Below are 144,179 nucleotides of genomic sequence, written 5' to 3' on the forward strand. Positions count from 1 at the left end.
GAACGAGGCTTGGGGTGGTGGGGGTGCAGCCTGGCCAGAACCACCCCGACAAGCTGGGGGCCCTGCCCCCAGCTCCTGTTCTGGGTCCCCAGGATGAAGAGCCGTGATTATTTTCTCATCTTCCTCACATGGCTCCAGTGGGCCTCGTTTGATCAAGGCCAACGTCTCACACATCAAAAGCTGCTCGCACCACAACCCGGGGCATACTACTGATAATTCTCTTTTAAATCTGTTCCCGAAGACCCCACGGCGCTCGGAGCCGGCTGCTGGGCCCAGGTGGTGCGCCGTGCTCAGCTGTATTAAGCCTTCCCGGCTTAGGCAGCTTCAGTCGATGGCTGTGCTCCGGTGGCCGGGTGTCCAGCAGTTCGCCTTTGCATCTGGAAATAACCTTTGAGGGCACCCATTGCGCACAAAGCCTGTTTCTGGGGAACCATCTGGCAACCCTCGTGAGATGTGAACAGGAAAGCCCCGGGATATCAGAAAGAAATGCACGCTGGGAAGGAAGGAATGCAGGAGATTTATTATCATGATCATTAATTCTTCAGGTTAACGACTGAGAAATTCATCCAGGAAAACGTTTTGTATTTGGTGGTCGGGAACCCACGCGCACCCAGGTCTGGGTGAACAAACATGAAGATTGCACCTTGGGAGAGAAAGGCTGCACCTGGCGGTCTGTGGCAGATGGATGGAGCGATGGTTTGTCCAGGCTGCCCGGGGGCGCCTGCTTGGAGCCTGGTCCCGGACGCTGGCTTCAGAGGACCGCGCGGCTGAGGCGGCTTGCATGTAGGTTCTGTGGCTGTGCTGCTGGTGATGTCCAGCTCTCCAGAAGCCACACCTGGTTCTCACTGCCATATATAGGTGGGGACACGAGGCCTCGAGGGGTGCACACTGGGAGGGGGCGCTGAGCTGCACCCTCAGGGAAGGGGCAGTGCTTGGCCTCACCGCATCCGCTCTACTTCCGGCCGGTGGACAGGGCCTGGAGAAGGCACCAGAAAGGCTGGTGGGGAGTGCAGGGTCGGGGGATGTGGCTACGACTCCATCGCAGGTGAGTGGAACAGGTGGCTGCACCCCCCTTCTGAGCGCTGTTGGCGGGTCTTAACATTGACCTAAAGGAGCCCTCTTGGGTTTCCAAGCTTGCTGTGAGCCAGGGGTTGTGTGCGGCTTATTGGGCCAGTGAGGGTGGCCCCCTGCAGGTATATACTCAGGCAGGGGCAGTCTGGGCGACTGGCGGACAAGCAGGGTCTTCCTGCTCTAATGGCCCGTAGACAGGAGGCAGCTTTCTAGGAGGTCTGTCCTATTTTCCCCTCTACCCTGATCAGGGGTCACTTCCAGAACTCCACAGCAGTGCCAGGAGTGGTGGCTGAGAAGCACAGCTTGGAGCACCCCGCCCCCAGTGGCCAAAGATGCTGCTGTACCCTCGGGTGCAGGGTCTCCCACCACACAGGGGAGGGGAACTGAGCGTGGCCACTGCCCGTTTCTAGGGTCTTCCCTACGCTGGCTTTCGGAGACCCGCCCTGTGAGCCGGGGCTGCTCGCTCGCCCGTGGGTGCTAAGGCTCTGTCGCCCGACGACTGAAAGAAGGACTGCATTGGTCTTGCCTTGATCTAATCCTCCCTGGTCTCCACCCTCTCAGTGGCTTTGCTGACCACCGGGGCTCCAGGTGATTGCTGCAGCAGAACGAGGGGTGCAGTCTGAACAACTGAAGTGGGTCTTGGCCATGTCTGTGCTCATTCCAGGGGTGACAGCCCTGGTGACCTCTCACCGGGAGTCTGTCTAAACGGGGTTTGGGGCTTGAAGCATTTTTAGTTTTAAATACGGAAATTTAAGGCAAAGGCGGGAATGCCTGGCTCTGTCTTATACCTCCCGCTGTGGCAGGTGGGGAGCTGGGGCATTGATGGGGAGCTGGGGGCCGGGAGCAAGTTCACTTGCGTGGCTGCTGGATATGCGGGGTGCGTGGTGACGGGTGCTTGTCCATGGAGGCGTGGGGCTTCTGGTGAGCCACCTGCGCGGCCGCGGGGGGGAAGTCTTTGTCACCCTGTGGGAGACACGGAATGCACAGCTGATTAGTGTGTGTGTGAGCCCAGAGCCCTGCTAACGCCCAGCACCTGTCCAGCACCCTGCGGGGGGAGCAGGGACGAGGAGTGAGTGATGGAATGATGCCCAGTGGCAGGGGCCTGTTGCCTGTGGGCTGCTGAGGGTCTCAGGGGGCTGTGGCCATCAGAACTGGGGGGCTGGAGATATAGGAGCTCACCAACCAGCAGGTTGGGAGAAGGTTTGCTGGCTCTGCCACAGGACATGGGACAAAGGTCCCCCACCACCCAGCTGACATCTGTGTTTGTGATCATTTGAATCAGCGGCAAGGCAGGGCCACATCAAGGCTCAGATTTGGATTTGCTGCCTCCGCTGTGAGCTGGGCCTGGAGCACTGAAGGGGAAGGAAACAGGCCAGGGCTGAAAGACGGATCCAACCCAACGCTTCTCAGGGAAGGGCTGCACGTGTTTCCTAGGGAGGGACCCACTGGCTTCTGTGCCAGCAGTTGGGGTGTGGCTGGGGATGGGCCCGACCCTCTGTGGACATTCTAGAGCCACAGCATGTTCTCACAGAGCTCCCTGGCCAAGGGGCGATCTCAGATGCAATGGCATTTGATTTGCTCACATGTGGCAGCCATGCCAACTATCTGTTGCAGTCTCTGCATGGCTGTGGCCACAGTCCCAGTAGGGAGCTGTCCCCATAATGCCATTTTCTTCAGACACCTTGTGCTGGGGACTTGACTCCCAAAAGCAGCAGCACCATGGTGGGTGGTGCTATGGGGTCCGCTGGTGACAGGGCTGTGGTTAATACCAGAAGGGGGCTCGTGAGAGGTAAAGTGACTAGGTCTAGGGTATAAATGGCTGGTAGTACTTTGGGCAACATCTGGATTTTAGTCACAGGCACTAACCTTGCATTTTCCCCCATGTCACACCATTTTGATTGTTTTTAATCATTTAAAAAAAGTAAAGATATTCTCAGCTCACAGGTCACTTACAAACCCCTGGGCCATGGGCTGCAGAGGAGGAAGGGGAAACAGCAGGCAGGGCTGTCACCACCGCCCTAGCTGTGCCCCAAGGGAGTGTGACCATGGAGAGAGCCAGGGGCCCCAGATCCCGTGATGGGTGGGGCTGGTTCCTCCAGGCCACTTCCCAAGAGCTGGAGAAACGGAGAGGTCACGTGCTGTTGCATCTGCAGGTGCTCAGAGAGAAAATGGCGAGCTCTTACCCGGGCGATAACACCGGAGATGAACACGGTTGGCTTAGGTGGGCTGCAAAACAAGAGGAGAAAGGTGCATTGAGCGGCAAAGGTCACAGAAGGTGGCACTGCACCAGGGCCCGGGACGGGTTTGCGATGGAACCGGCGATGGTTTTGGCGGCTGCGAGGTGGCGTCAGGGAGCACCTCCTTCCTCCGTCTTATTTTTTTTTTTTGACAGGCAGAGTGGACAGTGAGAGAGAGAGACAGAGAGAAAGGTCTTCCTTTGCCGTTGGTTCACCCTCCAATGATCGCTATGGCCGGCGCACTGCGCTGATCCAATAGCAGGAGCCAGGTGCTTCTCCTGGTCTCCCATGGGGTGCAGGGCCCAAGCACTTGGGCCATCCTCCACTGCACTCCCGGGCCACAGCAGAGAGCTGGCCTGGAAGAGGGGCAACCGGGACGGAATCCGGTGCCCCGACTGGGACTAGAACCCGTGTGCTGGCGCCGCAAGGCGGAGGATTAGCCTAGTGAGCCGCGGCGCCGGCCTCCTCCGTCTTATTTGATTACAGCGAGCAGACCGTGGGGCTTGGAAGCGGCCGTCTCCGGAGGTTGGTTCTGGCACCCGGAGTGAGAGCAGACATTGCACTGCAACAAACAGCAGGCAAGCTGCTGGAAAGCCCTTTCTTTCTGTTTTCTGTTTAATCTGGAATGTTAGCAATGGCCAAGCCGACTTTTGGTTTAAAGAGATTTTGGAAGTGAGTGCGTCCCTGCAGTAGGGGGCAGCAGCCTCCCTCTGGGGTGAACCCCCTGCCTTCAGCCAAGGGTTCCCATCTGGAGTGCCCACACGTCTGAGGCTTTGGGCGACTTCTGACTGGTGAGATCCCAGAGGCAGGGCAAACTCTCGGCCTCTGTGGCTGTCCAAGCACACAGAAGTCCCTGTGAAGGTACTGTTGCTTCTCACCCCCTTAATTCACTCTGTCAACAGTTGTTGACAAGCAGACTGGCCCAAACACGTGAAGTTCAAGTGCATGGAGTTAATCATTCTTAACACACCAAATATCCTTCCAGTCTTTCTTTGGGTGCATGTACACACAGTTTCCTTCCTCATGTCTTGTCTTACAGTCACACTGTTGTGTAATAGGCTTTTTGAACTAAGAATGCTTCTGTGTTGATAGATTTTCTATGCTTTTTTTTTTTTTTTTTTTTTGGATGGCTGCCATGTGTTGTAGTTCCATCAGAACACAGTTGCAGGCAGTGGACCAGGTGTGTAGACCTCTGCAGGGCCTCACTAGGGGTGCGGAGACCCAGGAGCAGGCGGCAGACACGAGGTCAGCCCAGCCGGGGCAGTGAGGCTAGGGCACTGCCTGGAGAGGGGACAGGGGAGGTCCTTTGATCACAGCAGTTTTCTTTAAGGCCAGTCCCGCCGGGCAGGGGAAGCAGAATGCGTCCCTAGCCTGTCTCCCTCTGCTCTGCTTCCCTCCGCTGTGCCCTCTGCCCTGCAGCTGGGGGTCCTGTCGAGGAAGCCACTTGACTTTCACAAGAAAGCCCCAGGGTTCAGAAAGTTCACTGGCTGTTTACAACCCAAAGACTTTAGCCAAAAACACTGAAATCCCCCCAACTAATCCCTGCTACTCATGAGATGAAGCAGCTTCAAGTCTTACTAAGCACACAGACTCCCTCGGTGTTGCCTTGGCTTTATTTGGTGTTTGTTGTGTGGTTAACTGGGCAGGATTTTTTTCTTCCTTTGTTTATGATTTAATGAAAGGGCTCATAGCCAGCCAGAGGTGAGTGAGCTGAGCTCGGTTTAAGCACCTGGTGTAGTCTGTGTGGATTCAGTTGGATTCTGACAGCACACCCTGCTACGCCAGCTTGATACCATCCATGGGTGAGGCTTGCCGGGTTTGCTTCCAGGGGACCTGGGGCAAGGGGGGTTGCATCTAAAGCTGGGGAGCTGTGGTCCAGACTCTGAGTGCTCAGGAAAGGAAACAGCAGTGGTGGCAATACGTCTCCAGGAGTCACTGGGATGCTCCTTTAACCCCCAGGAACAGCTGGTGCAGTGAGGCCCCTCTGATAAGAGGGGTGCTAGCCTCCCTGCAAACTAGGCGCTTTGTGGTGTATTCTGTATAAAGTGGCTCTTAGGGTTGGCAGTGGGAGTTTTCTGGAACACTCTGTATGACTTTCATGAATCATTTCTTGGTTAGGGGTGCCCCCCAGTGGGGTGCAGACACCTGCTGAGAACCACTTTGGAAAAGGAATCTAGGAACAGGGAATACTAAAAACTGCAGATGTAAGGGCAGGCATTAGTGCAGTGGTTAGGATGGCTAACCTGGGATGTGTGCCTCGCACTGGTATGCCTAGGTTTCATTCTCAGCTCTGTGTCTGACTCCAGCTTCCCACCAGCGCCTGGGAGAAGGCAGTGACGGCTCAAGTAACTGGGTTCCTGCCACCCACACTGTGTTCCCAGCCTGGCCACTGAGGGCATCTGGGGAGTGAACAGGTGAATGGGAGATCTCTCTATCTCTCTGATCCTCAAAGAAATAAAAAGAAAATTAAAAACCTGCAGAATTGAACATTATTTTTTATATTAGCATTAAATATTTAAAAATAAGTAAATACTAAAAACCAGAGAGGTGAAAAGTTCAAGTACCATCTTTCCCAACCCTCTGTTTTGGGGGAGGCCTTAAACGGACACCCTGTATTATCGGTGCACACCCAGGAAACACGGCTGCTGAGGGGACGGCACTGTGGGGCAGGAGGAGGCCACGTTGTCCCTGCCACAGTGCCTTGGCCAGGAAGTGGCTGTGGCCACACCAACCCCATGTATTGGCCATGCAGCCAGGGCTGAGTCCCGTTCATCCTGCTGGGTATGCTGCCTGGGATGTGGTGTGATCGAGGATCTGCTGGCCCTGGTCAAAAGGGCTCGGGTACAAAGGCATGAACTTGCCGTGTGCATAACCCAGGGCTCATTCTGCGATGAGCAACAGGAACAGGGCACCTGACTCAGCAGGGAGCTTGGGTCAGAGCCGACCTCTGGAGCACAGTCTACACAATGTGCATTCTGTCCTGTTAACCTGGTGCCAGGGAAAGGTGATGCCGAGACCTTGGACTGCACCCTGCAGTGCGGTTCCCTAGTGCCCTGTTTGGCATCTGTGGGCAGCAAAGTCCAGGAAGACTTGGCACAGCCAGCATGTTTGCAGGTGGGGCCCTGGCTTTAAGACTGTACTTTGACATTTGAGGACTGGGCTGCAGGTACAACATCTTAGCTGCCCGAGAGAGGAGACCCGGGGACTCGACCGTGACCTGGCGGGGTGTCTGCTGCAGCTCTGGTGAGCTCCAGGACAATGTTCCTCCTAAAGACGTAGTTTAAGCCCTCTCTTGGCCTTCAAATTTGCTTCAAAACCCCAACAGCTAATTAAGTTTTTAAAACCATGTTAGCCATTTTTAAGCACACAGTCAATGGCATTAGGCACATTTAAAACATTATGCAGCCATCACTGCTATCTATTTCCCATCTATCCCAAATGACCTTCTGTATCAACTTAACCACCACCCCCCCCATCTCCCAGAGACCCCTGGCCACCACACTTCCACGCCCCATCCCTGTGAGTGTGACTCTTCTGAGGACCTTGTACAAGTGAAATTAGATGTACTGGTCTTTTTGTGTCTGGCCTATTTCCCTCAGCCTAATGACTTCCAGACTAATCCCTGCTCTATTGTGGTCAGAATTCCATTCCTTTTGGAGGCTGAAAACTGTGTGGACAGACCATATCCTGTTCCTCTCTTGGTGGGCATGTTGGTGCTTCTACCTTCTACTGGGAATATGCAGCCATGAGCCCAGGTGCACAACACCTGTTCCAGTGCCCACTTTGAGTGTTCCATGCAGGTACTCAGCAGAGGAATGTATGGATTGTATGGTCAGTGTACGTTTAACTTTGGAGGAGTGACCAACTGTTCACACAGTTGCTACACTGGAATCAGACCAGCAATACGCGGGGTTCTGATTTCTCCACTTTCTCACCAACACTTGCTATTTCCCGTTTTTTTAGTAACTTTTATTTTTAAGATTTATTTATTTGAGAGGCAGAGTTACAGAAAAAGAGAGAGATATCTTGCATACACTGGTTCACTCCCCAAATGGCCACAACGGTGGGAGAAAGGCTGATCCCAAAGCCAGGAGCTTCTTCCAGGTCTCCCATGTGGGTGCAGGGGTTTATACACTTGGGCCATCTGCTGCTGCTTTCCCAGGTCATTAGCAGGGAGCTGGATTGGAAGTGGATTAGCTGGGAATTGAACCAATATCCATAAGGGATGCTGTGGGGAGCAACTCGGACTAGACTAAGTTACTGGAATTAAGACTTATTCTATGCATCTGCTCTCCCACAATATGGCGCTGGGAGAGAAGAAAACAGCTTCTACACAGCTGCCTCCAGTTCAGCCAATAAACTGTAGGACTTGCTCCTGATTGGAGGAGAGCAGTGTACTCGGCGTGTGGGCAGCCGAGTTGGGATTGGCAGAGGAGGACTATAAAGGAGGAGAGAGACGGCATGCACAAGGAACATCTAAGGGGAACATCTAAGGGGAACACCTGTGCAGCCCCCGAGAGAGCCGGCCGGCGGTGTGCCGCTCCCCTGCGGAAGTGGGGAATGTGGCAGGGGGAACCGCCCTTCCACGGAGGTGGAAGGGACGGTAGCCAACCCGGGAAGGACCAGCAGCCAACCCGGGAAGAACCAGCAGCAAACCCGGGGAGGGCCGAGCAGATGAAAGAACAGCGCAGGGTCTAGTGTCGTTCCTCCACGAAGAGGGGGAGCGACAGATGCCAGCACCTCAGGCGGAGGCTTAACCTGCTGTGTTACAGAGCTGGCCCTGAGAAAGGTACCTTAATAGGTGTAAAGTCATCTCATTGTGGTGTGGATTGAGCAACCGATTTTAAGAGTCAGCTTCCTTGCAGTAAGGGATCATAAACACCAGCCTGTACTCTTAGGAACCACTTACTCAAGGTCTTTATGAACAGGAAGCTTCCCCTCAAATTCTTCCTCTCTCCTCAAATACTGACCAGGCCCCCATCTGGTCATCAGGAGATCTGGCCTGTGACAAGATGGTCAAGGACTGGTCTTTCCCATAATACCTCACAGGTACATCCATTTCTCAGATCTCTGCCTTAGACCGGGCACGAGTATCCTTGCAGGTTTTCATCAAGCTTGGCTAAAAGGTCCCTGGCTCAAAGCCTTTTCCATCCTAGTTCATAGCACTCCGGGGCCCATGCGATGGTGCAGGGATAAACCATCACTTGGGCCACTGGTATCTCACATCAGAGTGCTGCTTGGAATCATGATGGCTCTGCTTCTGATCCACCTTCCTGCCGGTGCTCTTGGGAAGTCTGCAGAAGATGGCCCAAGTACTTGGGCACCTGCCACCCATGTGGGAGACCCGGATGGAGTTCCTGGCTCCTGGCTTTGGCTTGGCCCCGCCCTGGCTGTTGTGGCCATTTGGGGAGTGAACCAGCAGATGGATGATGTCTCTCTCACTTGCTGTCACTCTGCCTTTCATAAAAATAATAAATCTACAAACATTGATAAGGAATCATTTACTGTAATTACATAGTAAAGACACTTTCTAAACTGAGATATGGGAGCTGAAACACAAATTCACAAATGAGGAGGCCGGGCAGAGGCTGGGTGCCAAGCTGTGCGTGTACAAGGACATGTGTTTCGTATTTCCTCAGGTTGCCTGCAAAGGATAACCTACATTTCCGAGCTTCTCTAAACTGGGGTAGCTGCTTTGAGGATTTATTTAATCTGATGGAAATTGTTCTGACAGATGCCGTTTTGAAGATGCAACATTATTTTCTCTCGGGAAGCAAAGACGGTGAAAACTGTCATCCCTGGCCCCCTCCATCTCCCGTCTCCTCAGGCCTTTCCTGTCTTTAGAAACCACACTTATTTAAAGGTAAAGGCACTGCAAGCCTGGCTTAGAGTCTCAGAAACACTTCCTGTATCAGCAGAAACCCAGTGTTGACACACCTGGGACTGTTCGAAAGGAGGGACATCCTTTAATGGCCACCTGCTAAGGACCACACCAATCCTCACGCCACCATTTGTCCTTACGAAGAGTTCCCTTTCATTTCCTTGCTAAATTTCCTTAGAGGAAGGGTCCCTTCCTTGTGGTATTTTGTGGCAGACATGCAGGACAAATGGCTGGGGATGCTTAAGGGACAGGAAACCCTGCTGGGGACAGAGGTAATCAATACCGGGCTTGACCTTGACCATCTCAACTTGAACTGAAGTCCTGAGGGCTGAGAAACCTGAGGTCATATTTTTAAAACTGCTCTGAAATCCAAAGCGGCTATTATTGAACTACATCTCAACATACTTAATTTAATTCAGCATTTCTAAAGTCTCACCATTCTGATTTGTAATTGATACGAAAATTATCAATGAGTAGACATGGTTTCTGGTTCTGACGTGGCTTCTGACATTCTTTTCTGGTCTGTTCTTTGTCAGCACAGGTCCTGGATGATGCAGTGTCTCAGCCCCAGCTCGGGTGAGGGTGACCTGACCCAGCTTCTGCCACCATGGCATGCTGCCTGTCTATACCTTCTGACCACTACAGACAAGGAACCCGGGGGACCCTGGAGCAGCCATGATGGCTCCCAGGCAACGTGGATGCTGGCCCCTCCAGCATCTACCACCCCGTACTTCCATGTTTGCAGACGGCTACTGGGGGTCTCTGGGGACCTCCCCTTCCCACACTTAAGGGCACCATCTCCAGTGCCTTCGTTCTCTGCAGCCTTCACAACAGTTGCCCCACACGCACCCACCTGTCCCTACACGCATCCACATCCCAGTGTGACTCCCAGGGGGCTGCAGAGAGCAGGCCAGCCTGGGGAAACGACCCTGGACTCCCCTGAAGGACTCAGGACTGCACCGATGGGCTACTTCATCTTGCAGGTGGAGTCCTTTGTGCCCTGCTCCCACTGGTTGTGTGGGGTCCTCGCTTTCCTCCCAGTAGCCCTGAAGCTCCCCCTAGAAAAATGCAGGGTCCTTTTTCAGCCAACAACAGGGTCGTGTACGGCAGGAAGGGAATCCGTGGCTGTGTGAATGGCTGGCCTGTCCCTTCCCAGGTATCCTGGCAGGGAACGGGGTTGCTTAGTTACATGGAGGGACACTTGGGATGGGACTCACACGCCTGCCCACAGGCATAGAGAAGTTGTTAGCACTGGGGACGCAGTCCAGTCCTTGGTCCACTGAAAGTCAAATGGAGCATTTCCGGAAGGTTCCATTTAGCGGGATCTTTCCCAAATCAGTAGTTTTGATCTGGGTTCAAGAAGTCCAGTTATTTTCTATGACTGCTTTCTCCTCTTTGTGGAAATGCACTCTAAAAACTCTAGGGAAGTTTACATGGACAACAGAGGCACCCAGCCTTTGACGCGCTGTTTGTTCTTGTTTCCACTAAAGGATGGGAATGAGTGGAGGTGATAACAGCTACGATTTATTTTATTTTTTGTTTGACAGGCAAGAGTGGACAGTGAGAGAGAGACAGAGAGAAAGGTCTTCCTTTGCCGTTGGTTCACCCTCCAATGGCCGCTGTGGCCCGTGCACTGCGCTGATCCGAAGGCAGGAGCCAGGTGCTTCTCCTGGTCTCCCATGCAGGTGCAGGGTCCAAGCACCTGGGCCATCCTCCACTGCACTCCCGGGCCACAGCAGAGAGCTGGACTGGAAGAGGAGCAACCGGGACAGAATCCGGCGCCCTGACTGGGACTAGAACCTGGGGTGCCGGCGCCGCAGGCGGAGGATTAGCTAAGTGAGCCGCAGTGCCGGCCCAGCTACGATTTATTGACCACTTCCTCTGGGCCAGGTGCCTGGTTAAGTCTTCATGTGGAATTGTTGTGTCCAATCCTATAAACCCTGCGAGGTAGGCATCGTTATCTCCAGTTGTAGACATCAGAGAGGGCCAGGAATTTGCCTCAGGTTGCACAGTAAAGTGCTGGGAGCCAGGCTTTGGACACGGACTGTCCAGGCCACGTGATGCCACGAGCTCAACCTTCTCCTTTCAGGGGGCCAAGAAGCCTCAATTTTAAGAATGTGATTTAGAGATGCAGATTTTAAGGCAAGAAACTAAAGTAATCTGAGAGTGTCTTACTCAACCAGACAAGCCGACGATATTCAAATCTATGCAAGCATTTGCTTTCTGACCTGATCATGGATTTGTTCTTAAAAACTACTCTTTATGTTATTAGCACCCAATGACAGCACAGTTCACAAAAACTGTGAACTCCTCTGGTTTCTTCAGCAGATGTCGTCGCTGCTTATGGAGGAAGGAGTGGTGATTCACAGAGGCTGCAAACCTGCCTGCAGTCCCAGAGGCCACCTGGGAGGCGGCTCTGAGGCTAGTGCTGTGCCTGGAGATCCGCCCCTGCGTCTCCAGTGCTACGGCTCCTGAGGCTGCACTGGAAGCTTCAAGCCACCCATCCCATCAGGGTGCTGCCCACAGGCCCAAGAGCGAAGACTGGAGGGAGGGTCAGAAGGACAGCAGCGAGTGTGCACGTGGACGCCAGGTGGTCTGTGCTCCGTCCCGAGGCTGCCAGGGCCTGGCTGGTGGGCTGCTGTTTGACCTTTCATAGTTTCCTCCTCTGTAAAATGGGCTAGCAACGAAGCCTGCTCCACTAGGTGACTTTATAAACATACAACATGTGCGCACACACACACACACACACACACAAACACTGCTCAAGCACACAGGAAGAACTCAGTAAGAGTGAGCTGTTAGGACTACAACAGTGACAATGACAATGACAGACCACACACCCCAGCCCCATCCATGCACAGCTGCCTTGTGTCTCCACTGCTATTTCACAATAGGTTCAGCTGTAGCCAGGGACAGTGACACCTGCTGATCTGGGACAGTCAGCAACAAGAGGGTCTCAAATCAAACAGCCATATGTCATAAAGCCCTGGCTCCTCGGGACACTCTAGCCTCACTCTACTCGATTTCTATTTTGATGTATTGGAATAGCTTGAGCATTCAGATTCTCAGTCCACTGCAGATGAGAAGAAACTGACCAAAGGGACCTGGTGGCCAGGATGGTGAGAGGTGGCAGCCCGGCCGTAGCTCCAGCCTTCCTGAGCCTGCGGTGGGACTGCTGTGCTTTGGGGTTGAGGTGGCGGGAGCTGTCGGTGCTGAGACCTCCAGCAGCTCCTTCACCTGCAGGCGCTGGTTACAGCCCAGGGAGCAGGGATGGTGGGGACATGGCGAGTCACTGACAGTGGTCAGCAGCACAGCACCACCCGGGAAAGGGGCCAGGAGGACCTGGGAGAGGCTTCCCTTCCCAGGAAGAATGCACGTGAGTGGACAGAGGGGGAGTTCCCCTAAAATCTCCCAGAAAATTGGCACTCCCTGGAGAGTCAGTGGCTGAGCTCAGAAGGCTTCATGTCGGGGTCTCAGCTTCATTTTCTTTTTCTACAGATTCATTTTACTGATTTATTTGAAAGGCAAAGAGAAAGAGAGATAGAGATATTTAGAGAGATATAGATATCCACTGGTTCACTTCCCAAATGGCTACCATGGCTGGGGCTAGGCCAGGCCAAAGCCGGGAGCCCAGAGCTCCATCTGGGTGTCCCATGTGGGTGGCAGGGAGCAAGAACTTGGGCCGCCATCTGCTGCTTTCCCAGGTACAGTAGGGAGCTGGCGTGGGGCAGAGGAGCCAAGACTCAGACTGGTGCTCCTATATGGGATGCTGGTCCCAGCCGGTGACTAAACCCACTGAGCCACAAAGCTGGCGTCTCGGTTTCATTTTCTAGGATGCTAACAGCACCTGAGAAGGCTTTCCTCAGGCTGCACCCATGACACGAATACAAGGAGTGCCGTGCCGCTGAGATCGCTAGGGGCATCTGGGCACTGCGGGGGAGGCAGGGCCAGTGCATGCTCCTCACGTCTGGCCCTGACGTGAGAACCCCCGGCACAGCCTCTGTGGCAGGCAGGTGGATGCGGTGGGCACTGACTGGGAAGGACCTCACTGTCGCTCACTGGCAACTGCACAGTCACTGCCGCCCAATGCCCCAAGTGCCCAGGACAGCGGCTGCTCACAGGAATCTCGAGTCCAAGAGGAGGTAGGACCAGCAGGCACTTTGCTGGGTACTTCAGAAGGTGGTCAGCACAGACCCCAAGGGGTGACACTCCGGCTGAGCTGCACGCGGGAGTCTGCAGCAGAGGCACGGAGCACGGCAGGGGAAGGGGCCCCGCTGGGGTAGGTTTACAAATACTTCCTAGCAAGTAGATGGAAAGCAAATCCTTTCCGGACATTCTTGACTCTTAAGTATCTTCTTGACTTGGTCTTCATTTACTTGGGTTATTAATTTTCTGGACATCAAAATAATTAGCACGCTGCGAGCAGAGGGAGCCGTCTCACTCGACTGCACGCGGACACTTCTGGGCAATGTCATTCTTCAGAGCGTGACAGCTGATGACTGCCGGAACTCAGAGCATCCCCACTAGATGGCGCTGCTGCTCCTCGCAGCGGCTGGAGGCGTGCAGGGCCGGGCTGGACCACCCTGAGGTTGACCGGAAGCCAGGCGTCCGCTGCTACTACCTTAGGAAAACGCGTCATCTGTGTCGAATGGTCGAGTGAGGCTGACTACAGGCACGGGAAACAGCTCAAGTGCTTTCAATCTAGTTCTAAGCTGACAACACAACCCGGATCCGGTCCTGTCTGGGATTGGTGCCTGGGATCTGGAGTGTTTTCCAAAGGGAGAGGAGGCAGGGGCGCTGTTCAGTGAGAGGTCAGCAGTTTCATGGAGCTGGACTCAGCGTCTTCCAGTCCTTCAGGGAAGAGCCGGCAACACACAGACCAACCACCCTCTTGGTCATCCATGCCTTGCATTCAGGCCGACTGGTTCAGGAGGAACCTCATGCCGGGCTACTCTGCAGGTCTGTGCTTAGAGGGGCGGGGGCATGGGCTCCACGGTAGGAGGGGCTCTAGAGGCTTCTAAGCATCCCTTCTAGATGACAACGCACTTGTGGACACCTAGGGGCAGTAAATACCTGACAGGAAACCGCATCCACGGGCTGATTGTTGGCCCAGACGTCAAAACATCACCCACCCACTTTAGAGGAGGCTAAACTGCCGAGTGTGGGGGTGAATGGCTCCATGGGCACCTGGACACAGTGAGAGCTGCTGACTGTTCTGAAGGGACTGGGCACCTCCATTTTACCCCTGGACACAGATCCAGAAGCTGCTGTCTGCTCAGTGCCCTGCGCACCAGAAGACCTCATTGCCTGAGTCTCCCCTGCTCCTCCCTCCCTCTGAGGATCCTCAGTGCAGCGCCTCTCCCGGGGAGGCCAGAGGGTGGCCGTCCTGGGCCTCTGAGCATCTCCTCACTCATCACAGACAGAGGGTGATCCGTCTGATGACAGAGACCCCGCCGCACTGCCTCTGCCTGGTGTGGAGAACCCTGGCCGTTCAGCTGCTGTGCCTGCAGAGCTCAGAGGAGGAGGCTGGGAGCACAGCGGGACGCTATATGATGGCACGGCCTTGGGAGGCGCTGGCATGGGTTCAGAGCCTCAGTGTCCGTCTGCGAAATGGGAACAATGCCTGTTGCATAGGACAGTGGGGTTTTGGGTGAAATGATGGAGTCCCTGCTTGGCACATACCCCCGTCTGCAAGCTCATATTTAGGGGCAATAACTGAATCGACTTCCTATATAAGGCAGTCCAGAAGTTGCCGTTTTTCTCCCTAAATTGTAATTTAAGAATTCATCCTTTCCTTCCTTCCTTTCCCCTCGAGACCAGAGAATTTCGAGGTCTCTTTAAGCTTCTTGGAAGAATGCAAGAGTGCCCATTTCAAGTTTTCTCAAAACGTCTTTGTTCTAAGCACCAGGGGCTACCATGGGGGTAGGCCATGAGGGCACTGTGAGAAATGGTTTCCCCCAGGGGCAGAATCAGAGTATATTGTTTGTACCTTGAAATGAGTTCAGGTTCAAGGGTCATGTTTTATAGTGGGCTGAATTTTGGGAGGAGGACATCCGTGGTACAAAGTATAGGTTTTACGTGGGACAGCTGTTACAGCCTTAAAAAGCAGAATGGTCACATATGTTGCAGAAAAACCCAAGAGGACAATGGCTAGTGAAGTTCCTGTTTGATAGTGGTGCATGTTAATCAAATACAACCGTGGAAGTCCGCATCTGGCCTGAGTCGGCTTCCACCTCTGGAAGCATGGGTGCCTGGGCCTAAGTGGGCCTGGCCCCCACTGTGGTGTTCCCTGGAGAAATCTAGCAGTAAAAGGAGCAATGTGGGACTTGACCTCTCAGGATTCCTTCAGTCCGAGTCATGGTCACGGAGCTGGGCACCCAGCTATGCCTGTGGTTAAAGCCTGGCAAGGGAGGACCAAGCTCAGCCCAGCTAATGTCAAGCCCACGAGATGATGGACAGGAGCTTCCTGGCCCCTCTGCTGCCGAGCTCCCCAGTGATGACATGTACAACCCAACGGTCACATGCATGGTGGCAGGGTGCTGAGGCCAGCAGCTGCTCTCCAGCCAGCCACGCCCACACGTCAGCTGCCATCCTCAGTGGTCTCTGGATTTGCAAGTGCAGTTGCTGCCTGACTGGCAGTGCTGGCTGTGGGGGCCCTGTCTGGAGCCCTCAGGCCACAGTTAGCGCTCAGGCCTTTCTCACAATTAGCAGGACAAGGGAAGCAGTCAAGTACATGGGAACTAACCTCACTACCATGTCAGCCCACTATTGAAAACCAGCAGTGGGCTGGCGCCGTGGCTCACTAGGCTAATCCTCCGCCTTGCAGCGTCGGCACACCGGGTTCTCGTCCCGGTCGGGGCACCGGATTCTGTCACGGTTGTCCCTCTTCCAGGCCAGCTCTCTGCTGTGGCCAGGGAGTGCAGTGGAGGATGGCCCAAGTGCTTGGGCCCTGCACCCCATGGGAGACCAGGGTAAGTACCTGGCTCCTGCCATTGGATCAGCGCGGTGCGCCGGCCGCAGCACACCGGCCGCAGCACGCCGGCCGCGGCGGCCATTGGAGGGTGAACCAATGGCAAAGGAAGACCTTTCTCTCTGTCTCTCTCTCTCACTGTCCACTCTGCCTGTCCAAAAAAAAAAAAAAAAAAAAAAACCAGCAGTGGGTTAGAATTCTTCCACTCAGTCCAAGAGCACCCACCCCCTGGCCCCCGCTGTTTAGAGCAAGCAGGGGACTCAAGAAGCATGGGAGCACAGTGGGTCAACTGCAGTGCAGACCAGTGCCACAGTCGTGTGAAGGGGGGCTGAGTGCACTGTGAGCTGATGAGGTCTCCAATCACCTCTGACCCTGGCCCGTTCTAACACTGGTCACTCAATTAGTATTCAAGGTCCTAAGGTTGTCTTGTGGCTTCAGAATTAGGATGTATTTGCATGATCTTTGGGGTACCTCCTATGGGTTTCTTGCCTGTTTGGTAACTGGGGGGACACAGAGTTTGTCCTGATTTCTCACCCTCATTGTCTTCTCCCTCTGCACTCATGAACATTCAGTGAGCTCCCACTGTGCACGGTGCTGGGTTAGGGCCAGGCTGGAGACCAGAGGCACGCCCGGGACAGCTGCCTCAAGTAGGAAGCGGTCATCACAGTTTTCTGGAACTTGGCACTGTGGTCAGTCTCTCTGGTGACCACACGACAGCAGGGCATGTCCTCATTGGGGGAAGAATTCCATGAGATGGGTCCTCTATCAGGGATGCAAACCCAGAGCACTTTCTGCGGATACGCGAGAACCCAGTGTCTCTGTGAGCTCAGCACGTCAGGATTTCAAGTGAAGAATGAAAGAGTACAGAATGGAGCAAACACTGCCATGTTGCCCTGGCCCCGTGGCTGGCAGCTCCACCAGCACCCCTGAGCCCTCTCCTTTGCTTTCCATGGGACAGCCAGGTTAATCTGGTCTGTCACCAGCAGAGTGCTCTGCGTGCCTTATTTACAACATCAGGAGCAGGTAAGGATGGGCAGGCAGGAGCTGGTAGACACAGGATCCATCCACGAGCCAGGTGGCATTGGCAGTAGAGTCAGACTCTTTGAGTTCCAGTCTCCTTGTCTGAAATAATGAACTGCACATCCTCTCTGGAGCTCACAGGAAGCTGAGAAAGATCCAGTGAACGCCTATGTCCCAGGCAGCAGCATACATCAGGGGTGGCTCCGGAGAGAACTGTGAGCAGGTGAGTGTGGACACTGAGGTGTGTCTACACAGGACATGGGCAGTGTGGGGAGGGGTGACTGGGTTATGCTTGGGGGAATTACATAGGGAAACATGGCCTATGCATGGAGGTCAGCTCCAAATCCGTGGCTGTTCAACGTGGCCCTTTCCAGTGCCAGGAGAGTTCTTCTGCCAAGCACAGGGGCAGCCATGGCCACAGCGAGAGGGAGACCCTGGGCTGACCCCTCTGCAGGCTGGATGTGACCTGCTTCCAGGGAACACTAGGGCCAAATTGCTAAATTTAAACTCGCCATGGAGGAAACCATCAGAGTCTGCAATTTTTGAGGTGGTGACAGAGCCCTGCACCCCAGGCGGTCCTGCTTCCCCCACAGCTGAGCAAAAAGGCCCACCCATCTTCCCTCCAAGGCAACTGGAAGCTTGGCAAGGACAGCAGGTCTGCATTTCAGAGGAGTGTGAGCCTGTGACAGCCTGCACTTGATGTGACTTGGAATGCAAAGTAAGGCTGGGGCAAAGGGAGGAGTTGGAGGCAGAGTGGGCACAGTTGTGAAGGTGGGTTCTGGTGGGAACTCCATGTGGCACTGTGGGGCTCCAGGGGCAGCCGATGCACAGGGCATGGCAGTTGGCATGTGTGGATCTGCACTCGCCACCACTGGTGCATGCTCTTGCCTATCCGTTGGGTAGTCAGTATTCAGTGACCAATACTGATAGGCCTGCCCTGTGTAGTGTGGACTCAAGGCAGTCATGATCTGCTCTGCAAATGGACCCAGGGCCTTTGTTTCTCTGGGTCATGTGCTATAGGCAAGGAAGCCCCACTATCTCACATTTTGCTATCCCAAACCTGAACATACTGCCTGACAGATCCAAGTCCTTGTGTGGACAATGGGAGAGGGTGTCTGATCCCAGAACTATCCCAGAAAACCCAGGCCGTGTGGCCCCTTGCTCCACAGTGGCAGGGTGTGTACTGCCCATGTTTGCACTGTCCCCTGCATCTGGTGAGTGTGTCACCTTGGAAACCAGAGGGGAGGACCCCAGGGAGAGGCAACACCCAGGAGGAAGGCCATGGAGGCTGCCTGGGTTGAGGGGTACATGGTCAGGACCAGTTCCTGTTTTCTACGAGGAAGCAGAGGGTGCAGTGTTGCACCTGGGTGAGAGTCCTGTGCATCTACACTGCTTGTTCATGCAGGTCAGCGTAGATGGGATAGGTGCACTCCCTGGGATCACAGCTTTAAAGGACAACGTGAGTCAAGGAGAAGTTCCCTACAGGGTCCAGATGCAAGTAGTTGCTTTTCCTCAGTGTTTGCCTCACTAAGGTAGCAATTTGAATATAATGAAAAACCAGTGTCTTTATGGTTCAATAGCAGGGCTGAGACAAAGCCCAAATCTGGCACATAAGCCCAGACGTTTTCTGCACTGTAGTTTGCAAAAACCATGGTGGTGGCAGATGGCATAGTATTTGTCTTCTATCGTCTTCTGTAAAAAGAGAGAAGGAGGGCCGACTGGTGCCTTGCTGTCTCCTGTCTGATCAGGGCAGGACGAGTGCACCTGATTCAGGGAGAGAGAATTCGGCTCAGGTTAACTCCAGGAGGGTCACACATTCCCGATTCCCTGGGACAGTCTGGGTGTAGGTGTCTGTCCTAGTGTAATTACTAATGATGCCTTCTTTGATTCTCCAAAGCATTCCACACTAAACACATTGTACAGTCACTCCATGCTGAGACACAGAATTCTAGAATGATGCCCAACTCTGGAGCGCTCTCAAGAGCTTTTTCCATTTTTCAAATTTTTTTTGTTAAGGCTCCTATTCTTCCTGCCTGGTATGACCTTGATGCTGAGTCAGCTGGTAGACCTGCCTTCAAAGGTGGTGCCTTACATGTTATCTCTTCATTGCTTTCTGTGTACTACATGTGCTTCCCCAGCTGCACTCCCACAGGAGCTTCCTGGTTATCACAAGGTGGCTCGTGCTGCTGCACACCTGGCTCCCCCTCACCTGGTTCCCCTTTGAGATCAAGGCCAAGTGGCGATTTGCTGTGTCTCTAGCATCTAGCACACTGCCTGATGCACAGATGCGTGGTCAGTGCTGTGCACAAGGTGAGCATTGCTGGCCACGCCTGCAGCAGTGGCCTGGGAGGGGGGCACTGAGCAAGCTGGTGAACTGCAGCTGTGTGCTGCTCACGTCCTGGAATGCACGCCACTCCTCACACTCAGCAAACCTGAAAGGCGTGGAGAAGAGTGATCAGAGCGCTGCGGATTTTGTTGTTGTTGTTATCTAACATTTTGGCTGGGCGGGATCCACTGGTCACACCCAGGAGCTCCCAAGCAAGCTCCAGTGTGTGCAGCACTGACCTTGAAGATTAGCAAACAGTTTTTCTCCCACTTAAGCGGGAGCTCAGGCTGAGAGGCACTTGCTTGGATTGTCTGAGCTGAACTTGAGAACAGTGAGAGAAGCATCGTTAGCTGCACACCGGGAGAAAAGGATAGGGCACTGGCCTCTTCCAAGACCACTTTCAAGAGTCTGAGTTTTATTTTCAGCAAAAACCCCATCCACCTCCCACAGGGCAGCTCCTGGCGGCTGCTAACAAGAGCTGGATTTCTTCACAGAACTCTTGCTGTATCTCCCTAGAAGTATGGAATGGTTCGGAAACTACAGGCCATGAGAGAGATTCAGGCTCAAAGACAGCTCAACTTGTAAAGAAGTCGATGTCTCTGTAAATGTGCGATTTGCTCACAAAACCCCCAATGCGGAGGGAACCCTCTCCCCCATGGATGGCCTCGCTCGGGCACCAGGGAGACCAGGACAAGCAGCCCTGTTCTCACCCTTGGCGTGGGACTCACATGCTTGGCCTGTTCGAGACTTGCACCCTGGAAGCAGCCGAGTCCTGACTGCGCAGCTCCCCATACCTAGGCCTCCCTCGATGACCAGGCTCAATGGCCTGCAAGTGCTTACTAGGAAACACAGCCCATTTCTGCAGATTTCTATTAGTCAGCGAGCTCCAGAGAGCACGACTCATTGGAGAGGGAAGGCCGGACCCTGCAAAGGGCGGGTGCTACAGGGCTCTGTGAGGAACATCCCACTGGAGGGTGCAGGCCACCCCCTCCTTTGCAGGGTGCAGCCCAATAGGGAGCTTGCTTGTGGGGACACAGAAGGATTTTCCCCCTCAGAGCCACGGGTAGGGGAAGTATGGCAGCTGCTGTCTGGGCATCTGTATTTAATGTGGGAGAGACTGTATGGGATTCTCTCTCAGAATTCTGGAAGCACCGAGGGAGTAGCCCAGTGAAGTTAGTTCTGAAAAGACTCTTTTCCCTACCAATTAAAAGAAATAGACCAGAGGACCCACAAGGGATGAATAAATTATTAAACTATTAAGAAGTTGCCATAAATACGCAGTGCTAATTCAATAATTCATAATGGACTGGCACAACAAGATCTCTAAGGCTCATAAAATACTGCTGGCTCTTGGCAGTGGCTGGCATCATGAGATGTGTGCCAAGTGCCTCTTCACACAGCAGCCTGGGTGTGGACACCAGGGAGCCTTCTCCCTAGCTGGGCCCCCAGGGCCCCTAATGGAAGACAGGGCAGAACCCTGCTGTGTGACAGACGGGTCTGCACGATGCTACAGGCCTGGCTGGAGGCCAGGAGTCGGGGGAAGGAGCCCTGTAGGACTCCTGCTTGTCAGTGAGGAGGACCCATGAGGGTTGGATGGGCTGTCGGCTTGAACCAGGGATAAGCACCATGCTCAGGCCAGTGGGTGGACACTCATCTTCATTGGAGTGTTCACGATGGCTTCTATTCTCTCCTACCTGGAACCTATGCAGCTTCTGCAATTCAAACATTTCCCAAGTTTATAATGGTAACATGCTCCATAAATCATATGGGAAGCATCCCAGGAGGCGCCTGGGGCAGTGCCCCATATTCCAGCCCAGTAATCTTTCTACAGTGAAATGTGTGGCTAGCACATTTCAGAAATCATGGACTTCTCAGCCTGGTGGGGGGTGCTAGAGCAGGTGTACTTGTGACCTCACCACCCGTGAGAGCCCCAGGAACCAAACATTTCTTCAACTTCCATCACCAGGGGGAAGGGAAAGTGCCACAGGTCTCTGCAAGCCCTGGACCAAGGGGAGCAGCGCTCTTGTACAGGAAACTGGAATTTAGTTGGATTTCACTGACTTGAGGCTTACGTGCACTGGGTAGAAGATTATGGGCACAAGATGGTAGGAAGAATAGGAAAACTGCTTTAGAAAATAAGGTTTGGGAAAGAAACCCCAAGCAGCCTACACTGAAAATGTAAACACAATTAACTAATGGGTTCATAAAAACCATTCCTCCTCGTGCATGAAGTCGTCTCATGCAAACCTACAGTTGACATCTGACATTGCTGCCATCTCACGACAAATCCAGGCAACAAGTCACAGCAGTATCAGCCGCACCTGTAACTTTTCCCTCAATAAAAATCACTGATATTTTTGTATCACATTACTGCTGTTGCAGATATCTCAAAAAAAATTTAATCTGTCACCACTTCCAAGCTATAGCAGTGATGAGACCTATCTTAAGGACTGGTTATTACACCTCTAACGAAACACATATGCTAGAATTTAAAGCAGTATTTGATTATTTAATTATTAATATTAATTGCATCTTATACTTGTTAGAGCAAGAAACCTGTGGGGCTGGTGCTACGGTGTAGTGGGTTAAGGCACAGCCTGTGACACTGGCATCTCATAAGGGTACCGGTTTGTGTCCTGGCTGCTCTGTTTCTGATCTAGCTGCTTGATAATGTGCCTGGGAAAGCAGCAGAGGATGGCCCAAGTGCTTGGGCCCCTGCACCCATGTGGGAGACCTGGATGAAGTTCCTGGCTGTTGGCTTTGACCCAGCCCAACCCTGGCCATTGCAGACACTTGGGGAGTGACCCAGTGGGTGTAAGATAACTCTCTCTGTCCTTCTAAGTCTTTCAAAGGTAGAGCTACAGAGAGGCAGAGGTAGAGGTAGAGGTAGAGAGAGAGAGAGAGAGAGGTCTTCGATCTGCTGGTTCACTCCCCAGATGGCCACAACAGCTGTAGTTGAGCCAGTCTGAAGCCAGAAGTCAGGAGCTTCTTCCAGGTCTCCCATGTGGGTGGAGGGGCCCAAGGGACTTGAGCCATCCTCTGCTGCTTTCCCGGCAGAGAGCTGAATCAGAAGTGGAGCACCCAGGACTTGAATTGGCACCCGCACTGCAGGCGGTGACTTTACCTGCTATGCCACAGTGCCAGCCCCAATAAATAAATCTTAAGAAGAAGAAGAAGAAGAAAAAGAAAACCTGTAATATAAGTAAACAAAAACAAAATCAGGAAAGATCTAAAGGGTTTGAGAAAGGTGCAAACACAGACCACAGACCACGAGGAGCTCTGCGCTCCCCAGAGTCAAGTCTCCAGGGTGACTGGAACTTGCTTGTGCCAAAGTGCAGGAGAAACACGACCGCGCCGAGTTTTAGGGGAGGGGAGGGATGCCCCACACATAAATGCTGGAGAGGCTGAAGACCAGCCCATGCCCCTTGCCGAGGTGCAGCTCCACCTCGTGCTAGAGTATTCCTGAAGGAACACGAGGGGCTCAGGAGAGCAATGGGAGTGACTTCCAACCCACCCCTGTGACTGTAGCAGTGCCTGTCCACACCCAGCTGTACTCCACCTAAGGGGGCGTGGCGGAGAGGCCTGATGCAGTTCCCAAGGACCCAGCATGTGTTCTTCCCAAAGAGGTACTGGGTCCCCTCCTGGTCAGGAGCACCCCTGGAGAGTAAACTGCCAAGAACACACAGCTGTCGGGCGGTGATGGGTTAAGTGAGAGTCGGGACGCCGTGGGAGGAGCGGGGGATGCTGTCAGCCCGCGCGTCACCGTGCCCGGGCCACTGTGTGATTTCACAAGGGAGACCGCACTGAGCTTTTTAGCACTTTCTTTGCATGTCAGCTTGTCATATGTAACAGTTCATGTGATGATCCCAAATTGGACCTGACAGGAGGCCTGCATTTAGCAGAGATCAACAGTGCTGTTAATTTCTCCAGCCGGGGTGTGAGAATCAAGCTGCTGCTCTCATTAACGTCCACTCCTCCCATCGTGGCCCCCCTCCTGCTGACATGGCCCCTTTTGGGGCCACCCATGGGAAGTGTGGCCCCCCACCCTTGCCTGCTGACGATTCACTGCTGCAGAGGTGAGGGGAACGTGAGTGAGAAGAGAACTGAGTGCCTGCAATGGGAAGCAGGGCAGGGTACGGGGTGGAAAAGAGCCAGGCTGAATAATGATATTTAAACAACCACGTTAAACCCCCTTTGTCTTTGAGACATCTAGGGCAGCAGAAAGAAGTCTCCTTCCTTCCCTTCCTCCCATGCCTGCTGTAAACTTACTGTTGTGTGTGGTCAGCTGCCGGCTGCCACACTCTAGCTGGACCTGGACGCCATGGGAATGCCACTCTCTGCGCGAAGATGGCAGTGTGCCAATGATGACACTTCAGCCACCGACAGCAATGCCCACTTCACACCCACTACCGAGATGGACACTCTCGCCAGTTCCCTCTCGAAACTGCTATTCCTCAGCATCCGATATGGACGGGAGGAAGTCCACAGAACTGCACATTCATCATGGAAGCTGTGTAGCTGGACACAGGTGTTTGATGCACTGAAAAATCCTCCCTACATGTCTTTATGCTCTGGCTGTTACAGCTGCAGATCCCGGCCTTTGGAAGAGACACCATCATTCAGAGTCAAGCCAGGGGCATACGGACAGATATGCCAGCATGTCTACCGTCTCCTTCCTCCTGCCTTCAGGGTCTCCTCCAGAAACAGTGAGCATTTAAGAAAATGCTAAGGGGCTGGTGATGTGGTGGGGTGGGTTAGACTGCTGCCTGTGACACTAGCATCCCATATGAGTGTCACCTTTTTGTTGTTGTTGTTGTTAAGATTTTATTTATTTGAGAGGCAGAGTTACAACAGAGAGAGGGAGAGATAGAAAGGTCTTCCATCCACCAGTTCACTTCGCAAATGGCTGCAAAGGCCAGAGCTGAGCTGATCTGAACCCAGCAGCCAGGAGCTTCTTTTGGTTCTCCCACAGGGGCCCAAGGACTTGGGCCATCTTCTGCTGCTTTCCCAGGACATCAGCTGCTAAACTTCTAATCCAGCTCCCTGCTAATGTGCCTGGGAAGGTAGCAGAAGATGGCTCAGGTGTTTGGGCCTCTGCACCCATGTGGGAGACCCAGATGAGGCTCCCGGCTTCTGGCTTCTGACCTGCCCAGCTCCAGCCACTGTGGCCATTTGGGGAGTGAACCAGTGGATGGAAGACCTTTCTCTCTGTCTCTCCCTCTCTCTTACACTGATAGAAGATAAAAGAAACTGTATTGAAAACCCACCACATTAAACGAAATTAGAAGATAGGGGCTGACTTGGTGGTACAGTGGGTAAAGCCACTGCCTGTCGATGCCAGCAATCCCATATTAGCACCAGTTCAAGTCCTGTTTGTTCCAATTCCAATCCAGTTCTCGGCTATGGCCTGAGAAAGGCAGCAGATGATGGCTCAAGTACTTGGGTCCCTGCACCCACATGGGAGACTCAGAAGAAGCTCCTGGCTTTGGCCTGGCCCTTCCCTGGCCATTGTGGCCATTTGGGGAGTGAACCAGTGGAGGGAATCTCTCTCTCTCTCTCTCTGTCTCTCCCTCTCTCTGTCACTCTCAAATAAACATGAAGTCTTAAAGAAAGTTAAAAGAAAACCACAGAAACAAATTCAATTCCCACATACATTAGATAGTCCCTGATTTCCAGTGTTTTGACAATGATTTTCCAACTATGATGGGACACAAGTGGTATGCATTCAGCAGAAACTGAACTGCACAGTTTGAGTTCTGATCTTTTCCTGGGCTAGTGATATGCACTGTGACACTGTGGTGAGCTGCAGCTCCCAGCAGCCCCGGGACTGCGAGGGGCCACAGTATCCCCCAAGGTGCTGTGCTGCTGACCTAGGATGCCCACAGGCTTGGTGTATTAGGTACACTTCCCTCTGATGGTAGTTGGAGCTTAGGATGCTGTAGCCAGACCTGACCCCACTGTAGGTCAGGAGCACCTGTCACCCACAACTGCTGGGCCAAACAGAATCTGCCTTGCACGAGGTCAGTCGGGTCTTCCAGGTGGGTCCCTGCATTTCACAATTCCTTGCAAGGATACCTTAGGAACTGTGCCTCGCTCCTCTGAGTCACCCTGGTAAGACAACCACTGTTAAGATTGATGGGGGGGGGGGGGCAGAGGTAGCAGATACAACAGATGAGTGACACACACGGATACTGGAACAATCATTAAGAAGGCCCAGGCAGGAGCCGAAACAACAGCCGTTCTGAGCATTTTTTTGTAAAGAAAAAGCCAGCATGCCACAGTCACTAATTAACACATAGCACTTTCCAGGGAGAGATTGTATCACCAGCTCTGGGCCAAAGACGGAAGCAAAAGAACAAATGTGTGAAGCTGAGTCCCACCTCATTAACTGGTCTGTTCTGCCTCCACCTTGTATCACCTGTCACTCTCCTTTCTCAGCCTCCCTGTGCTGCTGAGTAGTGACACTTGTGGCACTGACAGAGCTCCTACGGATACACAGAGAGGAGGCTCGTCCATCTTGCTCTGCCTCCCAGAGGACTGCTTGTTACGTGAGTGCATTTGCCAGACATCTCCCTGGCAGGTTACTGATGCAAATGCCAAAACACATGGTGCATTGTTTGGGTGCAGGAAGAAACACACAACGTATGAGTCAGTCTGTGAGATTCGTTCAACCCACCAGAGAGCCTAGGCATTCCAGCCCCTGTGCCATCCAAAAAATGTGACACAACCCTTTCCTGTCGAGACTTTAATACAGTTTTAAACTGATGCCCTACCAGTCCTCTTTCAGCCTAAAAATGATTTGCAAACACCTACCCAGGACCTGGGATGCAAATGGCATCACTGAACACAGACCAGTTCAGGAAATTTCCCGAAGACTGGATTCTCCGCTCATTCCCTCCAGTGTCTAGCGAGGCCCTCCCTGTCTAACAGGAACTCTGTAAATCCAGGACTGGTGCTCACGCGTGCTGTGCTGCCTGCTTCTTCTCAGAGCTCACAGATCCTCTTCCTCTTTCTCGCTGTGTTTCCACTGAAAATGCCATGGCGCACACAGACAGTGTACACAGCTTGTGCTACAGATGAGGAAACAGGCACCAAAGGTTAGCGATTTGCCTGGAGCCAAGCAGGGGACAAGGGTGAGGATCCCAGGCACCCTCCTGTAGCTCAGGATGCTTTCAGGCAAAGACGCTTTTGTTCACATTCCAGGCAGACGAGGGTCAGATACCAAAGAAGCAGGCTCTTGGGAGCTTTGTGATTTAGAAGGCATCAGTGTGGGGGCTGGCATTGTGGCGTAGCAGGTTAAGCCTCACCTGAGACACCAGCATCCCACATAGGTGCTGGCTTGCAACCCGGCTGCTCCACTGCTGGTCCAGCAGCTGGCTCTGCATCCCAGGGAAAGCCAACCCCAATGACTCTGAGGGAGGGACCCTGTGCTGTCCCAGGTCTGAGTTTCCAGTGCCTTTTGGGACATAAAGGCAAGCTCTGAAGGAATTCAAGATACCCAGGGGCTGAGGCTCCTTCCTTCCCCACAGCCAGGAGAAGGCGGCGGGCTCCGTGTGCCTGCTGACCGGACCAGTGCCCCAGCAACCCGCAGCTGTGCCTTGCCACGGCTGGAACAGGTCTGCATTTGTTTCTATCTATAGAGGCTTTTGGAACCTCCACTGAAAGGAAAACAAAGTTTTCCATTTCCCAGCAGTGTTTGTTTGGGGTCTATTTGGCACCACCCTATCCATTGAAGGCTTATATATATATTTTCCACCCAAAGTCCAACGGATTTAGTAGCAGTGAGTCACCGGCTTTCTTGCTGATGCCTACGTCCTCTCATTTGTACTTTTCCCGTCTGATTCTCTGTCTTTACAGCGGCCCCTGGGAATCTCTCACTTCTGGCCTTTGAAATGGAGTTAACCCAGTCCTGTGCGCTGTGTCTCGTCTGTGAGCTGGGGTTGCCACGTGCTGAGGTTGGTGGCTCCTGCATGGACAGTCATCTTCCTGGCCCCGAGGCTGGTGCCACGGAGATCTGAAGTCTCACCAGAGCAGCAGCTGGCACTGAGACTGAGGTGCAAGGGTGCCACCACTGAGCCTCCATGACATTCTCCTGGTGCCTGGTAGAACCACCAGGCTTGAGATGACAGCTGGGGTCGATGGGAGGTCACAGAAACTCTTCCTACTTAAATGAGGGTGGACAGAAACCCATACCTAAGATCAGAGCCCTACTGCTAGAAAGATATCTCTGAACTTAGAAATTCCTTGCAGAATTTTAGGCTTTCTTTATGCCCTCAGCTCTGGGAAGCCAAGAACAGAGATGGTGGGTAGACAGTGCAAGGGTCTTTGGAATGGGCCACATTTGGATCTGCTACCTCTCTTGTTGGACACAAGGACAGAATAAGACTGAGCATATAAAATGCCTGGTGGAGATAGCTTTTGTTTGCGATTTCTGGTGATCAGACTTTCTGACTGATGCTGAGTTGCTTGTGTGATATCAGGGATGATCTTGTAAACTCATTCCCCAGGGCCCAATGAGGAGGAAACACAATCATCAACTCAACAGGCTGGATGACAGATACTTCCAAAATAGACTAAAGCCCATGGAAAATGTGCAACTCCACCCTCTAGATGGTGGTTATTTATCCTGTGTCCCTTCTCCCTTCTGGATTGTCCGGACAAACATGGTGGTCACTTCGGAAGTTAGGGGAAAGGGACCCTTTCCTAGGACAAGGGTGAGTTATTCACACATGGTCTCTTCCTTTCCCCAGCAGTGGCACACTCCTGAGAAGCCTGCAGACCCATGGGCAGTGAGCAGACTGGGCTGCCTTAGCCTCACTGGTCCAGGTGAGGTGGGGAGCCCATGGCACCATATACCCCATAGTGGGTGAGAAACGCAGCCTCAATAAGCAGTCTAGAACTCTGACTTCCCATGCTGATGGCAGGTGGTAAGGGAAGCAGAAACCAGGTGTTGGGGGGCTGTGGGCAGCGACCAGGAGCACCCAGGTTAAGGTGAGAGACCCTGGATGACCTGAGTTGGGAAAGGAACAACGAAGTTCTTTTGTAAGAGTTGAAGCTGGCCAGCGGAGCCAAGATGGCGGAATAGTGAGGGCACGCACTGGATAGTCTAGGAAAAGATAGTTTAATAAAAGTGGAGTTACTGCAGTTTTAGGGAAAGGCTTAGGAAAAAAAATTGCAGAGGAAACTCTTCTGGACCTAGTGGATGTGACACGGAGGACCTACGGGGAGAACAAGGATGCCCACGGCTTGGGAGCCCAGCTGTGGAGTCTACACATCTGCTCTGGAAGGGGAGGTGAGGCAAACCCTCAGTAACCCGAGACATTGGCGGGGAAATGGCATAAAGAGCCTAGAGGGAATGAGGCTTGAAGCCCTGCTGGGGGAAGTTCACCAGGCTAACTAGAGGAGAGAAAAAAAAATAAATAAAAGGGACCGGCATGGACACGAGCCTCTCTCTCCACTCACCTTACAAAGGCAAGCAAGACAAAGAGCAGGCGCCATTTTGGACATACATAAAGCGGCGCCCGCCATCAGCCAAGCAGAAAAACCTGACTCTGGTGGGGAGAAATAACAGGAGGTTAGGACCTATTGAAGGTGTGGAGCTAATGAACTGAGACTGTGAAAATCTGAGGGTGTGGGAGAGAACTCACGGAGTACACAAACTCGGTAACCTTGGCAACCCAGTGAGAGACTGCAGAGAAATTTGAGATCACACTGAGGACTGCATAGACCCTTTGTGTGGTCCTTGGGGCAGAGCAGAGGAATATTATACCCACAGGGGCCAGATTTCATACATTGACTACCCTCAATTCTGCTCAGCTATGTGGAATTACTTCCCTTCTGAGTTAAAAGAGAGAGAGAGAGAGAGAGAGAGAGAGAGAACGAACAACCTGGGTGAGTCACTTTTGGCACACCCTTAACCCTGAAGAACCAAACAGAGCTCTCTGGCCACACCCATCACAAGGCTCTAAGGATCCATCAAAAGCAGACAGTCCACTTAATCTAGAGTCATAGTATAACGAGAAAAACCACTTCAACAAAGAAACCAAAGAATATCTCCACAATGCCAAGCAACAAATGCAGAAACCAAGGAAACAAAAACAAGGGAGACACTATGATGCCCCCAAATGAACAAGACACCCCAATTCAAGATTATGAAAATGATGAGATAGAAAAAATGCAAAAAATTGATAAGAACATTAAGAAGTTCTCAAAAACAAATTCTTGAACTACAGAAATCCTTACTGGACAGGATAGAAAATCTCTCTCATGAAAGTGAAATATTAAGGAGGAATCAAAATGAAATGAAGCAACTAGTAGACCATGAAACTGTGATAGTGAAGAGAAATCATAATGAAATGAAGAATTCAATAGATCAAATGACAAACACATTAGAGAGCCTTAAAAACAGAATGGGTGAAGCAGAAGAGAGAATATCAGACTTAGAAGACAGAGAACAGGAAAGGATACAGTCAAACCAAAGAAAAGAAGAGGAAATTAGAAATCTAAAAAATATTGTTGGGAATCTACAGGATACTATTAAAAAAACCAACATTCGGCTTCTAGGAGTTCCTGAAGGCATGGAGAGAGAGAAAGGATTAGAAGGCCTTTTTAGTGAGATACTAGCAGAAAATTTCCCAGGTTTGGAGAAGGACAGAGACATCCTAGTACAGGAAGCTCATAGAACCCCTAATAAACATGACCAAAAGAGATCCTCACCATGACACATTGTAATTAAACTCACCACAGTGAAACATAAAAAAAAAATTCTAAAATGTGCAAGAGAGAAACGTCAGATTATTTTCAGAGGATCTCCAATTAGACTCACAGCTGACTTCTCATCAGAAACCCTACAGGCTGGGAGGGGATGGCGAGATATAGTCCAGGTACTAAGAGAGAAAAACTGCCAGCCCAGAATATTATATCCTGCAAAGCTCTCATTTGTGAATGAAGGTGAAATAAAGACCTTTCACAGCAAACAGAAATTGAATTTGTCGCCACTCGTCCAGCCCTGCAAAAAATGCTTAAAGATGTGCTACACACAGAAACACAGAAACATGGCCATCAATATGAAAGAAGGTAAAGGAAGAACACCTACCAGTAAAAGAGCATGGGAAGCTCAAAGCATATACTAGAAAATATCTTTGGGAAATGGCAGGGCAAAGTTACTACTTATCAATAGTCACATTGAACGTTAATGGCCTCAGCTCTCCAGGTAAAAGACACAGAATGAATCTGGCTGAATGGATTAAGGAACAAAACCCATCTATTTGCTGCCTACAAGAAACACATCTTTCCAACAAAGATGCATGCAGACTGAAAGTGAAAGGTTGGAAAAAAGATATTCCATGCCAACAGAAACCAAAAAAAAAAAAAAGTGCAGGTGTAGCCATATTAATATCAGACAAAATAAACTTTAACACAAAAACTCTTAAGAGAGACAAAGAGGGGCACTATATAATGATTAAGGGATCAATTCAACAGGAAGATGTAACTATTATAAATGTATATGCACCTAATTTCAGGGCACCGGTTTATTTAAAAGATTTGTTAAGGGACTTAAAGGGAGACTTAGACCCCAATACAATGGTACTGGGGGACTTCAATACTCCACTCTCAGAAATAGACCAACCAGACAGAAGATCAACAAGGATACAGTAGATTTAATCAACACTATTGCCCAAATGGATCTAACAGATATCTACAGAACTTTCAATCCTACACTTAAAAAATTTACATTCTTCTCAGCAGTGCATGGAACCTTCTCTAGGACTGACCACATACTAGGCCATAAAGCAAGTCTCAGCAAATTCAAAAGAATTAGAATCATACCATGAAGCTTCTCAGACCATAAAGGAATGAAGTTGGAAATTAGCAACACAGGAATCCCTAGAGAGTATGCAAACACATGGATACTGAACAACAGGCTCCTGAATGAACAATGGGTCATAGAAGAAATCAAAAGAGAAATCAAAAACTTTCTGGAAGTAAATGAGGATAACAGCACAACATACCAAAACTTATGGGATACAGCAAAAGCAGTGTTGAGAGGAAATTTTATAGCAATAGGTGCCTATATCAAGAAATTGGAAAGACACCAAATAAATGAGCTTTAAAGCATCTCAAGGATCTAGAAAAACTGCAGAAAACCAGATCCAAATCTAGTAGGAGAAGAGAAATAATTGAAATCAGAGAAGAAATCAACAGGATTGAATAAAAAAATTACAAAAAATCAGCCAAATGAAGAGCTGGTTTTTTGAAAAAAAAAAAAAAAAGAATAAAATTGACACACCATTGGCCCAACTAACTAAAAAAAGAAGAGAAGACCCAAATCAATAAAATCAGAGATGAAAAAGGAAACGTAACAACAGACACCACAGAAATAAAAAGAATCATCAGAAATTACTACAAGGACTTGTATGCCAGCAAACAGGGAAATCTATCAGAAATGGATAGATTCCTAGACACATACAATCTACCTAAATTGAACCATGAAGACACAGAAAACCTAAACAGACCCATAACTGAGAAAGAAATTGAAATAGTAATAAAGGCCCTCACAACAAAGAAAAGCCCAGGGCCTGATGGACTCACTGCTGAATTCTACCAGAAATTTAAAGAATAACTAACTCCAATTCTTCTCAAACTACTCAGAACAATCAAAAAAGAGGGAATCTCCCCAAATTCTTTCTATGAAGCCAGCATCACCTTAATTCCTAAGCCGGAAAAAGATGCAGCATTGAAAGAGAATTTCAGACCAATATCACTGATGAGCACAGACGCAAAAATCCTCAATAAAATTCTCGCCAATAGAATACAACACATCAGAAAGATCATCCACCCAGACCAAGTGGGATGTATCCCTGGTATGCAGGGATGGTTCAATGTTCGCAAAACAATCAATGTGATACACCACATTAACCCACTGCAGAAGAAAAGCCATATAATTATCTCAATAGATGCAGAGAAAGAATCCGATAAAATTCAACACACTTTCATGATGAAAACTCTAAGCAAATTGGGTATAGAAGGAACATTCCTCAATACAATCAAAGCAACTAATGAAAAACCCACGGCCAGCATCCTACTGAATGGGGAAAATTTGGAAGCATTTCCACTGAGATCTGGTACCAGACAGGGATGCCCATTCTCACCACTGCTATTCAATATAGTTCTTGAAGTTTTAGCTGGAGCCATTAGGCAAGAAAAAGAAATTAAAGGGATACAAATTGGGAAGGAAGAAGTCAAACTATCCCTCTTTGCAGATGATATGATTCTTTATTTAGGGGATCCAAAGAACTCTACTAAGAGACTATTGGAACTCATACAAGAGTTTGGCAAAGTAGCAGGATATAAAATCAATGCACAAAAATCAACAGACTTTGTATACACAGGCAATGCCATGGCTGAGAAAGAACTACTAAGATCAATCCCATTCACAATAGCCACAAAAACAATTAAATGCCTTGGAATAAACTTAACCAAGGATGTTAAAGATCTCTACGATGAGAATTACAAAATCTTAAAGATACAGAAGAAGATACAAAAAAATGGAAAAATCTTCTATGCTCATGGTTGGAAGAATCAATATCATCAAAATGTCCATTCTCCCAAAAGCAATTTATAGATTCAATGCAATACCAATTAAAATTCCGAAGACCTTCTTCTCAGATCTGAAAAAAATGATTCTGAAATTCATATGGAGACACAGGAGACCTCGAATAGCTAAAGCAATCTTGTACAACAAAAACAAAGCCAGAGGCATCACAATACCAGTTTTCAGGACATACTACAGGGCAGTTGTAATCAAAACAGCATGGTACTGGTACAGAAACAGATGGATAGACCAATGGAACAGAATAGAAACACCAGAAATCAACCCAAACATCTAGCCAACTTATATATGATCAAAGATCTAAAACCAATTCCTGGAGCAAGGACAGTCTATTCAATAAATGGTGCTGGGAAAACTGGATTTCCATGTGCAGAAGCATGAAGCAAGACCCCTACCTTACACCTTACACAAAAATCCACTCAACATGGATTAAAGACCTAAATCTATGACCCAACACCATCAAATTATTAGAGAACATTGGAGAAACCCTGCAAGATACTGACACCGGCAAAGACTTAGTGGAAAAGACCCCAGAGGCACAGGCAGTCAAAGCCAAAATTAACTACTGGGATTGCATCAAATTGAGAAGTTTCTGTACTGCAAAAGAAACAGTCAGGAAAGTGAAGAGGCAACCGACAGAATGGGAAAAAATATTTGCAAATTATGCAACAGATAAAGGGTTAATAGCCAGAATCTACAAAGAGATCAAGAAACTCCACAACAACAAAACAACCCACTTAAGAGATGGGCCAAGGACCCCAATAGACTTTTTTCAAAAGAGGAAATCCAAATGGCCAACAGACATATGAAAAAATGTTCAGTATCACTAGCAATCAGGGAAATGCAAATCAAAACCACAATGAGGTTTCACCTCACCCCGGTTAGAATGGCTCACATACAAAAATCTACCAACAGATGCTGGCAAGGATGTGGGGGAAAAGGGACACTAACCCACCGTTGGTGGGAATGCAAACTGGTTAAGCCACTATGGAAGTCAGTCTGGAGATTCCTCAGAAACCTGAATATAACCCTACCATACAACCCAGCCATCCCACTCCTTGGAATTTACCCAAAGGAAATTATACTGGCAAACAAAAAAGCGGTCTGCACCTTAATGTTTATTGCAGCTCAATTCACAATAGCTAAGACCTGGAATCAACCTAAATGCCCATCAACAGTAGACTGGATAAAGAAATCATAGGATATGTACTCTATAGAATAGTATACAGCAGTCAAAAACAATGAAATCCAGTCATTTGCAACAAATTGGAGGAATCTGGAAAACATCATGCTGAGTGAAATAAGCCAGTCCCAAAGGGATTAATATCATATGTTCTCCCTGATCGGTGACAACTAACCAAGCACCAAAGAGGAAACCTGCTTAAGTGAAATGGACACTATGAGAAACGGTGACTTGATCAGCTCTTGCCCTGACTGTTGATGAACAACTTAATACTTTATCCCTTTTAGTATTTTTTTGTTCTGCTTAATACTATTGGTTGAACTCTGTAATTAATACACAATTATTCTTAAATGTTGAAACTTAACTGCAAAGTGATCCATGTTAAATATGAGTGGGAATAAGAGAGGGAAGAGATGCACAATTTGGGACATGATCAAGCTGACTTGCCCCAAATGGTGGAGTTAGAAACGTGCCAGGGGATTCCAATTTAATCCCATCAAGGTGGCATGTACCAATGCCATCTCACTAGTCCAAGTGATCAATTTCTGTTCATAATTGATCATAATGATAGGACTAAGAGTCAAAGGGATCACATAAATAAGACTAGTGTCTGCTAATACTAACTGATAGAATAAAAAAGGGAGAGAACTATCCAACATGGGAAGCAGGATACACAGCAGACTCATAGAATGGCAGATGTCCTAAACAGCACTCTGGCCTGAGAATCAGCCCTTAAGGCATTTGGATCTGGCTGAAAAGCCCATGAGAGTATTTTAGGCATGGAAAGCCAAGACACTGTGGCAAAAAAAACAAACAAACAAAAACAAAAAAACAACAAAACAAAACAAAACAAAACAAAAAAAACAAACCAACCTAAATGAAAGATCTCTGTGAGTGAGATCCCAGTGGAAAGAACAGGTCATCAAAGAAGGAAGTACTTTTCTCTGAGGGAGGAGAGAACTTCCACTTTGACTATGACCTTATCTAAATAAGATAGAAGTTGGTGAACTCATAAGGCTTCCATAGCCTTGGCAACTCATGACTAGAGCCTAGGGAGATCACTGATGCCATAACCAAGAGTGTCAATTTGTTAAGTCAACAACAGGAGTCACTGTGCACTTACTCCTCATGTAGGATCTCTGTCCTTAATGTGTTGTTCAATGTGAATTAATGCTATAACTAGTACTCAAACAGTGTTTTACACTTTATGTTCTGTGTGGGTGCAAACTGATGAAAGCTTTACTTAATATATGCTAAATTGATCTTCTGCATATAAATATAATTGAACATGAATCTTGATGTGAATGGAATGAGAGAGGGAGCGGTAGAGGGGAGGGTTGCGGGTGGGAGGGAAGTTATGGGGGGGAAAAGCCATTGTAATCCACAAGCTGTACTTTGGAAATGTATATTAATTAAATAAAGTTAAAAAAAAAAGAGTTGAAGCTGGCGATCCACTTGAGCCAAAAGCAGAGTGCAGGGTGGGGGTAACGGAACGGAGGAGAGCCAATCTCAGGAAAGGGCAGCTTGTGGCATTCTTGGCCTTTTAGAGCCACTGGCCTTGGAGCTACAGTGTGTCCTACCGGGCCCCCTACATATAGGCCACTCAGATGTCCTGCTGTAGCACCTGACACTCCACTTGAGAGCTTCCTCTGGCCTCAGGAGCACTACTCAGGAGGACAGCAGGCCAGAATCATGGCCCTGGGATTTGGGGGCTGGTGTTTGGCACAGTGGTTAAGTCGTTGCTTTTGATGCCTGTATTCCACATTAGGATGCCTGAGTTCCAGTCCCAGCTCCACTCCCGATTCCAGCTTCCTGGTAATGCATGCCCTGGGAGACAGCTGATGATAGCTCAAGTACTGGGCTCCCTGACACTCACTTGGGAGACCCAGATGGATGTCCCAGATCCCAGCCTTCAGCCATTCTAGGCATCTGGAGGAGTGAAGCGAGTGATGAGTCCTGCCCCAGACCTGTTGGTGGAGAATCTGCACGGTGATCACACCCCAGACCTTCTACAATTGAAGCAAATTGTGAGAGCCTCTGCCCACTGCTGGGTCACACGGAGGAGGTGGCTGTGGGACATGTCATGGACAAGGTGCTGGCCCAGCACTAGGACACCAGGATTCTGCCTGTTGCTCAGCCTCTGTCCCCTCAGCTTAGCAGAGAGCCCCTAGGCAGTCACATCCCCCACCCTCCAGGCCCCCACCCCCCATTACATCATATCTGCAAAGGGGCTAATTCGATCCCCCGGCCATCCAACAAGTCAGCCGGCCACAGTAAATGTGTGTGAGCATGTGTGTACACAGACACAAGACCTCTGGTTCAGAGTAAAACAGCAGTTGTCACTCAGCAAAAGAAGCCAGCTGGAGAGAGATCTCAGCGCTGGTTCCCCCCAGCGCCAGTCGTGTTGTGAGGGCATCTGCAGTGGAATCAGCACAACACAGGAACCCTGGGATTAAGAACCCCGACCTGGTCTGCGCAGCAGCTCACTTGGCTAGTCCTCCGCCTGCAGTGCCGGCACCCCAGGTTCTAGTCCCAGTCAGGGCGCTGGATTCTGTCCCAGTTGCCCCTCTTCCAGTCAAGCTCTCTGCTGTGGCCCCAGAAGGCAGTGGAGGATGGCCCAAGTGCTTGGGCCCTGCACCCGCATGGGAGACCAGGAGAAGCACCTGGCTCCTGGCTTCAGATCGGCGCAGCGCGCCGGCCTCAGCAGCCATTTGGGGAGTGAACCAACGGAAGGAAGACCCTTCTCTCCGTCTCTCTGTATAATTCTGCCTGTCAAAAACAAAACCAACTAACCAACCAACCAAACAAAAAAAAACAAAAAAACCCCGACCTGACACAGGTCTGCTCTCCCTACCCTCAGAGAGACAGTGCAGTGGTCTGTGGGGACGGAAGCCTTCTCCAAGCTCCTATACAAACTGCACTGCATGGGCTTGGCTGCAAAGGCCTTTGCCGGGAGGACCTGGGCCATGCAGAAGCAGGAGGTGTGCGTGGATGTGTCCACGTGCCAGGATGAGAAGTGACTGGAGCACAGAAGGAAGCATGTCTTGCTACATGTCCCCGGTAGCTTGGAGTCTGAGAAGCAGCCCCAGGAAGTCGGTGGTAGAAGAGGGTAAGTCCCAGGTACCCCTGCCCTGAACTCCAGCTCCTCTGGCCCCACCCAGGGAGGAGGGAAGAAAAGCCTTCTGGGAAGGTTCCCAGGACTGCTCACTGCCGGCTGAGAACTGCTGTTCGGGATGGAGGTCCCTGCATGCATGGTGGGGATGTTGCTAGAGGCAGGTGTGTGGGGGGTGGGGACCACACCTTGTTCCTGGGGCTGATGGCCCAGCTTTATTCTGAGGGGTGTGGGGGGCTGGGGGACTGTTGATCCCCTGGTTCTGTCTTAGAGGCAGGAAAGCCAGCAGGACAGCACAATGTGAGAAAGAACATGGTACGCTTGGTGTGTAAGCCACCTGCCACCTTCCCAGAAGTGCCCACTGACCTCCCCCATCTACACGTAATTCAGAGACAAAGAAATAGACAAAGGCAGCTGTAGTCACTTTTTTTTTGGTTTGGATACCAGAAGGTGGATTTTTTAAAAATCATTGTTTACTAATATTTACTTACAAATATTTACTCTCTTGTGAATTGTTTGTTTACATTCTTTTTAATCCTTTGGGAATTTGATGTTTGCATTATTGATTTGTCTGAGCGTCCCTTGATTTTGACCAGTCTGTACTGAGATTTTAACTATAACTGCTACTTCTCTTAAAAACCCAAGTGTGGAGTTACTCAGCATGCTGGGTGCAGAGGGGCAAGCTGCTGGTTGTGACACCAGCGCCCCACATCAGAGTGCTGGATGGAGTCCCAGCTGCTCCACTTTGATGTCAGTTCCCTGCTAATGCTCCTGGAAAGGCAGCAGAGGATGGTCCGTGTGCTTGGTTCCTGCCACCCTCATGGGAGACCAGGAGGGAGCCCTGGATATTACAGCCATCTGGGGAGTGAACCATGGATGGAAGATCTCTCGCTCACTTGCTCTTTCTTTCTAGTTCTGCCTTTCAAATAAATAAATCTTAAAAAAAAAAAAGTGCTGGGGGAAGACCTAGACCCGCCCTAGGGGCTAAGAGAAGACCTCTGAGAGCCCAGGACCATGTCCTTTGTGCCCTAGTTTTCCAAGATCCAGGGATATGAGATACAAACAGATGTACAGAGAGGCAGAGCCTGGCCTACTGACTTGTCATCTTATTTCTGATCTGTCGGCCAGTCCAGGTAAATGGATACAGTCACCCCCACCCCCACCCCCAGGTTCGCATGAATGGCAAGTGGGCAAAAAAATCTTGCCTGAAAATCTGAATTTTTGGCCATGACCCACAGCACTGGACAAGGGGCCTGGGCCAGGTCTTGAAGCTTTGGAGAGACCTTCCCACATCCCACATGACGCCCTTCTGGCGGACGAGAGAGGAGGAGGCAGGGAGAGGGGCCAGCACTGTCCTCTCTCCCGCGTCAGCAACATCACCTATTTTGCTTTTCCAATGGCCACAGGCACTGTTCCCATCCCCGGCACGGACACCTGTATTTCTGCCTCTCCAGACTCTCCTTTGCTCCTGGCTCAAACAGTATCAAAGCCCCCATGTTAACTAAGCAGCATGCTAATTAGCCACGTTCATGTTGTCCATTGTCTTGGTTTTTCTCTCAACCCACACAACTCATTCACGGTTTCAGCATCTCAGAGGCCTGTCCCCACGGTGTTATCAGTTCCAAAATCATCCACACAGTTCCCTCCTGCCTGCTATCCACCGATGCCAGGTGTAGCGGGAATCAACCACACAGTTCCCTCCTGCCTGCTATCCACCGATGCCAGGTGCAGCGGGAATCAACCACACAGTTCCCTCCTGCCTGCTATTCACCGATGCCAGGTGTAGCGGGAATCATCCGCACAGTTCCCTCCTGCCTGCTATCCACCGATGCAGGTGTAGCGGGAATCAACCACACAGTTCCCTCCTGCCTGCTATCCACCGATGCAGGTGTAGCGGGAATCATCTGCACAGTTCCCTCCTGTCTGCTATCCACCGATGCAGGTGTAGCGGGAAGGTAACCGTTGCTACAGAGGCCGGGCTGCTGCCGTGCTGCAGGCAGGAAGCAGTCAGTGAGTGCTCTTATAGTCAAACTCAAGCTCCATACTCACCCAGCGCCTTGAAAACAGGTGCCTCCATCTAAATCTGCAACTCTGCTCTGCCATCTCAGCTCCCTTCCCTCCCCACATCCCCCCCCCGTGCTCCCGAAGAGTAAATACCAACTGCTTCGCTCAGCTTAGTCCGACTGGCCGGAGTTGCCCCAAATTTCACGTTCATGGCACTGCGAGACACTGCTACAAAGGAGCCCTTGGCAGGCATCATTTATAATCTTCTTTATTCCTGACTTATAGCAGGGTACTTTAAAAAGTTGGTAGAAAAGTGGAATTAAAAGACGAGCTTATTTTGGTGCAAAACTTTTTGAAATCCATGCACTGTTCCTCGTTGGACAGTTTCCTGTGTGCTCTTTGCAGACGCTCCGCATGAATCCCAAGTCCCCAGTCAGTGGCGGCAGGCCAACGTTTTGGGCAAATTCCTTGGCGTGCTCATCCCCCAGGGGTATATGGTTTTCCTGTGCAGGGCTCTGCTCTGCCCAATGCCACATGGGCTGCTGCCAACCATATTTCATCCAGCACAGGGATCAGGTCTTAGGTGCAAACTGCTCAGCCTTGGGCTTGCACATGAATCTTGACGCTCACAAGCTCTTATTCTGGCTTCCCCTTAGCACAAGACCCATCTTACAGGAACCCAAGTCCACAGAGGGGCAGAGGTGCTCAGTCCTCCTGGCACTCAATCGGACTTGGTCCTGTAACCCCCTCACACTCGTGGGAACTCAAGTGAGTCAGCACCCGCCCTCATTTCTGTCTTCCCATGCACACTCCGCAGAGGCCCTGGCTGCCTTAATGTGGCTAAGAGCACTCGGCTGGGCCTGACTTCAAGGTCTTATGCACTGTTGTAACAAAAATCAGTGCTCACTCCTCTTTGTGGCTGAATAATATTCCACTGGGTGGACACCACCTTGTCTATACACATTCCTTAGTGATGGATATTTGAACTGTTTCCACTTTTTGGCTATTGTTGAGTGACAACGGGATGCAGAGCCAAGTGTACCATTTTGCTGGAACATCAGTTTTCAGTTGTTTATACTGGCTGTCTTGTGGCAACACTGTTTGGCTTGTTGTGCAGCCATTTACCTGCTCACCACAGCAGCAATGGCTCATTTGTTCTTTGTTTAAAAAAAAAAAAAACTTTTAAGGTGGTAACAAACACACATAAAATCTATCATCTTAGCCATGTTTGTAGGATTCAGCAGTGTTAAGCATATTCACAATGTTGAAACTTTTCACTTTGTATACCCGAAACTCTGTATCCTTTCAACATGCGCTCTCCTTTCCCCTCTGCCCTCCGCCCTGGTAAGCAATGCCCTACTTTCTACACCTGTGAATGGATTGCTTTAGATACTTCCTATACGTAGGATCATACAGCAGTCACTTTTGGTGTCAGGCTCCTTCTACTTGACATGATGTCCTCAAGGCTCCCTCAAAGCTACAGCATGCAACAAGATTCCCTTCCTTTTCAAGGCTGAATAATATTCCATCATATGTATTAGACGCTGTTTGACTTATAGTAGGATTATGTCTGATAAACTTACCATAAGTTTAAAAACTCTTAAGTTGAAGATGTATTTGTAAGCACACTCAGTAACACAGTACTGGAGGGTATTGGGTGATCATGTGGCTGAATGGGAGTTGTGGCACCTGCCCTGGTCCATAACTGTGACAAAGTAATGTGTCACACATGACTAGCCTGGGGAGAGATCAAAGTTCTAAATTTAAAGCAGTTTCTATTTAATTACTTTCACACCATCATCAAGTCAATTAATTGGAAGTCAGAAGTGGCCATCTAACCTAGGGATTAAGATGCCCATGTCCCACATTGGAGTGCCTGCATCTGACATCTGGTTCTGGACTCCAGCTGCTTGCAGACCTCTGCCCAGTTGTGGCTTCCAGTCTCCTGCTCCTACAGACCCTAGGAGGAAGCGGTGATTGCTCAGCTGGGTTCCCACCATCCATTTGGGAGAGTCAGCTCCTGGCTCTGGCCCTAGCCCTAGCCAAGCCTTGGCCATTGTGGGCTTCTGGGGAGTCAGCAAACGAACGTGGGTTCTCTCTCCCTGTTTCTTCCCTCTCCCCCTCCCTCTCTCTCTCCCCCTGCCTCCCTAGCTCCCTCCCTGCTTCTTAAATAAATCAAAAATAAATCTTAGTTGAAACCAATCTAAGCCAGGGACCTTCTGTATATAGACTTTGCATATCCATTCATCTGTCTATGTATGGGCTTTTGGATTGCTTCCACTTCTTAGATATTATGATACTGTTCTTGTGACAGTGCTGCTATGAACATGGGGGAACAAACATCTCGGAGACCCTGCTTTCTTGGGAACATAAACTCAGAAGTAGGTGATGGCTGCTTTTTTTTGGTATGAATTTTATTAGTCTAATACATCTAACTCTCATTTCAGAGGTAGAGTTGCAGACAGATAAGAGACAAAGGTCTTCCACCCGCTGGTTCACTCCCCACATGGCCAGAGCTGGGCAGATCTGAACCCAGGAGCCAGGAGCTTCTTCTGGGTCTCCCATGTGGGTGCATGGCCCAAACACTTGGGCCATCTTCCACTGATTTCCCAGGGATGGCTGCTTTTTAAACTAAAACTTGGTGGGTCACTACTCAAGAGATAATTTGCTTCTGGTATCTGGATCTTGGGAGCACCAGAATTAGGTGACCTCTGAGGTTGTGTCCAGCTCTAAATCTGATGCTCCTAAGAATTTCTTGAGTATGACATCACCCTCAGTACTTCAGTCCATATGAATTCTCCTTTAACGAGTACAGCCCTGCCTTGCAGGATGTGTGCAATCCAAACTAAAGTTAAATATTCTTCCCAGAGAGAGCTGAGGGCCCCCAGAGCACGGCTGCATGGATAAGGAGCTCTCTTCCCCAGCACTGACACTAACCAGCCACAATTCTTTCCACCAGGTGGAAAATAAGAGGTAATCGAGTTGAAATAATTAACTGTTTTACCTCTAAAGAACCAAAGTCTAAGCTAATTATTACTGATTCACCAAGTATTTTCTGAGTGCTATGCAATCTTAGGTGGTTGATATCAATGGGACTTATTTAGATAGAGGGTTTAAGAATTCCAGGCGCAGTAATTTTTATGTAATAAATTCAATAATGGTTCTTGTTTCTATGTAGTTATTATTACATATTTCATTCTATAAAATCCAACCACTGGAGAGTTGATTTAAATTCAGTTCCTATGTTTATGTATCAGGGAAACACTCCAGACAAACAGTGCAACCCTTTGAGTCACACCATAAAAACAAGAGTCACCCGTTCCAAGAGGCTGGCTCTGGTGCAGATGCACGGAGCAGTGTCTGGAAGAGAAATTGATGGCTCCATTGCCTTCCCTCCCTCCTTCCATCTGATAAAAAAGAGTGCTCCTGGCGTGGACGGGAGTGTGGCAGCCTTGAAAGGAGGCCAGAGGCCTGCAGAGGGAGAGGAGTGGGAAGGGGGCCGCTCGGAAGCACATCAGTCACACCTGGTTTCCATGTCCACCATGGAGCCAGCTGTCGTACAAACAGTGTCTCAAAGCCCATTCTCAGCAGCCACGGGGCCGGAAGGAGGCCGGGCCTTCCACTCCCCCAGATCCAGAGAGTCCATATGCTCTGGCCTTGCTTGGCCAGGCTTTGATCACGCCCTGCCAGCCTCCAGCCCTCGCCTGATGCCCACCTGCTCGAGAGGAAACATTGGACTGCATTCAGTAGAAATCACCTGAGTTCCTGCCCATGCTACTGCTTGTGCCTGCCAGGGGGCAATGTGTCCAAGTCACCAACACACACTCCGTGTTCGTGGGTTGATTCTGGGAAAAACTGCTTAAAATGCTCATAGCTGCATTCTGATCATCCGAAAGCACACACATTCACAGGTGTTGGAAGAAATATTTAATTTCTACATGTCACGACGTTGGTGCTGGGGCCGCCACGAATCAATGACAAAAGCAGTTCCTTCAGCTGGAGAAGGTTACAAATTAGGACAAATGAGACAAACAAGGACATCTATTCCATTTCCATTTATTTTTAGCTAAAGAAGCAAAACAAAATGAATTATGCTTTGCCACTATTTCCTTCATGGGCTATTTCACCTGTAAGCAGGAGGAGCAGACTTCCCCGAGCTGGCCTCATGATCCTGAAGGGTCTTGAGAAAGTGGTGGAGGCACCACCCACGGGCCCCTGGGCCCCTTCCTCATGTGCAGGGTCTTGCAATATGTGCATCACTCCATGTGGCTACTGGGGAAGGACTCAATCCTTGATATGTCTCCAGCATCTAGGAGTGTGCCCAAATGGATGATAAAGGAACTAGCTTGAATTCATTGTGAAGTTTTACAAAATAGACAAGTAGCTAAAAACATGCATGTGATGCCAGCGTTGTGGTATAGCAGGTAAAGCTGCCACCCAGCCTCTCCACTTCCCATCCAGCCCCCTCATAATGGCCTGGGAAAAGCAGTGGAAGATGGTCCAAGTGCCTGGGCTCCTGACACCATGTAGGAGACCTGGATGATGCTCCTGGCTCTGCCTTTGGCCTGGCCCAGACCCAGCTGTTGTAATCATCTGGGGAGTGAACCAGCAGATGGAAGATGTCTCTCTCTCTCTCTCTCTCTCTGTGTGTGTGTGTCTTGTCCCCTCTCTGTAACTCTGACTTTCAAATAAATAAATAAATCTTCACACACACACACACGGAGACTATTAATCTGGATGAAGCACAAGTGAACAAGAAAAGAGAACAGTTCACAATCTACTCATTAGTAACCACACTGAGAACTAGTCATAACTGTCTCCTCCCCAACCTGAAACTACAAAGACGACCATCAGATATTTAGATCTGCATCTTGAATCATTAATGAGAAACCTCACTTCAAGGATATTTGGACCTTGAGATACTAGCTAATGATAGTTTGAAGTCAACGATCTGCACGACATTTAAAATACTGCTTATTTCAACTTCATCTAATAAGTTATCATCTATTCTGTGTGCATTTTACAATTTAGATAATGGAAGTATATAATTATACATGCACATGTATAATTTAAAAATGAACATAATAATTGGGGGTAAATGCAGAAAACACTTCTAATCAGTGGAGTGCATGGGCAAGGTTTGGGGACACGCCCCCTCACAGGGTATCTGGCTGGGCTAGAAGGCAGCCCGTGGCAGTGCTCCACGTGGGCAAGAGCTCAGTGCTGGCCCAGGAGGAGAGGCCATTCGCACGGAAGCCCCACGGTTAGTAAGTCATTGTGCTGCCACTGTTGTCAATGGAACTGCGCTCTGCTAATTCCTGCCCAATGGCATGACGTGTTATTTACTTATCATGGGTTAAATTGGATCCTCCCATGAAACATGTTGAAATTGTAACTCTGAGTACCTCAGGGTATGATCTTATTTGGAAACAGGGTTGGTGCAGATATAGTGGGTTAAGAAGAGGTCACCCTGGACCAGGTGGGTCCCAATTCAAATGAACAGTGCCCTGTAAGGGGGAAACGTGGGCAGAGGTGCACGTGTGGAGGGAAGAGTAATGCTGGATCAGCTGAGGAACCGCTGGAGCCAGGAGGCGCTGGAACAGCCCCTTTCCTGGCACCTGCAAGGGGAACCTGGACCTGCAGATGCTGGGAGCTTAACCTCCTGGCCTCCAGAACAGCGAGATTGTCAATGTCAAACATTTGTGACACTTCCCATGGCAGCCCCTGCACAGTAGCAGCCAGCTTCCCAGAGGGGAGACCGCCAGCCTGCTGGGTTACTCTGCCCACTCTAGTGCTCAAATTGCCAAAAGCAAAATGACCACCATCAGCACTGTAACACTTCATCAATGCCCCACTGTCCTCCAGACATTCAATGCTGATCCACGACCTCCCCTGGGCAACCTCAACAGGAAGCAGAGCCTGCCCCACTGTCCTCACCAGGGCAGCTTGTGACTGTCCTCCACTGCCACGGAATTGTGGCTCAACTGCTTTTTCCTCTGAGGTTCTTGCTGTGCCTGCTGTCCGGCTGCTGCATGGCAGAGGCATCTCTGTCACCAAGAAAGTAACAACCAGTCGGCGCCTGTGCAAGGACATTCACATCACTCAAAGCCCCAGCGACACCAGGGCTCTGGTGATGTGGTGTCGTGAGCCCTGCCTTTCAGCAGTGGGGACACAGCAGCACGAATCAGCAGGCAGGGGCCATCTCCTGCACGTCAGGAAGAAGGGTGCACATGTTTTTAAAGGGCAGCTGACAACCGGGCTGGACACAAAAGATGACATGGAACTTAGGGGCGACATTGGCTCCCCACATGGCTAACGAAAGTTCAAACACACCGATCATAGCTCAGGGAGAACAATTCCCAGGCCTACAGGCCATGGGATCTCAGCTGGCATACGGCTGTGCCATCTTATAGCTTCAAGGCTTTGTTCAAGACAAGTTCTATCTCTTACTACTTAGCCTCACTAAGAGAACCGTTATGAGCTGGCATAGGAGCCGGTGTCCTGCTTATTGATTAAAATGCTGATTTGGACACCCACATCAGGTATTGATGTGCCTGGCTTGCAGTCCTGGCCCTGCTCTCAATCCCAGCTTCCTGGTAACATTCACCTAGGAAGCAGCACTGATAGCTCAACTGGTTGGGTCTCTGCCTCCCATGTGGAAGACATGGATTAAGTTCCTGGCTGGCTGCTTTGGCCTGGCTCAGCCCTGGCTGTTGTGGCTAACTGGGGAGTGAACCAGTAGATGGAAGATTCATATTCATTCTCTCTCTCTCTCTCTCTCTCTCTCTCTCTCTCCCCCTCTATACCATGTCTCTGCCTCCCTCCCTCCCTCCCTCCCTCTTTTTCTGCAATTATTTCTTTCAAATAAATAATTAATTTTTTTTAAAAAGGAAAGAAAAAGAAGCAGAAGAAACTTTTGAAAATATTATAGCTGACACTTTTTCTAAATTGATGATACCAAATCATAGATCTAAGAATCTCAGTGAAACCCATGTAAGAAATACCAAGAGGGGCCGGCACTGTGGCATAGTGGGTTAAGCCCCCGCCTGCAGTACTGGCATCCCTTATGGGCGCCAGTTGGAGACCCGGCTGCTCCACTTCTGATCCAGCTCTCTGCTGTGGTCTGGGAAAGCAGTGGAGCATCAAATTCTCAGGCACGGGAGACCCAGAAGAAGCTCCTGGCTCCTGGCTTTGGATTGGTGCAGCTACGGCCGTTGCAGCCAACTGAGGAGTGAAGCAGTGAATAGAAGACCTCTCTCTCTCTCCCGCTCTCCTTCTCTCCCTCTCTCTCTGCCTCTCCTTCTCTCTCTGTGTAACTCTTTCAAATAATAAATAAATAAATAAATCTTAAAAAAAGAAATATAAAGAAAACCACACCTGACAGGCATATCACAGACAAATGGCTGAAAGGAAAAAGTCTTAAAAGCAAAAAGAAAAAGTCTTAAAAGCAATCATACATCAAGGGAATCCTAACATCCATGGAACTGTGACACAAGGATTACACTGACTCCTCACTGTGACAATGGAGTCCAGAAGACAATGGAATGCTGTGCTTAGTGTCCTGAGAGAAAAGTTTCACCAAAAAATCAAGCTACAGTGAAAACACCTTTAAAAAAAGAAAGCAAAACAAAGAAATATAAACAAAGACACACAAAAGCTGGAAGAATATTTCTCGAGCATACCTTCACTGTAAGAAACTTGAAGAGAGGGGAAAACAACAGAAATACCGCTCTGCAGGAGGACATAAGGCTGGCCAGTCAGATCAACATGAGGGTATAAAGGGTATCAGGAAATGCTCATATCTGTACTTCTCTAAGACCCTTTAAAAGTGTACTGAATGTTAGAAAACAACAGTAACGTTTGTGGGGGCTGCAGCCAGTGGAGTGCTCAGTCGAGTCTCCCAGCTCTGACAGCTGATGGTTAGCACCTCTTTGCGGGTTTGTGTTCATGTTGCCACCTCAAAGTTGGCCGTGGTAGGGGTATTTACACCATAAACATGGCAAACACTACGAACCAGGGCTTTTTCTCCTGGAGATCCAGTAGTTATGCTGTTACCAGTAAGTATACTTTGTATTCTGCATACAAGTAATGTATATGACAGAGAGCAAAGTGGGGAGAGAGGTAATTAGATGCATACTGTTGTAAGGTTCTTCACTCATTTATAAAGCCACAGGGCAGTTTTCAAAAGTAGGCTAGGCTACAGTGGGGTTGGCAAGGCTTTTCTATCAAGGGTCAGATTGAAAAGTACCATCAATCTGCAAATATTCCAGTTTTATGAACTTGCTAAAATTTGTGCTCTAAAATCAGTATATGTGGTGCTTTTGAGATCATTCAGACGTGCAGAGCTGCAAAAATTTAGGGTCACCCAACATGGTCTCAAACAAGATGACTTTCTCTTGTTTCAGTTTTCATACTGTAAACAAGTGTTCTTTCCCTGGTTCCCACTATAAAAGATTTCCTTTGTGTTTTGTTTTGGGATTCACAAATATACTGGAGGAGATATTTTGTGGCTACAAATATCATGGTTCCTCCTCAACCTTTTACCCATCATCCCTAATACCCATCTATGGATCTTGCCTGCTTATTACAGTGTATTTCCCTCCTTTCTTATACATTTATTAATGGGAATTCTGCTATCAAAGCAGAGCTGCCTCTTGTTCCCAGTTTATTTATTCAATTATTTATATAAGCATGGACTCAAGATGTTTGTTTTATTATACAGGTTATAATATAATACCATCATTATTTATTTTGTTGCCTTGGCCACTAGGAGGCCCTTCAGGTGGGCTTCTGTGTCATCCTGCCAGGCTTTTGTCCCTCTTAGAGCACTTCTCATGTGCCAGCACTAAAGGTGTTCCAGGACCCTCTAATATTTTTCTTGTCCTGGTCCTGGAATAAACCATTTCTGCTTGGGACCTGGATCCCCTGGCTGGGGAATGAAGTTTCAAAAACAAAATCTTAGACCTTAGGGATGCTCCTGGCTACATGGGTGTCAGCTCTTTTAGGCCCTCTCAGTGAACAAAGCTAGGAAAACAGGCACGTATACTCCCCTCAACCCCTATTTCTATAGGTAAGTATATGTATGCATTATCCATAATCCATCCACCCACCATCCATCCATCCGTCCTCCACTGAGCCAGCCACTTAGCCATCTATCCAAAACTATGCATTCACATGGATTTTTCCAATTAGCACCCAATAGCACAAAGTTCATTTCAGTCTTTCCTTTTTATGACTTGTAGCCTCTGTCACTGACAATGAGAAACTTTGATATTATTATCAGCAAAATAGCTGGGCATACACAAAAGGCACTTTCAGCATTGCTAACTTATAAGAAACATATTCACTAGCTCAAACATAGCATTCACTTATAGTTTTTTTTTTTTTTTTTTTGCTTTTAGCTTGATGGTAAAAAGTCAAAATTTTGTTTTCCAGTTACTTGGGTAACCTTCTACTCTTCAATGAGGTGTTATTAATCCATTATAGTGCCATTAGGCTCTTCTGTTTCTGTGTCACTTTGGGTCCCTCCTGAATCCTGCTTTGTGAATTATGTGCTTCCTTTTGGGGTGTGTGGAACAGTTCTGACATGGTCCTAAGTCAGAGCCCTATGGAAAGTTGAGCTCAGATAAGGGCAGCTCTCTCCTCACCCTTTATCTATTTCTTCTTTCCTCGCACCCATTTCCTGCCCTTCCCTGTTGGTGCCCAAACCCATTTGCTTGTGGTTTACCCTTTCTGTCACTCACTCTTTTTTAATTCATTGTACTGAGCAGGGGGCATGGTGGGTCCTCAGTAAATGTTCAAAATTAAACAAATTTCTTTCATAAATTCTAGCTCTGGAAGTCCATGCTCTGCTTGAAATTTCTCTGTCCTATAGTGGAGCTGGTACTTCAACTCACTGCACTCAACAAAAGGCTCAGAGGAACATCACTGCCTTCCTTAATTGGGCCCATTCAGGAATGAATCCAGCAGCCACTTAGGAAAGAATTAGCTAACAGTAATGAAACCATCACTCTTCTCAGATATGAACAGTCAGAGAGATCAAGAACTTGGCTTGATGGAAATTCTTAGGCAACACTTTCACATTTATGCTATATTCTTTTTTCTTTTTAAACATAGCATCTTGAAAAAACTTGTCAGCATAAGAAATTATTTTTAAATCTCTGGAAATTTACAAGATTAAAGTGAGTAAGAGTTGTATAGTTACATAAACATTTCCAAGAAATATAATGATTAGTAAAAGTTGTAGGGTGTTTTATTGGGGGGGGTCACATTATAACTTCTTTGATAATCAATTCCCATTTTCTCTGTAATCAGTACTTATTTTTCCAGTTAATGGAGAAGGAAGCCAAAGATGAATCAGTTTACTTAAAACAAGTCTTAAATCTCCAGGAAGAAAAACAGGGTTTTGTGCATGTAGATGTATGGCTGGGAAGGAAATTACTATCTGATACCATGTATGTATTTTCATGTCTGGAGAACACTTGGATCAAAACATGAAAAAACAGGAAACTTTAGGATTAGGATAATATGGATGGTCAAGACATTTCCAAGAGGATAATAAAATGTATTATAAATTTTGCAAATTAATAGGCTTTTCCATATGTAAAGTATAACCAACCTAGTGCCTCTAAACCTTGCTGTAAACCTATCATTAAACCATCTCCTGCTGGTGAGGCTGCAGAGGGCTGGGACTCTGCACTTCAGGTGTAGGAACAGGGCATCGGAAACCCCAGAACTAATGAGATTTATTTACAGAGGATCCAGATAGCAGCTCATGTTGATTCAAGGGCTTCTCCAACATCCCTGGGGCTGGGCTTCCAAGTCAAGACTGGGGACTGAGTCCAGCTCCACATCACTGGGTGGGACAGCCTCTGTGACCTGTGCTTTCCTCATCTATCTAATGGTTGTAGAGATGGCGACTTAAAGGCAGTGGGAGCATTAAACCTGATGGGAAGCACTGAGCAAGTGTCCAGCGCAGGGCAGAAGCTCATGAGGTAAGCGACAGCCTCATGACAAGAGTCAGGAGTCTGGTCCCAGCTGTCAGCGCATTTTCTCTGCCACTCATTCACTGTGTGGCTTGGGAAAAGTCACCTGACTCTGCCAGCCACTGAAGAGGAAGTACCAACTCAGAGGATGGTCTCACACAGAGCAGGTGGGAGGGTCAAAGGAATTCACATGGACACAGTGCTTAGCAGGCGGGCTCACTGCATTCTCCAAGAATTAGTGCTGGTTGTTATTAATGATGATTATTCAGCCAGCCCACTATAGAAAGGTGGGGAGTGCATGGTGGTGGGGGTCAACTAGGGTACAGGGTAGCAGCCCTCTGCAGGGTTCCAGCAGCTGTGTTGGTGACACAGGTCAAGAGCTTAATATGGTGTACACAGCCCAACCCACTCAGTAGGTGATGCCAAGGGGGTTAACCTACAATGGTGCAGAGCCAATCCAAAGCCCAAAGGACAACAGCTAGCAAACCCACAGGAACGTATTACAGCAATTCAGCTGCAGGGAACATCACGGAAAAGCTTGCTTGTGTGTGTGTGTGTGTGTGTGTGTGCGTGTGTATGTAAGCCCTGTTCTCCAGTTGGCCTGTTTCAAAATATTTGTTCCAGGGAGAGAGAGGAAACACATCTTACAGGTGGTGAAGGTGTCCATGGCCAGGCGCTTGCTCACCCTCCTTGTGACTGCTCATGCCCTGGTGCAGTTATTTAAATGTGCTTATCGCCTATAAAAGCTGTATTTCATCTCATGAACAGAAATCAATAGAAAGAAAACAAACAGACTCTCCTGCCCTTCCTTCTCAACATGCTGATAAGTGAGCACCTCTCCTGCATCCACGCTGTGGTAGGCAGGGAAACAGCTATTTGTATCTCACTCCACTTAAATGCACACAGAATAGCCTGGGTCTCATGAACTTTACAGCATTGTTCCCCTGGCAAGGCTCTCTTGTTCTCTCTCGTCCTCTGCCTCCTCCTTAAGGAAGTGGCTGGGTGTGGACGTGTGGATGCCCAGGTTCCCTAGGGGAGAGCATTACCAGAGGCCCACAAGCTTCTGTTTGCCGTTCAGAGTTCAGGAATGTGCTGAAAACCAGAAGTACCCATTAACTCCTATGGAGCTGAAAGTTAACCTGAACTTGACACGAGTCTCTCGAGTTTATCTCGCTTCGTCTGCACATAACACAGTTTCCTCTAGGGGTCTAAACAGTATATGCATGGCTTTATTCTCCTAAAATCTGAGTTATCCTCTTAAAGCCCCAATGTTCCTGAAACCTTCAATAAACTGAGCTGCAGATCTGTAGGGGAGTTCCCAATGCTGTTATGTCCCAAACACGGCTTTGTGGAAAGAGCCAGGGATAAGGGTAATTGCAAGATTTTCTTTAAACTGCTTTCTGCTTTTGAAACCAGAAAATGGGCTGAATCTTCTCACTGTGATCTCATGATTTAAAAATAGGAAATAATCACTCAGAAATTTCACCCCAAATGTTGTTCTTCCCTCATGTGGCTGCCCTGTAGCTGACCCCACACGAGGTTTTATAGAAAATGCCTAAATATAGCTGCTCTGGGGACCAGGAACACACACTTCCTTCTCCAGGGGACACATGCTTTCACTGGCCTGGCTTCCTCTGGATGCCAGTAAATCCAATTCAAACTCCTGCTCCATTAACTACCCAGGTACACAATGGGGGCACAGTTAGACCCCCATGGAGTTTTGTTTTCTCATGTCTCTATTGCTAAGAATAACCCCTATCAATCAGGAATGAAATGGAAGCTTCTTTCCACACTCTCTTTCCTCTGGTTCAGACGTCACCTGGAGAATGTTAGAAGCAGAATACTGTATCCCTTTTAGTATTTTTTTTGTTCTACTTAATACTATTGGTTGAAATCTGTAGTTAACACATAATTATTCTTAGGTGTTGAAATTTAACTGAAAAGTGATCTCTGTTAAATATAAGAGTGGGAATAAGAGAGGGAGGAGATGTACAATTTGGGACATGCGCAAGCTGACTTGCCCCAAATGGTGGAGTTAGAAATGTGCCAGCGGATTCCAATTCAATCCCATCAAGGTGGCATGTACCAATGCCATCTCACTAGTCCAAGTGATCAATTTCAGTTCACAATTGATCATACTGATAGGTCTAAGAGTCAAAGGGATGACATAAACAAGACTAGTGTCTGCTAATACTAACTGATAGAATAAAAAAGGGAGAGAACTATCCAACATGGGAAGCAGGATACACAACAGACTCATAGAATGGCAGATGTCCCAAACAGCACTCTGGCCTCAGAATTAGCCCTTAAGGCACTCGGATCTGGCTGAAAAGCCCATGAGAGTATTTCAGGCATGGAAAGCCAAGACACTCTGGCAAAACCAAACCAAACCAAACCAAACCAAACCTAAATCAAAGATCTCTGCGAGTGAGATCCCATTAGAAAGAACGGGCCATCAAAGAAGGAAGTACCTTTCTCTGAAGGGAGGAGAGAATTTCCACTTTGACTATAGCCTTGACTAACTATGATCAGAGTCAGCGATCATTTAACTCAGAAGGCTTCCATAGCCTTGGCAACTCATGACTAGAGCCTAGGGTGATTACTAACGCCATAAACAAGAGTGTCAATTTGTTAAGTCAACAACAGGAGTCACTGTGCAGTTACTCCTCATGTAGGATCTCTGTCCTTAATGTGCTGTTCAATGTGAATTAATGCTATAACTAGTACTCAAACAGTACTTTACACTTTATGTTCTGTGTGGGTACAAACTGTTGAAAGCTTTACTTAATATATGCTAAATTGATCTTCTGTATATAAAGATAATTGAAAATGAATCTTGATGTGAATGGAATGGGAGAGGGAGCGGGAGAGGGGAGTGTTGTGGGTGGGAGGGAAGTTATGGGGGGGGAAAAGCCATTGTAATCCATAAACTGTACTTTGGAAATTTATATTTACTAAATAAAAGTTAAAAAAAAGAAGCAGAAAGCTTAGTGTTCACTTTCTTCCACGTGGTCACCCTCATGGCGAGGCACAGGTGTTTGTGGTGCCTGTTAGTGTCTGACAAGGATGAAGGAAATGGATTTGTATCAAGGTCCTTGAGCCAACCTCAAAGTCAGAGGTTCCAAGGAAAACAGCTGTCGATCAGAGGCATGATGGCAGGGAGGGCAGAGACATCGTTTGAGCACACTTGGTCACTCATAAGGGTGTGGTCTCAGTTTCTAGATTTGGCTAAGAACTTGAGGGTGGGGTGGTCAGATGCTTGCCAGTGTTTCTTCAATCATACATTCTCTACCTTGGCTGGACAGATGGCCAGGCCCACCCCTGAGCCTTAACTAGTGTGTTGTTCTCAAGGGTCTGCTGGGAATCTCGGCCCCGGTGGTAACACTGTATACAGACTGCCAGTCTGTGTGTTGTGAGAGTCACTGGGCCTCTGCACCAGTGGTCTGGTCTCTGAGTAGAGATGAAGGCAGCTATGTGCACCACCAAAGAACCACAGAGTCACAGGAAGGCTGCCCTTGAGTACATCCCACTGCCCTGCTCCACGCAGCCTTGGCTAAACCAGTCACTCAGAGCAGGTGGAGGCAGACCTGTCGCTGCCTACCTGAATACAACTCCCATGCATCAGGACAGGGCTCTGGGTGGGATGCAGTCAGGGAAGGCAGGATATTCCAGAAGCTCTGTTTGTCCCTTGTCTGGGAATAAAACCCTGCCTCTCTGATTGCAGAAGGAAAAATACACAGCACAGGGCCCTACATGGCCCGGGAGTTATCAGAAGCACAGGACAGAGAACAAATGTTAATATTTAACCGAATAACAGCTATTTGTGACACGCGCTCCACGCTTGCCAGTCTCCCACCTGGGGCTTTCCCATTCTTGGTCATCCTTGTCTTTCTCTTCCTTGCTGTCTCCAGTATGTGGGTGTTTCTGCACAATTCGCATTCCACCGGCTTTCACTGGAATGGAAACAGAGAGAGCTATGAGCAACATGGTACTGGAGCTGCCCAAGGGGCAGCTGGCTGCCCACAGCTACAGCTACATGGAGACTGGCAGTGACCGCTACCAACCAGGCAACATTCCTGTGGTCTGGGGGAGACTGCAGGCACAGCGCTCAATGCCACCTCTGACCCCACGTCTATGCCTGCAATTTCCCATCTGGTCACCTTTCAGAATCTGTGTAACAGCAGTAGTGTGGCTGCTTGCTTTAGGACCTGTGCATCTTCTCCTTGACATAAGGGATCACAGGAGTATCAGTGATGCTTTTCATGGGGTGACATAACCCTGGGTGACATGGGCCACGGAGCCCAGTCAGGGGCAGCGAACACATCCACAGACTGTGCTATGAAGCCCTACCATTGGCAGATGTTAGTTCTGGTTTTTAGAACAGCTTTATTGGTACATGGTTCATGTACAGCATAATGGGCCCATTTTAGCTGCACAATTCAGTGGTTCCCAATGTATTCAGAGCTGTTCAGCCTTCACCACACTCAGTGGTAGAAGAGCTCCATCACCCCACACTGAAAGCCATAGCCAGGGCCTGGCAACCAGTCATCTGGATTTGTCGCTTCTGGACAGATGATATAAATGGAATCATAAAATACATGGCTTCACAAACTGGCTCCCTTCACCCAACATAGTGTTCTCAGGGCTCATCCACATTCTAACAAGTGTCAACACTTCATTCTTTCTATTGCTGAATAATATTCCATCAGATACCACACTGTTTTTCCATTCATCAGGCAAAAGGCATTTGGGCTATTTCCACTTTTTGGCTGCTATGACTAATACAGCTAAGAACAACTTGCAAACAAGTTTTTGCATGGATTTTTTTTTTAGAAATTTATTTAGGCCAGCGCCGCGGCTCACTAGGCTAATCCTCCGCCTGTGGTGCCAGCACCCTGGGCTCTAGTCCCAGTTGCTCCTCTTCCAGTCCAGCTTTCTGCTGTGGCATGGGAAGGCAGTGGAGGATGGCCCAAGTGCTTGGGCCCTGCACCCTCTTGGGAGACCAGGAGGAAGCATCTGGCTCCTGGCTTTGGATTGGCGCAGCGCTGGCCGTAGCAGCCATTTGGGGGTGAACCAATGGAAGGAAGACCTTTCTCTCTGTCTCTCTTTCTCTCACTGTCTGACTCTGTCTGTCAAAAAAAAAATAAATAAAAGAAATTTATTTATTTTACTTGAAAGAGTTACACAGAGAGAGGAGAGGCAGAGAGAGAGAGAGGTCTTCAATCCGTTGGTTCACTCTCGAATGGCTGCAACGGCCAGAGCTGCGCCAATCTGAAGGAAGCCAGGAGCTTCTTCTGGGTCTCCCACTCGGGTGCAGGGGCCCAAAGACTTGGGCCATCTTCTACTGCTTTCCCAGGCCATAGCAGAGAGCTGGATCAGACGTGGAGCAGCCGGTTCTCGAACTGGTGCCCATATGGGATGCTGGCACCATAGGCAGCAGCTTAACCCGCTATGCCACAGCACTGGCCCCAGCATGGATATGTTTTCAACATTCTTGAGTATACATGTAGGCGTGGAGTTGCTGGGCCACACAGTAAGTCTGTATTTAGTCTTACGAGAAACTGCAGGCCGCTTTTCAAAGCCATGGTGGCCGCTAGTACAAGGGCTCACAATAGCTATGCCGGTCTCCTGCCACAACAGAACTTGAATCACAGCCAACGTGTGGTACCGTGTTGGCTGGTGTTTCAAATTTGGCTGGACCAAAAGGCACAAAGTCCAGGACAAGTTCATGATGTTGATGAATGGGAAGGAAAGTGTGAAAAGCAGCCTCAGGTCTTCACAGTTCAAGTTCATCACCTTTGATGTTCCTGGGAGAGATGGGCAGCCCCAGGCTTCAAGCCAATGACACCTGCTTCCCAGGCCTGCAGTGCCCCAGCAGCTGCCTATCTAAGAGGGTGAAACAGAGCGAGGGAAATAAAGGACCATGTTTGCACAGCTGGGCTGCAGCTAAGATCCCCTGGCTGCCCTCACTGCTTCTTTGCAACAGAGACGGGGGACATTCTACTTTAGAAAGAGGAAACTGGGAGCCTACTCAGTAATCTTCTCAAAAATCTGCTTTGTGTTCCAGCAGTGGGTTTTTAAAGTTTCATCCCAAGTGGCCAAATGCCTCCTCCCAGTCCTTGAGTTTTAATCATTTTATTTTTAGTTTCTAGAGCTTTCATGACTCTCGTGTCTCTAATTCATCAGGTCTTTATTAATAGCACCTTTCTTCTCATTTTCTCACATCTTCAACTCCTTTACACATTTGGCCGTCTTCAGGCACACATGTCTGACAGCGCAGATCCAGTTGTTCTCTGAGGTCCCTGGGTGTCTGTTTCTGTCGTTCGCTTCTGTCTGCCGATTCCCAGTCTTCTACGGTTGGCTGCGGACAAGGAGCTGCTCTTCACCGGGCTTTGCCAGTGAGGATGTCATGGGGCCCGCAGAGCAGACAGCGACCCTGAGGACAGGTCCTGCGTGTGCTTCTGTGGGTCCTGGACAGCCTCTTCGTAGCAGATTTCCCGGAATAGGACTTGCCAGACATAGTGTGAATCTGAACTCAGCTCACGTCACAGCAGACCTGTGTTCCCAAACTCGAAGGGATGGCCTCAAGCCCAGACTGACTCAGCCCAGCTTCCCTGCCAGGCCCGAGCCTTCCATGCAGCCAGGTAGTGACCCCACCTCCGTCCCCTCCCCAAGGGCTTGGCCTCTGAGCATCCACCCTGCTCTCTTACAGGGTCTGAGGTGCCACACCCTGCTTGGTGTGGGGCCGCTTAGGCTGTCTGGGTTTCAGTGTCTTCTTTGTTTTCAGTCCCTAGCGATTTCTCTCACTTTGAGCCCAGATACACAGATGGAAGGAGAGGAGATGGAAGGAGGGAGGAAGGGCGGATGGGCCACCATTTGCAGGCAGTTTTCAAATTCGAGATTCCCCAAGTTACATCGTCTGCCACACCACTAGAAATGGAGATAAAATTAAATCCTTAGGAGGCTGAGATAATTTCCCAACCCCTTGAAACTTGAATGCTTTCTGGCAAAGGAAGAATCTAGAAATGTCCACTAAGTGAACTTTTGAAATTCATTTCCCACCTCGCTTTATCCAAAGCACCTCTGAAACTGATTAAAGATGTCTGGTGTGGTCTGAATGGCATTCTCTTAAAATTCATAGGCTGAAGTCTTAACCCTATCACCTTAGACTGTGAATGGATGAGGGGGTCCTCAAAAACTTCATGGAAAATGCATTTTTTTAAAAAAAGTGCCTGGATTTCAAAATACTTTTGCATCAAACTAAACCATTTTTTAAATTCCACTTTTCCACAAGCTTTTGAAGATCCTTGTATTTGGAGACAGGGCCTTTAAAAAGGTAACTAAGTTAAAATGAGGCCATCAGGGTGCAGCCGTACTCAATGGGACTGGGTCCTTGTGAGGACAGTGCCGTCTGCGAGGCACGAAGACAGGCCTCAGGAGAATCCAGCCTGCACACACCTTCACCTTGGACCTGCAGACGTGACAATGGAGAAATCAGTGTCCACCAAGCTGCCCAGTCCATGCTGCTTTGGCACGGCTGCCAGCAAACTAATGCAGATGCCCATTTGAAAATGATCTCTGTATTTCAGGCATGGAAAGCCAAGACACTGTGGCCAAAAAAAAAAAAAAAAAAAAATGATCTAAATGAAAGATCTCTGTGAGTGAGATCCCAGTGGAAAGAACGGGTCATCAAAGAAGGAGGTACCTTTCTCTGAAGGGAGGAGAGAACTTCCACTTTGACTATAGCCTTGACTAACTATGATCAGAGTCAGCGATCATTTAACTCAAAAGGCTTCCATAGCCTTGGCAACTCATGACTAGAGCCTAGGGTGATTACTGACGCCATAAACAAGAGTGTCAATTTGTTAAGTCAACAACAGGAGTCACTGTGCAGTTACTCCTCATGTAGGATCTCTGTCCTTAATGTGCTGTTCAATGTGAATTAATGCTATAACTAGTACTCAAACAGTATTTTACACTTTGTGTTTCTGTGTGGGTACAAACTGTTGAAAGCTTTACTTAATATACGCTAAATTGATCTTCTGTATATAAAGATAATTGAAAATGAATCTTGATGTGAATGGAAGGGGAGAGGGAGCAGGAGAAGGGAGTGTTGTGGGTGGGAGGGAAGTTATGGGGGGAAAAAGCCATTGTAATCCATAAGCTGTACTTTGGAAATTTATATTCATTAAGTAAAAGTTTAAAAAAATGATCTCTGGATCATTTTAACTTGGCATACATAAAGCTGTTACACCACAATCACTGATGTGTTCATAACCTGACTGAAAGTTAAAAGGGCCACGCAACTACCTGCAGAGAAGACTGGAGTAAATGCTAAGGTAACACTTGAAATGACCAAGGCTTCTGAAGCTCCCACGGGCGGTCTGTCCCTTGCAGTGAGCACACCACGTCCAGCATTAGCGCTTGCATTGGAGTTAGTTTCTAAAACAATTAGCTTCATTAATCCCTCTCAGTATGCCTGGTGATTAATGCAGCAATAAAAAGCAGCAAGAAGAAGAATAACTCAAGGCTCAGACAGACTCATTTTAACTTGCAATGCCGGCAAAAATATGACAGTACATATTTATTGTGATTGTTGTATGGTTGTCTCCAGAACTCTTCACTTGTAAAACTACAAAGGGGGAACTATTTTTTTTTTGCAGAAATCCTTGCAGGGTTATTTGCAAATCTAAGTATTTTTTTATGAGAGACATTAGGAAAAAAAGAACTCTGATTTTTGTAGCTGTGGCTGTTATTCAAATAAGAGCTTCAAAGGTGAAAACAAAACAAAACAAAACAAGCCTCCTCCTAGAAGAGTGCTGTGCAGAGGGTAAGGGCATGAGTCTGGAAGTCAGAGCCCTGTGTTCAAACCCCAGCTCTGTCCATGTATGCATATGTGTCTGCGTGCCTGTGCATGCGTGTATGTGTCTGCATGTGTGAGCATGCACGTGTGCCTGAGCAAGATGCTGACGCTCTCTGTGCCTCATGGTCTCTCACCTGTAATGACCGTGTTCTTCCCGTGTAGGGACAGCTGAAGATTAAATGAGTCAGCGCCCAGCCAACATCTCCAACATGGTTTGACAGAGGTATGGGCCTGCCTGTTACCCAGCCTTATCAAACATGTTTGAAAGCTGCTCAGGTCTCAGTCCTTGGAGAGACCTTTAAAGTCTCTCCCACGCACGTTCCTCACCCAAGGGGGAGATGGCAGTGCTGTTATGGGTGAAGCATGGATGAGATGTCCTGTCAAGTGCCTGCCCCCTGAGGTACCGGCCATGAGGCCAGCTGACCACTGCAGCATCCTCATTGTGACGTCACCACCCAGGTGAGCAAGCTTCTGGGGAGCCCCAGGTCCTGGCTAGTTTCACTGCCCTGACCCCTGTCCCTGCATCCCCACTTCACAGTAACCCACACAGTAATCCCAAGGCATGAGAGGGAAGCCAGTTACCCTAAACCACACAGGAGTCCTGGGGTCTGCCCACTGACCATATGCAGGCTTCTGTCCACGAAACAGAGCATCACAGCTGCCCAGTCAGACAAAGCTCAAACCTGTACATGGAGCCTGGCCGTGACAGCTCCTGGCAGAGGGAGGGCGATGCATGTGAAATGAGCAGCTCTCTGCAGAGCAGCTTCCTGTCCAAATAGCAGAGGGAGGGGAGGCAGCTTCATCCATATCTGATTGCAGCAGGTGAGCAATCACCTTGTACCCCTGCCCAAGCACCCCTCAGCGGTCTGGGTGCCAACTGGAAAAGGATCTTGCTTAGGAGCAGGCTGGACGCTTCTCTAGCAGGAAGGAAGAATCAGGGTCTCTCCGGGAACACTCACTACCATGAGGGCTGATGACCCAAGGTGTGGTGTCCAGTAGAGAACAAAGGTCTGTCAATCCACACAAACGTACCAAAAGCACGGACCAGAGCCAGGCAGCCAGTGTATTGTACTTCCGTTCTCGCCTGAGTAGAGCCACTGAAAAGTTATTCACAGACAACTAATCTACTTGCACCTGGAGAGGAAAGGTTCTGAGGACTGTTCTGGCAGTGAGAACAAATGAAAACGAGACAGAAACAACCAGTCTGTAGGTTAGGACTAAGCCTCCTGCTGTCAGGTAGAGAGCATTGAAATGGCAGGTTAAGCAAAGAGACATGGGACTGGACTTCCCCACCTTCCCGCCCATCCTCAGAATGGGGAGATGAGGTGAGCCCAACTTCCGGCTGCTAACAGGGTCTATCTACCTCTAACAGGGCCCTACAAGGAGACAGGAGGACCACTTGGCAAGCACTGACTGCCCACTCAGTCAATGGCGGGAGCCCTGCAGATGGAAAGTGGCAGGCTCAAGGGCGACAGGCAGAGAGAACACAACACGTGCAGAGTCTGGGAGCTGACCACTGCCAGGAGGCACACACTACGGGGGATCCCGATGAGGACCCTGCACCCCGGACCACGTGCAGTCCTGAGAGCAGCTTTCAGGTGTGTGCGCGCCAAGTGGAGACAATGGCTCTGCCACAACATGAGCCCAATACAGTTTCACATCTCAAGGATACTGAGGAAGAAAAAGGAAAACTGCTCTTCTGCATGTGCTCAGACCCCTGGGCTGTGAGGGGGCTGGGGCCCACAGGGCAACCCAGTGGCTCTCCAGAGGTGGAAGTGAGGTTCAGGGACGTGGTGTGATCCCACGGTCAGGGAGCTTGGACTCAGAACTGAGGCTGGGTCCATGCTCCGCAGCAGGTGTGTCCCATTCCATGACACACCTTTGATCTAGAAGACAAACTGGACAGGAACCGGGCCAGGACGAGGTCCCTGCTGCACAGCTGACTGTACCTCCTGCAAACTAAGGAGCGTGGTGGGCAGTTAACACAGGCATCCTGAGAGCAGAAGAGAAGCTGATTCCAGAAAGTCCAGAGGAAAGGAGGGCTGGCTGCCTGGAGGTGCTGCAGAGACCAGGCTCTGGGGACTGTGGCTTGAGGCAGGGCCTGGTGAGATGTCCACCAGCCATCCTCCTGGCCTCCCTTGTACTGGGACGGGGCCATTTACCTGGCTTCTGTCAACTGCACAGGAGAAGTGACTGTGGTGGGCAGCATCATGGCCCCTCCTGGGAGCCTGGCAGTGTGTGAGTTCCATGGAAAAGGAGAATTAGGCTGCTAACCAGTTGACTTTGAAATAAGATTATTCCGGATTATTAGGTGGGGAGTGGCTATGGAATCACAAGGATCTTTAGAGGTGAAAGAAGGAAGCAGAAGTGACAGGGTCAGAGTGTGTGAGATGAGGACAGGACCAGCTAGTGTTGCCTTTGAGGATGGAGACAGGGCCCACAAGCCAAGGAATGTGGGTAGCCCCCAGGAGCTGGAAGAGGCAAAAACATGGATTCTCTGTTGTTGTTGTTTTCGTTTTCTACTGCTAACAGATCACTTGAGACCGGTAATTCAAATGAAACTTATTCTTCACGCTTCTGGAGCCTGGGAAATCCAAGACCAAGATGCTGGCATTTAGCAAGGGCCTTCCTGCTGCATCTGGACGTGGTACAGGCAAAACATGGTGAGACCAAGCAAATGTGTGTGCTCAGGTCCCACTTGGTGTCTGAAGGACTTCATGGGGGCACCCACCCTCATGGCCTCATCTAATCCTAATTATCTCCCAAAGTCCACACCTCCAAATACCACCAACATGGGAATACGGGGATTAAGTTTAGGGGTACACACTCAAACTGTAGCCTCCAGAAGGCACCAACCCCGCCAGCACCTTCTAAAATGATGTGACATAATTTTAGACTTCTCACCTCCAGAACAAAAGAAAATAAAATTGTGTTGTTTAAAACACAGCATTCATTGTAATTTGCTCCAGAGGCAAAGGGAACTGACACAGGCTATGTGCCACTTGCAGGGTGCCCTAAAGCCTATGGTGACTTAGACTCGGTGGCCCCTCGGCAGCAGCCACACACTGAAATGGCAGTGTCATGCAGCTGCCCAAGCTCCCAGGAGAGAAATCAGCTTCACTTTGTTTGCCGCTGAGATTTCAAGTTGTCTGTTACAATAGCAAGTACACTTACCTTGTAACTAACCTAGTACTTTTTATAGAACTGAATATTCCCTCTATCAACAGAAGTATTTCTGAAGACAGGAAGGGGAAAGCACTCAGAAAACCAAGTAAGAATGTAGAAATGAAAAGCAGGTGCACAGAAGACTCTAGAAGGGGCACATAACAGAAGGTGGTTAGGGAACAGGGAGAAACCTACACTTGTCTTGGGATGCTAGAGTCCACCAGGCCTGGAAGTTCCTGAGAAAATGCAGTAACTACAGGATCTTTGCCCTTGGCATGCTGGGAGCTAAAGCAGACCTGCTCCCTGTACCTTCAAGTTCTGATCAGTGACAGGCACAGGAGCTGTGCTTGGCAAATCCATGACTGTGGTTCATGGGCTAAAAGACCAATGACTTCCATTTCTAGCAAAAGAATGGCATCAATAATCTGAAAACCTTCCTGCAAGACTGTAACTCAGGGAGAAATGTTCGTGACAACCTGTTATATGCATCCTTAACTCCTGTCTAACTAATCTAACAGGGTTATGAACTGCTTTGAAGTCACTAAAGAAATCCAAGTGGTCTATTTCCCATTTGACTTTCAATAAATAGTCATGTTTATATTTCCATTTGATTCAATTTTGGTTGGGCTGTCATGTCTACTTTTTGAAGAAAATCCTAAGTAAAATTAGTGTCTATCAGATTTATGAGAACTTTAGCTACACATGGTCTGGCTCCCCTGGGAAATGGAGGTGAACAGGGCCAGCAAAATGTATTTGCCAAAGAGATTTTGTTCACATCACTGCCAAAACTCGGGGAGCCTGGCAGGAGTGAGTAGCAGTGTGGCTGGTAATTATGTCCTCCCTCTGCTGTGGAATGCCATTACCGCTGTTAGATGAAACAGAAAGACTCTCGCTAAATCCAACTTTGCTAATCTGGTTCTGCAATAACTCTCATAAAACAAGCAGTCTCACCCCATTTCTCTGCAAATATTTTGCAGTGGAGGGAGCCGTGGTGGGGTCTCAAATCATTAAGACTGGATTACTTCTACAGCGGACAGACGTTTGCCCAAATACGATGCAATGCCATCAATCACTCATAAGTAACAATGTTCCATATTTGCACAGCACTTCGTCCTGCTCTCCAGAGGCCTTTACAAACTGCCTCATTAATCCTACATCTTGGGAAGAGGCACCTGCAAGTCACAGGGTTCACTTCCAGGCAGTGGAGATTCCAAGAGGCAAAGGCCCTTTCGGGCTGATCCTGGGTCACTGGCTCAGAGAAGGGCAACACTCAAAATAGCTGAGTGAGTTTGTTAAATGGCACTGTCTTTGGCATCCTCATGGTAGGGTGACTGATAATTTAGTAGGTTAAAGTGCCAAGTGCTGTGCCTGTATACTGGAACACTCAACAAACTTTAGCTCCTATTCCCACCTTCCTGCTACCCATACTGGCTGACAGGGATCCCCTCACATTTGTCTGCAGGGGAGAGGGCTCAGACACAGGCAAGCTGCAGGCTTGCCATGCTGTGGAGGGAGTAAGAAGAGAGAGGAGGCCCTGGGGAGCTATGTAGGGAGTGCACTGTGCCAGGCATGGTGCCAGCCCCTGGACATAAATAGACCAGTGAGAGCCAGCCATGGAATTGAGGAGGATAGAGCACACAGGTGGTGGCAAGTGTGATAGGGACAGTACACAGCAGGGGACTGGGTTGAGACAGCAATAAAGAGGAAACACAAAAGAACAGTGAGAGTTGCTGTAAGATAATTTTATTATTTCCGAGAGAGGATTTAAACACACTTCTGTTATCCAATTTAAGCACTTAATGAAAGCGTTCCTGAGGTTTTCAAGGCAGTTATTTGATTTATGAGTCATGTTCTTGGCTGTCCAGGATGACAGTGGGTGGCTTTTTAAAAAAATCTCCTCTGCAGAAGGGCGCAGTCTCTGGCTTCGCCAGACTAAACAGGAGTGCTGAGAGCGTCTTGCTGAGCAAGGTTCTCACACAGGGTGCTCTGTAGACAGGGCACCACTGGGAGGCCAAATAAATGCCAATGCCAACAGGCACGCTTCCAGCCTGTGCCTCGCCTGGGGCCTGGGGTACAGGGTCCTTCCTCCAACCCTGGCCAAGTGTAACTGGCCTTGGAAAACGCTGAGTGACAGCTCCTCCTAGACTTGGTCACATCAGCTAAGCAGCTGCCTTGAAGTGCTGGGCATCCCCAGGGGCTGGGGTCCTGAACCGGGACCACGGAAGCTCCCAGCTCAGGCCGAGCCACAGCAAAAAGGCAGCCCCGCCCTGCGACTCGCTCAAAAGCCGCTCATCTGGCTCCAACCAAGCCCTGCAGAAGTGGAATGACTGAGAGCTTCGGAATCTTAGAACCCAAGTTCACTGCCACACCAGCACAAACAAGTTGCCTCCCTTCCCTTTTGGTATAAATCAAATGATTTAATCTGTAATTCACAAAGCCTGGCTGTTTACTGAACAATTCAATGAAGATCAGAGGCCTGTATGAAACTTCTCCCAGGGAGTTAATATGTGGTTTATACCTCAGATCTTTTCTATGTGGATATATCTAAGTGCAGCTTAATTACCGTTATTCTGATTTGGTAGCATTCCAACAGGTACTTAAAAAGCAGCTCTCCACCCTGGGAATGGGGAGCTGCGACAGACCGCTGCTGCCCAGCTCTGGGGCTCAGCCCTGTCCAGATCATAAAGGTGCTCCTCCCTATGGAAGCTCAGATCAGGGGGCAGCTGGGTGTGGACCCCTGTGATTGCTGTTAAAATTCTTTTTAACCCATGCTACACAAGTGCCTTCCAGACCTAGTTCTGTGACAGGGGAATGATTTTCTGAAATCGCTCAGCTCCCAAGTCCAACCCCATTGGTTGGCTTTGTGGTCCCTGGCAGGCTCTGTCCCCTGGAGCCCAATTACCTACCCTGAAATGTGACATACTTAGGACCTGCTCTTACTGTATGGAGGTGAGACTCCATGCCGCATGGTTGGGGACGGCACACAGAGATCACATGAACCCTTACCACAAAAGGAAGCCAGGTTTCTCCTCCTAGAAGACCTAGTTTCTAATACTCCAGGTGACGACATGGCCTGGCTTCTGGGACCCAAGGCCTTAGGTATTCTTGTTAGGAAGGAAGGCAGACTGGCTATGTGTGTGAGAGGGACCCAGGGAAGGAACATAAGAGCCTTAGAAGCATGCTCTGGGAGGAGCTGGGTATTTACACAACTGAAGCCCTGCCCATGTCCCACAACCTTGTAGAGGGATCCAAGCCTTCCCCTCTACCCGACCCCCATCTCCCTGGCCCAGCACCTTGGGGGCTACTGGATCTGGTAACACCCGGGAGGAAATGCACAAATTTCACGGCCGTTTGCCCAGCCAACATCCCAGAAGGGGCGAGAGGAAGTGGACCCTATAGCCATATACACGCCTGTGTAAATGCAGACTGGGCACTGGGCTCCTTGCTGAGGTTGCCCACGCCACCTGTCTGTGTGCCGATTCATCTTACCGCCCAGCTCTGTCTCCAGTCTGAAATTCTTACAAGGACCTCTGTGCCAGCCGCCTCCCGCAACAGTCTCACCTGCAGCCCTCACGGACCGGTGTGTGAACAGGGCCCGAGGAGCAATGCCGGGCGCGGGCAGGAAGGCTGGTAGGAGCGCTGCTTTCTAAGGGACAGCGCTCCTGGATCCTAGGTTTAGCAAAAGCACTTAGGAGAAAAAGGCTGGACGTGCACGGAAGTGTGTGGGGTGGGTAAAGGGGGTGGCACCGTGTGACTGCTGACAGAAATGGTTCCCGCTTTCTTGTTCTTCTTTGGGGTGACAAGCTGCGAGCCCGCACCTCGTCAGCACCGCCAGCCTTGTTCCTGGCTTCTGCTACTGTCCTTTAAAAGACCCGTGCGTTCTCAGCGGTCGACCCCAAGACTTTTTTTTTGTCTTCTCTAAGTCGTGCGCCGGGGCCACACCCCCAGGGATCCCGCTACTTTGCCCACCTTCCGGGCCTGCGGGGAACCCGCGCACACCTGAGCGCCCCCGCGCACCGGGACCCCGTCACTACGCCCCAGCGGGGCCCTCCCTGCCGAGTCCCGGCGCCCGCAAGTTCGAGCCCGCCCTCGGCGCCCGCGCGAGGAGAGAAAGTGCAAACGACCAGTACCGGCGGGCGGGTGTCCAGCTTTAGTCTCTAGTTTCCCTTCGGGAGGCGACGACATGGTGCCACCGGCTTTCCGAGGGGCTGGGGCTGGGGCTGAGGCGGCGGTGCGGCTGGCTGGCCGGGCGGGAGTGCGCGTGTGAGCGACACGCCAGCGGAGGGAGGGAGGGAGGGCGGGCGCGCGCGTGAGCCAGGAGCGCGCGTGCCCGCGGCGAGCCGGGGCCGCGCAGGAAGACGGACTGCCGCCGCGGGGCGCCGACGTGGCGCGGCCCCGCCCACCTGGGGCGTGCGCGATGACGCCGTGCGGCCGGCCCCGCGCGCGCCCGGCACGGGGCATGCGCGATAGGCAGCGCCACGTTGGAAGTCGTGGTAGCGGGCAGAGGAAGAGGCTGGGCCCAGGCTGGCAGGAAATTGGAAAGGGGCCAGCGCGAGGACGACGGCCGCTTGCAGCGTCGATGGCCAAGTCGCCACGGGCAGACCGGCGACGGCGGGGCCTCTGTGTTAGCGCCCCGGGCGCTGCTCAGCCTGAGAAAGCAGAAGCGAGACCCAGATGGGGCCTGCGCGGAGATAGCAGGCGTGTGTTAAACAGGGAGCCACGGGGCTGAGGGACCGGGCCGCCGTCCCTCCGTGTCCGGCTCGGCCCTGTGGCGGTGGGCCTCGGTTTGGTCCAGAGCCCATCCCTCGCCCCTGTGCTCAGGGTCGCTTCCCTCTGGCCTTGCCAGGGCACGTGGCCACCAAGGCTGACCTCACCGGCAGCGGCCCCGTGGTGGCTACGGTTCTGCCTTGACCTTGACCTTTGGCAGTGAAACTGTTCGGAGAGGTTCCTCGCTCCTTCCGCAGTCCTGCCGGTGTACTGGTTTCCATGCAACTCGCCCACGGCTGCTCCCAACCAGGAAATTCTGTTGCAGCTTGGGACTGCCACGCTACCAGTCTCATGGTCACTCTTGCATCATATCTCCCTTCTCCGCCTAGCTTTGGGGATGACCCATGGCTGCCCTTGTCATCCAGTTCTCAGCTGCCGAGGCTGCCTGTCCTAGATTTCTGAGTTTCCCCAGCCTGAGCACGGGCCCTCTCCGCTACACTTGGCTGTGATGGTGTCCCGGTCCATTTTCTGAGACTGAGTCATTTTTGAAGAACTGAGATGTAGTTGCTTCACAGTTCTGGACACGTGGAGGAAGTCCAGAGCGTGGGGCTGGCATCTGGGAAGGACCTTGGTGCTACACCATCCCGTGGCAGAGGTTCAAGGAAGAACAAGGGAAGGCTGAGCACACGTGTATGAAACGCTCTCTCATAATGACTACCCCACTCCTACAACAGCGACCTATTCGTGGGGGCCCAGCCCTGCTGCTCTAGTCACCTCTTTTTTTTTTTTTTTTAATTATTTGAAAGAGTTACAGAATGAAAAAGAAGGACAGAATGACATCTTCCATCTGCTGATTCACTCTCAGGGTGGTCGCAGTGCCCAGGGCAGGAGCCAGGTGCTTCATCTGGGTCTCCCACGTGAGTAGTAGGGCCCCAAGCACTTGGGTCGTGCGCTGCTGCTTTTCGAAGACCATTAGCAGGGGACTGGATTGGAGGTGGAGCAGCCAGGACACGAACTGGTGCCCATATGGAATGCTGGTATGCAGGCAGCAGCTTTACCCATTACACCACAACACTGGCCTCAAGTCACTTCTGTTAGGCCCCATCTACTGACATTGTTGCATAGGGGATTAAGTTTCCAACACATGAACTTTGGTGGGACATATTCAGGCCCATGGGTATGATCATTGTCCTGTTGATTATGGATGCCACACCTGTTTTTCTTGACTGAGCTCCAGATGCAATAACCCGCTGCCCCGCTGAGTCTGCACATGGGTATCCAACTCAGTGTTGCTCTGTTCTTTTTCTGTCAGGACACACATAAACATGCATATACCATGAACTGCTCTTCCCCTCCCCTGCTAAATTTCAGCATCACTAACAGCAGGATAGCTGTTGGCCAAGTGGCAGTCATGATACAGTTGTCATTGTCTGGCATTCACATCAAAACTTGCAGACTAGTGACAGCAGCTTGGAAGAAGATCCTGAAATCAATAGTGGAACATTTTTTGATGAGACACTGTATCGCTCATACCCTTAATGGAATGGAGTGAGAAAACAGGAAGACAATGACTTGAGTTCTGAATGGACAGAAGCTTTAGGAATACCTAGCCAATTAATTTTATGAATATTTTCCTTTTTATGTCTGTGAGAATGCTATCTGGTTAAAAACTTATATTTTAATAGGTCTAAAAGAACTGTTTCTAAGAAATATAGAATGAAAATATTATGTTGAAAGAAAAATTGTATCAGTTCAACTGGCAGCACTTTTTCCCCTCATAGTAAGTTGCATTTAGGAGCCATACCATGTTAGACCCAATACCATATGGCGAACACTGGTGTGAAAGAAAGAGCAGGACTTCCCAGGGTTCTGGTGGCTCCAGACCCACTGGACTTCCCTGAGGCCTGAGAAGATCCATGTCTTTGCCTGTGGCCTGGGACAACACTGATGGAGACACTCAGCTATAACAGCCAGGTCTAATTTCCTGATTCACTGACCTGCCCACAAATAGCTTCCCATCTAGAATAGAATCTAAGCTGTTCATTACAGTGTGGCTTACTCTGCCTACTCAGTAGTATCCCTATGAAAAGAAATAGTTATTTAAGAAGATCATGAACTTAGACTGAGCAAAAAATATTTTTTAGCCTCTCTTATAGCTGAAGATGGCCAAGTGACACAGTGCTGGCCATTGAAATGTAAGTGAAATCTGTAGGAGAATTTCCGAAGGGATGTTGCACCCTTGAAGTGAGTGTGGCCCTTCTGCCTGGTAGCTTTGTTGTTCCTACCATCTTGAATGCTAAAAGAAGGCAGAACACAGCTGGCGCCATGGCTCACTAGGCTAATCCTCTGCCTTGCGGTGCCGGCACCCTGGATTCTAGTCCTGGTCGGGGCACTGGATTCTGTCCTGGTTGTTCCTCTTCCAGTCCAGCTCTCTGCTTTGGCCCCAGAAGGCAGTGGAGGATGGCCCAGGTCCTTGGGCCCTGCACCCGCATGGGAGACCAGGAGGAAGCACCTGGCTCCTGGCTTCGGATCGGCACAGCGTGCCGGCCACAACACACGACCACTTGGGGAGTGAACGAACGGGAAAAGGAAGACCTTTCTCTCTCTCTCTCTCTCTGTCTAACTCTGCCTGTCAAAAAACAAACAAACAAACAAAAAAACAAAGCAGAAGGCAGAACAGTCACACTGCAGCTCTGAACCGAGCAGAATCATGTGCGGAAGGTGGCAGAGCAGAAAGTCAAAGGCATGCGGTACTTCATAGCTGTCTTCTGCAATCTCCCATTTATTGCCTGTCCTCACTGACTCCTGTGTTGGCTCAACAAGAGGCAATATCACGTCTATCTGGCTGGATGTTGTATTCCCAGCAAGAACCATGGTCGGTACAGAAGACACATTCAATAGGTATTTTCTCCCATAATTCTAGAGCATACATACATACAATTTCTCATGACTGTTACCTGAACTAAGAGAGGGGTACATAGAGAATGAAAAATACCTATAGTACTAAACAGTGTGGGAAGCAGGGCCCGGCTCCCACAACATGGCGCTGAGAGGGAATAAACAAGTTCTACACAGCGGCTTTGGCTAATTTGACTAATGAGTTGCAGGAGCAGACCCAACCTCTGATTGGAAGAAAGCGGTGTGCTCAGCACGCAGGCGGCGGAGCATGGATTGTTGGAAGAGGACTATAAAAGGGGACTCAACTGCACTTTCTGGGACAACTACTGTCTCTGGGCTGGTGGAAAGTTCGGGGGGTGGAGAGTTGGTGGAGAGTTCGCTGGGGAGCTCATTATTTCGGCCTTCTCTTTACCTGTTCTTGCGTTGCTATAGAGAAAACCTACAGCAAGGGAAAAACAGCGTCCGGTCCGGTGCCTCTCCTCCGCTCGTGGAGGAGCAACAAACAGCACGTGACCAGTTATCTTTTCTGACACTTTCATCCTGAGACTTTCTGGGTGTGCATATGTGTGTGACACGTGTGCATGTGTGTGTCCTGCCACACCAGTGCTAGGGCCTGAGGATAATTGCCAGGTACTGTATACCCACTGAAGCTCTCTGGGTGTGCATACTGAGTAGTTTTTATTAGAATTGTTGACTAAGTAATCTTAACTTTAATATCACAATACCTCTGGGAGTAAAGCAGGTCAACTCATTTCACCAAGGAAAGCAAAAACAAACAGAAGGAAGAAGGAGTGTTGAACTCATATGGCATACAGCTCTGATGAGTGGCAGCTGGGCCCAGAGACTGCGTGCTCTATGCCCCATTCCTGTGCTCCCTCTACCCCCACTGTTGCTTGACTTCTAGAACATTTTTGGAGCCATTTCCCCTTTTTCTGTATGTGGGCTCTTTGCTGATCTCAAATGGTGCTGAAAAATAACGGTGCTGAATCTAAGATAATGTGGCTGCTGTTAGCACTGGAAAAAGTCTGTAAGGAAGAAAGGGAATGCAGATTCTCTTCTCTCACTGTATATTTTGTAACCTTGGTGACAACACTGAACCTTTCTGGACCTCAGTTTCCTTATCTTACAATCAGATATGAACAATAATAGCACTCTCAGGGGTTCTGTTAGAATCCAGGGCTTTGACTAAATGCTGCTACACTGCCACAGCCTTGTAGCTTTGTGCATCTCATTCAGTCTCCCCCACCCCCCCGCCCCAGAATCCAGAGACCCAGGGAATTCTCTGTCCTTTTGATCTATAAAGGGCCAAGCACAAGCATTGGTGGCCAGTGTGAGTAGACCCGAGAGAGCCCAGCTCTTGTCACTGTAGTAGCCGTGCATTCTAAAGTACTTCGTGAGCCACAAAATACTAGAGAATGGACTATTATTTCTGCAAAGGGGGTTTCCCATCAGCATTCATGAAATACATGAATTGTTCCATGGTGTATTAACCCCACATATCAATCAGTGCAGTGAATGCACTTTATTCCAGGCTGGCGTCGACTTTCTGTGCTGTTGTGCTGTTGTCGGACAGATGAGAATTTTTATATTCTTATTTATGGTACAGAATTTCTCTTCTATTGTTGATTTTGCTATAAAGGGAGGGGAGCAGTCCTTCTTGAATTTGCTTTGTAATCCCTAAGATATTTCTTATTCAATGATATTATTTAGGCTTTAAATAATGTCAATTTAAGTATAATTTATTGAGCACACACAGTATTTGAAGCATATACGCATGTTCCAAAGTGAAATAAAAAATGATAGAGTGTCTCATGTCACACACACACACACACACATCTGCCTGTGCATGAAATTCCTGGGCACTTCATTGGGCCTCAGCTTGTCACTTAGTCACAGTGTAATTGAAAAACACTGAGGCATTTTTCAAAGGTAACTCAACAGTTAGTGAAAAACATGGAGGTCAATTTCAGTCACATTTGAGGTTATCCTTTAGTTAAGGAAATTTGAAGGAAAAAACCAGCTTCAATCTGGCAAAATATTCCTCATATCTTGACTTAGAAGTTAGATGACAGAAACTGCAAACAATGAGAATAAAGCAACTGTGAATATTGGCTTACCATAGAATTTCCAATGCTTTGCAAGTTATGTATGAAAAGTGCATTATTAGTGGAGAAGTAGGTGGAGAGAAGAATACTGGTATTTCTGGCTTTCCCATGGAGTTATTATTTTGACCGTGTGCAACCTGCTTACACATTCTGTGATTATAATTCCATATTGGAGGCAGTAATACTCATCTTACTTAGGGATTCAAATAGTTATTCAGTATTACGTCTTAGCGTTTATCTCCTTCTATAGAATTTCTTACAAGGGCATATGCATTGCCATAGGTTCAAAAAATAAGCTTGAGAAAGGCTTCACGAATAAAGAGGCTTTCAACTGATGAGAAAATGAAATACTTTCAAAGCAACCTGATATTTGTAATTGAGGAACAACATATTTTTGTTACCATTATTTTATTTTTTAACACATTCTATTCAGAAGACAATGGTCATTGTATATTATTTGCTGTGACTGCAACACAATTTGACTTCCACACGCATGCTGATGTTTAAACCCTCAAATCATAAGTTAATGGTACTAAGGGAGTGGAAAGGTAGTCTGATTATGGTATTTGGGAGGCGGGCCTACTGGGAGGTCCCGGGTCATCAGGGTGTGCACTGGGATGATAATTCTCATGAGAGAGTTGTTTTGAAAGCCTGAGTTTGGGATCAACCTTTCTCTCTGCTATATATACTCTCATTGCCATCCAAGGCCATCACTAGATGCCCAGTCCATGAGGCTACTGATCTTGGACATGAACTTCCAAAACTGTGAGCTAAATACACCTATTCACTTATAAATCTAGCTCCTCCCAGGTATTTTGTTGTAGTAATCAAAAGTCAACTCATACAATACTTTTCCCTTAAACAATACATATAAATCTTTGAAGAGCCCTTTAGGTGTGAGTTTGTCCTATTCAGACTTTATAAAGGACTGAGCACTAGGCTCGGGGTCTCCACGCCTCGGGTTGAGCTCAGCCTGACCACATGCTGCATCAAGAAAACCTCCAAAGGTCCTTGCATCACATTTTAAGACCTGCTGTTCTAGATAATTTCTCAGATGCTTACTGGTTGAAGATGAAGAATAAAAAAGATCTGGATTAGTAAGACACACGCCATGCCCCAGGAAAGTAGGGATGTCAGGTTAGGCCTACAGTGTGAGCTGGTGTCACCCTTGCAGAGGCCTTGGGTTGGCAGGTGGACTCTTGGAGGCCTGGCTCCCTTCTTATAGGCAGACTTGCAGGCCTGGGAATCCACTGCCCAGCAGAGGGACGGGGGCTTTGGTCTTCCCAGTGACAGTGCCGCCCCCGTGGTTTGGGCCTCTGCACACCACAGCTATTTCTGGACCCACACAGCTCATATCCGGGCTGTTTGCTTTCGTGATGATAGTTTGGACATCTCTGAGTCCAGACAGTATTAATGATGTCACTTTTCTAAAGGACTGACTGCACAGGCTTCTAAGTGAGAAATAGCAGGTCTGGAGCGGGAGGCTGCTGCTCATTGGTTTTTCCTCCAAAGCTACAATGTTGGGCCTCTTCTCCCCAGACCACATGGGTGTCTCGACTGTGTTCAAGGAGAAAGTACTCTTAATATACATTAAAAAAACCCCAAATACACTATGAAAAACCTCAGTAACAATATTCAAAGTGAAAAAGCAGATCACCACTTCTCAGCAATCCGATCAGGGTGTAGAGTTGTATGTCCCTGCAGACTTCCACAAAAAATATACAAGAATACTTTTTTTTTGACAGGCAGAGTTAGAGAGAGAGACAGAGAGAAAGGTCTTCCTTCCCTTGGTTCACCCCCGAGATGGCTGCCACGGCCGGCTTGCTGCGCCGATCCGAAGCCAGGAGCCAGGTGCTTCCTCCTGGTCTCCCATGCGGGTAACAGGGCCCAAGCACTTGGGCCATCCTCTACTGCCTTCCGGGGCCACAGCAGAGAGCTGGACTGGAAGAGGAGCAACCGGGACAGAATCCGGCACCCCAACCAGGACTAGAACCCGGGGTACTGGTGTCACAGGCAGAGGATTAGCCTAGTGAGCCGTGGCGCCGGCCACAAGAATACTTTTAAAAATCTCACTTTGTAGCTTGTCCCTCAGTGCATTTCTATGTTTCTTCATCATTAAATAGAGCCATGGAAGGAAGTCCATTCTGCAGTTGTCATCACATCACGTCAAGGGAACATGATGTCCATCTGAGTCACCACTGAAGATGATAACTTTAATTTTATTGCTGGTAGATAGGCTTTTAATATGCTCATTTTCCAAGATTTAAGTTAATTTATTTGTGAGTTCAGCTATTTGTTAGCAATCAGTGTGAACATGGGCTAAACTCTTTGTGTCATGACCTTAGAGTTTTTTGATAATTGTCTATATTAAGTATATAGCCCGGCATACTTCTGGAGGATGCCTTTAGTCTCTTCCCATCTTAGCTTTCTTGTCTCTCTTTAATCTGGGGTTAGAGCAGGCAATTTTCCTAATAAATTTAGAGCATATTTTTCCTGCTGAAGTTCTTGTTGGGTTTCTTTTTAAACCATCTTTCTTCTCAGCAAGTGATTTCCCACCCTTGATTAATCATTCCACTCAGGCGGAAGTATCTGTGTGCAACTTCACAAGCCAGAGAAGGTTGTAAATAATGACTCCTGTCGGAGCCCAGTCTTCAGAGCATTTGCAGAAAAGTCAGTCAGTTCTGTGCTTGCTCCATTTTAGAGAACAATCCAAGCTTGGGAAATACGATTGCTGTTAATCCAGGTAAGAACAAATCTCAAGTCCATGCTTCAGGTCGGGAGGGATCCTCTGGGGCACTGTTCAGGAGCTTTTCCCTGACACAAATTAATAAACTACCTTTGGCCATGGAAAACGTAAAGGCAAATATACAATTTCAGTAGCTCACCGGAGACTTACAACATGACTATTCATCGCCTTAACCGAGGACCATGGGGCACTTGGGGAAAGAAAGCTGTACTTAAGCATTTTGTGCAAGATTGTGGAAGAGGTATAGCTTGACGTGACATCGCTCAGCACAAATACCAGACACTACCATGCTGGGCCTATGCTTATTCACTGCTCATCTGTCACGTAAATATGTTTCCTCCTCTCTCTCTTTAGAAAGAAACCAACTCTGAGGTTTTATTGGAACATTACACTAGAGGAGCTCCTGGAGTTAAGGAGAGGCCCCCTGCAGGAAGGAGGAAGGAGGAAGGAGGAAGGAGGAAAGAGGAAGGCAAAAACACCAACAACTGACCTTGTCTCACCTGGACAAACAGCGGGAGGACGCTGACGGTGGGTGACTCAGGAGCATGGTGTTTTTTCATGTGTCAACCTGGCTTGCCTGTAGTACCCAGAGATTTGGTCACACATTGTTCTAGTTGTTTCTCTGATGGTGTTTTTTCACTGAGAGGGACATTTAAGTTTGTAAACTCTGAGGAAAGCTGAATACTCTCCCTAGTGTGGGTGAGCCTCACATCCAGTAAGTTGAAAGCAGGAATAGAAAAAAAGACTGCCTACAGCCTCCACAGTCAGATGAGCCAATTCCCTGCAATAAATCCTGCGCGCCCCCCCCCACTACTGGTTCTGTTTCTGGAGAATCTTGTCTAAGACACTCCACTATATCTGTCTCCCCTCTCCGGGTGTCCACCCAAGATGGGATGCAGAGAACATGTAGCACCCTGGGGCTTCAACCTAGTTTAATCCAGTTACTGGGCTGTAAGTGGCTTTTCTGGATGCTGTTGACTAATATGAAGTGGACAGAACATTTGCCACCCAGTGAGCTAAACAAGGAGCCTTGTTAATTGACTAATCATGCGAGGCGGTTTCAAGTCAAATTAAATTTGCTTATGCTCTGTTATCTATGATAAGCAATTGTGCCTCCCTGTCAGAATTTTCTGGAATTTGATGCCAAGAGATAGTGACAGTCCAGCACTCCTGTTGTCCAGTGTTTTGCACCAGAGACCATCTTTACTCATCAGGAATGTGACCTCTTAACCCCATACTTTGTGGAACTCACATTGTAAAACACACTTAAGGGAGTTGCATAAACCAGCCCCTTGTAGGAGACAGTTTTCATAAACTGTGCCTACTGTGTAAGATTGAAGCTAAAAGGTGACTATATGGTCATGTATTAATTTTGGTCCCCACAGATTAAATAGCTTAAGAAAATTCTCTTGCCAGCCCGAGATCCTCCGAGTGAGCCATGTAGTTTTTCTCATTGCTAACTTGTGTGAAGTGCACAGCAATAAAAAGTTAGTACCTCTAGTGGATTTTTTTTCTTACTGAGCACTTGAGGTGAGATCTGCCTTCTTAACAAATTTGTGAGTTCACCATACAGTGTTGTTAACTCCAGGCACAATCTTGTTCCGCAGATCTCTAGAATCTACTCACATTGCAAAACTGAGCTCTACATCCCTTGAATGACAACTTCCTGTTTCCTTCCCCTAGCCTCTGGAAACCAATTTTACTCCTATTTTCTATGAGTTTGACTGTTTTAAACTCCTCACATGAGGGGACTTCAAAAAGTTCATGGAATTAAAAAACTGAGGCAGATATTTGGCCCAGGGGTTAAGATGCCACTTGGGACTCATCCATCCTGTAGCAGACTCCTGGCTCCTCTGCTTCCAATCCAGTTTCCTGGTAATGTGCACCATGGGAGGGTGCAGATAATGACTCAAGTGCTTGGATCCCTGCTGCCCACTTGAGAGACCTGCACTGAGTTCCAGGCTACTGGCTTTTCAGCCTGGCCCAGCCCTGGCTGTTGCAGTCATTTGGGGAGTGAACTAGCGGAAGGAAGATCTTTGTCTATATGTATCTCTTTCAAATGAAGTGAAAATCAATGAATAAAAATGAAAAAGGTGGGATAAGTTTATTTTGGTGCAAGATATTTTGAAATCTATGCATGCTTTTTGGTAATCTGCATTTTCCATGAACCTGGAAGATACTTGGTGTAAGTGGAATTATACCGTATTTGTATTTGTATTGCATTTGTATTTGTAGGGCTTGGAGAGGTCTCCTGTACCTAGCTTATTTCTTATGTGGGCTCTGTGGCTGAATTTAGGAACCCACTTGTACAAGAACTGTTTAACAGGAGAAAAGCACACTTTTTTAAAAAAAAATTAAGTTTATGTGCACAAGGGGCTCTTCAACAGAGAATGAAGTCCAAAGAAATGACCAAAGCATAATGTTTTTACAATTTTCTAAATAAAGAACATTAAATTTGTGAAGGAATAACAGGACGAATGGGTATCTGGAGTAGGATAGAAAATTCTAGGTGTGTTACTAAGAGATAAGCAGGTATTTCAAAAAGCTCACAGAAAATGAAACTAAAAGATAAGTTTATTTTGGTACAAAAACAGTTTGAAACCCATGCATATAAGGAGTGTTTTATTATACAAATTATGCATGGGTTTCAAAATTTATTTGCAGCGAAATAAACACAACTTTTAACTCTATTTTTCCATGGACTTTCAGAAGTATTCTGCTATGTGGGAGTGGATGGCTGTGGGAGCTGGTAGGAGAGAGGGTGACGTCACAGAGTTGTTCATCTAGTTCATTGCAGCCTTGATCACCAGTCTCTGGTGACCAAGGATATTTGCCAAGTTTGGTGCATGGAGGACACTACTCCCAAAGAATCTTTATGGCTTGCAGAATGTAGGGAAAGACAGACCTCATGGACATTTCTGGAGTGACAATTCCTCAAGTGATTTCAGCTTGAAACAACCAGCACACCAATTTGACATGTTTTGCTTTAATTCCTTTCTCTTTCTGTAACTGGCTTATTACCCTCAGCACAGTCCCCTCCAGGTCCATCTCTGTTATCACATATGGTAGGATTCCCCCACCCCTGTTTTTTAAAGGCTGAACAATATTCCATCATGTATTTTAACCACATTTTCTTTATTCACTCATCTGTTCATGGCCTCTTGGGTTGCTTCCATCTAATGGGTTCTTTCCACAATGGGAAATCCTGTACCCCACCCACTTTCTCCGGGTCCCACCCTCTGCCCACTACCTTGCTGGTCTTTGGTACTAACAGGTCCATGACCTTCCATCATACTCTACTGTACTGAAGTCTGACCTGTCCATCATACTCTACCATCACTCCAGGCTCTCTGATATCCTTAGGCTCTCTGCTTTTAACTGAGGCATCCTGGTGTTTGCCTCCAATGCTGCCAACTTTCACTTGAGGACCTGGGAACTGAGTGGCACTGTAGCTATTGCAGCTACTGTAGCTGAGTATCTGAAAGGAGCCTGTCTTTGTCATCTCCCATGAGGTGGTCCTGGTGGGTGTACACTGACCTTGAGGGCCCATCCTGGCATCTCTTCCTGTCCTTGTAGTCCCAGGCCAGTAGTGGTGGAGACGAGGAAGACACCGTTGGCTACCAGGCTCTGAGAGAAAATCTTAAGGCTAAGAGGGCATTTATTGATTTTTGTATACTCTCTTTCATTCAACAAATACTTTTGGGCACCTAACTTGTGCCAGGTGTTTTTCTAGACAGTGAAGATAAGATCTCAGCTTTCTTACAGCTTGCGTTCCTGTCTTTTTGAGGCTAAAACCATGCATGCTGACAAGTGACAGAGCTAGGCTGCTGGTGGTCTCTCAAACCAAAGAAAATGCTTTTAGCACCCAGTTTCTGACATTTTGTAATGCTAATATGCTGTGTTGTCTATGGACACATACTACATACAGTTCCTTGGGACACACTTTAAAAGAGGAAAGTCTTGGCTCACCCGGCACTTTTGCTTCCTGCTGTGTGCAGGCAAGGTCATTACAGATGAACCATGGGGTGGGAGGGGCTGGCTTGCGTGCCTTTTGTTCCTTTGAGTTGTCCATGCTGGGAGATCTTCTTGTGAAGAGAGCTAGTCATTCTCTCTAGCAGGAGTCAGGAAACTGTTTCAAGACCAAATCAAGCCTGCCACCTGTTTTTGTAAATAAAGCTGTTAACAAGAAGGACTGAAACTAGTTAAATTTAACAAAGTTTTCTGGAGCAAGAAAAAAGGTTCTGGAACCAGGCGGCTTTCCAAATCAAGGGTGATTCAGAATGCCCTATGTGTCTACCTCCTCACCCCCACCACAGGGACAGGTCATATTTATAGCCAGAGAAGGCGAAATGACCCCTAGCAACCACCTGATTGGCCACAGTTGGCATTTGCCTCTGGTTGGCAGTAAGTTCAGGGGCTATGATTGGCAGCTATTTGTTACAAGGGTATATTCTTAGGTGAGGTTACACATGAAGGGAGGTTATAGTTTGCTATATATGGCAGCCACCTTAGGACAACTTAACATTCAAATACGGAGGCTGGTTTAGGGCACATTTATTTCTGTGTGACAGTTTTACTAGAACACAGCCTTACTGCTCATGTCTGTCCTGTCTGTGGCGGCTGCTTTTGTACTGCAACAGCAGAACTGAGTGGTTGTGACAGAGGTAATGCTTGTGACAGAGGTAGTTGATATATATACACACATATATTTGTGTATGTATTACAGAAATATATATAACAGAAATATATATGTATATATAAATATATATTTTACAGAAGTTTGTAGACTCTTTCTATAGACCAATGATTCCCAAAGAATAGTCTGTAGCATCTGCATTCCTAAAAGCTTATAAAGAAATCCAAGTCCTTACCCTACCTCATATCTACTGAATCATAAATGCTGGGCTGGGGAGAGAGAAAAAGGTACACACACACACACACACACACACACACTGCTTCCATTTCAAATGGTTCACTCCCCCACATGGTTGCAACAGTTGGAGACAGGTCAAGCTGACACCAGGAACCAGGAATTCCATCTGAGTCTCCCACATGGGTGGCAGAGGCCCAAGTACAGAAGCCAGGTGCATTCGTGGGGAGCTGGATGGGAAGTAGAGGCACTGAGACTGGAAGTGGCACTCTGATGTGGCTTAGACTGCTGTGCCACAATGCTGGCTCCAGAAATCTGTGTTTAAATAAGACTTCCTCGTGGTTCTGATGCATGCTTCCATTTGAGAGCCACTGAAACATCACAGGATCTGTAATTTCTAGGGAACTGAAGCATACCAGGGAGTCAGAAACCCACAGTGTTTTGAATTTCTGACACTGCATCATTGTTTCTCATGATTGCTTAGAAAGTGAATGCTGTGTATTATGATGTATTGGCTGGGGCATTTTGAGAGAAGCTGTATGTAATGGTATTAATGATTAAGGACTGTGTTTACTGCAAAAAGGATCATTAGCTGACTTTGTAACGCTTATGAGGGCTAATATTTAGCTCATTGATTTATGAACATCACATCAAGGTCCCTTTTTAAAGTTAAATGTCTTTAAATTAATTTGTGACCACATTTGAGGAGAAGGCATTGATTGATCATGTGTATTAGTGCACTGTGATTACAGACACGGTACTGTCCCAGGAGCCCCTGAGCAAGTCTGATTTACAGATTTCTGTAACAGGCACAAAAAAGGCACAAGAATCAGTATGTCCTTTATGACCGGGGCATGTGGTGATGCTGTCATCCGAGGCTTACTGCTGTCCACTATTGCCCTGTGTCTTAGCCCATCCTGTGTTGTTGTAACAGACACCATGGATTGTGTAATTGATAAAGATCAGAGATTTATTTCTTGCAGTTCTGGGAGTTTCCAGGCTTAGAGGCTGCATCTCATGAGGACCTTCTGACTGCACTGTAACTCAGAAGGCATTGCCTGGCAAAGCAGGGCAAGAGATGGAGCGCAAGAAAGCTGAACTCACTTTTATAGCAAACCTACTTCACAAGAACATGCATCCACTCAAGGACAGAGCCCTCACGGCCCAGTCACCTCTTAGAAATCCCCACCAGTCAACATGGTTGATTTGGGGATTAAGTTCCCAACATGTGAACTTCGGGAGACACATTCAACCACAGCACCCTCCTAAAATAAGGTTTAGATCTGTGCTGAGAGTACACACCAAACTGTTATCTAAGGTGCAGTGTGAATGATGAAACACAAGGGCAAGCTCTGGGAGCCATCCCATTACCGTTTGAAGTAATTGTTTCCTCCGGTTATATGGATGGACTCATTGAGGATCCCAGCACACTTCTTTGAACTGGGAACTTGCTTAACTCATGTCTCTAGGCACTCAGATTTGAAAAATCTTTGTGGCAACACTTCTTCCTTTACCTTCATTTCAGGACCAGCAGTTATTATTGGGAACTTCTTTTTCCTCCCAACAGCTGGGATGTTCATGGGCAAGCCCGATGATTTTTTAATCATATCAATTAAAAGAAATTAAGAGTACTACTGTTCTAGTTGACTGGGTAGAATTCATCGCTGGAAAGACAAAGGCTAGATTCCAGATCTTACCACCATCATCACACTGGTTCAGCAGTCTCACACAGTGTTATAGATGATCCATAGACAACAGGAACATTCACAGGTCTTATGGTCAGGACTTGGATAGTAACTGTATATATGACCACTGTATATAATCTGCACATATTTATAGTAAAGCATTTTATGCATATGCTTTCTCAATGCTTTGTTTGAAATAGTAACATACTAGCTCTCCTATACCTTTATTGTTAATTTCAATTTTATTGTCATATAGAATATAGGCCATTCTTTCCTGTAAGGTTGATAAACCACAGCCTGTGAACCACATCTTCATCAGTGCCTGTTTGTGCAAATGAAGTTTTATTGAACAAAGCCATGTCCATTTTGTTTGCATAGTATTCATGGCTACTTGGTGCTACGTTGGTGGAGTTGAGTAGTTGTGACGGAGGTCATATGGCCCTCAATGTAAAATAGATTTATTATCTGGCCCTTTTCAGAAAAACTGTCAGTCCCTTCTCCGCTGTATCACTTCATGGCACCAACAAAAGCAGTGTCTCAGGAATGCGTATAGATGTATCTTAGACACCAATCAGACAGAGGATGCCTTCCCTCATATTTTAGCTTTGTTGCAACTATCAATAAAGAAGTGGAAGGAAAATGCTTTGTACTCAGTATTTCAGATATGAATCACTCTAGGATTTTCCATGATTTACTTTTAATCCTTTCTTTTGTTAGGGTCTAAAAAAGCCCACTGCCCGAGGAACAACTCCAAGAGACTTTTTCTCTCATGCAACCAGCAAAGGGTTAAATTTATTGATCCAACATGTTGGGGCCCTCTGACAAGGACAGAGGAGCAGTGAGGAACTACAGCATAGGGTTTATAAAGGCAAAAACCACAAAATCGGGAGGAGGGAGAGAATACACGGTTGCTAAGCGGTTGCTAAAATCTTACAATCAGCAATTATGATCTTAAGACATAGACAAATCACATCTTCATTATTAGCCCAGGTAACCCAGGTGCAACCTTTTTACTTTTAAGCTTGAGCAATCATGCTAGGGGGTTTTTGTACGTTGCCAAGGGTGATGTAGTGCACTGCTATTGTCCGACTATTTGAGATCATAGTTTCAGACCAGAGTCTCACGGTGGGGGGGTGCTTTCCCAGAATGGAGTCTCAAGTGCTCCAAAATGGAGTCCCTACTGTCAAGGTGCTACTTCACTCTGTCTTATTTTCACAGCTGCACCAGGAAGGTTTAAACCTATAAGCTTAAGCTTAACTTTTTACACCCGCACATATACAATTTTAACTCTTCACTTTCTTTTTTTTAAAATATTTATTTATTTATTTGAAAGTGAGAGTCAGAGAGACAGAGACAGAGACAGAGACAGAGAAAGAGAGATCGATCTTCCATCCACTGGTTTACTCCCCAGATGTCTGCAATGGTCAGGGCTGGGCCAGGCTGAAGCCAAGAGCCAGGAGCTTCTTCCAGGTCTCTCAAGTGGGTGGCAGGGCCCCAAACACAGGCCATCTTCTACTGTCCTTCCCAGACCATTGGCAGGGAACTGAATTGGAAGTGGAACAGCTAGGACACGAACTGGCACCCACATGGGATGCTGATGTTGCAGGTGGTGGCTTTACCTACCATGTCACAATGCTGGACCTACAGTTTATTTTTTACCTCTTATTTCTTATAGGTGTGCAAACATTGTTTAGGTAGATGCTTCCAGAGAGCACCTTCTTTCCTATGGGATGAATGAGAAGAACAAGTGCTTTATAGTAGACTGTCCTAGTGATCAAGTATATGGTAGAATGGACAAGTTGGAAAATTATGTTGGTACAGAATGTGCCAGGCAGCCTCTAAGAGAACCCCAACAATTTCCTTGGTTATGGTTAGGAACATTTTTGGGGTTTCCCGAAAGGCCATGGGTACAAGTCTTGGACCTCTGAGTCTTATGTTAATGGATTAAAGATGGTGCTTAATTGAATTGTGTCTGAAGGTATATTCTGGGAAGGTGATAGACTGGATTAGTTTCGAGGGTGGAGCATGCTAGTGGAACTCCTGTGGCTGTATACAAAGAGATATGTGTATGTGGAGGATGAATGTGCTCCCTGTGTCTCTCTGCTTCCTTTTCATAAGCATAGTAAACACAATCTTCTAGTTCCTATGCAAGGTTTCCTATTAGCCACGTCACACACAGCTCCTGCTTCTTCCACGGAGTGATGCTGGAATATAGGTAAGCAGATGTCCTATGCTGGAACTCTACATATCCATCTCATTTCAACCTGGGGAACACATTCTAGAATGGGACAAAGTATCAACCAAGGCAAGGAAGCCCTAGAGTTCCAGGAAGAGCAAGGACTCTGTAGTTGGGACCTTTCCCAGGGCCATTTGCCACTTCCCAGATGTGTCAACACCGAAGAGCTCCTCACTCAGGCTGCTCACAGCCAACCGTGTGTCCTGCCCAGCAGAGGCCAGGTTTTGTTGGTGGGGTATACAGGTTTGATTCTCTCCTTGGTGACCTCAAGGATCCAACTTACCTGGAACTCGGAAGGACTTTCCTTTTCTCGATTTTACTGTCTTACTCTAGTCTATGTAGTTGTTGTTAGCCAATTTTGGAATTGAAGGAGTGATTGTTCTCCCAAATTCTTGATTTTACACTTGTCCTGCTAAACTATTGAGGAGCTTGACATCCACCAAAAGATGCTTGGCCAGAAAGACTTGGTTGACCTCACTCCTCTCACTGATAAGTGTTGGCTGCTGGCCCTACTCCCTCCCCCATCAGCTGACCGGGCTTTGGCTCCAGGCACTATTCAGACTGGTGGGGAAGGTCTGGAGTTGAACAAGACAGACAGGTTCTTGCTGTCACTGCCCTTCTCAAAGCAAAACAAAAGATGACACACAAGTAAACAAATCATGGTGATATTAATGAGGTGTTTGGTGTGTATGGAGTATGTGTGTGTGGTGTGTATGTGGTTGTGAGCAGGTGTGAACCACCTCTCCACCAGGATGTTTTAGTGCTAAAACCTCCCAGCTTCAGATTCACGTTTCATTAGTGGCAAATAGTCCCTGACACCAGTGTTACACCACCTGTAGCACCCTCTTCGTTGGCTAGGTGAGGTTCCACAAAATAGGTGTTGACTGTTCCCTGACTGAGAAACTGCACTACTATTATATTTGCAGTCGGCTACTGCTACCATGTCTTCCCTGAGCCATGCATGACCTCCTGAAATGTTGCCCTCCCCCTGCCCCCACCCCCGCCCCAGCCCCAGCCCTTCTGTGATGGAAGAGTTTTTGGAAGCCAAGCCAAGCCCTGGAGAAAATGTAGAGTCATGCGAGATGGCCTTTATTTCCTGTTCTTCTGCCCCTCCCTCTTCTCTGCAATGCCCCTTCCCTCTTCCCAGCCCTCTTCAGCTTGGGTTTTTTTTTTTTTTTTTTTTAATCAAAACAAGAGAAGGCTGCTATCATTATCTGTGGCTTGATGGAAAACCAGGGTCAAGGGTACAGGTGTACGATCCGCTATTTAGCAGGAAAAGTGGTGGATTTTTCTGGAGTCTCAGCACTTACCAACACTGAGGACTTTAAGTCCAGCTGACTTAGTTGCACACACTATCTCACGTGGGAAAAGGGCCTTTGAGGCCAGCCCTGGCCTTGCTTGCCTCTGGAATGTACAGAAACAGCCAGAGTTCAGGTACCCAGCAGGGTGAACAGTGTCACACTGAAATGATTCTCTAAAGGGTAACAGGGGGCTCTCAAAATCCAGGAGGGAGAGAAGCCCACAAGGCTCAGCCAGACAATACCGATGGCCACCACAAAAGCCCCGGAGTTTTCTAGACTCCCTGTGCTGAACTGAAACTGGTGAACATTCCCATTCACTGTTATTTTGTTTCCGTTTTAAACATTTTAGGGTATTTCTCTAATTTTGTGGAGTGGAAGGCCATGGTTTCTTTGCATAATATTTTAAACATGATGCTACATTGCCTATCTCCCCAGCCCCTCTGGAGTGAGGATTGAGGCTCTCCACCCTGAAATCCTATTCTGAGTTAAAGCAGATTTCGAGGGAAACCACAACTCTGCTGGTCTACGCCTAAGCAGCTAGGGCATGGGGAGTCATGTTCAACTGTGGGCCATTGTTGCTGCCCACGCTATTCACCGTGTGGTCTCTAGCAGGGGCCAGGTGGCTAGGACTGCCTTGTTGTAGCCCCAGGACAGGGTTCACCATTTCCTTGGAGTCCCACTCTATGAAGAGGCCACCCCTGCCCCTCTTCCTCTATTGGCTCTCCCTTTGTTATCTCCAAACTGAGGCTCCCTTCCTTTAGCTTCTATTCTACCTCCCCTTTGTGCAAAGACTTCCAGTGCTGCAGAGCTCCTGTCCTGTTATCTCTGCCATGCTTTGGACCAAACCTCTGCCTGGGATCTCCCATCTCCTCCGAGGCAGAGGCACCACAGCCCAGAGCCCATCATTTCTTCTGCTTTGGACTCTCAGCCAAAGACAGAAGCAGGAAGTGGAAAGCAAGAAGCAGGTATCAGCTGTCTGTGCTGCTCTGGGGCCCATGGCCTGGAGGTTACGCAAAAGCCCAGGGACCTTCTACCTGGCCGTGGCCCTCAGGATTAAGGATACAGAGAATCATGACCTTTGGGTTACACTGTAGACAATATTTGAGAAATTGTTGTTTCAGAAGTTAATTTCAGGCAGTAGGGAAATAATATGAGAAAAGGAAAATTGTTGGGGAGCCATTAATAAGCAGTGTTGATAATGGTGACCTGGTGAGTTGTTGGAGTAGATCCACATTCATGCACACTAAAGTGGGTGTGTACTTAACTGGCGGAGAGTTTTCTTCCATCGTGGAAGCTGAGCATGACTCATGTGTGTCCCTGTGCCCATCTTCCTGAGGTATTGCCAGGGTAGCAAAGTCTACCAAATAACCAGATAGATGTGAGCTCTTGTAAATGGAAAGTGGGCACCCCATTGTGGACATTTTACCAAATATTCTACTTTTGTGTCTTCCTACACATACTTGGATATAATGGAAAACATGCAAATAAAAATTTCTCAGTCATACAGTATTTCAAATGCCCTTTGAGATCTATCTTAACACATACATCCTCAAAGGGGGTGCATCCAAGGGGATATGTGTGCAAAGCATGATATTCTTTTTTTCTTTAAAGATTTATTTATTTTTTTTTAGAGGTAGAGTCACAAACAGTGGGAGAGACAGAGAGAAAGGTCTTCCATCCACTGATTTACTCCCCAAAAACCCACCACGGCTGGAATTGGGTAATCCAAAGCCAGGAGCCAGGAGCTTTCTTCTGAGTCTCTCATGTGGGTGCAGGGGCCCAAGCACTTGGGCCATCCTTTATTGCTTTCTCAGGCCATTATCAGAGAGCTGGAGCAGATGTCCATGTAGGATGCTGGTGTCGCAGGCAGAATCTTAACTTACTATGCCACAGTGCCAGACCCCAAAGCATGGTATTCTTTAAACATCTTTTCTTGGGTAAAGCAAATATGTATAAACAACACATAAAGAGATATACAGAATATACTTTGCATATTAACATTTCATTGGGGAGTGAGTAGGACAAAAATGTCTAGAAAGGCTTATTGTGGAGGAAGGGGTGATGCTAAAATTGTTGAGAAACACTGCTCTAAATGGACATTATTATGAAGCTATTCAATTTAACCAACTTTAAAAAATAGAAATATGGATTTTCATAACTTGAGTTTGCTTAAAGCCAGCTGGATCTACAGAAAGACCATCACTACTAGAAGGCAACATTCAATCTATCTTAGCCACAGGATGGAGGACCCTAGGAGAGTTTCCAGTCAGGAAAATTATGCTACGCTGTTATAAAATAATAAGGCTGTAGATTGTCCACAGCTCATGGAAGCAGTCTCATTATAATTTTATGGTCAGATGTCTTTGATAGTAATAGTACTGGTAATTACCAGACCATATTTCATCAAATCAAGATTCCATTGGTTATAAGATGTGCCATTAACATTTGACGCAATGGTAGCCTGCTGTGGACTGTCAGGTGCATTTAAGAAATGTTAAAACATGAAAAACTATGCATCTGGGATGGATGAAATACAGAAATAATAGCTGAAAACCACTGAGCCTTCACCACGTGCCAGGCAATACCTGCTTTATCTTGTGAAACGTTCGCAACAGTGATGCCAAACACGTGGGACGATGCCCATTGTGAACTCCAGTTCACATGAGGACAGCTGAGGTCCAGAGAGGTTGGTATTGCACAGCTCTAAGATGGTAGAGGAAGGAGTCAGAGGTTCTTGTCTTTGTGCAAGAAAATTTCAGGCGTGAGACAGAGAGTGGCAGTAAGCAAGCCAGCCATGTTTAATGCCAAGAATATACCCAACAGACCAGGGAAGGACCGAGAGCCCAGTCTGTTTTCAGACTGGAATTTTTTTTTTAGATTTATTTATTTGACAGGTAGAGTTACAGACAGTGAGAGAGAGAAACAGAGAGAAAGGTCCTCCCTCCGTTGGCTCACTCCCCAAATGGCCGCAATGGCCAGAGCTGCACCGATCTGAAGCCAGGAGCCAGAAGCCAGGAGCCTCCTCCTGGCCTCCCATGTGGGTGCAGGGGCCCAAGGACCTGGGCCATCCTCCACTGCTTTCCCAGGCCACAGCACAGAGCTGGACTGGAAGAGGAGCAACCAGGACTAGAACCAGCACCTATATGGGATGCTGGCACCACAGGCGGAGGATTAACCTAGTGTGCCACCGCGTAGGCCCCAGACTGGAGTTTTTATGGATATTGGTGTGAATGCTCCATTTCTCCTCCCCCCTCCTCTTGAGAAATTGCTGGGTAGAGGGCTTTCTGGGTGTGGAATTCTGGAAACTCCTCCCAAAACTACATCAACACAGTGTTATTGGACCTAAAAGTCCCCTTGGTGCAGAGCGAGGAAGACTCCTTTAAGCTGCCCCTTGGAGAGGGCTGGGACCCGCGTTCCAAGGTTATTGAACAGGATCAAGACTTTGGATGTGCTAATGCTGGTCTGCTTCCAAGGTGGGCTTCTACATTTCTTCCCTCATTCAACCACACAAGAATTCCCATTTTTGTTCCACAGCCCCTCTCACACATAGGCTAATGCCTACCTTGCCACCTAACAAGTCCCGTCAAGACACAGATCTCTAGAAAGTGTCCCAAATGGAATGCTTGTTTCTTTTATATTCACAAGCGGGAAGGTGGGTTTTAAAGGAATGCTATGGAAAGATGCATTTGAGGAGGACGAAGCATGGGCATGATGGAAAGTTAATTCATCTAGGAGCCAGGCCAGCGGGAGTCTGATTCTGCCTTATTCTGCCTTGCCCCTGTCTGCCCCTGTGGGAATGTGGGTCAGGTTCACCCTTCTCGGTGCTGGACTGTTCACGCAGGAACTTCTTGGAGTTGGGGTTGTGCAAAGCTTGGCTGCCTCTCATGTAAAGTAATCGGCTCTTTGCTGACCCTTCCCCAGTTGTTTGGACACTGCTTTTACTTAACGGTCATACCCAGAGCCATTCATTCCTTTCCTTTCCTTTTTTTTTTTTTTTTTGGACAGGCAGAGTGGACAGTGAGAGAGAGAGAGAGACAGAGAGAAAGGTCTTCCTTTGCCGTTGGTTCACCCTCCAATGGCTGCTGATCTGATGGCAGGAGCCAGGTACTTATCCTGGTCTCCCATGGGGTGCAGGGCCCAAGCACTTGGGCCATCCTCCACTGCACTCCCTGGCCACAGCAGAGAGCTGGCCTGGAAGAGGGGCAACCAGGACAGAATCCGGCACCCCGACTGGGACTAGAACCCGGTGTGCTAGCGCCGCAAGGCGGAGGATTAGCCTAGTGAGCCGCAGCGCTGGCCCCATTCCTTTCCTTTTAAACGGAAGTGAGAAAGGAGTCCATGCCTATTACATACAGGCTCAGTGGCCCCACAATCTCCTGAAGGGTGTGATGATAAGTCCACACTTGCCGTGGGTTTATCGCCTTGTGTTAGGGATGGGTGCTCTATTCATACATCTTCCTGGCCTATGTTCTGACTGTTGTTCTCTAAAAGATCTGGGCTGGCTGGAACCCATTTGGTTCACTTGGCTGGGATACTCTCTTAATGGTATAGAAATAACTCGTTGCATAGCTTGTATTGGAACTGAAGCTTTCACCTCCCTCAAGAATATTATAATCTTAACTTACTGTTTGATGCTCCGTTGCTTGGGAAAAATTGAGTTTGTGTTTTGTCTTCCCCTCTTTTGGTGGGTGGTTTTTCAAATGGACCATAACAGGAGCTTTCTGTTTGAATTGGGAGTCATCTCAGGTTTGCATCCAGGAAACCTAATAAAAATGTGAGCTGCAAACAGCTAGGCGAGAGCAGAGAAATGAAAAGTGGTTTGACGGGGATCTCACAGAACAAGGGTACAAGGCTGCCACTGATTTCCTCCGAAGGGCAGGTTTGCTCTGTCCGCCCAGCCAGTCAAACCTGCCGGCTCTGATGGCCACTAGTCCTTGCTGCAAAGCCATTCATGCGTTAGAGGCAGGCAGAGAATCTTGCCACATTGGTCTCGCTTGAATTAGGGTGCATTTCTAGTAAGACTCCCTTTTCTTTTAGTCCAGTGTGATCTAAAGCTGTCCCAAGTTATTTATAAACAAAATCAAAACAATGCAAACAGAAATCTTATAAGAGCAGATGTCTCCCAGAGCTTATATAGGAATACTTATTGTTTTGCCAATTTCTGGGCAGAAACAGAAATCTACATTTGTTAACTACATCGGAAGTCAAAAGAGAACCTTTCCTTCCTAAGATTTCTCCATTGTTTTGATTTGCTGGAGTAAGTTTTGTCAGTTGAACAAATACATTTTGACCGACAGTTGAGACCATCTACTTCTGTTTCTTGTTGACCTTTGGTATTGTGGTGTCTTGATTTGGAAGGCCATTCCTTCATTCAGGCAGTGTGTGACTCCTTGGTCCCTGGAGGGCTGGTGCTATTTACAAGAGTGGATTGTTACTGTTTCTCCCAGCTCTGTTGTCAGTGATGTCAGGTTCCCAGCTTGAAATTGACAAGCCCTACAGAATAGACAAACCCTGCAAATCAAGGCTCCCACCCAAGCCTCAGATGAGAGCCAATTGCTAAACTTTTGCAGCCCTGCAATGTATCTGGCTGTTAGTTCTCAGTGTCCCAAACCCTAGGTGACAGGGGACAAGTGTTGGACAGAAAGTCACCATCCAGGAAGCTGATCTGGGCTCCCGCAATAGGTGAGCAAACTGGACTTTCCTCCTGCCACTCTCTCTGCCATCAATCAGCTGGAAGTTGTAGCTGTATCTATATGTACACTGTGTGTGCATTATGTCCATGGGATCATGTGCGTGTCTATGTGTGCATTCATGTATGTGCCCATGTGCCTAGAGTGTGCAGTGTGTGTCTGCATGTTTATGTGCATGTGTATCTATGTGCACCTGCGTGTGTCTGCATTTGTGTGTGCATTCAGGCGTGGCTGTGTGTACCTGCGTATGCATTCATGCATGTTCAGCCATGCATGTGTGTACCCATGTGTGCCTGTATGTGTACTGTGTGCATGTTCATACCTGCATTAGGTTGCATTTACACATGTGCATGCCTGTGCCTGCTTGCCCTGTAGTTCCTGCAGGCGAGTGCCCAAGCAGCATTTTCCCTTTCTCACCCCAGGCCATCAGAGTGAGGCCATGCGGTCAGCAGCCCAGGCTGACAGCTGCCCAGTGCCTTCCACGCATACTGAGCAGTGGCTGTTTCTAGAAGCGGAGGAGGTTCAGGGCAATCCTACCACATCCTTTCCCTTCTCTCATCTGCCACTCCTTCCTTACCATTCAAGTTAAACTCTGGGAGTCTCTAAAGAGGAAGAGTTGCCCCTACTGGGTCTGACAGGCGTGAGGAAGGAGGGAGAGCCGGCATCGCCTCTTGTTGGCAGTATTGGAGGGTCTGTGAGCTGAACTGTGAAGACAGCGCCTCGGCCTCTGGAGCCTCTTCCCGATGGCCTCTGCCTTCTCACCTGCAAACACTTGGCCTGACATTAAGGACCTGAGGCTGTGCCCAGCTCGCATTTTTGTCTGACCTCTGCAGTCACTGCTTAGGCTATTGGGGTGAAGGCCTGAGACTACCCGCAGTTAGAGAAGTGGACTGGAGTCCCAGGCTCCGCTTTGTGCCCTGAGGTTGGCCTGCATGGGCTCTGCCACGTGCTGATGGTTTTCCTGCCCTTCTTGCTGCTCTGCAGTCTTTGGAGGTAACAGAGCCTTTAAACCTCACATTCCCATTTTCCTCTTGGGGGTACTGAGGCCCCAGAAGGTGAAGTAACCAGCCCCAAAGCTCACCCAGAAAGTGGCAGAAGCAGAATTGGAAGCTAACTTTCTAGGCTCTCAGTAGGATCTGTAGTTTGCCTCTCAAGGGCCAGAAGCAATTTCTCATTTTATTTGCAAGTTTTGTAATTCTCAAAGGGAATTTCTCTTGAACTATTTTGTATCTCAAATGCAACCATAGAAATCCTACCTTCCCAGTGAAGCCGAGGGTCTTGGTGTTGGATTTGTTAGTGTAGGGTCTGTTCCACTCCAGGCTCCGTAAGCCTAGCCCTGCCCCATGCCTGACTTTGATGGGCCCTGTGGATGGCACCCTGTGCAAACCTAACAGGTTAAAGGTGGAGATGGGCCCATCCCATGACCCAGCCCTGTTCTCCACCATGGGAGAATTGAAAGCCGAGAGGGTGGCAAATTGGACCAGGGTACAGAGCTGGACTTCCAGCTCAGCTGGGCCAGCTCAAGCCTGCCCTGTGTTCTTTTCTGCTTGTGGGGGTGCAGGCTGGGCTCTGCTGGTAGGTCAGTGGTGAACACACAGGGGACCCCTTGGCAGGGAACTAGAAATGGTGATTATCAGTCCCTGGCAGGAGCCCCAGCAGGAAGCACAGAGCACCTTGGAAAACAAAAGCAAGAATGTCCTGGTTACATGGAGGAGCTGCAGACGTCATGTGGGTGAGGGCCTAGGCCAGGTGAGGGCAGTACCAGGACTGCCCAGAAAGTCTGGGCTTCACAGAACCATTGAGGCTGAGAGGTAGATTTTTTCCCTTAAACTCAGAAGTGATGCCTTGTGTAAGTCAAGTGCTCACAGCAGATGACACAAACAACAGCAGCGTTGAGGGCACACCTGCTTGGCTGTCCTTGTTGGCTGCTTTTTCAAGAGTGTGAGTATTCTGATAGGTCCAACCCTGGCAAGATCAAATGAGGCCTCAGTTCTATCCCTTTTCTCAACTGCAATCATTTGTTTGAGCATAGCTGTCATTTTACTACCTGCTAGTGAAAGGAAATAGGCTTGAATTTTCCCAGTTTATGAATTTCATAAATTTTTGATGTTTAGCAGGTGCTTCAGGCTCGCACCTCACTTCCACTGAGTGACAGTTGTTCTGAAAGTAGGAGTTCTGATTAACCATACAGGAAACCGGTGAGCAGGGCACATGCATGATGGGACTCATCGAGAAATGTCTGATTTTCTCCACTGGTGAACTGTTGTTTGGTGTTAGGTAGTGTGACCTTTGTCATGCTATACAAATAGCCTATTTATAATTAGACAATTGCAAAAACATTCAGATGCATATGTTTTGGATATAGATAGATCTATAAAATATTTATTTATTGAAAGGCAGAGTGATAGGGAGAGGGAGAGAGAAAGAAAGACTGCAACGCCTGGGGCCGGGCCAGGCTGAAGTTAGGAGCCCAGAACTCCATCCAAGTATTTCATGTTGTGGCAGGGGCCCAAGTACTTGGGCCATCTTCTGCAGCGTTCCCATGCCACTAGCAGGAAGCTGGATCAGAAGCAGAGCAGGTAGGACCTGAACTGTGGCTCTGATGTGGGATACCATGTTGCAAGTAGTAGCTTAACCTGCTGTGCCACCACAATGCCCACACCCAGATATATTTTCTTTCTTTTTTATTTGACAGGTAGAGTTATAGACAGTGAGAGAGAGAGACAGAGAGAAAGGTCTTCCCTCCGTTGGTTCGCTCCCCTAATGGCCGCTACGGCCGGCACTGTGCCGATCCTAAGCCAGGAGCCAGGTGCCTCCTCCTGGTCTTCCATGAGGGTGCAGGGACACAAGTACTTGGACCATCCTCCACTGCCTTCCTGGGCCACAGTAGAGAGCTGGACTGGACTGGAAGAGGAGCAACCAGGACAGAACCGGCACCCCAACCAGGACTAGAACCCGGGGTGCCGGTGCCGCAGGCGGAGGATTAGCCTAGTGAGCCACAGCGCTGGCCCAGCTATATTTTCTGCCAGTTCCTTTTATGTAGACGGTTCATTTTGAATAGAAGGATGTCAAGCCTTAAGATATTTCATAGCTCTGAGGGGCCTGGCTGGGAACAGCGATCTTCCTTTTGTGTCACACTAGGTATAGAAGGGTGCTTTTTTCTTCAGTTCTGTAGAAGAGGTGCTCTTGTAAAATACTTACAACATCTCAGACGAACCTGAAGGCTTCTTGTACTCAGTGTAGAGTTCTCAAAAGCACACCCAATAAAACTCGGTGACAAATCTCAGAATGTTCCTTGCACTTAAGTGTTTTCAGGATGAGTCACAACAACATGTGTCAAGTTCTTTTCACAGGGCAGGCATGTGCTGCACTTGGACATGGTGAGTTCCACACCTGCAAATGGTGAATACTGCACTTGGGTGTGGTGAACACGACACCTGTATACGGCGAGTGGCCCCAGATGGCAGTGGCCCTGCAGGTGCTGATAACCTCCACAGGGACAGCAGCTGTGGAGGTTATTGTCTTTAAAGATTCATTTATTTTATTTGAAATTCAGACTTACAGAGAAAGAGAGAGAGAGAGAGAGAGAGAGAGAGAGAGAGAGAAAGAGAATCTCCTATCTGCTGGTTCACTCCCCAAATGATCAAAGCTGGGCCAGGTCAAAGCCAGGAGCCAGGAGCCTCTTCTGGGCCTCCCATGTGGGTGGCAGGGGCCCGTGTACTTGGGTCATCTTCCACTTTTTCCTAGGAACCTTAGCAGGGAGGTGGATATCAGGGACTCCAACTGGTGCCCATGTGGAATTTTGGCACGGCAGGCGGCTTAACCTGCTATGCTGCAGTGTTGGCCCTGCTCCTTTATTTTTTAAGTTTGAAGACTCCTACCGTCTTGTTTATAAAAATATGCCATTGATCTCTTAATCATCAAAGAAGTCTCAAGCAAAACATTCCCAGCGTTCTTGCTGAGTGTGTAAACAGACCACTGGGAGACCTGTAGTTATTTTTCTTGTGGTAAGACCAGCTCAGTCTCATCGATGGTTTCCTGCGAGCCCCCCAAGTCCCACATATGTGATGGGCCCGAAGTCCCCATCCCTCCCTCTTTCCAGGCCCTTTGCTACTTGCAGCTGCACCTACCTGGAGGTGGCACCAAGTTCGCCAATGCTCGGTGGAGCCCAGCCCTGTGACTCGCTTGGGCCCCAGGAATGCAGCAGCTGTGTCAGTGTGGCCAGCCTGGGCCTGCAGGAGCCTAGGAAACTTCTGCTCATTGTTACACTCCTCTCAGGGTCTGTGAGAGTGGCCTGGCTGGCCTGCTGGATGATGAAGGACTGTCATATTGTCCCCAGTAAGGCCATGCTAGGCCACCCGGCCTCCCACTGCAGATGCACAAGTGAGGCAAGCTGAGAACGCTGAGCTGGCCCAGACCTGCAGCTAACTCAGCTGGCTGCCTGAGCCACTCAGACACCAGAAAGGACTGTGGGATCTTTATGTGGTTGGCAGGCATTATTTTACTCATCAATAACTAACCGAGACACCTGGACACAATGCACATTTGTTAAATGTAGGTCGTGTTTTTAGTTTTCAATCCAGTTCACTTAATTGGTTCTGGTGTCAACCCCGGGTAGCTCCTGTGACCCACCTCTCCGTGCGCTTCTCCTGTCTGTCCCCGCGGGGCTCTGTCCTGTGAGCCCAGCACAGACTTCCATCAGCTCCATCAGTATGGAGCAGCTTCTGCTTTCTGTGCCTTAGCCTCAGTGGAGAGTTCAAGAAGGAAACAAACCGAAAGGGGCTCATCCTGGTAGAAGGGACAGTAGAATATATCCATTCCTTAGAATATATCCATTCCTGGATGTGCACCAAAGTCAAACACCAAACTCAAAGTGAGAGGCTGCTTGTTTCCGGGCCCTTCTGTTTGGCATTGACTTAGTCTCCTTCTATTTCCTTTAAGCTCAGGCATGCACATCAGTCCCCCTCCTCTCCATTGTCCCAGGAAAGCCCCAAGTGCCGAGCACCAAGGGAAGCCTGGGGAAGCATGCGGTGTGAAATGGAACCAGATGTCAGCCAGTGTCGCGGATCACTAGGCTAATCTTTTTTTTATTTATTTTTTATTTTTTTTGACAGGCAGAGTGGACAGTGAGAGAGAGAGACAGAAAGGTCTTCCTTTTGCTGTTGGTTCACCCTCCAATGGCCGCCGCGGCCGGCGCACCGTGCTGATCCAAAGCCAGGAGCCAGGTGCTTCTCCTGGTCTCCCATGGGGTGCAGTGCCCAAGCACTTGGGCCATCCTCCACTGCACTCCCGGGCCATAGCAGAGAGCTAGCCTGGAAGGGGGGCAACCGGGACAGAATCCGGCGCCCCGACCAGGACTAGAACCCCGTGTGCCGGCGCCGCTAGGTGGAGGATTAGCCTATTGAGCCATGGCGCCGGCTACTAGGCTAATCTTCCACCTGTGGCGCCGGCACCCTGGGTTCTAGTCCCGGTCGGGGCGCCGGATTCTGTCCTGGTGGCTCCACTTCCTGTCCAGCTCTCTGCTGTGGCCCGGGAGTGCAGTGGAGGATGGCCCAAGTCCTTGGGCCCTGCACCCGCATGGGAGACCAGGAGAAGCACCTGGCTCCTGGCTTCGGATCACTGCGGTGCGCCAGCCACAGCGCGCTGGCCGCAGCGGCCCTTGGAGGGTGAACCAATGGTAAAGGAAGACCTTTCTCTCTGTCTCTACCTCTCTCACTGTCCACTCTGCCTGTCAAAAAAATTAAAAAAAAAAAAAGAAAAAAGAAATGGAACCAGTTGGAGAGAAACTCTGGTTGATTCTGGACTTGATATCCACAGGTGCCAGCTCTCTGCCCCTTGACCCTGGCCCAAGCAGCCATCTTGTGCAAATGCATTTCCTCTCCCACAAAAGAGAAATAATTGTGTCTGTTCTACTTATCTTGCATGTCCCTGCAAGGAGTAAATTAGATGGCATGTGTGAAAACACGCTGAAAGCCGTCAAGAACTGAGTCAGGATGGTTGCTGCTATTTCAAGTGCATGGGTGGAGGCGGGGTCTGGGAAGAATGGCAGACAGCCCAGGATGCAAGGTGTGGAGGCCAGCTTATTTTTTTATCAGTCGCAAAAGCAGCCTGACTCCTATCCGGGAAGAAGCCTGGCAAACACAGAGAACAGAGTCTGCAGAAAGCTGAGGGGCCCACCGTTGGGCTTCTGTATTGGGGCTTAGCAATGGCAGTAGGCTGCTGACAGCACTGGGGGGCGCAGGCCAAGGCAGCACAGACCCTCCAGAACAGAAGCCCAACCCAGGAGGGAGTGGGTTGGGGGATATGTGAACTTGGACTACCAGGAAATGGCATTTATTTGCTCAAGATCATTTGGGAGGAAGATGCTACAGGGCTCTAGAATGGCTCTGCTGGGAACAGTGCAGGTGCACCAGGCCCTGCACAGTCACCTTCAACCTTGCTCCAAGTCTGGAGGGAGAAACATGCCAAACAGGGGCCAAAGTGTCCTCAGGAAACCAGAGTTAGACCAGTGTGGGTGCTTTAGGCTGCAAGCAACAGACAGGCTAACAAAGGGTAACTCAAGATCATGCTCATTCATGGTCCCCTTCGCAGGAAGTCCTGACACAGGTCAGTAGCAGGACTGGTTAACTCAGCAGTTCCACAGCATCGTCTAGGACTCAGTTTGTTCTCCCTTCCGTATCTGCTGTCCTCTGGGGCTGGGTTTGTCCTTTGAGGCCGGCTTCCCGCCTGGTGCAGATGACTGCTACCACAGCCGCTGTACTACGCAGCTGACATCTCTGCTCCTGTTTAGGAGCGAGGAAGTTTCCCTGAAGTTCCCCAGCAGAGTCCCCCTCCCGCTGCTGTTGACCATGTCAGCATCCTCTCTGCAAGCTGTAGGAGTCAGGGTTCTCCAGAGAAGGGGAAACAGGACTTGCAGGTACTGCTAAGTTTATTTTGGTACAAAAACATTTGGAATCCATGCATAGTTTTTTTTTTTTTTTTTTGTAATTACACTTGCCATGAACTGTTTGAAGAGCCTGCATGCATATGTGTAGATTGTGTATGTATTTAAATAAACATGAATATACATATACACATTGTGGGGAGCAACCCGGACTGGACTGAGTCACTGGAATTAAGACTTATTCTATGCATCTGCTCTCCCACAATATGGCGCTGGGAGAGGAGAAAACAGCTTCTACGCAGCTGCCTCTTGCCAACTTGAGTGATGACCTCCAGGAGCTGATCCTGCTCCTGATTGGAGGAGAGCAGTGTACTCGGCGTGTGGGTAGCAGAGTTGGGATTGGCGGAAGAGGACTATAAAGGAGACAACATGCACCGGGAACATCTATCTGAAGGAACACCTGTGCAGCCCCCGAGAGAGCTGGCCGGCGGTGTGCCGCTCCCCTGCGGAAGTGGGGAATGTGGCAGGGGGAACCGCCCTTCCACGGAGGTGGAAGGGTCAGCAGCCAACCCGGGAAGAACCAGCAGCAAACCCGGGGAGGGCCGAGCAGACGAAAGAACAGCGCAGGGTCCTGTGTCGTTCCTCCACGAAGACGGGGAGCGACAACACATATTTACTTAGTAGAAAGACTGGCCTGTGTGGAGGCTGCCATGTCATCAGGTAGGTAGTTTGAAAACTTGACATCCTGGGCAGCTGAAGGTGGCAGTTCCATTCTGAATCCCAAGGCAGGAGAAGATCCAAGTCCCAGCTCAGAGACTGGCAGAGAAGGTGAGTTGCCTCCTGCTCAGCCTTTTGCTCTATGCAGGCATTCGACAGATTGGAAGAGGCTCAGCTGTGTAAGGTGGGGGGTGGTCCTCCGCTCCACTCACTCTGTGGGCTCACAGGTGATTCTCATGTGAACACACACTCACAGACACGCCCAGAATCCTGTTTAACCAGTGCCTGGGTGCCCATTGGCCCAGTCACTTTGCTGCATGAAGTTAACCACCACACCAGCCTAGGTCAGCCACCAACAAGAGGGTAAAGTGGCTGTGAGCGCCTTAGACCCAGCAGGATTCACTGTGGGGCTGCACAGGGGCTCACTCTGGAGCTAGCTGGAGTTCTGCCGCTGAGCGAGGAGGGGCAGATATCTCCCGTCAGAGACAGATGTTGTCCGAGCCATGGTAAGAGCTGACTGCTCTCGGCACTGGCACTGTGCTGAGCACTTGATCTGGTCAGCCCAGCTGGGCGCTCAAGAGTCTGAGGCACCCTTGGAGTGGGCTTTTTTTGGGGGAGGCAGCAGGGCCTTAGAAACCGCGTCCCCTTGAAAGAGGCCAGGGCTAATCCTTCTGAGATGGAATTGCTCTCTGCAAATAACAGTTTTGCTGTGGTTCTGGTGAATTTCTACTTTTTTCCTTTCCACAGTTGACCTCCCCTCTCAAGACCTTGATCTCTACCCTGGTGGTCACAGAGAGAATCAAGCGATATAGACAACTATCTGAAAGGCAAAGCCCTGTGAAGCTCCACTATGATTTTTTGTTGAAATTTTTTGAGTGGGCATACATAGTTTTAAAGAAATCCAAACAAAAGTACTGTTTTTTATAATTCACACAAAAAAGAATACTTTTGCTTGCTTCATTTGGAAACATAATTACAGTATTTCATGATTTTCTCAAGTTTCACAAAAATATTTTAAGTAATTAGCCTCTACAGACACTGAGAATTTGAAAGGGTTATTACATTTTTTTTCTGTTGCAGTTTTGCTTATAGAAAATTACTTACAATTTAGTAGCACTGAAACGTTGTATGCAATAAACTTATTTAACACAGGTCACTCTGGTTCAGCTTGAAGTCTGGAGACCACTCTTAATGACATTATTTTATAATTTCATTGTCTTGTTGCTAGCTCATGATGAGTATCATGCCCCCCCCCTTTTTTTAATGAGACATAAGAATATCCTCCATTTAATACATTTAAAGAAAGTAAGTCCTTGAACAAGTTTTATCATTTTTTTTGACAGGCAGAGTTAGTGAGAGAGACAGAGAGAAAGGTCTTCCTTCCGTTGGTTCACCCCCCAAATGGCTGCCACAGCCGGCACGCTGCACCGATCTGAAGCCAGGAGCCAGGTGCTTCCTCCTGGTCTCCCATGCGGGTGCAGGGCCCAAGCACTTGGGCCATCCTCCACTGCCTTCCTGGGCCACAGCAGAGAGCTGGACTGGAAGAGGAGCAACCGGGACAGAACTGGTGCCCCAACAGGGACTGGAACCCTGAGTACCAGCACTGCAGGTGGAAGATTAGCCTAGTGAGCTGCGGCGCTGGCCTGAGTTTTAGCATTAATTAAGGAAGCACCTAAGAAAGCAAGCAGTGGAGTTGGACACTTAGGCATAACTAAAACTTAAGAAGCATAAAAGTATCCTCCACTTAATAGACTAAAATGAAATAAATCTTTGAGAACAAGTTTTACTGTTAACTCTCATCATACAACTCCAAAAATCCTGTTTAGAGCAAGTTTGCCTTTCATTCCAGTCCCTGCCCAAATCCATTCTCCTATTAATCTATTCATCCCTTCCTATTCATTAATGAGCTGCTTATGCAAACAGCTGTGCCCAGCTCATGGCACTTCATGGAATTCACCTTGGGTTCCTCCCCTCCATTCTCCTGGCACCTGCTGGGTGCTGAGTCCTAAGCATCTGGCTTCACAAAATATCTGAAGTCCTCGCTCCCTGTCCAGTCATTGATCCTCCTTGGCCCCACTGTGCCACCTTCCACCAGCCTCCCTGATACCACTGCCTCCTGCTCAGCTCTGTCTCCACCCTCTCTAGGAATATTTTTTACGTAGATTATGTTATGGGCTAAACTGCGTCACCACCCTGAACCCCACGCCTTCGTTGCCTCCATACCCTGAAGGGGCCATGGACCAAGGGTCTCTCTCAGACGCTCTTGCTCAGCAGCTAGGCAGTTCTGTTGCTAATATCAGAAGCGGAAGCGGGGGCTGAGACAGAGATGCCTGAGCGGGGGTGGGGGGTGTTAGGAAAGGACACTGTTGGGGCAGGGAGCCCTGCACTGTGGCTCGGACCGCACCGCCGGTTCCATCTGAGGCAGGGACCTCCTGTATCTCTGTGTTTGGTCATGGACCCCAGGCCATGGTGGTGGATGTGGGTAATATCCCCGCAGGCCAAGGGCACTAACGCTCAGGACAAGGGGTCAGTGGGGGGTGCACAGCTGTATGAGTCTGCTAGGGCTGCCACAACACATCCCACAGACCAGGGGTCAGATGGCTGCAACATCCGACCGCTGTCTCCCTGGGGCTGGAGGCTGAAGTTTGAGAGGAAGAAATGGGCAGTGCTGGTTTCTCCACGGCCTGCAGGTGGCCACCTCCTTCCTGGGTCTCTGCACATGGTCTTCCCTCTGTAGGTGCCTGTGTTCGAATTTCCCCTTTTTAGGACATCACCCAGTTGGAGTGAGGTCTGCCTCAATGTCCTCACTTTTGCTTGTTTCCCTTTCTCTATTCTAAAATGTGAGGGGATGTCAACATATGAGGTAGGGCCCCCTTTCAGCAGGTGAAGAGGGCCAGGTCTCGGGCAGCACCAGCGTTACATGAAACCCAAAAAGCAGGCAGCACACTTGGATAACTGTCACAGCAGCCATTAGTTTCTTCTGGTACCTTCTTGGCAAATGCACCTGCTTCATAGATTGGCAATTTTTAAAAGAACTGAGGGCTGTTAAGTACTAATACCTCAGCACAGATTAATTTTGGGGAAAAGTACTGTTCCTTAAGAACGTTGTCATGTGCCTGAGAAGAAGATTTGAAAGTCTGGGGAGAAGGTAAGAGCAATAGGATAGAAAAAAGCCACCCTGACCTGGCCACCCTTGCCTCGGGCCAGTCCAGGTAGGGGAAGGAAGCAGCCTGAGCAAGGAAGAAGCAGCAGGGCAGCTCCTGGCCCCAAGAGAGGGGGCAGGGAATCTTCGTGCAGGGCGACGATTGTCACTGTGGAAAGGAACAGGTGCAAGACCTGGGGCGGGGGGGGAGTGGGGCAGGCCGTTAGGAAGGGAGTGAAGGGGTGTAGCTCTGTGGCAGTCTGCTGAGAAGGCACTGATGTCTCACCTCCGTGGGACTGGAGAAAACCATTAAAGCAGCCTCCTTTACCTGCCTGCTCCTCTCTGCCGGGGAGAGACACTGCTTTCCTCTTCCTTAAGGATAAAAAGGAGGAGCACTTTCTCTCCAACAGGTGACACGTGGGTCACAGCGGCTGGGTTTGGGACTTGCAGAGCAGACAGTTTCAGGGGTGTTGGCTTTGGGAAAAGGAGGCTGCAGTGGGTGGGGGTGTGGGCCCAGGTGCTGGTGAGGCACTCGAGAGCTAAACATTGGGAGCCCACAGAGCACAGGTGTTTCTCACCTAAGAAGGTGGCTACCAGTAGTATTTGAAATAAGGCGTGAGTATGTGCATACCATATCTTATCACACCTAAACAAAAGCAAAGGTAAATGCTTTGTGTTGCTGAACACTCAGTCAGCACTCTTCCCAGAGGGCCTTGCTCTGGTTACACGTCTATGTTTTTCTCCATTGTTTGAATCGGGATGCGAGTAACTCTCCTCAAAGGTCATTGGGTGACATCTCTCTTCCATTTCTCTCACTCTCGCTTTCTCTCTCTCTTTAGGATTTTTATTTATTTATTTGAAAGTCAAAGTTACACAGAGAGAGAAGGAAAGGCAGAGAAAGAGAGGCTTTCATCCATTGGCTCACTCCCCAATTGGTTGCAACGGCCGAGCTGTGCCGATCCGAAGCCAGGAGCCAGGAGCTTCTTCTGGGCCTTCCATGCGGGTACAGGGGCCCAAGGACTTGGGCCGTCCTCCACTGCTTTCCCAGGCCATAGCGGAGAGCTGGATAGGAGGAGGAGTTGCCGGGACTTGAACCAGCACCCATATGGGATGCTGGCACTGCAGACAGTGGCTTTACCCGCTATGCCACAGTGCCAGCCCCCATATCTCTTAATCCACAGGTTTCCCCCCACTTCCTGTTTCCTTTCCCTGTACTTGTTTAGGGGAATGACCAGGTGTGATCCTGCACAGTCTCTGGCAGTCTACACTCTGCTGATTGTAACACTTGGGGCATTTGACCTGCCCCTTCCTGCGAGGTGGGTGGTAGGTGGATCTGGGACTCATTTGAGTTATTGGACAAGGTTGCTTCAAGCATGCTGGGCTAAGCTTCTGTCTATCAGAAGTCACAAAGTTGTGCTCCTGTTTGTGTGGGGTAGGACATGTGGAAATTGACTAATAACAGAGTCACTGGTACCAAACCTGACAAAACGGGGCCTGGGGAAGCCCCCCAAGGGGAAGGGAGGGCTCCCATGCATGAATTGCCTAATAGTGGAAATTATTGCAATAACTTCCACCAAACCACAGCCTCGCACAAAGGTGGCCACAACCTTACGCTTCAAACACTTCTGCAGGGACCCCTGCCTAGCAACTGCCCCTTATGACTTGGACTGGTGCCATTCTACGGCTAGGCTAAGGATTGTTGCATCACAAAACGACTTACATAAACCACCTTGTTTTGCCTTTAAAAACTCCCCTGGTGGGACAGGCATCTGGCTTAGCAGGTGATGCCCATGTCTCATAGATCTGCTGAGTCTCTCATGAGAGTTTCATGGTGTTCTCACAGACTTTGGACTTTGTTTCCTAGGGTTTATACCTAGATATTCTGGTCTCTTCTTGGCTATCCATTTGATTTTTCTCTTCTGTGGTGTCTTCTTATTGGTTTTTATTTATAATATATGATGGGTGTTTGTTTTTCTTTGATAATTAAAAAAATTTGCTACCTTCCTAAATTCTCTTGGTGTCAGTCTCTTTTTCTTTGATTCTTTGAAATTTTCCAGATACTTAAGCAAAAAAGTGAAAACTTTTAGCATAATTTTGTATTAGTTTGCAATCGGTGTTGTTGAGAAAGGCCGTTGCTTGTAAACCTTGTGAGTGGAGTCAGGGCCGTGCATGGCTTTGGTGGGACCGCGGTAGGAGAAACATCTGCAGGAGCAGAAAGACAGTGTTGGCAGTGCTCAAGGTGCACCCTCACTTACAGCGTTGGAGACAGCACTGCAAAAATCGGCGCTCACTTTTCCTTCTGTCTGTGTGTCTCTGTCTGTCTCTCTCTGTCCTCTCTGTCTTTCTCTCTCTCTCTGGCAGTCTTTCCTTCTCTAGCTCCTTCACTCCATTTTCCCGTCTACAGTGCCACAGCATCTAGAATGCTCTTTCCTCACAGGTCTTGCATCTCCTCTGCCTTTTGGTCTTCTTCTTCCAGGTCCCACTTATGTTTTCATCTGTGCCTCCTATTCCTTTCATTTCTCTGTCTTTTTCATATGCTTCTGATTATTTTCCCTCTGTAAGAATATTGGATTATAATTAGACCTAAGTAAAAAATAGCCCAATCTCACAAATGTCTGAAACATTACATAAAATATCTCACAGTACATGTTAATGGCTTTCATTCCTAGAATTATTTTTTGTTCAAAGGACATAGTACATGGCATAGCTTGTCCTGAAGATTACAGGTGACATGAAGAGTAGGAGAAATCTCCCTTTAGTGGGCTCCTATGTGCCAGGCAAGATGTCAGCTCCTGACACTGATTAAACAAATGCCTATTGCAGACCGGGCACCTGGCTGTAGATGACATAAACAAAATCTGTGCCCTCACAGATGTTCTATTCTAGGATGAAGACAGAAAATAAGTGAAATAAATCAGCAGAACGTAGAGGACCTATTGAAGCTCTGCTCTTCTAGAGAGCAAAGGTTGAGGCAAGGATTTGAGAGGGGCCAGGTTGGAGCAACGTGGAAAGGAGACATAGGGATGTGGAGCAGTGCAGTGTCCACTGAGCTGGCCACGGCATCTTGAGCTGCTTGAGCAGGTCACGATTTCTCTGTCACATCTCTGGAAGGAGTGCACGGAGGAATACCCCTTGGCATACCCACAAAGACAGGAATTGATCAGCATGGCTCCTTGCCATCTTCTTCATTGGTGAAACTTCTCCCCAGGAGGAGTTAACATTCCAGTACTTTCTAACTGGGCTTCTGGCCCCCTCGGTGGTCTACCAGAAAGCCAGGCCCACTGCAGTCTTCTGGTAGAAGGATGGCTTGGCAGGGGTACAGTGTGACCAATAAAAAAAGGGAGGCAATCAGTGACCTGCTGGGGCTGCAGAGCCCACAACAGGGAGAGACAGGAGGATGAACTCAGAGGTGAGAGGGGCGGGCGGGTGGAGCAGAACCTTCCACCTGCCATAGGTCATTGGTTTTTCCTTGGAGTGAGCTGGGGAGTGGATAGCAGGAGGTGTTGGAGCAGGCACAAACACCTTGCAAAATGAGTCTGTCATTCAGGCTCTGGGGGATGAAGGAATTTCCTGATGATCACACAGAAGGGAGGTGGTGGAACCCGGATTTGATCTAAATTCTTGGTCTGTCTACCAGGGGTCATTTCTTTTCTAACATAGGAGTTGCAAATATTTTATTTCCTGTATCTGTTTTGTGCCTCATCTTCAGGCCTGTCTGTTTCTGCTTGGAGGAGAGCTCAGCTGTTTTCTCTCAGTCATTCCAAAAATGTATCTTGTCATTGCCTGCCATGCGCATGGCCCCAGGGACTGCACCACGGGGAATGAGAGAGGTTGACAACAAGGCCTGGTCCTTAGGAAGCTTCTCTGCTGGCTGCGATGGAAGACTGGAGTTATACTTAGGTTATTGAAGTCTAGTGCTTTTCACATTTGGAGGTTCTTGCCTGTTTTAGTAAATTACCTAAACAAGCCATTGCTGTTTCTTTGGCATGAACAACCTTATCTGAGGACTGGAAGCAGACAAAAATTCGGCATTCCCTCTTGATTGGATAGATTTTGACTTCAGCTGATCGCCGGGGCTCCCTCTCTCCCCTGCCCTCAGCCTTGCCAGCCCAACCTGGGGAGCAGAATCCACTTTCTGTGCACTTTGTGTTTCTCGCCTCATTGCCAGGAGTAAAGATTCAGTGATCCCTGCTTAACTGCCAGTGTTGCCAGCGGCACCGGGAGCAAAGGAAGCACCAGCTCAGCAGTTCTCCGCAGCTGAGCTGCTGGGGCAGGCGTTAGACAAGGCCATCGTGGGCCACCGCCGCCTCCTGCCAGGGGCAGGACTGATGTGGTCCCTGCTCTGGTGGAACTAGCTCTGGAACCTATGGAAACAGGTGAGGCCAGCATTCAGCAGGTGTGCCGGCAGTGTCTGCTTCCCTCCTTTCCAGGTAGACGTGACAAGCTGGAAATGGCAGCCAGCCCCCACGTGTCCCCATCCACCTCAGTGGGCTCTGCAATCCTGTGGTACCATTTTCTGTGGCAAAACTTTGGCCTTGGTAAACCCTGGAGAGTCAGGGCATGTGGTTGCTACTGATGGGAGCCTGGCTGGAATAAACCACAGCAGACATCTGCACACATCACAGTCTAAGCAAATTTTCCCAATCCTTTAAGAAAACCATTACTTGGCTCACTGCAGGCTAATTGCATTTGTTCAGCCATCGTGACAATGGATGCAGATGGGATGAGCTAAGAAACATCCTACTGTTAAATCACAAAATAAGCCACTTGTATGGAGACACGATGGCCTGGGATGTGGTTCTCACCAAGAGGTGGGAAATTGCTTGGTAAATTTCTCTTTTCTGCTTAAGTAATTCTTTTAATTAATTTTTACTGACCTGCTCCTCCCTCAGTAAAGAAGGTGTGAACATATAAAAAACTGGGGTTTCAGATCTTCCAGAGTCAAAAAGTAAGAGGAGGGGATGGATTTGTTCTTCCCATCTGGAACTTTGTAATTGGCCACAGTGGACAGTGCTGTCTTCTCACTGCTGTGTTGGTGTGATGAGTTTACTTTTTAAATAAAATGCCACCATGAGCTTAATAACCAAAACAACAAAAATCATTTTCATGGGAAAAAGTACAAAACATTAAGACAAAAATATGTGAGATTTCTCTAATTAAAGGAGACAGGCTGAAACTCTACCCTGCTTTTTTTTTGTATCACGAAAGTCATCCATCCTATCTCTTGGTCTGATTAGATAATACCACATTCTCATCTTTTCATTGGTAATTAGGCATAAAAGTGTATGTCATGTAGTAACTGGCTTCCATGTGGTAGAAATTCTAACTAATTTCAGAGTTTAACAAAGAGAAGTTAGTATCATCAGGGAGTAAATGTTCTAGAACATTGTTGTTTTCTAATCTTATCATCCCTACAAAAAGTTTTCAGTATCCTGAAGAAAAATGTCCTATTTAAGGTCTGTATTATTGCTGCATGTAGCCCAGTACTGGAGATGGACACATAGGGTTATGAAATGGTGATCAGATACTCTGTTTTTTATTTTTTAAAAAGATTTATTTATTTGAGAGGTAGAGTTAAGAGAAAGGGAAAGACAGAATGAGAGATTTTCCATGCACTGGTTCATTTCCCCAAATGGCCAAATGGATGGAACTGGGCTGATCCAAAGCCAGGAGCTTCTTCTGGGTCTCCCATTTAGGTGTGGGGGCCCAAGCACCTGGGCCATCTTCTGTTGCTTTCCCAGGCCATCAGCAGGGAGCTGGATCAGAAGTGGAGCGTCTGAGACACATATGGAATGCCAGCACTGCAGGCAGAGGCTTAACCTACTACACCACAGCGCCAGCCCCATCGGGTACTTGCATGCAGTGGACAGTGTCTTCTGCAAGCAGCTCTGTCATTTACAATCATCTGGACTCAGGTGCGGCATTGGCCTCAGTATTAGCCTAGCTTGCCTGTAAGAACAGGGTGCTCATGAGAAGGTAGATCTTTGCTCCCACCTGTTTAGGAAGGACACAGGTAATATAGTAATTCTAATATTCTTTGAACAGGGCTTGCACTATACAGCTGCAAAGGGACAGTAAAGCCAGACATCCCGAGAACCATGCCTGGCCTGACTGTTGTCTGGTCAATCACAGCCATGAAGCAGTTTTCTCTGAATGAAAGAGCTGGTCAGGATGGGGCTGGGACAAGAACCCCGGGGCCTTGAGGGAGTGTCACAGCCTCTGACCTTAAACAGCGTCCAGAGACTGTCATGGAAGAACAGTTAGAAGACTGATGACTCCTCAGTTTGTGGGACTGGGCTTGTGGACTGCGAGCCCTGTCTCCAGTGGTTTGGCTTCTGGTTACAAATGAAGGGAAGGCAGGGGACAGCTTTTCTTTTCTTTTTTTTTCTCCCCAAAGGCTTTTTAAAATTAATTAATTAATTAATTAATTTGATAGATAGAGTTAGACAGTGAGAGGCAGAGACAGAGAGAAAGGTCTTCCCTCTGTTGGTTCACTCCCCAAATGGCCCCCATAGCTGGCGCTGTGCCGATCCGAAGCCAGGAGCCAGGCGCTTCCTCCTGGTTTCCCATGCAGGTGCAGGGGCCCAAGCACCTGGGCCATCCTCCACTGCCTTCCTGGGCCACAGCAGAGAGCTGGACTGGAAGAGGAGCAGTCGGGACTAGAACCCCGGCACCCATATGGGATGCCAGCGACACAGGTGGAGGATTAACCAAGTGAGCCACAGTGCCCGCCCATGGGGACAGCTTTTTTCATTAGGCTAAGGGATAAGTGGCCTCTTACAATCTCCCCAAGGTACCAGAGACTTCTCTCATGAAAAGGTGCTGCTAAAACTTTGTGTAGGCAATGGGAACATTGGCGCTGAGGCTCCCGTGGCTGAGGCTACCAACCAGCCTAATCTGCCCAGGAATCTGGAACTTTCCAGAAATTTTCGGTAACCAAACTGAGAAAGTTCTGGACATATCAGAATGAGTTGCTTACCCCACCTGTGACAGAGAAGAAATCTGTACCTTGCATGGCTGAGATATATATCTGTCTATATATTGATACCTATGTCATCTATACCTATATGTTATCTATATATACCTTATCTGTATCTGTATGAGTTATCAGTGACCTTGAAACGTAAGCTATTTCGTTAACCTCATGAATAGTCTATCATAAAAGATTAAAAACATTGTAGATATATTTTGGCTACACCCCTGTGCAGAGTTTGCACGTAGTGTGTAAAATCTGTTCTCTGTAGCCTAATTTGAAATTGAGGATGGCATCACACTGCTGACGGATGAGACTCACAGCACTGAAGCGTCTGAAGCGAGCTGGAGGCCTTATCATCCTTTATGCCTTTCTGAGTTTTAATGGCTCGGTGAAAGGTGCGGGCAGCCGCTCCGAATTGCAGTGCATCTGAAAATTCTCTCGTTTCCTGGGCTGCAGAGCCCATCTGTTTTTCCAGTGTGAGGGAGCGGCTGGCACTTTATTAAGCTGTTGTTTCAGTTAAATTGCAGTTATCTGGAGTGACACTTCCCCTCCACTCCGGCCGTCCACAGTGCACAGCCACAACGCGTTCTTGCCTGGGAAATTGTATGTGGCTGCCTGCCAGTTGATGAATACACAAAGCTCGTGTTTTTGCTTTGTTTCAAAGTGTCACCATGTGCGGCTGTATTTCTTGGTTATTCATTTTCTGCCTCGTTTTTCCTTTCTCTCCTGGTACAAGAGTGGATACTCTGAGTACCCTTATTTCTAGCTGGGGGAAGGAATTCAGTTTTTGAGGAGACCCATTTTTGCCATTTACTTAGAAATTTCTGTTGGTCACAAGTGGCTGCATCCTTTGATGTCTTGGGGCTGTTGCTGCTCTTGGTGACTTGCCTCCTTGATGAGACACTCCTTATGTTTCAGCTCTGTTGTCTTTCTCTCTTTCCGCTTTTCCTGCAAATCACTCGCCTTGCTCTGGGCAGTGAACTTGTGTCCTCCTTCTGCACAATGCCTCTCCAAGCTTGTGGATGAGCACTTCACACACCACGAGAGGCACTTGAAACGTCACCGTGTGGCTGAGCCCCTGGAACTGAGAGGAACTTCTGTAGGAAGAGTTTTCAAAGGAGGCATCTGATCCTGGCGTTTGGAGACTCGGTTTTATAGTATTGTTCTTACTCATGTGGTTTTTTTTTTTTTAACTTGAAAAAATATGAGAGGCAGAGAGAGAGAAAGAGTTGTAGATTGATGATTGATAGATAGATAAGGGCTCCTATTTGCTGCTTGTCTCCCAAACACATGCAATGGCCAGGGCTGAGCCAGGGCTGAGCCAGGGCTGAAGCCAGGAGCTAGGAACCCAATCCAGGTTTCCCATGTGGGTGGCTAGGACACAACTACTTGAACCATCACTACTGCTTCCCAGTGTCTGCATTAGCAGGAACCTAGAATTGGGAGCCAGACTTGGAAATGGAACTGTCTCAACTAGCATCGTTATTAAAAATAAGATTTTTTTTTAATTTGGAAGGCAGAACAACAGAGACAGGTAGAGAGAGAGAGAGAGAGAGAGAGAGATTGATTTTCCATCTGCTGGTTTACCCCTGTAATATCTGTAATAGCTAGGTCTGGTTCAGGCAGAAGCCAGATGCCAGGAATTCCATCTGAGTCTACCATCTGGGTGGCAGGGGCCCAAGAACTTGAACCATCATTCATTGCTTTCTCAGGTGCATGAGCAGGGAGCTGGAACAGAAGTGGAGTAGCCATGACTCTAACTGAAACTCCTATAAGGGATATTGGTGTTGCAAGTGATGGTTTAATCCACTGAGCCACAGTACTGGCCCCTTAACCAGTGTTTTAACCACTAGGTAAAATGCACACCCCTTTACTCATTTGTGTGTGTGGGGTGTGGGGGAGGTAGAGTTACAGACAGAGGAGGGAGAGACAGACAGAAAGGTCTTCCACCCACTGGTTCCCTCCCCAAATGGCTGTAACTGGTGGACCTGGACCAGGAGCCAGGAGCTCCTTCTGGGTCTCCCACACGGGTGCAGAAGCCCAAGCACCTGGGCCATCTTCTACTGCTTTCCCAGGCAATAGCAGAGAGCTGGATCAGAAGAGGAGCATGTGTTTTGATTTGGGAATTCCATCAGTTAACTTCAGCTATCGTATTTAGAAGCAAAATGGGAGACATAAAATGAAGATAAGGGTGCTGGCCTTGGAAGAGGCTGAGAAATTAGACCCTCTGTACCCCAAGTGTTTGAAGCCTTCCCACATGTTCCTCCAGGGAGCTTTACATTCTCTTATTCACCTGCCTGAGCTGGGGGGAGTCCCCATCCTTGGGGCCCTCAGAAAGACTTTAGTTCAGTGGATGAATCAGAAGGACATGTGAGCAGAGTTTTGAAGACCTGGGCAGGTGAGAGGTGGGACATAGTGCTGGGGCGGGACCTGGCAAATCTCACGGAGCATGGGAAGCTGAATTTCAAAGGGAAGGGAACTCGTGCAGCCTGCAGTCAAGTCCTCTGGTGTGCAGAACTGCATGTGAATAATACTGAAATTAAGCAGCGCAAAAGAGCTGGAAAACTGTCCACGGGAGAAACCAGAACATCTGGAAAGTGAGAAGCCAAAGAGCAAACACAACTAAACCAATGGAGTGTTGATTGTTTATTTCTAATTATCATGAAGCCCAACCGACTCTCAGGCATCGTATGTCAGAACCACGTTGCAGAAAGTTCTATCTGCCTGCAATCGTGCATTGTATGCTAGCCTCACTCCTGCGTTTTGGAGAAGCACAGGATCACCCAGACATGGGGACTCTGGGGTGACATCCTTTGCAGACTGAAGTTCCAATGACAGAAAGCCCTGACACACATCCCAGTCCTCAGAACTCGGTCCTCATGTCCTCTCCTCTCAGCCTCTCTTTGGGGAGGGAATGGGGTTCAGAGACCCAGCTCCACAGACTTTTTGAAATGATCCCAGCTGGGTAATCCATGGGTCTGACTTAAGAAGAGCTGAAAGATTTCTTGTGCTCCCTAGTTGTACCTCAAATCTCTCTTCACAGCTTTGGTGGAAACTCCATTCTTTTTTTTTAAACTTTTATTTAGTAAATATAAATTTCCAAAGTGCAGTTTATGGATTACAATGGCTTTTTCCCCCCATAACTTCCCTCCCACCCGCAACCCTCCCATCTCCTGTCCCCTCTCCCATTCTATTCACATCAAGATTCATTTTCAATTATCTTTATATACAGAAGATCGATTTAGTATATATTAAGTAAATATTTCATCAGTTTGCACCCACACAGAACATAAAGTGTAAAACACTGTTTGAGTACTAGTTATAGCATTAATTCACATTGATCAACACATTAAGGACACTCCTACATGAGGAGTAAGTGCACAGTGACTCCTGTTGTTGACTTAACAAATTGACACTCTTGTTTATGGCGTCAGTAATCTCCCTAGGCTCTAGTCATGAGTTGCCAAGGCTATGGAAGCCTTATGAGTTTGCTGACTTCGATCTTATTTAGACAAGGTCATAGTCAAAGTGGAAGTTCTCTCCTCCCTTCAGAGAAAGGTACCTGCTTCTTTGATGACCCATTCTTTCCACTGGGATCTCACTCACAGAGAATTTTCATATAGTTTTTTTTTTTTTTTTTGCCAGTGTCTTGGCTTTCCATGCCTAAAATACTCTCATGGGCTCTTCAGCCAGATCCGAATGCCTTAAGGGCTAATTCTGAGGCCAGAGTGTTGTTTAGGACATCTGCCATTCTATGAGTCTGCTGTGTATCCTGCTTCCCATGTTGGCTCATTCTCTCCCTTTTTGATTCTATCAGTTAGTATTAGCAGACACTAATCTTGTTTGTGTGATCCCTTTGACTCTTAGACCTAACAGTATGATCAATTGTGAACTGAAATTGATCACTTGGACTAGTGAGATGGCATTGGTACATGCAACCTTGATGGGATTGTATTGGAATCCCCTGACACATTTCTAACTCTACCATTTGGGGCAAGTCTGATTGAGCATATCCCAAATTGTACCTCTCCTCCCTTTCTTATTCCCACTCTTACATTTAACAGGGATCACTTTTCAGTTAAATTTCAACACCTAAGAATAATTGTGTATTAATTACAGATTTCAACCAATAGTATTAAGTAGACCAAAAAAAAAAAATACTAAAGGGGATACAGTATTAAATTGTACATCAGCAGTCAGGACAAGGGCTGATCAAGTCACTGTGTCTCATAGTGTCCATTTCACTTCAACAGGGGAAACTCCATTCTTCTGTACCAGTGTGGACCCAAACACTTGCTAGGGCAGTTTGATGGGACACTGGTTGGCACAAAAAGCTTTCTGTCCAAGTACAAGTGATAGGATCAGATCCAGCGTTTTAACACGAGAAAAATAAGGGCACTGCCTGGACAAAAAGAGGTGAAAAGAAAAGTTATAGGTTCTAGGGATCTTGGCTAAACCTCAGGGATTTGACTAGGTTCTCTTCATATGGCCTGATTTATTGAAGCTCAAGGCAAAAAGTGACTTAAGAATCAGCTAGTTCAACCTATCTGTTCATAAGTCTACAGACCATTGAATTGGCCAATGGCAGAAGAGGTTCCAGGACCAGCCTCCTGATCTGCAGCCCTGTGTTCATGTCATTACTACGTGTTGTTTCCAACCTCCACGAGGGTGAAATGAAAGTCAGGAGGCCATCTTCCCTGCCCAGGCCCTGTACAGGGGATTTTGGTGGGAATGAGAAGGTGGAAGGTAGGGAACTGGGAAGCCTTGAAAAGGATCACAGGGTGGGGCTGATGTTGTGACGTAGCAGGTGGGTGCGGCCATGTTGTGACGTAGCAGGTAAAGCTGCCGCCTGCGATGCCGGCATCCCCTATGGGCGCTGGTTCCAGTCCTGGCTGCTCCGCTTCCAATCCAGCTCCCTCCTAATGCACCTGGCAAATCAATGGAGGATGGCCCAAGTGCTTGGGCCCCTGTATGCACATGGGAGACCTGAAGGAACTCCTGGGTCCTGGCTTTGGATTGGCCCACCTCTAATCATTGTGGCCATTTGGGGGAGTGAACCAGGGGATGGAAGATCTCTCTCTATCTCTGCCTTTCAAATAAATGAACACATTAAAAAAAAGGATCATAGAAGAACTCACTACCCATTCCCTAACTACCTCTTTCTATGAATTCTCCCAGGAACCTGCATCCATAGCCCTGCTAAGTGTTACTGTGACCATGCTCATAAGCCTTAAAGTTCTCAGTGCTGGAGTACTGGCCTAAATCTGATTAGCTTGGAGATATTTGTTTAGTTGGATATTTCCCATTTCTGAAACTCTGATTTTTATCTGAGCAATTGTGTTCTGCCTTGTCTTCTCCGCCCTTCTTTTTTCTTAGGTTCCATTTTTTTTAAATTTTGTTTTTCCGAATGCCCCTTTTCTCGCTGCTGTGCTTGAGCAGCAGAATCTTGAAGCCATACAGAAAAGATCTCACCCTTCAAGGCTGTGAAGGGTGCCTCTTTGGTCAGCACTCATTCTTTGTGGTGTGATGGATCCCATCATAATGAGAATCTCCAGCTGGTATTTTTCTTAGCACTATTTCTTTGCATGATCCGAAGCCATGGACTGAAGTTCACAGTGCCTAAGTCTGTTCATCTAAGAATGGTAATAGCTAAGAAATAGCCACTTAACTTTTCACATTGTGAAAACAAATGTAGATATCAAAACCCATCAGTAGGTTGTAAAGTGCTGTGTAAATACTGTATACTGTGTAACTGTATTCTTTGAAAGCCCCAAATGTCTACTGAAAATTATGAAACTCAATATAGGCTTTACTTTGGAAAACAGTGGGGTGATGTGGCTGGGAGGGAGTCCAGAGCTAGTCAGCAAACAGTGACCCTGTGGTGGCCCTGGGAAAGAGAGGGGAGTTGAGGGTACTCTATTAGCTTTCAGTGAAGACCATGTCTACTTCAACCTGAGCAGTTTTAAGTATTTATCCAAAAGTCAGCATAGAAAGTCTTAAATACTTCAATCAATGACAAAAGGCCGGAATAACCCCCAGCAAGAACATGGTCCTGCACACTGAAGCTACCCCTCTTCTGGCCTCTGTACCCACCCCGCCCAGGGCAGCCTGTGGGTTTTGTGTGGAGACTCCCAGCACTCATTTCTGGAGAGGCCAGGAGCAAATGGATGGAAAAGAAGTGGGGCAGGACAACAGGAGCTGCTGCAGGTTCATCCCCCCATGCAAAGTAGGAACTTGCCCATGGTAAGAACCCCTAAACATAAAGCACAGATACATTTGAGCACTTGGTTGCTTTGACAAACAGGGTTTATGCAGTTACAATGTTAACCCTATTGATTGTATCATTGAAAATTCCTCAGTGGTTTTTGTGTTGGCCAGAAAGCCGTTCTTCACAAATATGTTCTCATATATATTTTCTTTCGTATCTTCATGTGTCTTTCTATATTTAATTCTTGAAAACATCAGGAATATAATTGGGGGGTGTGGTATGGTTATTTATTTTTTAAAAATTGTATTTAAGTTATACAAGTTTCATGTATTTCATATATCCCCTGATTTTTTTTCCTAGTTCCATTTATTGAGTAACAGTTTTTACTATATTTCAGGACCCATTGCAGTTCCACTTCCTTTTTTACACTACTGTTTCATTTTGGCATTAATTCCATGCTTTGAAATTGTTTCAGTTTTAGAATACATTTTTTAAGAAATATTTTATGTCTTTTTTAAAAACAGATTTACTTATTTGAAAGTCAGAGTCACACACAGAGAGAAGTAAAGCCAGAGAGAGAGAGAGAGAGAGAGAGAGAGAGAGATCTTCCTTTCTGCTGGTTCACTCCCCAAATGGTTCACTCCCGCAATGGCCAGAGCTAAGCTGATCCGAAGCCAGGAGCCAGGAGCTTCTTCCTGGTCTCCCATGCGGGTGCAGGGGCCCAAGGACTTGAGTCAGCTTCTGCTGCTTTCCCAGGCCATAGCAGAGAGCTGGATCAGAAGTGGAGCAGCTGGGACTCGAACTGGCACCCAAATGGGATGCCAGCACTGCAGGCGGTGGCTTTACCTGCTATACCACAGCACCGGCCCCTAGAATACATTTTAATATTATTGAACGTCCCCCTCAGTGTTATGCCATGGTTTGAACACCTCCATCCAAAACTCATGTTGAAATTTAATCCCCATTGGCCGGCGCTGTGGCACAGTGGGTTCAAGCCCCAGCCTGCAGCACTGGCATCCCATAAGGGTGCTGGTTCGAGTCCTGGTTGCTCCTCTTTTGATCCAGTCTCTGCTATGGCGTGGGAAAGCAGTAGAAGACAGCCCAAGTCCTTGGGTCCCTGCACCTGTGTGGGAGACCCAGAAGTTCCTGGCTCCTGGCTTCGGATCAGCTCAGCTCTGACCATTTTGGCCATTTGGGTAGTGAACCAGTGGAATGGAAGATCTCTCTCTCTTGACTCTACCTTTTTCTCTGTAACTCTGTCTATCAAATAAATAAAATAAATCTAAAAAAATTTAATCCCCATTGGGAAATTTGATCTGATTATGTCTGGAGGTGGGATCTGGGGAGGTGATTAAAATTTAATGAGGCACCAGAATCAGCCCTTAAGGCACTCAGATCTGGCTGAAGAGCCCATGAGAGTATTTTAGGCATGGAAAGCCAAGACACTCTGGCAAAACAAACAAACAAACAAACAAAAACAAACCTATATGAAAGGTCTCTGTGAGTGAGATCCCAGTGGAAAGAACAGGTCATCAAAGAAGGAGGTACTTTTCTCTGAAGGGAGAACTTCCACTTTGACTATGACTTTGTCTAAATAAGATCAGACTTGGCGAACTCAAAAGGCCTCCATAGCCTTGGCAACTCATGACAAGAGCCTAGGGTGATTATTGACGCCATAAACAAGAGTGTCAATTTGTTAAGTCAACAACAGGAGTCACTGTGCACTTACTCCTCATGTAGGATCTCTGTCCTTAATGTGTTGTTCAATGTGAATTAATGCTATAACTAGTACTCAAACAGTATTTTACACTTTGTGGTTCTGTGTGGGTGCAAACTGTTGAAATCTTTACTTAATATATGCTAAATTGATCTTCTAGATATAAAGATAACTGAAAATGAATCTTGATGTGAATGGAAGGGGAGAGGGAGTGGGAGAGGGGCGGGTTGCAGGTGGGAGGGAAGTTATGGGGGAGAAAAAGCTATTGTAATCCATAAGCTGTACTTTGGAAATTTATATTCATTAAATAAAAGTTAAAAAAATTTAATGAGGCACAAAAGATGGGGCCCTAATCCCATGGGATTGTGGCTTTGTAAGAAGAGGAGGGATCTGAGCCAGGATGCTCTGTCTCACCACGTGGGGTGTGACGCTCTGCACCACCTTGGGACTCTGCAGAGCTCCCCCAGCAACAAGAACCTCAGCAGATGCCCCTGCTGGATCTTGAACTTCAGGACCAAGAGTAAAACAACCTTACTCAGTCTGTGGAAGTCAGTTGTAGCAACAGAAAATGGACTAAGATACCCTCCTATCTCTTATTTTAAAAATCTAATTGATAATTCTCATTCTGTTCAGAGTCCGTATTTTAAATTTGTGTTATTTATAGGTATATATGATATTAGATATAACTTATTTAACTATAGTATTAAGTATAATAGTTATCACATTATATATGATAGTATATACCTACATTATATATATGAAACATATGTATAAAACACATATAACATATATATAAATATAACACACACACACACACACACACACACACACATATATATGTTAGATATAGTTAGGTAGATTCCAGGGATCTAACAATGCCTGAGAGTGGTCGGTGAATGCGATGAGAGTAAAATTACATAGCTCCAAGTCACGCTCTTCCAAGTCCATGGGAGGAGGCATCATTTCATGTCATGGAGAATAAAATCAAGAGGAAGTTAGGGGCTGAAGGAAGGAGGGTGTGGGAAGGTGTTTGGGGTTTGAGAGGCTGTTGTCAGTTCTTCAAAAGCAGAATTTCATATAATTTTTGAGAATTATTTATTACTTGTAAAGCAGAGTTAGAGAGTGGGATACACAGAGAAAGATCTTCCATCTGCTGGTTTAACCCCTCCCCCCCCCCATGGCTACAATGGCTGGAGGTGGACCAGGCTGAAGCCAGGAGGCTGGAACCCTATCAGGTCTCACGTGGGAGTTGCAGGGGCCCAAGTACTTGGGACATCCCCTGCTGCTTTCCCATGTGCATTAGCAGGGAGCCAGATAGAAAGTGGAGCAGCCAGGTGTTGAAGCTGTGCCCATCTGGGATGCTGGCATTGATGATGGCTTAACTGTGCAATGATGCTGGCTCCTAAAATTAGGTTTTCTAGTGAGATTTTAAAAAATACTTATTTGAATAAGAGAGAGAGAGAGTAAGTAAGAGAGCACATGCTCTTATCCACTGGTTCATTTGCCCAATACCTGCAGCAGCAACCAGGGCTGGGCCATGACAAAGCTGGAAGCTGGTCACTCAGTATCTCAGTCCAGGTCTCCCATATGGATGGCAGGGATCCAACTACTTGAACCATCATTTGCTGCCTCCCAGGGTCTATGTTAGCAGCAAACTAGGCTCAGGAATGGAGCTGGAACTGCAACCCAAGGCACTGTGACATGGGATGTGAGCACCCCAAGGAGCAGTTTATCTGCTTTGTCAAACACTGTCCCTCCAGCTACTCTTTCTGTTGTTAACATTACCATTCTGATTTCCTTTTTCTTATTTTTGGCCTGGAATGTCTTTTCCATCCCTCTTTCAAACCTTCTGCTATGTATTTTTTTTAAAGATTTATTTATTCATTTGAAAGGAGTCACAGAGAGGCAGAGACAAACAAGTCTTCCATCCACTGGCTCACTCCCCAAATGGCCACCATGATTGGAGCTGGGACAGTCTGAAGCCAGGAGCCAGGAGCCTCCCCCGGGTCCCACACACCGGTGTAGGGGCCCAAAGATTTGGGGCATTCTCCACTGCTTTCCCAGGCCATCAGCAGAGAGCTGGACCAGAATTGGAGCAGCCGGGACTTGAACCGACACCTGTATGGGATGCTGGCACTGCAGGCAATGTCCATACCTGCTCCACCACAGTGCCAGCCCCCAGCTATGTCATATTACATAACATTACATTATGTTATATTTTATGTGGTATATTAAACTTTATGTCTGGACCTTTTTTTGTAATAATACTGTCAACCTGACAAACCAATGGTCCTTTCTTAAGACGCGTCTTGCTTGACTGTCCCACAGATTTCAGCAATATTTCCCACCTGGAAGACAGCAAATATTTTCCACAAAGTGGCATGGATTCTGAACTTGCAAGGTTACTTCAAAAAATTAATGCAAGATAGAGTCAAAAGCTATGTTTGTTTTGATGCCCCAAATTTGAAATCCACATGTAGCTTTTCATAATACACAATTTCCATGAACTTTCTGAAGAACCTTTGTGCATACTGCATGTGCTTTAGGCATCCCAAGCCAAGAGATGAGCTTAAAATGGGTCCCTGGCCAGTGAACCTGTGGGAGGCTCTGCAGGAGCCGATGCTAAACTTTGAAGGGAGATTTCCAATACTGGGGATGACAGAGGTCCATTGAGGATGAGCTCACCAAACACAGGGAAACCATCTAACACTATTTGTGCCCTCAACTTTATGGACTCCGTATTTGGAGAACTTCTTTCATAGAAACAGTGTATTTCTTGAAAGCTGCCAAGTTCTCAGTCAGCACCTTTGAAACTGTCACTCCTCCTCCTATTCCATTTATCCTCCTGATGTTACTTTCCATCATGTGTTGGACCTTCCCACTGTATTCTGCATGTCTCTTAGAGACATTTCCAGGGGTGCATGTGCATATGTGCATAGGTGCTCCTTAACCTATGACGCTGTTGCAGCCCAGTAAGCCAATCCTAAGTGAAACCATCCTAAGTCAAAAATGCTTTTAATCACCAACCTACCGAATACCACAGCCCAGTAACACAGTGCACACGGAGCACTGAGTGTTTCTCCTTGTCGTCATGAGGCTGACTGGGTGCTGCTGTCCACTGTTGCTACACAGCACTGCAGGAAGGACCATACTGCCCACTGCTAGCCCAGGAAAAGATTCAAATTCAGAAGTTGAGAGATGTTGCTACTCAATGTATATTATTTTTTTGAATCATCATTGTATATCTAACCATCATGATGGGGACCATCCATGTGTATATATGTATATGTATATAATCATTTTATAAATATATTTAAAATACATGTTGAAATATATTTACATTGAAGTTATTTACATTGAAAATACATATGCATGCAGTTTTTGAATTTATTTTTGTTGAAGTAATACATATGTGCTTTTATGCTTTCTTGAAAAGTAAGTAGTTCAATAAGACTGCAAAATAAAGGTTAGCGCCTGCCTCACATGAGATTCCACCTCCAAAACACAACCATTTCTCACTTGTGGTCCTCTGGTATTTACTTCTATATCCCTACCACTTGCTGATGCTGTGGTTGGCTTCAGGGTGTGGATATTAACTACAGATTTCTTCCTACAGAAGATGAGGAATTAGCTGTCTTTTACACCTTCCAGACGACACTGCCCTTCCTTCCATTGTCTTTCACAGGTTTCATGGACGATTTCCGTCCTGTGAGAGTTTTTTCTTTTTTTTTTTTAACGATTTTATTTATTTGAAAGGCAGAGTTAGAGAGGGAGAGACAGAGAGAGGGATAGAGAGAGAGAGAGAAATCTTCCATCTGCTGGTTCACTCCCCAAATGGCCGCAACGCCCAGGGCTGGGTCAGGCCAAAACCAGGAGCTTCTTCTGGGTCTCCCACATGGGTTCAGGGGCCCAAGTGCTTGGGCCATCCTCAGCTGCTTTCCCAGGCCACTTTCAGAGAGCTGGATTGGAAGCAGAGCAGCAGAAACTCAAACGAGTGCCCATATGGGATGTCACACTGCAGACGGCAGCTTAATCTGCTGCTACGCAATGCCAGCCCTGATGTTTTTATTTTCTAATAGATTATTTTGTTCCCCAGCCATTTCTTTTTTGGCTGCTCCATGTTCTTGTTTCATACATGTGCTGTTTTGCCCTATAACATAGAGGATGTTTGTTAAAGTTGTTTTCTCTTGTTTGCTTATTTTTCAATTTCTCTTGCTTTTGTACATTGCTTGTTTCCCCGGAGTTCTTTTCTTTTTCAAAAAGATTTATTTATTGACTTTGAAAGTCAGAGAGAGAGAGAGAGAGAGAGAGAGAGAGAGAGAGAGAGAGAGATTGTCCATCTGCTGGTTCCCTCCCCAGATGGCTATAACTGCAACGGCCAGTACCAGGCCAAGCCAAAGCCAGGAGCTTCACCTGGGTCTCCCATGTAGGTTCAGGGGCCCAAGCACCTGGGGCATCTTTCGCTGCTTTTCCAGGCTGTTAGCAGAGAGCTGGAAGTAGAGCAGCTGAGACATGAACTGGTGCCCCTATGGGATGCTGGCACCACAGGCAGCAGCTGTGTCTCCTACGTCGCAATGCCAGCCCCTCTTTTCTTTTCTTAAACACAAAGGGCTTCCATCAGCCTATGAAGCATCACTCTGAAATATGAACCTAGCCAAAAGCCACCAGGCACTTTTGGAAAGTATTTATTTATTTAAAAAGAGTAGCTGTCTTTGGACGTGTTCAGTTTTCTATGAGGGCCAGCCTGCATCTTCATGCCTGAGAGTAGGCCTTGGCTGACCATGTTCTCATAGCCGAATGCAGGAAGGGCCGCAGGCTCATCACACAGTTGGAGAACTTCATGTTCTCCTTCACTTTTTGGCACGGCCTCTACCCAGAGTGGAGATGGGCGTTGCTGAGCCCAGAGGCCATCTGGGTCCATGTCTTCTCCAGAGAGTTTTCTACTAGGGGATGAGAGAGGAACCAGATCCTGGATCCTCCTTTTCTAAATCCCTCTTCAGCCCCGTTGTGAGTTCTGTACGCACCCCTGCTCTCCAAGGTACCTGAAGCCTTGGGTGTGGTCCAGCCTGCTTCAGGGATTTGCCACTGTTGGCTTAGAGTTCAACGCCCTTGGCTGAATGTTTCGTTACTGCGTATTTCCTCCCATTCCCTTGTTCTTGTGGGATTCTGTCTCCCTTTTGTCGAAGTTTCTTCAGTGGAAATTTGATGAGATTTGTTTATATGAAAGCTACTGTGTTTAAAAAGAAACTCCACTTATTTTTTAGACCTCTCTGCCTCTCCATGCTGCATTCCAGATGATTTGTTCAGATCTGGAGCTTTCGCACAGCTAATTCGCTCTTTGGGTCTATTCAATTTGCTGTTTAACTCTCCCTAAGTTTTTGGCTTTAATGGGTATCTTTTTCTTTTCTGCAAGTTTTTTGATCGGTTAAGACAACCTTCCTCCTCCCATTTTTTTCTTGTTATTTCACTATGTTTATTTTCTTTTATCTCTTTTAACAGATGTACTTTACAGTGCCTTCCAGATTTTTCTCATCATCTGTGCTACCTTGACTGTAGTGCTTCTGTCTTCTTTCTTTTGTTTTTGTGATTCCTGAAGCTCCATTACACCGAAACACTCTTCCATTTAGCAATGTGGAGGATGAGTTTGTCTGTGGGGCAATGCAGGCCCACATGCCCTGGGCTCCTGCGGGGCTCTGCAGAGCCTGTTTGCATGTGGCCCTGCTGGGAGCCTCAGGGTTTCAGTGGTCTGAGATGCTGTGTTTGCAGTTGCTATTTTGAAATTCCTGCACGATTTGGATGTGTAAATTTAGGCTCACACTTAGGCTGTGTACAAAATCACTGAATCACTGTTTTAATTTCTCATTGGAGACTTTAAAATAATTTTTGAATGACATCTCCATAGACAAGCCTTATTAGGTTGGTAGGAAGACAGATCTTATGCCCTCTTGTGCCTCTCCCCGCCCCCCACACTGTGTTCTATTGTTTTAGGGCTGGGATTCTGCAAACTCTGTGTCCCTCAGGCTGACCTTTAACTTTGGCTGATAAGGACCTCCCAGTGAGAATGGACAGCAAAGGGAGAGAGGAAGGGCTTGTGCTTCCGTTGGCCCAGATCTCAGAAGTGTGCCCTGGTGATGGGTTCTCACTGTGGCAATGGTGACGGTTCCAGTTCCTGGCTTCTTTGAACACCATCAGAGCCAGCCCCTTGCACCCCACCTATGCCAGCAGGCCACTCTCCTTCTGATGTCAGGGTCGTGATTCTGCAGGGAACTTCCTCGGAGTTTCTATGTTCCAATACCCCTCTCCTGGGCTGGACATGTGGGTCCATATCAATAACCCAGTGGTGGCCAGCTGCTCGGTCCCAAATCATATCTGTCTCTGGATATTTACATATTTGTCATATATTCCACCCCCACCCCCCAACACGCACACTCCCTGTGTGGGCTGGACCTGACAAATAGAACACGCTGCAGTGATGGGGCACCACGTGATGTCTTGCTCTCCCTGAGTCCTTGCTTGTTCCCCTCATAGAAGTTGGCTTCCATAAGCAAGCTGCCCTGGCCAATACCTGCAATGAACTGGGGCCTGCAGGCAGACTGCCTGTGAGGAGCTGAACCCTGCCAGCAGCGTAGGAGTGCGCTTGGGGGTGGATCGACCACAGCTGACACCTTTGAGGGCAGTCTTGTGAGGGGCAGAGGCAGCGGGCCAGCCTGAGGCACACGAGCATGTCAACCCACACAACGTGTGAGATAATTCATGTGTATGGTTTTATTTTAAATTTGTAGGTATTGGAGAGGCCGAGAGAGAGACAGAAAGAGGGAAAGACTCCCATCCACTGGTTTGCTCCCGCATGCCTGTAATGGCTGGGGCCAAAGTGGGAGCTGGGGACTCAATCCAGGTCTTCCATGTGGGTGGCAGGAAACAAATTCCAGGAGTCCTCCCAGTGCCTCCCAGGTCTTCATCAGCAGGAAGCTGAAATTCGGAGCCAGAGCCAGGAACTCAGCGCTGGCACTTTGACTTGGGAGGGGGTGTCTCCACCAGCATCTTAACTGCTAAGCTGAATGCTCGCTCTGTGTGTGGTTTTGTGTTTCAAAATTCGGGGATGACTTCTTTCACAGCCATAGAGAATGGGCAGATAATTTTTAATGGGGGTAGAACACCTTCAAAGGTCCCAGCTCTCTCTCGCTCCCGAGGGCCTCTCTCAACACGGGCATTAAATCCTGAGCCTGAGCTGTCAGTCCCGTGCCTGGGACCCATCTCTCAGGAGTTTGTCTCCTTGCCTGCTCCTCCTCCATTTCTGGCAGCAACAAAATGTTCTTCACTCTTGAACTTAACCACGTTACTTTCAAACACTCTGTAATATTTATCTGTGAGTTCTCTGTATTTTAGGAAGCGGATGACCCATCAGCTCACTGCTCCCCAGTGCCAGAATCAAGTGGAGCAGAAGGCTCTGGACAGGCTGATATAGGATAATTAAAAACCAGGAAGTCTCTGTATTTTAATTCTCAATGTTGAAACAGATTGCTCTTCACCAGTTGTTAAAATGCAAACTCTACTTCATAATATAAATGATCTCCCAGGATGAACACCATTAGGACAATCTGGTGGCTTAATGGCTTCCCCCCTGATGACTTACGGCTTGGAACAGATAGCAAAGTGGGGTATCCAAACAAACACTTGAAGCCCACGATAAAAAATGTTAATAATTAGTAACAGCTAGAAGCAAAGTTAATTCTCAGTGGGCCCATAATGCCAGCCATTTAATGCAAATTAACAAATGACATTTTAATGTAAAGGACTTGAAAGCTAATATTCTAAGATCAATAACTCAACAAACAAGAATGTGTAAGGAAGGAATTTAGAACAAGAGCAATATGTTTATTTCAGAGATAAGTGAAAGGCAGTGTTTATATTTGTGGCTCTAAAATTAGACTAAATTAGAGCTAGGTGCCACATGCATTGAAAGGACGGTCTCGTAAAAATGAGCAGTGCAAGCAGGAGCTGACGGCAAAACGGTCAAACCACTCACGCCCACAGGGGAATGAGACTGTGTCTTTTATTTCTGTGAAAGAATATGAAGGATAATTCTGAATCCAAATGGTGTTGTTTTGGAGACTTGGATCTTGTGTTTTAAATAAAAGTTTAGTAAGTGAATAATGAGACAGCAGTCCGGTCCCTGGCACTGAGCTGCTCTTGATGCACACTTCTGACTTGAAGGGTAAAACACACTCCTGGCTGCAGACTGGAAGCTCACTGTGATCAGGGATGGCATGATTTTTTTTATATCTAGTTTATTAAAAAAAAAAAAAGCTAAAATATTTCAAAGGTGATAACTCCATTTGCGTAGTGCCTTGTGGTTGCAAATGTCTTCTCACACTTTCTCTCATTTGATCCTTACAATAAGCATGGTTGGGTGTTCTCAGCCTCATTTGACAGATGACAGAACTGAGAAATGATTTGCCCAGGGAAAGGCAAGGTGCAAATGCAGGGTTCCTTGCACTCCTCAGGAGTGCACGGTCCACCTCAGAGTGAGTTCCAGGGTCCCCTGTACTGCACTCCTTCCGGTGCTCCTGTACATTTGATCTCCATCACTGCCGCCAAAGCCGATGGGCCGTCTCCCTGACCATTCTGTGGTCTTTCAAAGGGTGCTGGCTCCTTGGCTGCCCCAGCAGTTTTTTTACAGCCTTGGTTTTGGCTTTGTTCTTTATCAGACAGAATTCTCTTGCAACTTGAACAACATGGACTGTAAATGCCTTCTTCTGTGTCAGGTTCCCTACTCCTCTCCCCACCCAGCTCACTTACCCAGGTATTGTGGTTTCTTTTTTTCCCACTCTAATTAAAATAAGAAAAAAGTTTCTACTGGGTATACCATGCATGCAGAAGAAACTCCACACAATGAATTGTGAACCATGGAACATGCCCATGTGTTTTGGGCCCCGAATGAGGAACAAAAAGTTACTAGCACTCCAGAACTGCCCTCTTCCCCAACTGTTATCTCTCCCTCAACACGTAATTGTTGTTCTAACTCCTATTGGGATATATTCATTTATATAAATGAAATACTTTGTGATGGGCTTCTTTTGCTTAACATTGCGGGAAACTCATCAACGTTGCAGAATGTAGTTGTAGAATGTGCATTCTCAATGCTGCATAATATTTGTGTGGGCTTTATTATGTTATAAAACAAATATATTGAAATATAGAAAACTAATAGACATTGTCAAAGGACAAAAGTACAACCGTGTAAAGATCTTAATTACTTTATTGTCAATTCTAGAATTGGGCAATCCCTCATTCCATAAAATAGAATGAGTTCTCTGAGCAGAAGAGGTTAGTTTTATAGACAGAAAAGAGCTCGCAGAAAGGGGATCAACCAACACAAAGTAGACTGGGTCATTCCCAAGTTACTTTCCTTGTAAGGCAGGAATAGGGAGACAGTGCAGGAGAAAAATAACTGGTTGACATCAGGTTCCCTTTTCTTGTGAAAAGATCCAGGCTGAGGAAATTTGATCATTACGCAGTTGAAACTGGTCTGTCTGGGAGGTTTGGTTGTTATCTCTGCTATTCTGATTTCTCAGCAGATAAGATACACAGCTCACCTTCATGCTGGCCACTCAGAACTTCAGTGTGAGTGATTTTCAGTCTGATCAGTCTTTTGGGACCTAGAGCAAGAGCTAAGTCCAAAGTGGTAGCCTTTTATAATTTTTGATTAACAATACATGTTCTCGAATAATTGTAATTACCATTTTTACAGTTGACAGGCATCTGGATGGTTTCTAGATTTTAACTATTTTAACAGTCCTGAACATTTAGTAGTTTTTTGATGAACGTACATAGACTATTGTGTGTGTGTGTGTGTGTGTGTGTGGTAAAAATGACTCAGTTTCTATATTCTGACATTTGTCCACTGACAGGAACAAAAATATACAAACAGTACAATTTTCCACATAACATATTTTATGTTAATAATCTGAATCAGCATGCCAGCATGCCAACATGCCAGTCTGGCTGGGTTCTTATGAGAGCCGTCTTCCTGGTTATGATCTCACATGGCCTTCCGTGGTGTGATGAGAGAGAGGGAGAAGCAGCCTGTGTCTTTTCAATCTCATCACGAGGGCCCTACTCTCATTAACTAACCCCAATTATCTCCCAAAGCTGCCACCTCCAAATTCCTACTGGGCATTAGGATTTCAGTATATGAATTTTAGGGGTGCGCAAATATTTTGTTTATAACAACTGCTAACATTCATATAGCACACTCTAATTAATAAGCTCCTTTTAAAAGTGTTTAATGGACATATAACATTTGTACATGTTTATGTACAGCATAACAACCTGATACACCTATACAAAGTATAATAATCAGAATAATTAGTATTTCCATCTCCTCAACTACTTATCGCTTCTGCGTTGACAAACCTCAAACTCTTCTAGTTATTTATTTATTTATTTTATTTATTTATTTTTTGACAGGCAGAGTGGACAGTGAGAGAAAGAGACAGAGAGAAAGGTCTTCCTTTGCCGTTGGTTCACTCTCCAATGGCCGCCGTGGCTGGCGCACCGTGCTGATCCGATGGCAGGAGCCAGGTACTTATCCTGGTCTCCCATGGGGTGCAGGGCCCAAGCACTTGGGCCATCCTCCACTGCACTCCCTGGCCACAGCAGAGAGCTGGCCTGGAAGAGGGGCAACTGGGACAGAATCCGGTGCCCCGATCAGGACTAGAACCTGGTTTGCCGGCGCCACAAGGCAGAGGATTAGCCTAGTGAGCCGCGGCGCCGGCCTTCTTCTAGTTATTTAAAAAGCTATCAGCAATTGTTATAGATTATAGTTCTCATAGCCTGCTAGAAAACACTTGAACTAATTCTTCCTCCTAACTAACTGTATTCAGTCCCTGTTACCCAATCTTCCTCCCCAACCCCCGAGGCTTCCTTGTCCCTGGTGACCACCATTCGCCCTCTCCTTCTGTGGCCCTAACATTTTTAGTTTCCACAAACACTTAGATGCAGGTATTGTCTGATTTCTGAGACCACATGAAATGCTTTTGCACACTTTCGTAGATCAGCATGCTAACCTGGACAGTCAACAGGAACGAGGAAGTGAGGGCCAGCAAGGTTATTCAGCTCATGTAGTTCACAGGTGGACACCATCTCCTGGCTGGAAGACAATTACTCTCCAGCTGCTCACATGGGATGTTTAGAGTCAGGTCCTGGGAGGGCGCTTGCTAACTTTCCACCCCAATTCCCCCAGAAGAACATCTCGCGACCTGGGTTCCCATCACAACTCAAAGCAGATCTTAGGGAGAGAATCCCCTTTCACCCTGTAACGTGCCATACATGTAGGGAGTCCTTAAAACTTATGGAAAATGGATATTATGAAGACACTCTGTATGGATTTCAACAATTCTGCACCAACATAAACTTATGTCTTATTCTCTTGCTCACAAACTTTTTGAAGTATCCTTGTATTAGTTGTAAAATGCAGCCCTCTTGTAAGTTTAGTAGAGTCTTAGTCCACTGATGTGACATGGCTCATGCAAGTGACTTTCAACTCAAAGTATTGCAAGCAACCTTCGACTTTCACGTGTAAAGAAAGGCAGATGTTATTAAATAACAATATGAGGCATGAGTGATTTTCCTGACTCCTGTGGCCTTGTTGAATGTGTACATAGCAAGCGTTTAGCACAGTGATTTCCCTTCATGCCACTTCAGGTTGGAGTCAGGGTTGGGCCAGTAAAAGCTTTTTTAATTCTTGATGAATGAGCTTGCATGTGTGTGCACGTGTGTGAGTGTGTGAGCTGGGGCCTCATAGCTAAGGGATGGTGGAGGAAGAGGGAGGAGTTCTGTTTTCCCAGATGGACTGTACTTGACCTTCTCAGCTTGCTGGTATCTGATCTAAGTTTCCTCTCCAAACACTTCTTGGGAGGGAGTGCTCTCCGCTTTGAGAAGGTGGGCTTTGCCCTGATGTGGCTTTTCCCATTCCTTTGCTTGAAGGTGTGGAATGGCTAAGCCTGCCTTTCCACGTCCCTGTGGAAGCACCCATCCTGCCAGCTCTGTCTCCACCTCCCTGTCCACTGTAGCCAGTGGGGCATCTCTTCTTCCTTCCAGCAACTCTCACTTCCTGGTGGACCCACACACGTGGCACTCACCTGCCAGCACCAGACACTGTGCATGTATTTTTCCGTGACAACCACTGGGACAGCCAGCTTGTACTAAAGACATTCTTTGTGCCAAGCACCAACCTGAGTGACTTACTCAAAATAGCTCACATAGTCCTCAAAGCATGATGTTAGGTAGACAGTACTTTGTAAATGTCAAGGGAAATGTTTACATTTCCCTATACTATTTTTTAAAAATATTTATTTATTTATTTGAAAGTCAGAGTTACAGAAAGGCAGAGGCAGAGAGAGAGAGAGAGAGAGAGCGAGCGCTTTCATTCGTTGGTTCAGTCCCTAGTTAGCTGCAATGGCCGGAGCTGTGCCAATCTGAAGCCAGGATCCAGGAGCTTCTTTCAGGTCTCCCACATGGGTTCAGGGGCCCAAGGACTTGGGCCATCTTCTACTGCTTTCCTAGGCCATAGTGGAGAGCTGGATCAGAAGTGGAGCAGCCAGGACTCAAGCTGGCACCCATATGGGATGCAGGCACTGCAGGTGGCGGCTTTACCCACTATGCCACAGTTCTGGTCTCCCTCCTGCCCCCAATACTATTTTAAAGAGCTTCAAACCTTATTACATCATTTAGAGTGGTGGATGGGGTAGGCACAGAATAAATGTTAAATTAGTTACAAGCAAAAGAAAACCACCATCCCCTCTTCTCCAACATTTTCTTACAAAATCTTCAAATATACAGAAAAGTGGGAAGACTAGCATGATAAGGAAATACATTCTAACTTTAACAACAGCTAATATACATGTATCCACGTTTCTGATAAATGTGTTTTTATTAAATCAATTGGAAGTGAGTTGTAGATATCCTGACATTTTCTCTTCCTAGGTTCTCCTGTCTCCGTAGTAAAAGCCATCTCTTACCTGGCCACACCACTGTTATCACACCTAAGAAAACTAACAATAAAATTGAATGTGGCTTATCTTTTCCTTTCCACTCTTATTTAATCAATAAAAGGGAAATAGAGAAAATCATTTTGAATTTGGGCTTCTAGAATCTAGTGTGTCCTGTATCCTTTGGGTACCCGTGAATGTTGTAGTAAGTCTTTTTAATTGCTTGAAAAGCATCTGATAGGGAATAAACCCATTTCTTAAAACTTAGAAAATTGGAATTCACTCTCTCCATAGGGTAAATATAGACATGCTCATGGTGTGAACTGGGGAAGTTAAAACTGAACATTATAAATAAATGGCTTCAGCCCCTGGGGATTAGAACTTTGGATTTTTCCCAAACACTCCAGTGAAATTTAGGGCTAATCACTAATTCACAGTTGCAACCTCTAACCAGGGGATTTACCAGTTTAATGAACAAGAAATCATAGTCAGGTCCGAAATTTAAAAGTTAAGATTTGGGACTTTGGCCTGCATTTTCATGGGTGTGTATCAGCTAAGGACTCAATCACATAGATGAGCTGGTGACAGATTATAGTTTTCTTGTTCCATTTATGAAAGAAATCACTAATTTTGCTGACCACAGGAAAGTGTAACTTTTAAAATCTTTAAGAAATAATATATACATTGTATTTCATATTTGTTTCCTCCAAACCCAATAGTGTTTCACGATTTCATGTTGGATATAGTTTTCTAATGCTATGCTATCCTCAAGTATTCAGTTATACTTAATTAAGTTGCCCAGTGGTTTTGCTGGGAACGACAAGTTTTTGATTACTTTGACAGTAATGACTCATATTAGCTTGTCTCTGACAGAAGTGGTGTTTGCTTCTTCACTTCAAGGTTTGAAACTGTCCTTGGTATTCTCAGTACTGCACAGAGGGAATTGTAATGCAGTATCTTCTAAGAGAATATCTAAATAAACAATGAATAGTGCTCATGTAGAAGGAAGTACTTGTTTTTGCTTTCGAGGAGGGACTCAACTAATCCCAGCAGCAGGAGGTGTTCGGAGAGAAATGAGAGTCTTTGCTACAAAGCTTCTATGCCTTGTGGATTTTAGGGAGTATCAGCTGCATTTTAGGTGTTCTTAAACTATCTGGTATGGAATATCTCTAATATGAAATCACGCTGCTACGGGTTGAGTTGTGCCCCCTAAGTGGTAGGTTGAAGTCCCCAGAATTCTCATTCCTGTATATTTTGGTCAGGGGGCGCCCAGGAGAGATTGTTGTGGGAGATTTGGAGGGGGCAGCTGTTTTGTAGCTGCTTGTGTGTTGTTGCTGATCTGTCTACTGGTTGGCAAGTGTCAGTGCCCCAGCCTCACTCCACTCTCCTGGGCTAGGGGTGTTAGCTCTCTGATGAGCAGTCATATATCTCCAGGACACCTGTATCATTAAGGTGAGAGGTAGTAAGAAGTCACCCTTGATGGGATCCTGTTTGTCATGTGGGTCAGCTTGTCCTGTGCCCCTCTAGCTTATAACCATCTTTCTTCCTGCCTACCTGCCTGCCTGTGACTTTAAGCTCCAATGTCAGAGAGTCTAGAAGAGCAGTTTCACAGATTACCTTAACCAGCCCTCACAACTGTGTAATCAAACAATTGCTCATGGTGTAATATATATAATGTGTAATATGTGCTATTTAATTGCATAAAATATATGCTACATGAATATATGATATGTAGTCTATAATGTCTACATCACATACACACACACACACACACACACACACACGTCTCTATATATCTCCAGGTTCTGCTTCTTTGATTGAACCCTGACTGATATAAGTGGCAATTGGACACACGTGGTACTCAACAACCAGGCTTGCTTCTGTTTCATTTTATTCCCCTCCCCTTTGCCACTCAACATTGCACAGCCACTTTGCCTCTGGTTATCACTCACAGCATCCTGCACCTGTTCCCTGTTTACATTAGCACTGCCGCAGTCCTCACTGATTTGCAAATCTGAATGCATGTTGATGATGTAAATAATCTTTGAATGCAAGCTGTGCCTGAGAAAACTTCCCCAAGTTATAGGACTAGATTTACATATCCACTTTGGACCCAGCAAATATCACAGTGAGAAAAAGGCTCCCTTCAGCTGTGTTCCCTGGATAACTCTTCATCCTACTTTCTGAGCTGCGATGTCTTGGTCTGCTAGGGTGGCTCTAACAAAACACCATGGACCAGGTTTCATCAACAGACACTTACCTCTTATAGTTCTACAGGCCAGCATGGTAGGTTCCAAAGGCAAAAGCACTCTTCAGGCTTGGGTCTCTTCTTCTCAGCATACAAATCCCATCATGGGGGTCCAACCCTATGACCTCATTTAAACCTAATTGCCTTCCAAAGAGGCCCCTGTAGATACTGTTACACAGGGGTCAGGGCTCTAAACATTGAACCATCACACAAACAAGGAACCAAAATGAAGGCTTCTGCTGAAGGGTTTCAGTGTTTACCCTTGGCTCTGTGGTTGGACCTTGGCTGTTGAGAGGTTTACCATGCACTCTAGGTGTGTTTGGTGAGGAGTGGGCTTGAGCGAGGCTGTCCACTGTTACTCTGCGGCACCTAAAGCTGATGTGAGTCTCCCCTCCATCAGGAAAGTGCTACCCGTGAAGCTTGCTCACCAAGGAGGGACTGAAGGCAGGAACACCAGAGGAGAACATGCTGATGGTTCGGAGCACACAGGGCAACCCTTGGAAACTGAGAGCCATGTTCTCTGCTGGTGAGGGACCCTCAGGGAGAAATGTCCCTACACAGCCCGGTATGTTACAGCTGTCCTCTCTCAGCCACGGTTCCTCTTCCGTGGTGGTTTCAGTTGCTTGAAGTCATTTGTGACTTATAAACAGGACAGTACAATAAATATTAGAAAGGCCACTTTCACATAACTTTTATTACAGTATATTCTTGTAACTGTTTTCTTTTATTCTTAGTTATTAATCTATTACTATGCCTAGTTTATAGATTAGATTTTATCGTAGGTGTATCTATATAGAAGAAACACAGTATATGTAGTGTTTGGTACTATCTGTGGTTTCAGGCATCCACTGGATATCTTGAAACACATCCCTTGTTGATAAGGGGGAGGTGACTAGATATTCTTAGCCCTAGACACAGCGAGAGTCACCAACACTTTGAGAGTATGAATCCAGTAGGTAGAATTACTCATTTTTTCCAGCAAATTACTCATTTGCAGAAATGGCATATAAGTGTTGAATACCCCGGGGTAAACTGTATATGGAGTATTTCTGCCTGGCTTCTATGGTGCCCCCTTCTCCTGGGTCTGCCTATGCCCATGATGGCATTGCAAGATGCTCTGACCACAGCAGGGTGGATCAAGTTGGGCTATTGGGATTCTTTTCCCTGGGAACTTGGATTTCCACCAGGAGATGCTTCAATCTGTGTGTTCTTAAAATGGCAACATGTCAAGATGGCTGTATACCAGAATTAGTTCAGGTGCAGGTGGCTGACGTCTAGTCCAATTGGCTTAGCCAGAAAGAGATACATTGACTTTATGACTGAGAAGTCTAAAGGCAAGTAAGACTCAAAAAAGGTCTAGATTGATCTGCGGACCCAAATATCATACCAGAACCCAGATTTGTCTCCGTATCTCAACTCTGTTTACTCTGAGTTCGTGCAATCTCAGATTATGGTGTCAAGAATACTGCAGAAGCTCCAATTTTCAACCCCCAATTTCAAGTTCATAGGAAAGAGTGCATCTTTCATTCCTGAAGCCCCAACAAGAATCTCACTGCATCTTATTGGCTCTGCTTGAATCACATGATTATAGTTAAGTCAGTCCCCATGGCTGGGAAAAAATGTGACCTGAGTACGGCTCAGTTGCAGCCAAGGGTGGAGTCAAGGATTTAGAAAAAATTCAGAAAGCAAAACAAGAGACATCCCCAAGTTACCAGACGCCTACTACCCACTGGGTCCATGGGGTGGTGTGTTCCATGAAGACAGAGAAGTAGAGAAAGTCCTATCCAAAGTGAGAGAGAAAGTTTACATAAACTCGCAGAACGAGAGAGAGAAGACGGAGTGGATTGTTCTCAGCTCCTATGGTTTTCCAAGAACTGCTTCATTCTCCTCCTGGGGCTTGATGTCCACCTGTTCTTAGGGGCTCTGTGACTCTCGGGAGCTTGGCAGAATGTTCTTTTTTCTTTTCACTTCTTCTTAATAGCCCCAGGTAAATTTCATTAATTTCTATTACTTGCAGCCAATGATCTTAACTAATCCAAGCAGTGCATCAGATCTTTCCCAAAACTCCTTAAAGGGGAGGCAGATAGGATGCTTCCCAGGCTTAGCTGCAGTCTGGCTGCCTTGGCAGGAACAGCGATGGCACCACCATGACACGAGTGAGACAAGGTGCTGGACGCTCACTGGTCCTCCCACCACCGTCCCCTCCCCCTTCACATGTACAGTGATGCATTTTGGGCAAAGCTGGCTGTCTGTTTAAGGCAATCAGCACACCCCATCCTTCTGACCAGAGTATTGGCTTCCTGGTGGCCACAAGACCGAAATCCCACACATCACAGTATTGGAGAATCAATTACCAGATTTTTGCTGGAATTATCAGGGAAGAAGACTTCGTTCTCTTGCTGGCATGAATGTGGAAGGATCCCGGGGCTGGGATTGTGAAAGAATTCTTTTGAACACCTGGATCTTGAGCAAGGAATAGGACTGAGAAATCTGGAGATAAAAGCTACACTCTAGCAAAATGGAGTAAGTTCTGGATCAAACTATACCTGAAGGTGCTCCCTCTGTGTTCTTCAGTTTTGTGAGCACATGAATTATTTTTGCTTTTCTTAAAATGATTGGAGTTGGGGTTTTGTCATTTGCAGCAGAAAGAATCGCAACTAATATAGTTCTGGGGAGTTGGTTTTGAGGAAACATGTCAGATAATCTTTAAGATGGAGAGGCCGAGCTACCAACAGAGACAGGTTCTAAAACTCTAGTAGGCACATGTTCTTCTTTCTTTAAACTCATAAAACACTTTGCTTCTACAACTGATATGGCATATATCACATTTTGCCTTGAATTGCAATTATAGTTCTCGTATGGTAGGTACAAATTTCACAATCATAAAACTCCGGTGTGCAGAAATGTAACTTTCTTTATTGTTTTATAATTGAGCTTAATTTAGCTCACAAACCCTCATTTCTGCTAATGGCAGAGAACTTCATCTTGCCAGTTGCAGGCGATGCTGTCAGTCCTGCTTAAAGCTCGGTACTGTTGTGGGGAACCCTCAGTTCAGAACTGTACATCCTGTCTGGTGTGGGAGCTGGTCTCTGACCATGGTGGACCCAGCAGAGCTGGGTGGCCATCCCTGCTGGCTCTGTCCCTGCCCAGCTCCTAACTCAACTCCTGCAGACTCAGCCACGTCCTCCTCAAGCCCTCAGCTTGAGTGCCTCATGGGTTCCTGGCTCATGGCATCATCGCCTCCCTGCCAGGGATGCAGCACTAACCTTTCCACTCCCCTGAGCATCCCACAACAGCATCTGGGCGTTCTTGGGTCTTCTACGGCTGTAGGAGTGAGGGAGGCTGGGGTTTTGGTTCACTCAGCATCTGTCTTCCTAAACCAGTTCTGCTCTTGTTGCTGTCCTACAAGAGCTGCATGTGATGGTTAATTTTATGAGTCAACTTGACTGGGCCAAAGGATGCCAGACAGTTCATTAAACATTGTTTCTACCAGTGTCTCTGCGAATGTTTTCAGGAGAGAGTGGCATTTGGATGAATAGGAATCTTTCCTCCCCCATGTCATGGGCACCATGCAATCCACTGAGGGCCTGAATAGAACTAAAAGGTAGAGGAAAAGAGGAAGATTCCCTCCCGCCCTCCCTCCCCCTCTCTCTTCCTTCCTGTTTCTGTCTCTCTTTCCCCTTTCCCATCCCAACTTCTTGAGCTGGAATATTGACCTCCTGTCCTCAGGACTTGGGGTTCTCAGGCCTTTACCCCAGGTTGGAATTTGCACCCGAGCACCAGGCCTTTGAGTAGCACCACTGGCATTTCTGGATCTCCAGTTTGTAGACAGCTGATGAGGAGGCCCTCTTGGCCTCCATAATTGCACTGAGGCAATGCCTTATGATCAATCAATCTCCCTATTGACTGGTCCGTCCATTGATCCATCTACCATCCATGTGAATATATACATATATCTCTCGGATGGGTCCTTTCTCTCTAGTAGCCCTGATAACACTGCTGCACAAGGCTCGGGACACTGGGGAGGCAGACCCCCTGCTATATATCCAGAGGAGCCTGCTCTGCTCCCCACCCTCAAATCCACCAGTTTGACCTCACCCTTGCCTCTCGCCCTTGCCGTCCACCCAGGAAGGGCTCTGACTTCACTGTTGGCTGTTGTCTGGCCTCTGCTCCAGGTGCCCCAAGACCAGCTCTTGACATGACTTGGGATATAACAAAATCTTTCCTCTCCCTCCTGCTGCACCTTAACGACTGAATACCATGGTCTCCAAGGCTGTCAACTCCCAGACGATGGCCCCACAACTTGCAGGCTGTGAGTTTGGGCTGGCTTTTCCCTGTGGCCACAAGCCTCAGCTTTCCAGTCTTTGTCTTTAGTGGAGGAGAGGCTGCGGGGCAGGGAAGAAAACGAACAAGCATTTCTGAGAAGGAACTCCTCTCTGGTACGATTTCACAGCAGGCTCCGGCTCTGTAATGATCATCATGGCTGTTCTTCTAGCCAAAGGAAGTGCCCCTGGTCTTTCTCCTTCCGTGGGATTGTCATTGGCAGCCGCCTTTGCTGGCTGTTTCTCTTGTGGGACCAGTCTCTGCCCACTCTACTGAGAAGCAGAAGGAACTTTGCTTCCCAGGGTAGATGAACTTTTGCTTCAGGCCAACTGGCCCTGGTTATCCTCGTTCATTGAAATTCTAGAATTGGCCACCGTATTCTATATTGGCAGCTTTCTTGTCAAGGAAGAGACATTGGGTTCCCTGCAGAATTCCTGCTTGGGGTGTGGTGGCCCCTATGGGACTTTTCAGTCCCATTTAGAGTGCTGAGTTGTATCTGCCAACGTGTTGCACTGAAGTTTCCTGGGCTGACTCCCAGAGAGCCTCGTGCCAGGAGTCTGGGCTGCAGCCTGAGAACTGGAGTTTCCAACAGGCTCCCGGAGCTGCTACTACTGTTCACATGAGGAGCACACCCTGTGACTCTCGGGTCTGAGCCACACGGGTCTGGGCAGGACCAAGGATCTGGGAGGGCAGGGCATGCACGGTGATAACTCGGCAGAAATTCATTTGCATGTGGGGTTTCGAGGTTGGGCAAAGAAGGTGAAGACTCTGTACTAAGTTGGGGGGTGGAAGAAAACACAGCAGCCAAGTGGGCTTGTCTCAAAGGGTCATTCCCAGGCCCAGACCCTCGGCCTGTGTCAGTCCTTAGGAGTGATCAGGTGTGGGCAGAGCCCAGGGAGCTGTTGACTGAAGATCTCCATGACCCAGTGGCATCCCTGGAAACATCGTATTGAGAAGAAGCAGCAAAGCTTGGGACCCTGCCTTCTTGTGCATCTATGAACTCACACTGTATGCATGTGTGTACATGCATATATATATATACACACACACGTGCCCACATATACCTGTGCACCGTGTGTATACATGCACGTGTATGTTCATCAATGCACACGTGTGCATGCACAGACATGAGCGTGTGCACACACACAGATGCAGTATCAGTTTTGCTGAGTGTTTTTCACTTTCCCTGTGCAAGACGAAGCCTCCATCAGCAGCAGTGCTTTGGCCACGAGGGCCAGGGCAGCCCCACCTCGACACACACATCCACATCACTTCTCTTTGAATCCTCCCCATCCTGTGCAGCCATCTATTTTTGGCTGAGCGCCCTCCTTCTCAGCTTCCTGACAACTGTGAACTGGCTGCTTTGGACTGCACCCTCCCTCCCAGCATAGTCCCTGCGCTGGTGTTTCATCTCACCCTGCTTTTCTGGGCTGATTGATTCCACAGAGGGAAGCTGGGGCTCTTCTGTGCTTTTGTTGTTGGACTCACTTCTAGGACCAGTTGTTTGGTGGCTATAGATAGTCTGCTCACAGACAGGGGATTTCAGTTCCTCTGATTGTCTGTTCACAACCACACCTGGGCCCAGAGCCACTGCTTCCCCATGGCCTGTGCATTGTTTGTGCTGTGCTGTCTGCCAGCAGGTGGCAGGGTGTCCATCCTGCTGGTGTTTTTAACATTCCAGGCCATGCGGCAAGTGATGGCCATGTGTGCCTTCCTCTCTTAGACAAGTCACAAACGGGAACTTGGGGGGGGGGGTCAAAGGTTGACTTAATCACAGCCCTCTTTCCAGCACATTCCTATTGTCACAGTCTGAGAGGCTGCACCTGGAACATTTTCTTTGGTTTTGTGCTTCTTGGTCAGTTCCCTCTCTCTTTCTCGGTCCCATGGAGGAAACTGCTCTAATGTGTCAGATCAGTGTTTGTGCCTACAGTGGATGTAAATGGAGCCCCAGTGCTTGGCCCCCTTTCCTCGATGGACAGCTGAGCCCTGCAGCTGTGAGTGTTGGGGCTGACAGCTAACAGCTGTCCCTGTCTCTGGACAATGATCGTTGCCCTTGCTGAAGGCAGCTCATTGGCTGAGCATTTCTGTGCCCCTGGATGGAGCCCCAGCCCATAGCTGTCTGATAAAGGACACGCAAGCCTGCCCGCTTGCTTCAAGGAGGGGTCAATGCTGGGATGTGATTTATGCCCTGGAGTGCCTGGGGGCTCTTTCTAGACTGTTCCCAAGCTCACATAGTTGTCGAGCACTGCGCCCCTCCATGCTGCTAACCTCTCTTCCCTTGTCCTCCAATACATCCCATGCTTCTGATTCCTGTCTCAGGCTCTGCCTCTAGCAACCCAAATTCAGAAGTTATCAGCCTAGAATGTGTAGTTGTGTGTGTGTGTGCATGTGCACATACCCTTGTGTGTTTAACCTACTTGAACAGCGTTGTTCCCCCAGTGCGCACTCTGCTCTGTTCCCACCACACTCTGCCTGTCTGGGAGCTCTCCCTGGTGCTGCCCATTCATCCGGTAGGAGCCGGTACTAATTCCATGCAGCCGTGACTCCAGTGATGGGCACTGCACTTCGATCTCTTCCTCTCCATGACCACAGTCAAGACTTCTGTGGCCATCCTCGTATGCGGCTCCTTGGACTCATGTCACAAACTCTCTGCGTGGACATCCAGGAATGGACCCAGGCTCAGGACCAGTGTGTACCTGGTGGTAGAGACACCCAGGGCTGCATTGGCTCGCACACCGACCAGCACCGCTGTCGTCCGTCTCCCACACCCTCTCCCTGGTGGGCAGAGTCCTTCCTTTCACCTTTTCCCACTCTGGTTTCTCATTACTGTCTTGTTTTCTCTCCCATGCAGGCAACTTTCAACTTCCCCTTGGAAAGCCACCTATTCTTTCCTAAAACCTTCTCTGTTCATGCTGGACAGGGCCCATGTTGTTTCATGAGTTTTTGGGTCGCCGTCTGTCTCCTTGCCTTGCTTGTGACATCCTTTGCTGAGCAGAAATCCTTACGAGCTGCCGCTGCCTTGTGCTCTTCTGGTTGCGTGGAAATTTTGATGGAAGAGCTCATTTTTATTTCATTTGCCCTTTCTCGTAGTCCCCCAGCCAGGCTACTAGTGCGAGTCTGGAGGGGGCTGTGCTAAGCGACCGTTGGAGCCACAGAGACAATTTTCACACAACATTACGACCCACAAATCCAGTCTCTGTAACCTGGCCCTCTCTTCTGCCAATGTGAGCTGCTTTTTCTGTCCCTTGTACACAAGGACCCCTGGGGGGCAGCCCCCTGAACCCTGGAGGTGCCTGGACTCACTTGAGCTAATCAGCAGACACCTGTTAGTGTGCCATGCTGGTCCCCGCTCTGCAATGCAAATGACAGGAGTGTCATTGCTCGCTGCCCCTCTGAGAGGCATTTTCATCATCTTTGTGTGTCTCAGTAGGTCCCCAGTCACCCCAGCTGCTCTTTTTTTTTTTTTTTTTTGACAGGCAGAGTGGACAGTGAGAGAGAGACAGAGAGAAAGGTCTTCCTTTGCCGTTGGTTCACCCTCCAATGGCTGCCATGGCTGGCGCGCTGCAGCCGGCGCACCGCGCTGATCCGAAGCCAGGAGCCAGGTGCTTCTCCTGGTCTCCCATGGGGTGTAGGGCCCAAGCACTTGGGCCATCCTCCACTGCACTCCCTGGCCACAGCAGAGAGCTGGCCTGGAAGAGGGGCAACCAGGACAGAATTTGGCCCCAACCGGCACTAGAACCCGGTGTGTCGCGCCGCAGGTGGAGGATTAGCCTAGTGAGCCGCAGCGCCGGCTCCCAGCTGCTCTTACAGTGAACAAACGATACGAGAACAAGTGGTCAACACCCCCGGGATGAAAAGGAAGGCTTCTGGTTCATGGGGTCCTTTGGGACTTCTGGATGGACCTTAGACTGGTGCTCTGAGGAAGGAGCATTGAAGGGCAACCTGAGCTAACCACAGGAGCAACCATGAAATCCAGAGTGGCCCCTGGTGTAGTGTGGATGCTGGGATTGGCATTGCCCTCAAAGCTGATTCTAATTGCCCAGGCCAGGGTCCAGCAAGCTTTTCCTCTAATGTGCTAGATAGGAATATTTTAGGTCTCCTGGCCATTTAGTCCCTGTCACAAATACTCTGTATGAGTGAATGGGTGTGCTATGTGCCAATTAAACTATTTATGAACATAGATGACCAGCTCCAGGCACTGGGTCATTGTTTGCCAACCTCTGGCCTCTGCATTGTCAGATATTCCCCTTTTTGGAGTCATGAGACAATCCTTTCAAAGGTTGTCCAGGTTCCATAGTTGCTTTGGGTTGGTTTGTTAAATAAGGCTAAGATAGCAGGATCCAGGTGGCAAAAACTGTCCTGATGATAATTATGATATAATGATGATGTCTGATATATAATGGAGTGTCCAGGACAAGGCTTAAAACGGGAAGGGGTGTGGACAGATCCCCACAATAGAAGTCCTCTGTGTTTACCTTATTCTTAAAGATTTACTCAGAAAGTTAGAGTTACAGAGAGAGCGAGCAAGAGGGAGAGACAGAATGCCTCCATTTGCTGTTTCACTCTGCAGATGGCTACAATGGCCAGGGCTGGGCCAGGCCAAAGCCAGGAGCCACCTTGTAGGTGACATAGACCCAAATACATGAGCCATCACCTGCTTTTTCCAGTTCATTAGCAGGGAGCCGGATCGGAAGTGCAGCAGCTGGGACATGAGCTGGCACCCAGACGGGGCATAGGCTCTGCCCACTACGCCACAGCGCCAGCCCACAGTCCCTTGCATTTAAACTTGCCCTGAACCACAGCCCCAGGTCCAGCTCCACTGTCTCTGACTCCAGCACACTTTCTAATTTGCTGGGTTGGGTCTGGTTAGTCAGAGAGCACCCGTGATCAGTGTTTCCCGCAGGGCCTTGAGTCACGGCCAGTGTGAGTGAGCTGGGGGTGCCAGGCAGCAGAGGTCCGCGAGATTTGGCTCTCGGATGAAATCTGGCCGGCTCCTGTTTTTGCGAGTTCCATTTTACAGGAATGCAGCGGGTTCAGTCCACGTGTGCTGCCTCTCAGCATACCTGAGCCTGGGTAACTCATGAGGAGCAGGACTGTGTTTTCTCACCACTCCGGGGCTGGGAACTGCAGCGCGTGGCGTCGGAGGAGGGCTGTCGTGCTGCACCCTCGCACGGAGAAGGCGGAAGGGCAAGGCCAAGTGCAGCCTCTTTAACGAGGGAGAAGCCCTCAGGGCCTCCTCCCTTGCTGCGGGCACCAGTTCTCGAGAGCATCCCTCAGCAGCACGGGCGCTATGGGGGCTGTGTTGGAGCCACAGCAGCCTCTGGGGGGTTCCCTTGTGTGCTGGCCGTGCACGAGGATGGCGGCGTTGAGAAGCTGCACAGAGATGGTGTCACCCATGAAGCTTAATGCACTTGCTCCCTGGTCCCAGGGAGAGAAAGGGTGCAGATTGGCTCCCTCCTCTGCTGGTAGCATGGTAGAGTGAGGCTTAGCTATGACTGAAAACCCAAGGCAGCACTGACTGGTCTGGCTGCTTTGGCCCCTCAGCGTTGGGCCTGTCTGTGGCGAATACTCTCTGCCTGTCACTCTCCTACCACAGCTGTGTGGCTAGCACGAGGCCCTGGTGCTCTGGGCTGCCTGGAGCAATGCGGGAGGGGCTGCTTTAAAAGTGTGGTGTGGTGGGGAGGGGCAGCTCTTCTGCTCCTCACTCACACCCATTGCTCCTGCTTGCTTGCTTGCTTGCTTTCTTTCTTTCTTATATTTTATTTATTTATTTAAGAGGTAGGGCTACAGACAGTGAGACGGAGAGACAGAGTAAGGACTTCTGTCCGTTGGTTCACTCCCCAAATGGCTGCGGCGGCTGGAACTGTGCCGATCTGAAGCCAGGAGCCAGGAGCTTCCTCTCAGTCTCCCACATGGATGCAGGGGCCCAAGGACTTGGGCCATCTTCCACTGCTTTCCCAGGCCATAGCAGAGAGCTGGATTAGAAGAGGAGCTGCAGGGACTAGAACTGGTGCCGATATGGGATGCCAGTGCCACAGGTGGAGGTTTAACCTGCGCCAAGGCGCCGGCCCTGCCCCCTGCTTTCTTTTACCCAGAAGATGTTGCCTTGGTGAAGGGAGAAGGCTAGGATTTAATCAGGTGGCAAATAACAACAGGAACCCCTAGCAATGATGATGCAAACAAGATGTGGGATTTTTAAAAACCTCATCGTGGTATGGAAATTCTACAATCATCACAGATTTGAGGTCTTTCTAGTTCTTTTTTTTCTTACCCCTCCATATATTTTCTGTTTTCAAGTTCTGCCTCATGGTAGCAAAACTGTTGCTGGAGTTTAGGAGTTACATTTATGTTCTAGGTGGCCTGCATTTTTCCAGGCAACAGACAGGAAGGGGGAAAAGGGCAAGGTGAAGACTTGTCTGCAAGCAAAGTGAGTTCTGTTTAAAGGAAGATTCTTGGGAGCTCTGCCGGCAACTTCTGCCTATGTCTTTTTATGTATTGCACTGAGATCCCCCGCCCCCACATGGAAGAGAAATCTTGAAGTCCCAAGCCCCCCAGTGTCTCCTACTGTGACCTTAATGGCAAGAGGCTCCTTGCAGATGTGATTATTTAACGAACACCACAGGACAATGGCAGCAGAGAGGGGAGCAGGCAGCTGCGTCGGGGTGGGGGGACCCCGAGGATCGCTGGGAGGACACCAGGAGAGATTTCCCTACAGCTTTCACTGGGAGCACGGCCCTCCCGACGCCTTGATTTCGCAGTCCCAGTCTCTGGAACTGTGAGACAAGGAAACTTTGTTGTGCTCAGCCACTGCGTTGTTATGGTGGCCCCGGGAGTTGATCCAGACCTGACAGCCACACGATGGGAAGGAAGATGGGGAGCAAGGGGGTGAGTCTCGGAGAAGGCAGGGCAGCACCCCCCCTCCCCTGCTTCCTGATGCTGCTAAGTGAGGCTCCCACTCTGTCTCCTCATCTCCCGAGTGTTCTCTGAAGCACCTTTCTCCAAGGAACGGTCAGGGTGGGAAGACTTTCGGCTTCGGCTGGGGTGGCTCATTCTCATTCTCCCTATTTGTGAACTCTGGGTTCATTTCCAGGATTCCCAGTATCTAATGCTGTTCCATGAAAGAAACGCAGTTGGCTCCAGGCTTTCTGTGGCTCCAGTTCACAGCCTCCAAATGACTCACTGTCCCCTGACTCTGTCTTTGGGCTTGGCTGCCATCTCGCCTCTCCAGGGGTCCTCCCTCCCACACCTCTCTGCTCCTTTGAGCAGGTAATTGCTGTTAGCTTTGAACCCTGGAGGAGCTCAGGAGTATCCCCGGGCACTCTTAAGAGCTGTAAGGGCACCTGACTTCCTGGGGAGGAACTTCCTGTGGTTCATCTTGATTGAAATGGCTGTGGAAAAAGGATGGCGCCTGGCTGCAGACTTCATAAGACTGCTGACCATGGCCTCCACCCTTGGGTAGATATCACGTTTTGTCTAAAGAGACACAAGGTTGTCAGGGTGAAGACAGGAGTCTGATTGTCCCCCAGCCCCCGCCTTAGACTAAGATTCCCACGAAACTGATTAAAGAAAAGTCTGTACTTTCTACGATGTCCACTTTCGCTCACATTCATTGGAACACTCATTCTCCTTGATTCAATGTGGAAACATACTGATTTGGTGCTAGCATAGTCCTCCAAAGGGTTGAGTTTGAATCTATTAGTTGTGTGGGCTTGTTTGTGGATTTGCTAATGAGAACAAGATTTTTTTTTTTTTTTGTAATTCAACTTCAGTGTTGTTGATTTCAGGAATTTTTTTCCACGGCTCAGTCTGTTTGGGCTGCTGTTAGAAGAAGACCCTACCGGTGGGGTAGGAAATGTATTCTCAGGGTCCCGGAGGCTGGGAAGTCCCAACGGCAAGGTGCTGGGGGATTTTACATCTGTGAGGGTCCACCTCCGGGCCTGTAGGTGGCGCCTCCTCCCCGTGCTCTCCGAGCTCCACGTGCTGGAAGGGCCAAGCTCGTCTCAGGCCTGTTGCAAGGGCACTGCCGATGCTCCTGAGGCTCCTGATCACCCCTCTGAAACCGCAGGTCCATCTCCTCGCAGATGAGGATTCCAGCAAGAGGGCGGGAACAAGAGCATCCAGCCCTTTCCTGTACAAACTGGCCGGGATGTCGACACCGTCCTTTCCAAAGCTCCCCCTGCTGGGCTGGTCTTTCAGGGACCTCGGACACCAGGGTGCTGGGCTGAGAATTTGTCAGTTGCTGTGAGTGAGAGGGAAGGAGCACTCAGGAGGGTTTGAGCTGACGGCCGTCTGCTCGCACCCAAAGG

The 144,179-nt window shown here is 48.1% G+C and overlaps 1 protein-coding gene and 1 long non-coding RNA gene across 2 annotated transcripts; one reads left to right on the top strand and one right to left on the bottom strand.

Moving 5' to 3' along the window:
* Positions 1-501: 501 nt before the first annotated feature.
* Positions 502-66,715, bottom strand: DAP (death associated protein). The gene is made up of 4 exons (XM_051853568.3): positions 66,560-66,715; positions 54,258-54,354; positions 3,255-3,297; positions 502-2,034 (listed from the first exon to the last, which is right to left on the bottom strand). The coding sequence occupies exons 1-4, from the start codon at positions 66,612-66,614 to the stop codon at positions 1,921-1,923; spliced, it is 309 nt and encodes a 102-aa protein (XP_051709528.1). The 5' UTR covers positions 66,615-66,715; the 3' UTR covers positions 502-1,920.
* LOC138845168 (uncharacterized) lies at positions 3,315-11,410 on the top strand. Its single transcript, XR_011381971.2, has 2 exons — positions 3,315-9,171; positions 9,731-11,410. It is a non-coding gene; the product is annotated as an uncharacterized LOC138845168 (long non-coding RNA).
* Positions 66,716-144,179: the final 77,464 nt, after the last annotated feature.

This window comes from Oryctolagus cuniculus, chromosome 14 (assembly GCF_051225735.1).
Source record: "Oryctolagus cuniculus isolate XC-2025 breed Fujian yellow rabbit chromosome 14, ASM5122573v1, whole genome shotgun sequence".
NCBI classification, from domain to species: Eukaryota; Metazoa; Chordata; class Mammalia; order Lagomorpha; family Leporidae; genus Oryctolagus; species Oryctolagus cuniculus.

What these genes read in the sequence shown, in the direction of transcription:
- DAP (XM_051853568.3), bottom strand. Translation starts at nt 66,614, where the DNA reads ATGTCGTCGCCTCCCGAAGGGAAACTAGAGACTAAAGCTGGACACCCG. An exon ending in AGCTGGACACCCGCCCGCCG is followed by an intron (nt 54,355 to 66,559) that starts GTACTGGTCGTT and finishes TTTCCATTCCAG; the next exon opens with TGAAAGCCGGTGGAATGCGA. An exon ending in CAAGAATGGGAAAGCCCCAG is followed by an intron (nt 3,298 to 54,257) that starts GTGGGAGACTGG and finishes CTTGTTTTGCAG; the next exon opens with CCCACCTAAGCCAACCGTGT.